The sequence below is a fragment of the Botrytis sinoallii genome, assembly GCF_014898435.1.
Source record: "Botrytis sinoallii strain Bc 23 chromosome Unknown BSIN_007, whole genome shotgun sequence".
In the NCBI taxonomy this organism is placed as follows: domain Eukaryota; kingdom Fungi; phylum Ascomycota; class Leotiomycetes; order Helotiales; family Sclerotiniaceae; genus Botrytis; species Botrytis sinoallii.
Window position 1 is genome coordinate 524737 of NW_024066034.1, and position 109633 is coordinate 634369.

At 35.1% G+C, this 109633-nt stretch overlaps 14 protein-coding genes across 14 annotated transcripts; 5 read left to right on the forward strand and 9 right to left on the reverse strand.

Moving 5' to 3' along the window:
• Positions 1 to 20158: 20158 nt before the first annotated feature.
• Positions 20159 to 23932, reverse strand: EAF02_004618 (uncharacterized protein; the record flags this gene model as incomplete). Its single annotated transcript, XM_038900666.1, has 1 exon — positions 20159 to 23932. The coding sequence occupies one exon, from the start codon at positions 23930 to 23932 to the stop codon at positions 20159 to 20161; it is 3774 nt and encodes a 1257-aa protein (XP_038759178.1).
• A 759-nt stretch (positions 23933 to 24691) lies between these two features.
• Positions 24692 to 26364, forward strand: EAF02_004619 (uncharacterized protein; the record flags this gene model as incomplete). Its single annotated transcript, XM_038900667.1, has 5 exons — positions 24692 to 24772; positions 24828 to 24921; positions 24971 to 25097; positions 25156 to 25307; positions 25358 to 26364. The coding sequence occupies 5 exons, from the start codon at positions 24692 to 24694 to the stop codon at positions 26362 to 26364; spliced, it is 1461 nt and encodes a 486-aa protein (XP_038759179.1).
• Positions 26365 to 27472: 1108 nt separating this feature from the next.
• Positions 27473 to 29215, forward strand: EAF02_004620 (uncharacterized protein; the record flags this gene model as incomplete). The annotated part of the gene is made up of 3 exons (XM_038900668.1): positions 27473 to 27540; positions 27620 to 28535; positions 28613 to 29215. The coding sequence occupies 3 exons, from the start codon at positions 27473 to 27475 to the stop codon at positions 29213 to 29215; spliced, it is 1587 nt and encodes a 528-aa protein (XP_038759180.1).
• Positions 29216 to 30245: 1030 nt separating this feature from the next.
• On the reverse strand, positions 30246 to 31970 carry EAF02_004621 (uncharacterized protein; the record flags this gene model as incomplete). Its single annotated transcript, XM_038900669.1, has 1 exon — positions 30246 to 31970. The coding sequence occupies one exon, from the start codon at positions 31968 to 31970 to the stop codon at positions 30246 to 30248; it is 1725 nt and encodes a 574-aa protein (XP_038759181.1).
• A 1112-nt stretch (positions 31971 to 33082) lies between these two features.
• On the forward strand, positions 33083 to 34833 carry EAF02_004622 (uncharacterized protein; the record flags this gene model as incomplete). Its single annotated transcript, XM_038900670.1, has 3 exons — positions 33083 to 33237; positions 33294 to 34067; positions 34125 to 34833. The coding sequence occupies 3 exons, from the start codon at positions 33083 to 33085 to the stop codon at positions 34831 to 34833; spliced, it is 1638 nt and encodes a 545-aa protein (XP_038759182.1).
• Positions 34834 to 35150: 317 nt separating this feature from the next.
• EAF02_004623 (uncharacterized protein) lies at positions 35151 to 36104 on the reverse strand (the record flags this gene model as incomplete). Its single annotated transcript, XM_038900671.1, has 1 exon — positions 35151 to 36104. One exon carries the CDS (start codon positions 36102 to 36104, stop codon positions 35151 to 35153), a length of 954 nt encoding a protein of 317 aa, XP_038759183.1.
• A 607-nt stretch (positions 36105 to 36711) lies between these two features.
• EAF02_004624 (uncharacterized protein) lies at positions 36712 to 38418 on the reverse strand (the record flags this gene model as incomplete). The annotated part of the gene is made up of 2 exons (XM_038900672.1): positions 37236 to 38418; positions 36712 to 37177 (listed from the first exon to the last, which is right to left on the reverse strand). The coding sequence occupies exons 1-2, from the start codon at positions 37964 to 37966 to the stop codon at positions 36712 to 36714; spliced, it is 1197 nt and encodes a 398-aa protein (XP_038759184.1). The 5' UTR covers positions 37967 to 38418.
• Positions 38419 to 39384: 966 nt separating this feature from the next.
• EAF02_004625 (uncharacterized protein) lies at positions 39385 to 39814 on the reverse strand (the record flags this gene model as incomplete). Its single annotated transcript, XM_038900673.1, has 2 exons — positions 39385 to 39693; positions 39749 to 39814. 2 exons carry the CDS (start codon positions 39812 to 39814, stop codon positions 39385 to 39387), a joined length of 375 nt encoding a protein of 124 aa, XP_038759185.1.
• Positions 39815 to 56373: 16559 nt separating this feature from the next.
• On the reverse strand, positions 56374 to 59282 carry EAF02_004626 (uncharacterized protein; the record flags this gene model as incomplete). Its single annotated transcript, XM_038900674.1, has 2 exons — positions 56374 to 58575; positions 58629 to 59282. 2 exons carry the CDS (start codon positions 59280 to 59282, stop codon positions 56374 to 56376), a joined length of 2856 nt encoding a protein of 951 aa, XP_038759186.1.
• Positions 59283 to 62921: 3639 nt separating this feature from the next.
• On the forward strand, positions 62922 to 66351 carry EAF02_004627 (uncharacterized protein). The gene is made up of 6 exons (XM_038900675.1): positions 62922 to 64083; positions 64143 to 64176; positions 64229 to 64395; positions 64541 to 65001; positions 65060 to 65305; positions 65366 to 66351. The coding sequence occupies exons 1-6, from the start codon at positions 63933 to 63935 to the stop codon at positions 65822 to 65824; spliced, it is 1518 nt and encodes a 505-aa protein (XP_038759187.1). The 5' UTR covers positions 62922 to 63932; the 3' UTR covers positions 65825 to 66351.
• A 1763-nt stretch (positions 66352 to 68114) lies between these two features.
• On the forward strand, positions 68115 to 69650 carry EAF02_004628 (uncharacterized protein; the record flags this gene model as incomplete). Its single annotated transcript, XM_038900676.1, has 2 exons — positions 68115 to 69141; positions 69193 to 69650. The coding sequence occupies 2 exons, from the start codon at positions 68115 to 68117 to the stop codon at positions 69648 to 69650; spliced, it is 1485 nt and encodes a 494-aa protein (XP_038759188.1).
• A 10264-nt stretch (positions 69651 to 79914) lies between these two features.
• On the reverse strand, positions 79915 to 80777 carry EAF02_004629 (uncharacterized protein; the record flags this gene model as incomplete). Its single annotated transcript, XM_038900677.1, has 2 exons — positions 79915 to 80362; positions 80458 to 80777. The coding sequence occupies 2 exons, from the start codon at positions 80775 to 80777 to the stop codon at positions 79915 to 79917; spliced, it is 768 nt and encodes a 255-aa protein (XP_038759189.1).
• Positions 80778 to 81854: 1077 nt separating this feature from the next.
• Positions 81855 to 83105, reverse strand: EAF02_004630 (uncharacterized protein; the record flags this gene model as incomplete). Its single annotated transcript, XM_038900678.1, has 3 exons — positions 81855 to 82337; positions 82405 to 82949; positions 83039 to 83105. The coding sequence occupies 3 exons, from the start codon at positions 83103 to 83105 to the stop codon at positions 81855 to 81857; spliced, it is 1095 nt and encodes a 364-aa protein (XP_038759190.1).
• Positions 83106 to 84528: 1423 nt separating this feature from the next.
• Positions 84529 to 84756, reverse strand: EAF02_004631 (uncharacterized protein; the record flags this gene model as incomplete). The annotated part of the gene is made up of 1 exon (XM_038900679.1): positions 84529 to 84756. One exon carries the CDS (start codon positions 84754 to 84756, stop codon positions 84529 to 84531), a length of 228 nt encoding a protein of 75 aa, XP_038759191.1.
• Between the last annotated feature and the right edge of the window lie 24877 nt (positions 84757 to 109633).

Here is a 109633-nt window from a genome sequence, read left to right on the forward strand (position 1 = left end):
TTGGTTAGGGCTGTGCACTCATTGTTTAGATTTACATCCATCCTAATCTATATATTATAAAATAACTCCGATAAATTATTAATAATGTTATATAAATAATATAAGTATAATTGTTCGTTCTTAGAAAGGCTGAGTGCTGGGTTTCGAAGATTGGGGTTGGAGATGTTTGAAAGTTTATTTGCAAGTTATTGTTATTTAATAAAAACAGTTTGAATACTTATTCTAAAATTATCAGATATTTAAACTTTGTTTTCTGTAGATGATGAACTAGATATATTTATCATTTTAAAGGCAAAAACAAAGATAAAAACAAAATGAAGATGAGGATGAAGATGAAGATGAGAACGAAGACGAAGGTGAAGATGAAGTTTTTATTAGAATATTATTGTCAAGGTCAGATTACTATTGATGTATAGCAATGGGATCTTTAAAAAAATAGAATATATTATTACGGTGTAAGAAATAAATACTAGATTGGATATATAATATTCTATAAAGAGGTTGAAAGTAATACAATATAACTTTGCCATATAATGGTAAAGATGACTAAGCATCCACTACACTAATATACTACGCTAGTGAACCTGTGACAATATTATTTCAACAAGAGATTAATATTCAAATTCAATATAACAAGTATCAAAATAGGGGAAATTCTAATAGAGAAGCATTTTCTAATAAATATTATAGTAAATATGGAAAACCAGATCATAATTCAAGAACTTATCAAAACAATATAATTGATTCTAGTGTCATGGTATGGGTAAAGACTTATATTGTACTATAAGGGTAGAAGAGCTATGGAAGAGTGAAGCCCTACTTATAGGAAGTAGGGCGCACTAGTATTCTATATCTAAAGTATAAAGGCAATTACAGATCATATAGTTGGCATTGTAATAGTATCCTTTGCTCAAGGCGATCAATCCATAATCACAATATCAATTAACCTTCTAGAATACAAAATAATATTAAAATACTCTAATTTCTATTATTGAATTAAAATGAACTTTCTTAGGAATAGTAATCAATTGACAAAGCTTTTTAGATTTACCTCGGTCTTGATTTGGGATATATTTGATATAAATACTAATAAGGGATTAGAAATAATAGATCTTTTAAAACCCATTCAAGCAGGTGGTTCTAGTTTATCTGGATTTGTTAAGTGGAAAGCAATAATTGTGTCTTCCTAGCTGCGAAGGTCTTCAACAGATTGTCAAAATGCTAAATAATGTTTCCATTTGACCTAGTAATGAAATCCGTTTTTATTATAATAATCAAATAGTTTATCAAATTCCTATTGCTCGGTTTCTTTATTTGTTTTATCATCTCTTTCTAGAATGCATTCTTGGTTCCAACGGGATTCAGTATTATTGATCATTTCTTGATCAGCTAATTTAGATAAACAATAGAGTGATCGGAGTAATGAGTTGTGGAATATTAGAAAGATCTTGAAACTAATAGGAAGCTGGAATAAACAGGCTTGTTTGTAAACTTTGATGATCTTATAGGGGCTATCCCATTTGTTATTGTCTTTCTTTATCAATCGATTAGTCTTTATATTCTTAATACTAATCTATACTCTATTACCCTCTTTGTATAAAGAAGTATCGGTACAAGTTTTATTAGTGTAATCTTTATATTTCTGAATAAACTAAGCGGCTAGAGCTTTTAATGTTATTAGAATAATATCAAATCGATCTGTGATCTCATTAGCCTTCAAGAACTCGTGCCTATATTGATATAACAAATTCAAGGGAATAGGTAAGAAGGGTTTAATATTAAGGTGTGGATAAAAACTGTAGTTAGTGAAGAATGGGGATATACCAGTAATCTCCGAGGTTATATTATTAAGCGCAAACTCTGTGAGCGGAAGTCAATTGTATTAATCGTTTTGATGAAAGTTTATAAAAGCTTGAAGGTATTGTTTTATCATAGTATTTATTCTTTTTATTTGTTTATTAGATTCAGAATAAAACAAGAAGGATTATTTCAAAGTAATTGATAGGCGCTTGGATAAATATTTCCAAAATTCTGATATAAATTGCAAACCTTTATTGGATATAATATTATCGGGTAAGCTATGTAAATAATAGACTTTCTCAACAAACCGATCGGTAAGCTTCTTTGCAGAGAGTCCTACAACTGGAATGAAATAATGTATTTTCGTTAGGCAGCAAATGACTATAACGATATATTAATATTTCTTATCATAATATTCACTGATTGGTAACAATGTAATATAATCAATAGAGATATCGGACCAGGGGCGAAATAGTATAGGCAAAGGTTTTAGAAATCCGAATGCAACAAGGCAAGAGGCTTTGATTCGGAAACAGAATTGATAGGCTTATATATAAATTTCGATTTCTCTTAATATATTAGATTATCAATATATATAGGAGACAAAGTCAATAGTCTTAACTCAATCAGAATACTCAGTAGGTTTAGTAAAGTATGTTTGGTATATAATCTGAATACGGAATTTAGTAAAGGAAGAAACGAAAAGGTAATTGCGATAAAAGATTTTATTATTAATCAATTTACAATCTTGAAGAATGATTTGGAGATCTTTTCAAATAGATAATAGCTAATAATAAGCAGCTGAGTTCCGAAGGGTTTTGTATATAATAATAATCAATTCAGATGATTTGTATACTATATCAATGAGATTGTCGATTGGCTTCTCGATATCGGGAATGATTATATTCATAGGGGTTGCAGTAAGGTCGATATCATTATTAATTTGTTGAATAAGATCTTTGAATATAATATTATTGAATACTTTTTCTAAGAGAATTATTTATAGGCGATTTTTGATCTGGTTATTATTAGGATTAATATAAGCAAAGCGGTCTTCTGCTTTTCGGCTTAATGTATTAAGGCAAACTGTTTTATAACTAGAACGATATATAATACGAAAATTGAAGCCAGATAGAAATTCAGTTTATCTAGCTTGTTTTTGATTCAGTATCTTTATTAATGTGAAGTACTCTAGATTCTTATAATCAGTAATAATTCGAATAGCTTTTGGGTTCTATATAATTCGGATCTTCATTCTTCTAAAGACTTGATAATAACTAGTAATTCCTTATTGTAAATCTTGTAGTTGCACTCGACTACACTATATTTCGAGGAGAAATACACAATCGGATGTAATCGGTCCTTATTATCATATTGAAAGAGCATTCTGTCTGCAGCCTAATCTAAAGCATCTATTTCAATAATTATACAGCGATAATAATCAAATATTACAAGAATTGGAATAAAAACAAAGATATACTTCAGATTTTCAAAGGCATTCTCTTGATTAACAGTCCAATTCCATATATTCTCTTTTTTCAATAAGCAATAGAAAAGACGTGTAGAATAGGTAGATTTATTGGTATTAAGTGTAGTGCGTATTCTATTGAAAGCTATGTACAATCCAGTTGACTATATCAATCAAGATGATTACGTAATACGCCTAATGCGTTTAGCCTGCTTTCTAGACCGATCCTACAAGACATGCGCCCTTGCATGCATGCTCTAGTTAAGCTAAAATAAGTCCTATTTCCATATTCCTTTTATATATGCCATAATAGCCATATAGTATACTTAGTCCTCTTGTTCTGTTAATCAATCAACAATCACCATGAGAATCCACCCATATACCAGCTTACCATTATGTTTTAAATTAAATAGACAATAGAATTCGCCGAATTAATAGCTAGAGTATTTGTAGTTTACTATCCTAATATAACTTTGCTTATTTTAAGCAAAATTAGAGTATAGATTCTACCCTTTCCTAAGAGGGAAAAAGAGAAAAGACCGATTCTACAAGACAGATGGTACAGCTTGCTATATACCAATTCCTTCTTGTAGATTAGATAGAAGAGTGAACTTATAAGTGCCAGCTCATAGATTCTGATATTCCGATATATCATCCTCGAATAGTGTGTATAGGTATCCGGTTTGAGACTTGAAAGGCTTTAAAATGGTTGATATAAAACGATCTGCAAATAGCTTTTCCATTGATTTATTGCAATTTATAGAATTTCTGATAATCTTTGCGAAACCAATAATAATAAAGAGATTACAGTAGGAGGGGTGTAGTTTCTTTTTAGCTGAGACGCCGTCATACAATATAACCATATCTCCTAATTAATATATAAAATTACCTCGTACGCTCATATCATGTTTTTCCTTATTAACAGCTTTCTTCCAATCGAATCATTCCAGAGCTTCCTATCTGATTAGCTCCCGATTGTGCATAAATTCGAAAACTTTAGTATAGTATATTTCAGAAGGAAACTCCTTATCAACATTCTCAATAATAAGAAGATAATTCTATACTACCTTTCATTCATAAAAAGAGTATTCGATTTTTAAAGAGTTAACTGATTGAAAACCGAATATAATCTTGTAAGAGAAATAACCTAAATATAATACTTCTCGCATATTGAAAGAGTTAATACTAGCTTGAACCTCAAATAGCCAATCAGTAATACCAGATTCGATCTTTTTAAGTATTCTTTGAAGTAGATTGTTTTCTTTTTCGACTATTCCAAATAACTTTTTCGCTTTGATAGCTGTAGAAATGAGGAGTATACCGGATTTTTTAAAAAAACTGCATAAAGTTTTGTTTTTAAAATATATATCAGAATTATGTATTCCTCCAATAGAAACTTCAATTATATTAAAAAGCTAATCTAGACATCTAATAATCTCTACTCCTATAGCACCAATTATCAGGAATACTTAAATATAATAAGAGAAGTAATTAATAATTAATAAAATATAAGTGAAATTGAAATATCCTTCTTTATCGAATATACTATTGTCATAGTCCATATTTTCAGTAATAAGTCCTATATTTATTAGTTTCTGTACTATAGGCCAAGTCATATTTAAAACCTAAGCTTTATTAATTAATATAAATAGAAATGATTCTATAAAATCAAATCCGATAAAAATGAATAAATGATTAATCTTAAAAGGTATTAAGTAAGAGATGCATTATCGAATACTATACTTGGTATACTTCAAACAATCTAAAATGTATTGCTTGACATCTGAAACTAGATAAGGCCAATAATAGTTTCTAAGCTTTTTAATAATCAATTCCGCAGCGAAATATTCTTCCTGATTATATATATATAATAGGATATCAGATACCTTGTGTTTTTATATACAATACTTATCAATTCTACAGAATGTATAAAAAAGTTCGTCCTCGAACAAGAAAAATCCTTAGTATAATGTAGAAAAGATACCTTTTCAAAAGTAGAAATCCCATCGGGAAGTGTATTAATAGAAATGTAGTTGAATATGTCGTAATACCACGGATTGTCCTCATACTTGCTTGAAACTGGTTTAAAAGAGATATTATTAGTAATAACTATAAGTTGATCTAATACTACAATATCCAGATCATCTCCGAGAGATTGTAGTATATTATAGTCTATAATAACTTAAAGTCATTTGGTTTTATACAGGCGAAGGAGTTCTTTATAACCACCAATTCTATCTTTCTAAACCTATTTAAGGTTCCTGTCATTCTTCTAGAATAAGCTGAAAAATCTAAAAGTAAATCCAACTTGTAATTCGAATTAGGGAAATAATACAGGAAAGAGCATCTACAACCTTATTACAAGATCTTTTAATATATTCAATAATAATATTCAGAGCAGATAGCTTTATAGCCCAGTGGGTGTAGATTCTATAAGTTTCAGTTTTAAAGAATAAGAATCTAGTTAATGGCATGTGATCAGTGAAAATCTTGCAAGATCTCGGGCAATGGAAGTAATAGTGATACTTGTGTACAAACTCGATAATTGCTAAAAGCTTATGTTTATAAGTACCATAGTTTCTTTGAGTCTTAATAAAAAGAAAAGAGTTATATAAAACAGAATATACAACTAAAGGTCCTGAGGTAACTTCTGAGGGATATTGTTTCTATACAATATAGCAATCTGACGCAAAAGCACTAGAATCTATATATATTTTAATGGGAAGGGAATAGTTGATACTATATGATTTGACTACTTTAGAACACTTGGCTTATAGAAACTCAAAGGCAAGCTGCTTATACAATTCTTATTACTATTCAACATTGCTAGTAAGATGGGAGAGAGAATGAGATATCTTAGCAAAATTCTTAATACCCCAACAGATCATTTGAATAATAGCTAGAAAACTGCGAATTTCGGTAGGATTCCTTGAAGTGGGAAAGTCTTTAATCTTAATAGCTTAGGCTGGCTTGGTAATCATTACATTGTCCGTTTGATAAAATATATCTAAAGCTTTTATTTCACTTATAAATATATATAGTTTCTTAAAAGAAAGATGTAGTTGAGTAAAAGCTAATCTTGAAAGGAGATGGTTCACAAGGGTATTATAAGTATCTTCGACTATCTTATATCTAGAAAATATATTGTCCATATAGAACTTGACTAAAGCTAAATTGTCTAGAGAGTTAGATTCAAGAATAGAAGGATATTCGCTAATATAAAGAACATTATTCTTTAAATAATAGTGTTTCTCTGGAAAATGGGGAATATAATCATAAATAGTGTATAAAAGCTTGAACATTGAAAAACATGCAGTTTGAATACTTTATGGAATGTGGGTAGATTGTATCTGAATGGAATCTCCTATAAAGAAAGCAAAAATATATCTATTCACGGGATAGAGAGGTATTGCCTAATATATTATTTAAGATCAAGTTATATAAAAACCGTATAATTAGAGTGAAATAAATATTTATAAACTTTTTGAGCTAATATATAGTAACTACCAGGCATCTCTTTTTTATTTGCGAATAATCGAAAATAACTCGTTGTTCCGGATTAGATTTATGAGGAGATAATATAGGATATACAACACCGGGCTTTTCGATAATAAGAGGTATTATAGACTAGTTGAATAACTTGCTATTAGCTATTATAGTATATTTGTATATAAAACACTTGTAGCCATCTTGAATGATCTTATTCAATCAGTATATCTATTAAGAACTATATCAAGGTTTGAAACTTGCACTTGTATAGGAATATGCCCTTCTTTAAATATATCCGATGAATAAAAGAATAGTTGGGGGAATATATCTTAATTCGATTGTATTCAAATCCCTATAAGTATATAAAAGATGCTTGATACATTATCGTAACTCTCCTATAACTAAAGGGCTAATATACACATTGCTAGTATTAAAACCATTCTTATACTAATTCAATTGAATCCGTAGATAATGATCGAGAAATAGATTATCTTTCAATAGGATATATATAATCGGATGGAATAGAGTATTTTAGTTCAATTTGAGAGGAAAGTATAAGAAATTGATTTTCGGGAAAAAGACTTTAATTTGAATCAGGAAGCAAAAGATTTATATAAAAAATTTATAGATTTAAGTATATTATAGGAATATCGAATCCGTACATCTGTATAATATTCTTTAAAGAATATAATATTCTAGATTCTTATATATAAAGAGGGTTTGGGCAATCGGGAAATAGTCTTTTTCTATAGTTTAAAGTTATACTTAGAACTTAAAAGTTTAAAGAACTAAATGAAATTAGGGATTCTATAAATCGGATTTAGTTTCAAAGATTCTTCTTCAATAGTTTCGATATTATTATAATCAAACAAAAAAATCTTTCCCTCAGGATATACTATATCTATATCGAAATAGCTTGATTTCATAATTCATTCTTTATAGAAATCTCAGCTTTTTATTTAACAATCTGATATTTTAAAGTCTACCGGGTAAAGAACTAATTGATAAGAAAGTGATTATATTAGTTATAAAATTTGGAATAAAAATACAAGATTTTGAAAGATCCTTATTACTAATGGAAATAATGCAATTGAAAATATTAATATAGTCTTAATAGTATAAAGCCATAGTAAATCAAGAAATAGATTCTTTTTATTCTTATTAAAATAATTCTTATTATCGAATCGAATAAAAGTATATACAATACATTGAATGCCTTCAACCATAAAGCTAAAAGTAGTATATTATCTCAGTCTAATATTCCCGCTATTAGCTGTTCTTATGGAAATAGTATTTTTCAAAGCAATCTAGTATTGTGATAGATCTAAATAATTGATAAGTACTGGGGAAACTATATTATTATTAGATCCTTAATCAATAATACATAAGATCTGCTTAAAACGACTTCAGTAGTATATCCCTCTTCTGGGATTAAAACGATTCTTTGAATTCGAAAAGCTCTGTTCTGATCGGAGGTTTTAATAATGATGGGTGAAATCGGGATCTTAGTTGCCTATAGATTCATAAGTTTGATAAAGGTGGATTTGTACAGTTTTTTGGGAATTCTAGTGTATAATTTGTATCATCTAATAAATATAGAAAATATTGCTTCATTTGATTCTGATTAAGATAATATTTGCAATACGAATATAATAGACTTTAATTAAATCATTATTAGATCCGGATTATATATAGCAGGTAAAATAAATTTATTGCAATCTTGATAATAGATTGTATATCCTTTTTTTTTCTTCTTAATAATATTCTCTTGAGTCATAAAACATTATAGATTTTTAGATGTATTGGGTGAAATTTGATAAAGAGTTAATATATCAATTTCAAAGGTTCCTGATTTAAAATAGAAAACAAGTTCTTATAATTAATAGAGGTTTTTCCTATTTTTGCTATAATGTTGGATAAAGATTTAGAAGGCTTAATGAATCTTTTATTGAAATTAAATAAAATGTAAGTTTTGAAATGTATTTCTTATATTTATATATTATGGGAGGGCTTAAAAAGCTCAAATTAATTAAATTGAAATGTGAAATTACAAAATAGAGATTGAAACAAATTTTTAAGAATTAACTTGGGTTTTTTATAAAATAAAGAGCAAAGAGATTAGGAGATTTATTGGGGAGAGGATTCTTTATATAAAATATTCTTTATATAAGGTATAATATATTAATCTCCAATAATACTAAATATATTATTAAATCTAGTTTTTTTTGCAAAATAATAGATTAAAAGCTTGAATTTGATTATTCTTTGCTTGTTATTATATTTATATCAAATTCTATATTAACGGAATATATTTCAGGTATAGGTATCTTATTATCTGAATAGTCTGAATCATTGTTGATTTGTGTCAAAGAGAAAATAGAATCTAATCTAAAAGGGATTGAATCCGGGGCTGGTGGGAGGCTTAGGTTTCTAGTTAGTTGTTTAGATCGACTCGATTATTAGTATTAGACCAATGAGGGTATATATAAACCATTAACATAACTATAATAGAATAATTTAGGAAAACCATATTTTTTAAAATAGCTTATTCCTAATATTGAAAAGGTTGATTTATGCAATCCAGCTTAATGTGATCATAGATTCTGTATTTAAAATATAAAGGCTTTTTTGAGTAATTATATTATTCCATTCCGTTAATAATATTATTCCGAGAGTTCTTTAAATCTAGTTTAGTCTCTTTTGCTTGTATACCTATCAATATAGGAGCTTGAATATAAGTAGATTGGGGTATTGAATTTGATAGTCTCGAACTTGAACTGTTATTTCCTTTATTATTAAAATTATAATTATTATTAGGGATATTCCGATTCTATTGATTAGAGGATTGGGATTGAGATATTTTGTCCTAAAAAAGATTCAATTTTCTCTTTGGATAAATCCTTAAGGTTTTGCTTCTTTAAAGTATTAGCAATGTGATTAACAATATTATTTTGGACAAGTATCTTTTCCACTTCCATATTCTTCTAAGTATTGTATACTATAGAATAACTTTTATTTAGGGATTTATAGATAATATTTAGCTTAATAAATCCTAAGCGAAGATTAGGGTTGATAAGACTAATAATAAATACTTTAAACCAAGGTTTCTTGAATATTGACTTGAAGAATATTAGTGTTGTATTTGGAGGAAGATATATCTTTACAGCCTATTTCCAATTATAGATTCTTAATATATTAATAATATTTTTAAATAGATTCGTCTTTCTCTTAAACTAAAGAACTTATAGTATTGAAAACCATTTATATCGAATCTTCATCTTCCTTGCTTGAGAAGTAATTAATAAGAATAATAATAAACTTGTTTTACAAAGCCTTATTTACTAAATTAATATCATTTATAATCTCAGAAAACTCTTTATCTTTATCTAGCCATTTATTAGCTCTACCAGCGAACTTAAATAGAATGAAATTGAAAAAGGTGTATGGCTTATAAGTATTATTATCAATAGCAAGATATATAGCTTACTTGACTTTCCAAACCTATAACTTAATAATATTCTTTTCTCCCAAAAAAAATAATATATTGTTAACCTTGACTTTAGTCTATTTAGTATAAACTATCGAGATAATAAAGTTATTCAATATTGTAGAAGGATTCGGCAAATAGTATATTAAAAGGATTTCTTGAATTTAGAGAATGGAAAGTCGAAGTTGTAATTTGATAAGTAATAGGATTAGGTTTTTAGAAGGATTTCGTATATCCTCTAGCAATTATTGAGCAAATGGGAAGTAAAGGTTTCGTTCTTCGAAACTAAAATAAAGATAATATTGAAAGAATCAAATAATAATTTGAATTTGCTTAAAAGAGATAGTACTGATATCATCTAGAATGAAATTGAAAACCTGCGCCACAGATTTCCGGAATCAAAAGTAGTATTAAAAAGGTGTCTTAAAAGTCGAAAGGAGTTCGTATTCTGATAATAAAATGATATTAAGTTCTTATAAGAAATACTATAAAAATAAATATATAGAGTATTTCTGAAAAAAGAGATATTTGAAAAATAAAAAAAAGAATTAGAAGGAGTTGTTTAAATGCTGGATTTCCGTAACTATATAACAGTTCTCTAAATCAACAAGATTATATAATATCTACAGTTTTTTTGAAAACTCTTTTGATGTTAGTATATTGATTGTCATATAGGTGCTACCATGTAACAAACTTAGAGGTAAAGAGGGTTTCTGAATATTCTTAATTAAAAAGCTTAATTACAAAGAGAATGAAGATAAGATATTAAATGTATCTTGAATCCCTGTGTAGGTCATTAGAAAAGATATATAGAATAGGTAGATTTATTGGTATTAAGTATAGTATATATTCTATTGAAAGCTATGTATAATCCAGTTGACTATATCAATCAAGATGATTACATAATACGCCTAATGCGTTTAGCCTGCTTTCTGCAATTTAAAGATTCTGTAATTTTAGAAAAGTTGTGAATAAAATATCGATAGAAATTAGCGAATTCTAAAAAATATTGAAGGTCTTTTAGCTTAGTTAACGATTTTTTATTCGAGAATAATCTTAACCTTATCGAGATCTATCTTGATATTACCAGGAATAATAATTAGGCCGAGGTATTTCGTTTTTCTTATTTCGAACTTGTATTTGTCAATATCAATTTGTAATTTAGCATTAATAAATCTCTAAATAACTTTGCGAATTTACTTTCAATAATCTATAATATTCTCAAAGTAGATCAAGATATTATTTAGATATACTATACAATTCTTATCCAGAAAATCAAAAAGAATATAATTAATATAGTTCTAAAACAAGACAGAAATATTACAAAAGCCGAAAGACATTATCAGAAATTCGAATAAGTTGAAATGAGTTGTAAAAGCAATCTTTTATTCATAACCTTCTATAATCCATAATTTATTGAATGCAACAATGATATTCAATTTAATATAAACTTTAGTATAGCATAAGATATCGAGGATTTCTTTAATTAGTGATAGCAAATAATAATTCTTAATAATAATATTATTCAGTTTATAGTAGTCCTAGCAAATTCGAACACTCCCCCTAGACTTTGCAATTAGAAAAAGTGGAGTAGCCAATCAGAAGCGGGATTCGTAGATAAATCCTTTATTTAGATTATTATCAAGCTATTTACAAATAACTTAAAGCTCGGCTAGGGATATTAGGTAATCTTTGTTATACAGAAACTCTTTACTTAATATAATCTCGATCTTGTAATCCTAAAAGTATTATAATAAAAGCTTATTAACAAAGAAAAATAAGAATCTAGTGAACAAATCGTAAAGCTAGGATAGTAGCTTGTTTTGAATCTTTATTATAAATAATATAGATTGATTAGTTTTTTTTATAAACTTTTTGATATTATTTTTCATAATATTACAATATAATTGAATAGAATTATTTATTATTATACAATATAATTCACAAGTTTTATTTAATTCATTCCAGATTACTTTTGTAATATAAGCTTCCTAATCTTTATAGAATTGAATAAAGCTATTAGTTATAAGGAACTTTATATTATTCATTTTTTATCGAATATTTTATAAAATGTCAATTGGTTTTTTAAAGAGCTTTTGTAGCGATAGGGGATTTAATAAGAATAAAACATTTTGATTTCATAATGATCTTTTATATATCCTAAAGTTTGTAATAATTTATATTAGAACTGGTTTCAGGATTGGCTAGTTTAATATTATCTTAGCATAGATCTTTGTTTTTCTATTAATTCGATAAATATAATAACGATTTAAATCAAATAGTATTGGATTAATAGAATCTATATTATAAAGGTTTCTATTAATATTCTTTTTCACAACTAGAGTCAGAGAATTATATTCCAAAAGTATTAACTAATCTTAAAATAAGAAGAAAGGAGTCTGAAGATTTTCGTTAATGATTTCTTCGGCAAAGGCACAATATAGAGTTGAAATAGATTTCTTTGAAATAGACTTCAAAATAGATTTCCTAATGGATATATATGATATTAGATTGAACACTATATCTACTGGGGTCGGTATATCATTATGATCAGGAACGATAATTGTAATAGAGTTAACTAGATAGCAATATCTAAAATAGTATATAAATATGAACTTAAGAATCATTATTGTTTAATTAATAATAGGATTATAATACTGAAGTTATAGAAAATCGAGAATTATAGAGTCCGTATTGAAAAGATTAATAATATAGAATAAGCCAATTTCTTTATAATTATTAATCTATAAATTAATAATACATATTGAGATAGAATATCAAAAATCCTTTTATCTATAAATAACAAATTGTAAATAATAAAGAGGGAATATATAAAAATACCAAACTTAAATATAAAGATTCTATCTATAAACCTATATCTCATAGCTTTATTATCTATTAAACCAATAAATAGAATAATTATATTAAATATAAGAAAATTTCCATTGAGATTTTAAGAGATTTGTTATTTATTATTCTAAGATATAAAAAATCCTTAGATATAATTAATCTCTTAATCTATAAAGACAAACTTTCTATAAAGAATTTTGATTTGTAATTATAAATCAAAATTAGTCTTTTAATATACTTAATTAAGAAATTGAATTTCCGCTATTATCCGAATATATAAAGCCTTCAACAAATCCGCCCAGATTTTTGTTACTAATAAAAACTGGAAAGGTATATCGAAATGATATTGTGGTAGTTGGGAAATGATTAGTAGGCGGGAATGTATTTTGGTAAGTAGAACTATAAGTGTTATAATAGAATTTAGGGTTGTAATGATGATTGATAATAGGAAAACAATAAATATTTGGAGTATATTGGTTTGTAGTAGGAGAACGATTGGAATATTGTATAATTCCTAAATTGGTATTATATTTTATATTGTTGTATTGCTTTTCTTTACAATTGAATTTGATATAACCAGGCTTTTTGTAATAAAGATAAAGATTAAGATTTAAATATTATTTTTTATTATAATATAATAAGAATTACTAGCCTTAACAAATAGTATTTAGTTGTATAGAATTTCTAAAGGAATTAGGTGTAGATATTACAACAACAATAACAGGCTTCTTTTTATTAGATTTTTTCTGATTATTGAAATTGGTGCTTTGATTTTTATATTGATTATCAAGATAAATCTTTTTTCTTTAAATTATTATAAATGCCTTATTATCAGATTATTTATATATTAATATTAGTAGTAAAAGGTTTATTGAGATAGTTAATTGAAGTATCAATTAATTCTTATAAGACTTTGAATTTAAAATTAGTAATTTGTTGTTTGATAATTTTCTTGTATTTGATAATAAGCTATTTGAATTCGATAATAAAGTTATCAAATAGGGTTTTCTTTATTTTATATTTATTATAATTTATAAAAACTTTACATAAGAAATCTAGAATCTGATATTGCTTGTTTAATTCATATCAGATACCTACTACAATGCACTATCTAGAAAGCCAAAGGTTGGAATTATGTGTATTGTTTGTGATTATATTAAAATATATCTGATTATTTATATAAATAGGATCAGAAAATAGATTAACAAGAAATATGATTTTCTGAAATTCTAATTCATTTTTGTAATCTGTAATCAAGTAATGATTAACTATATTACGAAAAGTTATATACTAATCTTAACACTTTACAATATCTTACTCATCATTATTAAACTTTTCAGGAATAGCAAAATATTTGCAACAAAATAAAGCTTATAAATTATTGCAAATAGTAATCTTTAATATCTCAATTGTATCTTTCAATTCGATAATTTTTGATTGAGTATTAATAGCTTGAATTTGAGTAATAATAGCTTAAGCTTATAATGAATCTATAATTGATTCGATCAATTCAAATATAGTTTAAGTAGTAACAAAATATACAGTATTTGGATTATTGAATAAATCTGTAAAGAGAGAGATATCGGTTTCGGTAGAGTTGAGAATATGATTTAAGAAAAGGAATTGTGGAGATAGCTAGATGTAAATGTTTTTAATATAAATACTTATTTACCTATCTTTAATGCTTTTTGAGATTCAAAATATTGGTAACAAGGTATATAATGGATCAATGATAAATGCAATCGGCGTAATCGAGATAAGGCATTAATGAGGCTTTGAAAATAAAATAAGAAATAAAGCTGTAATAGCTTATTTGATAATAATATAAACTGTTATAATACAGATAAAGATTTATATTATACCATAAGAATAGAAAAGCTATGGAAAAATGAAGCCCTACTTATAGGAAGTAGGGCGCGCTAGTATTCTGTGCCTGAGGCACAAAGGCAACTACAGATCATGTAGTTGGCGCCGTGACATCTAGATTATTAGATTCTTAATAGTTTTAATCAATTGATTCAATTGTTATTGAATAATATAGATTTGAAGATGTGAATTAGGAGAAAAGTGGGCGGACTAGTGATATGGGCGGACTGCTGATAAACCACGTTATAGAAAAAGTATCATAAATTAAAAATTCTGAGTTTTCTCAGTTAAAAGCTTATACAACTTTTTAACTAAAATATTTAAATAAATAAAAATTAGAAATTTTCTTATATATAAAATAACTTAAATTGTTCATTATTAAGTCTTTTGTTAGAAGATCATATATGAGTTGGTGGAAAAGCCTTAATATTATTAAGTTCTACATAGAGATACGATATATATGTATGGACTCGACAGAGTCACATGCGGGCTAATCCCGATATAGCATAGCGTGATATGCGGTATAAGCACCTTTTCTAACATCTTTATAATTTAATATCAAAAATTAAATTAATTATATAATATTTTAATTTATATAAAAAAACATAAATTTTGTAGGGATTATGGTACAAAACATCACAGTGTATAATGAGCGATGATCTCAAACTCTTACCTTTGACAATCTTCTTTTATGATTAAAATATTCCCTCTCATGTCGACACCCAGTTTGAATTGAGAGGGAGATGGATTAAAATGCCAAAGTAGATGGTTTGCATCAGTGATGCATTCATTATTAAGTGACAGCTTTCAGAAATACTTCCAACGTACACGCACATCAACTACTGAGGTTCAACAACGATGAGGTCAAGAGACTCCTAACATGTTGATAGCTCTTGAATCTTGATTGCGAGAAATAAGACGCAAACAAGAGCAACGAAAATATCCTAGCAGAAATTATCATCCTCGAAAGTCCCGGATTCTTTTTAGTACTCACTCGCATCGTTGACATCTCACGTTATGGTAAATGTCACAGAGAAGTTTTTGAGACGACTCGTTTTCATCATAGATATTCTTTTTATATATCTACAAAAAGAAAGGAGTTCTCAAATTATATACTCAGAATCTTATAGACAATATGAAGTTTGTTTACAGATATCTCTGCTCTCCAGAATCTAGGGATGCGAAGACTCAACACCTGTACACAATGCATCCTACAAACCTCCAGCTCTTTCTTGAGAGTCTGCAGAGCTAAGATTGAATTGCAGATGGAATTGGAAGAATTGGAAGAAGAAACATTCAGAGATATAGTGAAGGATTATATTACGATTTTATAACAGTAATATCTATAAAGAGTTGAATATCAGTTTTAGATATGGATACAAAGATTATGGAAGTCCTGGTTAGATTCAATATCTATTATTGATTATTATTTCAAATATAGAAATATAATATACAATAGGTCTCTTCTTTTAGAAGAGTTTTTTCGATATAAAGCTTGTTGTTATTCTACTTGTATTACAACTCTTTTTTATACCCTTTAGCTTTTAGTTACTCGAATACTATAACGATATAATACAGAGAATACCATTGCTTTCAAATTAATATTATATTTTAGATATTAATATAGTACAATGTTTTCTTTTAATTTTTGAATTTTCGAATTTTCCGAATTAATTTGTGTATAGGCAATAGGGCTTAGGATTCGGTCCTGCCCTATTATTTTCAATAGTTTCGATTATATATATCTAATAAGAGCTGGAGGATATCAAGTTTATAAAGATATATAAGGGGCTAGTTTAAAAGAGATAAAGACAGAGAAAAGTGGTGCCTTCTTTTGCTACCTTATTAGCAAAAGGATTCTTTGCTATATTGGAGGCAATTCAGGAGGGGATAACTCTTGTCTTTTATAGAAAAAGAGGAATAGTAAATTGGATTTAGGATTTTAAAAAGAGAAATTGGATATTGGAATGCTTTAATTGGATTAGGGGTAGGGAAAGAATGAGGAAGGAAATGTTTTAGAGGATGAAGACTATTTAATCTCTATTTGCACTCCGAATAAAGATCGGGTATAGCACTCCAGTATTCGTTTTTACTCTCTCAAATTGAATATATCTATGTAGATATCTACTAGCAGTTGTTAGGTTCTTAAAGCCTAGCTGTTCTAAATAGTCTTGGACTGAGAAAAGGACGTTAATTAAATCAATCAATCAATCTCCAGAATCTACTATGTGAAAATCCAGATTCATGAAGGGAGGAAGGAAGAAAGTATACCTCGAAAACACCACTTATATCTCGCTTTTCTCAGTATTTGACCTCATGTTATAGATGTAAGTTCCACATAGAATGATGGATTTTTACTAGTGATCTTATATCATCGTCGATATTAAAGATCTTTCTTGATCTGTTCGAATGAAGAGGAAGGGTCTTGAATCTTTCAGTGCTACATGGCATCTTTCGTATTAGAGCGTATGTTAAGCTCAATCCTACTATTTAGTCAGTACAGATGAAATGATAATAACAAGCACTTTGAGCGAAGCATCGCGAGGACGATGATCTTAACAAAACCAGATATTCTCTTATCTCTCATCTTTCCTTCAAGAGGATTCAAGGTAGTAATAGAGACATAAACTCCGCACCCTTACAGAAAACTCAATCTCTATTCTATACTCCAATGAGAGGTCTTACTAAACAAGATACAAAATAAGACATTCACCAACACCCCCCTTCCCACTCACACTCAAAAGAACAACCCAAACTCGAAAAGAAGTAGATCCAAAAAAAAGTCATAAAAAGATCTCAGGACCAGTCACTCATCCCCCCTCTCTAATCTTTTTTCAAAGCACCTAGTAAAGAGAGATATATCCAACTTTCTTGAAGAAAAGTGACTTGTTTCATCATAGATTTGGGATTTCGACGCGCGGCTTGTTGACGATGTATTCTTTCACACTCGCCTTTTCAGGGGATGGATAAACATGGAATCGAAAAGGGACAACCAAAATATGGATGTGATGGTAGTCTCAGATATTGCCACTTATACCTGTCTCTATTTCATTCCTACTTCGCAGAAGAGGAATGATAGATCACAAGGGGTTTTTTGATGTGACTTGGTTTCTTTATAGATCCACCTTCAGAGATCTTCAATCTTGTTGTTGGTATCAACTTGGTTGATAAGTGTAAAGTACTTTAGTCTATTATGGTTGTATTCGTTCTTGATCATTGTTATCTATGGGAAGCTAGTAATTAATATAGTAGAAGTGCTAGCGCTAGTGCATACGCTAGTGCAATACGGTGCCCTCTTTAGATCACATGATCGATATCCCGACACTTGTAATAGGGTAATGTATACTTTTACACTCACTTCTTTGACTTCTGTAGATTGTGTAGTTCTAAAATAATACATGATATAACGAATGATTAAAATTCCAATCTCAGAAGAAATCACGAATTCCTCTCTCCATATCCCTTTATGGAAAACAGGAATTATAGAGATCACAAGGGTTTATTGATGTGACTTATTTCCATCATAGATTCGAATGACTTGCTTGCTATGATATTCTCAAGATTGACCATTAACCAGTATATAAGATCTTACTTTCGCACTCGCAATTTGAAGATATGTAAGAAACAGAATACAAAATATACACGTACCTATTTAAATAAGAAAATCCATCTCAGAACCCACCTCTATCTCCACTCAAACATGCATACCAAATACATGAGAAAAACTAGAGGTAATAGGTAGGTATGTGAAACATAATCCCTCGCATCGAGATTCGATATATTATTCGAGAATTGGAACGCGAGGTGCGCCTACAAACATATCTAAAAACATCGTTCAGATAATCTTCCTCATTCCCAATATCGCATTACGGTATCGATACTACAGAGTCGAGAATAAAAACCAACCCATCTTGCGGGATTCCTTCACAAGAATTCTTAAGCGCGATGTAATAGTATATCGATCTCGATATTACTGAGCTCAAAGAACCGTTCAGCTAGATGGATGGCGTATAATATCGTATCGTCCTATGTATCCATTAATTAGAAGACCACAGAAGGAAAAAAAAAAAAAAGATAAAGATGAGATGAGCTCACAAATCTCCTGCCAACCGAACCAACTCCCTAATTCCTTAAACTTTATCCAGAAATAGGTAGATATTTCGAGTGGATGATAGAGAAAGAATTTTCTGGTACTGAGTACGTACCTAGGTACGTATGTATGACATTAGTTAGGGTTTCGTTTTTCAGGATCGGAGTGAAGAGATTATCCACACATCCACATTATTCACACACTCTCAACCCCAGAAATGAAGAAGAAGACGAAGATGAAGACAAAAATAAAAATAAAAAAAACAGAAAAAACCGCAACGAAGAAAATTTCCAGAGGAGAAATGAATTTATACCCCATACCCCATACCCCATACCATTCCCCCAATGAGTCACGTATTAAGCGAGGAAGGAAGAAGTTCAAGCTAGATATCTATCTAGTCTTTATTAGTGTGGAGATAGTAGATACTAGAGAAACTACCGAGTGCTAGGTTGTATGATGGTATTATTTAGGTAGGTAACTTATTGGTTGCTATAGTTATAGTTATAGTTAGGTATGTAATCTTACTTGCTAATTAGTTCATAAGTATAAGGTATTTAAGATGTTCAGTTGAGATATATGATTATAATGAGTTATCAGTAGTAGATAATAGTGCTGAGATGGTGATTGATGATTTATGACGCGATGAATTCTCTCTCTTTTTTCTTCTCTTTTTTAGAGTAGGAAGTTAATCAATATCCATATTAGGAAGATAATATCTTTTGGAAGTTTCTAGTTTCCTCTCACCTAGAGGATATTTTCTCTAGTAACCTTAGGTGGGTATGGTTTGATAATTACCTACAATATACATATTCTCAGCACCGTTGAAACCCTAAATTTTGAGTTTGGGTTTGTGTTTGTATTGGAAATCTTTAGTTACAGGTTGAGTAATGTATGTAATCAGATTCCATGTAAAGAAACGACGATATTTTTAGTACGGAATTAGGGAGATCATAGACAATTGTTGCACGTCTGGATAAGTGATAAGGGAATCAAGCTTCAGGACACTTATTTCCAAGCTATGAAGTCTATTTCCATTTTCCATTTTATGTTAAGCAACGAACTAAATCAGTAGACCAACAAACCAGTCAAGAATCTAGAGAAAAATACACTAGAAATTAAGTCTACCCAGACCCCTTTCCTTGACGGCCTCTTGAATCTTACAACATACATCCACGTATGCTTTTCCCCAGTGTCGTTTTCCTTTTCCTACAACTTCACTATCATCTATTAACCATCCCAACCATTTCACAACCCCTACCACTTTTGCCAAATCTCTCTCGTCTAAAATGACTCTTCTTAAATATCTCTCCATCGCAGAGACATCATCCGGATGCGGACCTTCATTTTCGAATTCACGATACCAGATTGTAAGTGTCTCTCTAAGTTCCTCTAGTGTACTCAATTCCTGCGTTGTGAAAGTGGGCTTTGGCGGTTTGGGAGGAAGATGGATTCTTCGCGGTCCGAGTGGAGCTGGATCTGGTTTCTTTATCTTCTTGACTGTGGATGTCATGAGTCCACCGCGTTTTTGCAGGCGTTTCCGTCGATGTTCGGCTATTATTTCTTCACGCATATCTTCGGGCAATGCAGCAAGGAATTCTGGATCGAGAATATCGGTATCATCACCAGCATCAACTGAGGTTTCTCGTCTGAGGGGGTTGGCGACAAATTTCGATTGAAGTGGACCACCTGGAGGTTCAGGTTTGATCCTAGGCCCGGGAGGTCTACCACGGCCTCGTTTCTTGATAGGAGTTGGCGGCTTTTTACCAGTTATCGTTCGGTTTTTGCGAGGTGACTGAGGGAGAACTGTTTGTACCCCAGGTACTGGATGTGCAATCTGTGGCTTATAGCTTTCTAATATTTCTGCTTTCATTTCTTCAGGTAATGCATCGAATACTTCGGGATCGAGCTGTGAAGGCATAAAAGGCGAGATTTTGGATTTGGCAGGACTCTCAGACAAAGACTCTTTCGCTGGCATAATAGGAGTGTGTTCTCTTGAGGCCGGCAAGCTCTTATTTTGAGCCATTAGTTTTGATCTGATATCTGGAGGAAGTTCTTTCAAGACTTCGGGGTCGACTTGACTTGGTATAATAAATTGAGCTCCAGTCAAGTTGAGCTTTCTGGCACTTTGATCACCAGCATTTGTCCTTGCAATGAAAGTTGCGGGATGAGCTGGAGTTGGTCTGGCTTTCAAGGGACTACTTTCATCAATAGGGTCTTCGGCATGTATTGATTTTGGGATAGACTTAGGCTTCGTTGGTGTTGCAAAATTGACGATATCTTCCGAAAGTCGTTTTGTAGATTGTGCATATGGAATTATCCTCTGTTTCGTTGGAGTCTCTGGATCATCAACGATAGGGTCCTCAGTAGCTTTCTTACTTGACTTTGATGCCACAGGGGCACCAAAATTAATCCTTCTTTGACTGCCATCAAGTAAAGAACCATTGGAAAACTTCACAGGCTCAAGTTTGGTCATTTGAACGCCGAGACCCCGTAGCTCTCCAGGAGAGAAGCCATGACTTCTGAGAATTGAGACTGCTTCTCGTCCAATGATTACAGCATCATTAGTAGCAACACCAAGGACTATACTCTTGTTGAAAGTATCACAACTTCCATGACCAAGGAATTTGGGTGGGTCAAGGGGTGCATCAGCAGATTTCCTCATAATTTTCAAAGTCATTTGCTTCCCCTTGACTCTTTGCTCGATCAATCGACGCTGTAATTCAATGCAGAGATTTTGAACAAACTCTTCAGCTTCTGTCTGTGAAGTGAACCTGATACCCCAGTTCACCTCGGCCGAGACAGACTTTCGTATAACTTGTTCTCCAACCTCCAATTTGTCAATGCCTCTCGAATAATCCCATATTCTTTCCCCGGTTTTGGGACCCAAAACAGTCACCAGGCGATCTTTGGATAATTGCCGGACATCTTTCACAAATTTAACTCCGATCTCTTCGAGCTTTCCCCCGATACTGTAGGCAACGCCGGGAAGATTCTTAACATCAAGTTCGCCGATGAAATCCAAAACCTCTTCTGGTTTTATTTGATGCTGACCAGCCGGTTTGGCTTTCCGAAGTGCAACTTTCGCAAGTAAAATATTTCCTCCAATTCCAACAGATACATTGCAACCTGTCTTCTCTTTGATAACCTCTCGAAGTTTATTCCCAATCTCATCAGCTCTTTCTTGTTCTCTCCTAATACTACCATTATCTAGAATTCCGACTCCATCAGTGCCACCTGCAGCTAAGCACAAAGAAGTGATATCAACGAGAGCTTCGTCAACACTGACACTTTGTACTACACCGCCGACATCTAAAATAGCCTCATAAAATGATTTACTAGCGTCCTCGTACGCTGGAAAATTATAGGGTAAGACCTTGATGTCGGGACATAGTTTAATGGCATTTTTCATCCACATTCCGTTTTTGATGCCAAATTCACGAGCCGGATAGTTACAACTAGCAATTTCAGACCCCGTTCCACTGCCATGAGCAACAACCGCAGGTTTGTCGACAAATTGAGGCGCACTTTTGAGAGATACCGCACAAAAGAAACTATCGAAATCTACATGCATGACGTATCTTCGGGAGCCAGGTTTTCGCTTTGTCGTCTGTTTTTGAGAAGCCGACTTTTCGGATGCCATCTGCTGAAATTTTGATTTCAGATCTGCCTTCCAGGTAGACAAATGGTGTAGCCGAGATTCGGAATAGTATTGCTTGATAAAATCCGGGTTTGCAGTCGTTGATTTTCGCATATGAGGGTCTGCTAATAATTTTGCGTTGTGTTCTTCTGCAGTCTCAATCTTTGCTTTCTTGGGAGAGTTGGTTGTTGCTTCATCATTTGATCTCTTCTTGGTGTTGAGAAAAGATCTCGGTTCAGTAGGTCCGAGTTCAGGTGTATGCGATTTTTCAACATCATATGCTTCTTTTCTGACAGGTGTAAGAAATTTGGGTTTAGTTGGAGTGACAGCTGTTGGACTTGACGAGGTCTGAAGGTCAGGGGAATGCGAAGGAGATTTCTTCATAAGAAAATTATCCTTTGATATCTGTATAGATTTTAATGCTGCTTTTCGAGCAGGAGTAGTAACATTGGCGGCGTGCTTCAAGGCTTCTTCCAAGGACGATGAAGCTTCAAAGCTTCCACCAGAGCTTACAGGATCATAAGCCGGGATTTGATCGACTTCCTCGATGCTTTCGAGCATTTGATCGGCAGATAATTGCGTGGATGCGCCAGGATTTTGCGTCATGATCTTTTGTACCTGCGAGCTCGGAAATTGGGGCCCATCATCGTCATCAATATCTTTGGCGACATTTCTGACCTGACTGGTATACCAGCTTGCATTTGTTTGATCGCGGTATCCTCTTTGTTGGGTTGCCGATTGATTAACAACTTTACCATCACTGAATCCAAGTAATCGTTGACCGACTCCCTCATCTAGAACACGATAAGAATCCCATGGAAGACATTTTCCAGCCTTTACACTAGCTACTACCCAAGCTGGTTTCACGATTCTATATCGCTTAAACTCGATTGCTTTTTTGGGAGTCAGAGTTGATGCAATGATATGAGTAACGGCGGTTTTTCCATCCAAGTATTGCATGAACCCACCGCCATGAGATACTATCATGCGATGGAGATCACTCAAGGAGGGTTGTGTATAGCCGTTAACGTGCGCCACGATACCGCGAAAGATATTTGGATTTTCAGTCGATGTAGATCGGACTTCTGCATCCAAATTTTGTAATTTAATCCTTTTGCGCCGAAAGTAATCCGAAAAGCCTCCAAATTTTGAACTTTCATACTCTTCACCCCCTTCGCTTTGGAAAGTATGCGATTCGATGCGCTTTCGAACCGATTCCGAATTCTTTTCCAGGCGGCTACCCATTTTGATGGCAAGGATATTAATCGCCAGCTTTGGTCAACCACATGAATTATTTCCTCGGAATTTCATATTTGATCACGGTGAGAATTTGAGAAGGCAGAGGATTGTATAGCGATTATCTATCCATAGTTCACGAGTTATAACGCCGTCGGTCTTGAAACAGTAATAAATGAATGGAATGATACGGTGGTGTGAGCAAATAATAAGGAAGGCAGCAGCGACCGTCGCGCCACAGCTCATGGGAACGCGTCTCTAAGTTTGTGAAACGCGAAAGCCATTAAAGTCACGTGATATTACATATCATCCACCTACAGGGATTCCCCGCACGCATTGAACAGATGAAGAAGTGAAGTCAGAGACGAGAAAACAAAAACAACAGACAATCAAAATCAATGAATCCAGAATGAAGTGATGTACATATTCTGACCGAGTACCTAGGTAGGTAGATGGAAGTCGATGGTAGTAAGTATCATGAATTGAATCATTCAAGAGTTCAGTGAAGAACAGCATCTTTGAGTTTCCTTTTCTTTTTCTTCTCCCTCTGAATCTTGGAACCAAAACTACTGGGTATAGACAGGTACGGTATTTGTTAGTGTCTCAACGTCATTGAAAAATCAACATCAGTCATCCTGTGAGTCTTCTATCATTCTTTCTTTCTATTCATTAAGCAACCTGCGTTTATTATTATTATTTATTCTTATAGAGTATTTGTTTCATTGCTGCATTTGACATTTGGTACCCTTTGAAACTCCACGCTTCAAAATGCACCCCAGAAATATGCCTGGAATTGCACACGAGAGATCGCCACTCATTCAACATGAAGAGGCTGGTGCCAACAAAGAAGTCAGTATCCCCATCGACCGGGTACCTCAATACCTGTTGATTGACGTGTGTTCAGTTACTCGAATTTTCAGAGCACGATGACGAAAATCCGAGAAATTGGTCAAAGTGGAAGAAACTGGGAAACATCGCCGTCATTGCTACCATGGCTAGTATGTGTCTGATGAATCCTCCCGTCGCTTTGATGCTAATACCAGGTAGTTTTATCACCACTTGCAAGTAGCATGTTTGCACCCGGTATTAATCAAATCGCGGAATCATTGGACACGACAGCCCAGGCTGTAATCGCATGTCAAACCGGCTTCGTTGTCATGCTTGGAATTGGACCGTGAGAAAATTCATCAAAACTCTACTATCTATGTCGTACTGACATGTTGACATGATAGGCTTTTGCTTGCTCCTCTGTCGGAAACCTTCGGTCGAAAGCCCGTGTACTTGATCTGCTTTGGTATCTTTACGTTGCTCCAGATTCCCACTGCGCTAAGTCCAAATATCGCTACACTCATCACGTTTCGCTCCATCGCTGGATTCTTTGGGAGTAATATTCCTTTATCTCTACATAAACAGAGCATTGCTGACTTCATACAGGTGTTTCAATTGCCAATGGAGGTGGAACCATCTCTGACATGTATCTGCCGAGTGAACGAGCAGGTGTCTTCGGATGGTATCTCCTGGGGCCACTTCTAGGACCAACAATAGGGCCTCTTCTTGGCGGCGTTATTCTACAAAATCTCGAATGGCCATGGCTATTCTGGATCTTGTTGATGATATGTGGTGTCGTTTTCGCTGGTGTATATTTTTTTCTGCACGAGACTTATGTTCCTATTCTTCTTACTCATCGAAAGAAGGAACTTGAAGAACGCTCAGATGTTAAATATTATTTCGAAGGAGAAGATTTGAGACCATTCTCATCAAAAGCTATCCAAGCAGTTCATCGACCACTGAAGATACTATTTACCCAACCTATAGTTTTGATCATGTCAACATATCAAGCTCTCATTTTCGCCACAACATACAGTCTTTATACCCAATTCTCACGAATCTATGGCGATGGATACGGCTTTAGCACTATTCAAGTAGGACTTGTATATCTTGCCCCAGGACTTGGGTTTCTTTCGGCAGTAAGATTCCTTGTTCCGAGAATCGACGATATTCGAAATCACCTTGCACAAAAAAACAAGGGCGAAGCAAAACCTGAATTTCGTCTTCCTCTTGCAAATATCGGCGCAGTTCTAATTCCCATCACGTTATTTTCATTTGCCTGGATGGTGGAGTACCGCGTACACTGGGCCTTTACACTCATAGCTACTTTCTTTTATGGTATTGGACAGGTCGCTATCTTTAATACTGTACAGAATTATTACATCGATAGTTTCGAGAAATATGCGGCAAGTGCCATTGCAGCTGGAGCATTTTTCAGAAGTATTTTCGGAGGAATTGTACCTCTAATCACGCCAAGCATTTTGGACAATATTGGAGTTGGATGGGGACTGAGCATTTTTGCATTTTTGAGTGTTGCAATCGCCCCAAGCCCTATACTATTTTATTACTATGGAGCCTCGTTGAGAAAGAGATTCTCGATAGACTTGGAGTAAGACGGTCCTTGAATTTAGGTGGTCATTAAGATAGAATACTTCGATATCCGCTATCCCAAGATAGACAGTCAATTGACTGCCCTGGCCAAAGTTTTGTCCGAGTGAACAGCAATTATGCTCAAGTCTATGTCAGATGCCGCAGTGAGCGATTGCTTTATAGTCGTTTTAGAATGATTAGAATAATTGAACTGTTTATCTCCTTTAATCTATTGGTGCAATTCAGAATTTGGAATTCATACATCTAATCATCAGTGATTTTGACATGGTACTGGCCGTGAGGATCCACAACTCTTCCTCCGGTACGCACGGCACCTACGTCACATATATCTATTGGCCGATATGTCTGTGATATCTATCGACATGCATCTCAAATGTCACCCTTTATTACATAGACGTACCTTTCCAAACCTGTGCCAAATGTTGAATTATGGACCACATTTACATGTGAAGTTTCGACATTCCATTTTTGGCGATGCCGCTTGTTATTGCCGTGGTATTTACGAAATTTGTACCCACACATTGTGGATCCATTAAACTTCAGTTTCTCTGGAGACCCCAAACCAAGATTCACGCTGTCAAAAAACCTGGAGCGTTGCCCCAACATCTCCACAACGAATAATCTACTACAATGTTCGCACAACTAAACGTCAGCGTTGAGCCATATCACATGCATGCGCTCCTAAAAACAACTATAGAAAACCGGGCCTGGCTAACGGCCCGATCAAAAGTTATGAGTGATTCGATGCTTTCGAAGTCTACCGTGATTCGATATTACTAAACATGTGGATTATAGGTGGAAGCACGGGCTTTGAATAACCTCCACCCTAAAGAAACATAGTACGACATTAAAACAACCATCTCGTCGATCTCAACTTTTTAGAGAATAGATGTCATGGAAAGTAATATGCGCACCAATGACACATGATAATTAATCTTTTGGGGTTCTCTCCATGGGGTGTCCCACAAATTTCGTATCAAGTCCCAAAAAACATTTGGTATGTAAATTCCCCATGCGATGTTATCATTATATATAGGTGAGTGAGTTTCTAATCTTTTGACTTCTGCTTTCTCCAGGGAAAAAAAGTTTCCTAGATCTCTACTGCTCAAAATGGTGCATCTCCCAAAGATCAACAATGTCTACTTTCTGGCTTCTATCGCCACTGTTGGTGGAATGCTGTAAGTGCCAAGTTTACAATTTACAACCCACAGCCCAAATTTCAGAGTACGAACAACGAGTCTAACGGATCGTATTCAGGTTTGGTTTTGACATCTCATCTATGTCAGCCATTATCGGTACTAGCCAATACATAGACTACTTCAACAATCCTCAAGGTGTCGTTCAAGGAGGTATCGGTTCAGCCTTGGCTGGTGGTTCAGTCATTGGTGCCATCATGGCTGGTCCCGTATCCAACAAGTACGGTCGTCGAGACTCTTTATTCTTCGCTTGTATCTGGTGGCTACTCGGCACCGCTCTCCAAACTTCCTGTAATGGAATTGGCATGTTAGTTGCTGGTCGTTTCATCAATGGTATCTGCGTAGGTATCACTTCCTCGCAAGCACCTGTGTATCTCGCCGAGATTGCCAAGAAAGAAAGCCGAGGATCTATTATCGTTATTCAACAATGGGCTATTGAATGGGGGATCTTCATCATGTATTTTGTGGGATACGGATGCAGTTTTATCAAGTCCACTCCCACGGCATCATTCCGTACCGCCTGGGCTATGCAGTTTATTCCTTGTGTCATTCTCATGATGGGTATTCCATTTCTTCCTCGCTCACCTCGCTGGCTAGCAAAAGTCGGACGCGAAAAGGAAGCCATCGCTATTCTGGCAGATATCCAAGCAGGCGGTAATATCAACGATCCACTCGTAATCGCCGAATGGGAGGAAATCACCACCATTCTTGCTGCCGAACGTGAAGGCCAGAAAGGGTGGAGACGATTCTTCAAAAATGGAATGTGGAAACGTACATTGGCGGGTACGTCTGTGCAGGCATGGCAACAATTGAGCGGTGCAAACGTGATGACTTACTATGTGGTGTATATTTTCGAAATGGCTAGCTTGACAGGAAATATCGGTCTTGTTTCATCTGGTATCCAATACGCTATTTTCATCATCGGGACTGCAGCGACTTTCTTTTTTATCGACAAAACTGGTCGAAGACCCTTACTCGTAAGCCCTTCTTTTCCTAACAATCAACCCTATGTTCCCCAAAACAAAAAACACATCCTCTAACCCAAACCCACCAGATCTACGGCGCCCTCGGCATGGGAATCTGCATGTTCGTCGTCGGCGGCATCCTCGGCTCCTACGGCACCTACCTCCCCAACGGACTCGACGGCAATCTCAGCGTGCGCGTGCAAGTCTCCGGCTCCCCAGCCTACACCGTCATCGCCTTCTGCTATCTGCTCGTGCTTCTCTACTCCGTCACTCTCGCGCCCATTGCGTGGGTCTACGCTGCTGAAGTGTGGTCGCTCGAGACGCGTGCAACTGGGATGGCGCTCGCGTCCATCGCAAACTGGCTCTTCAATTTCGCAATCGGATTGTTCATCCCCAGCGCGTTTCAGAATATTAGTTGGAGGCTTTTTATTATTTTTGGGGTGCTGTGTTTTGCGGCTGCTGTGCAGGCGTTTTTTACGTATCCCGAGACGGCGGGGAAGACGCTCGAGGAGATTGAATTGCTTTTTGCGAAGGGGGGGCCCAAACCGTGGAAGACGAGGCCGGGGGATAGTTTGTTGGATGAGAGGGTGAGGGATGTGGTTGTGGGGGAGGGGAAGGGGGTCCAGGAGGAGAGGGTGGAGTATGGAGGTGGAGTTGAGGGTGTGGATGGGAAGAATGGGAGTGTGGTTTAGAAGTTTGGGTTTGGGAGTGGAGGTTAGATGGATGGATTGATTGATAGATAGATACATAGATAGATACCATGGGTTTTATGAGTTATGAGGAGTTTGAAATATATATTTGAGGGTATTTTATTACGACAGATTTGCTATGCCGATTATCCTTTTTGTGTCAAAACATATAACACTGCGATCCTTGAGCTTTTGGGTTTGTGAAATCTTAATACGGGGGTTGAGTGAAAAGTACCTAGAAATGGTATCATCGCGATTGAGGTGGATAATGCGTTTCAAGTTACTCTAGTCAAGTTTTAATAGAGTGTAGTCATCATTTTACAAAAGATTAGATACCATAATACCCATCCATAGGTACTTATCACCTGAGATGATTCACTCAATAGATGGATGGCATATCAGATCAATACATAACAAGCATCCAGTTACTTACCATCATCCACTCCCTCACCTCAAATTGTTCCGTATCATCTGGAAAATAACAATGCTGAATCATCATTTACGAGAGAATTTCGAAAAGTAATCTATGAATATAGGTATTGATTGATATGTATGGAGAGTGGAGATGGATGGAGAGTCTAGAAAGATCTACGGATATGAGGTGAGATAACATCGAGGTCGTTGAAGTTGTGTAGATGGATGAGTGGTTATGGATGGGTTGTTGTGCCGAGGGTTGGGGCTTGGAGATGGGGATATGTGTGTTGGAATTGTTTACGGTATTGGAATGAATGTAGATTTTGAGGGGATAAAGGGGGGCTGGAAAGCAAGAAAGGATACGGTTATGCTGGATTTGTAGATGGTGGGAAGAGTAGTGGCAATTATGAGCTGTAGAATGGGGAGTTGAAAAGATGGGATTGTGAGTCAGTGTAGAGTCCTATATTTTCTGGTTATAGTCGAGATCCTAAATTTTGCTTCTCTTCTATATTTTTCGTATCTATGTTGACCTTTAGTTTCAGAAGTCTCTTGAATAACTTCATGACGCAAGCTTCCAAATAGAGATGAAATCTACTGCTAATCATGTTGACGACTTAGACTAATACTCGTCATCCTCCTCATCATCATCCAAAAACCGTACCGATGGCCTCCTGCTCTCCTCCTCCGGTAACCTATCCCTTTCCACCGAAGACACACTCTCCTCCACAGGCGGACCTCTCTCATGAGCTGCCCTAACCCATTTCCGCACATGTCGATGCTGATAACAAAGCGGACTAACCAACGCCTCCACCGTACTCCCACTCAGCGGCGTCACCAGTGAAACTCTTCTCGAACATTGTTTTCCCGTTGCTGTTAAAGCCATGCAGAGACGTGGTGTGCGTTCGTCATCTGCCCAGTCTTTTTCGTCTTCGTAATGCACGTATCGCTGACGCGTGGGCGGGAAGGTTGTAGAGGTATTGCGTCGTTCGCGTAGGGGAAGGTCGTTGTTGGGATAGTAGTAGTGTTTTTCGGAGGGGTTGAGGGAGAAAAATTGGGAGGCGTTGGTGGGAGAGGGTGGTCGTTGCGGTTTGGGGTTGGAGGATGAGGTTGAGGAGGATAGTGAAGTGGAGGAACTTGAATTTGGACTTGTACTTGGAGAACGAGACTGGGGCACTTTCAACCTCTTATGTTGTATTGGCGGTGGATTGGTTGTTAGATTGTCGGTAGTAGAACTTGTAGCTCGGCTCTGTTTTGTTATGGTGCTGGGATACCGAGTTGATTCTGATTTGTCTGAAGGATTTGTATATCGACTTGAGACTTCCTTTACAGAGTACTTTTGCGGCTTTCCTAGACGATATAACGATGTCGAATCTTCATCTGCGTAATAGTCTCCATCTGAAGAGTAAAAGGAGTTTGGTCGTTGTGATGCTCTAGTCCGAGCCTGATTCTGTGATCGTGCCACATCGCCATCTATTGTTCGATATGTCGACGCACGACTAGATCTCGCCGATGGAGCCCGAAAGACTGGTCGTCGTCGCTTTCTTTTAGGCTTCTTGGTAGTCTGGAAACTAACTAAAATCAAGAGGATAAGAATGATACTGAAAATACTGAAAGGTACAGTCAGAATATCGACACAAAATAGTGAACACCGCTTGCCTAAAGTTGGCCAATCAGTGTTTGCCGGAATTTGTGACCATGGTATGTACGGTTCTCTCTTTTCTACCAAAACCTTGAAATTATCGCAACCACGTTGAAAGTCGAGATATACGTCCTTAACTGTTTCATTACCAGGGTTTCCACTTCTCCAGGTCTCAACACGACGCCATATATTGTCGCTCACAGAGTAAGGTAGCAGGTTGTCCACAAGTATATGAGCCGCATTTACCCAGGTCGCGGTACAAAATTGAAACCCGTCATTTTTTTCAGGAGGGCACATTATTTCAGTTGATAAAGTGTCATAATCCCACGGCCACGGTTTGGGCGCGAAGCTGTCAATTTCACGATGTTTACTTGCCCACCGACTGTTCCAAAAATCAACTCCAAACCTCTGTCGATAATCGGATTTGAAACGACAACCAAACGTCTTTTCACAAACCATTAGATGATAAAAACGTTTCTCATCGTCTCTCAGTACCTCGTAAGCCTCGTTGATAAGCTGGGTGGCAGTTTCGGCACTACTATTTTGCTCTGGACCTCGTAAATTATCTGGATGAACTAATTGGAGAAGGCGACGATGTGCTTGTTCAATATCTTCTTGAGTTGCACTGACTGGAAGATCAAGATTGTAGTAATGAGGAGTAAAGTTTGGAGTGTGACATGATTTGTATTTTATCAAATTGTCCATTTCGCAGAGCCTTGCATGGAAATTTTACTGGTGACGATATAAAAATACACGTACAGAAACAATTTAAATGATGGTTTTCATGATGAAGCCATACCGTTTTTGAGCATAAATAGCAGGATACAAACGTTAACCGTAGAAGAACATGTATCGGCAGACAGACAAAGAATGGAATCTTAGACACTTCTCTAACACTGTGATGACTTAACGTAAAGAATGCTGCAAACAGGTTGGTGCGTTGTTGCTTTTCTTATCTATCTGATACAGAGAGACAATTGCATTGTTTGAAGCTCTCTATATCTCTTTGGTCTTTTGTTCTTGCATCCCACACTCAACATTCTTCAATCATCGTGGCATCACTGGTCGTGAGAAACAATCAACATGTAACCTTATGATGTTCTCATACCTTCACCTCCACATGTACTCTCGCCCTAATGAACTTTCATCAAGAATATATGAATTTATGGCAAGCCTCTTGACCTTCTGAAGCCGAGATATGATCTTGTAATCACACACGGTTTCTGAATGACTGGTCATAGATAGAAAAGGAAAGGAGCAGTGTTAAAAAATACCACAAGAGGCTTATGTAAGCACGGACTGTCGGCCACCACCACCAGGCTTCGTTTTACCTAGCATGCATCTCCAACTTTCCTAGACCAAATATAGTGTTCATCGATACCAACTCTTACAATCATCGTGATTAACTTAGTAGAAGTCTACTGTCATCTTTTCATGAATAAATCGAATTGAACAAGATGGAATATCGGAATGATGCCACCGCTAGATGGAGGGGTTGGAACACATCTACGACAACAAAGAACTCCCTACAATAGGTAGGTAACTTGCAAACATTTGTCCCTAAATTTTGAAGACTCAAGGAACAATACTAAGGACAATAAAAGGCAAGTACCAGGAGTTAGGGAAATAGACCTATTTTGTTTGGTATTTGGTAATAGAAAGGGATAACCTTAGAAATAGTTAAAATTCATTCTCTGTTAAGTCCTTCTCTCCCGAGGCCGTTGAACATTATTGCATTGGATATGAAAATACTGGATAACATCTGTATTTATGGAGGCTGGAAGGCAACGGCCGTGTCTGTCTGCCTTTTGCCCTTCATGGTGTCTTACCTCGTCACTACAATCAAATCTGTCATTGCTGTGCGGAGTAAAAAGAATGGCAAACTGCCCGCGATTGATCCATCAGCGGATTTTATGTTTGGCAACCTTTTAGCCTTTTCTTTTGACACTCGTGGATATATGGCACATCTCATGTAAGTTTAATGCAATTCATCCATGATCATTTGGGTTTACTTATGAATGCGACCAGAAAACGATTCGGTCCTCATGTACCTGTTCGGATTCGAGTAGCCTCCGATAGCTTCTACTTTGTTTCAGGGCCAGAATATATCATCAAATTGTTCCGCGGCTCTCGGGATCTTACTGCTATTCCTGCCATGGCTGCTATCGTGGAACGAATATTCGGCGCTCCTCCTGAGGCCAGTTCTGTACTTTTGGATGACAACACCGGAACCTCACCAAAACCACTGCCAAATAGCAACCCTTTGCCCGCAGACCAACGTTATCATCATATCTCACATCAAGCATATACTGATAACCTCACTGGTGTGAGATTAGCAGAAGTTGTAACTCGGTTCCTAACGAATCTTAGCACAGAGCTGGATAAAATTGATATGGGAACGAACGAATGGCTTGAGATACCGGATCTGTATTCTTTTGTACAAAATGCAGTATTCAACGCTAATACGCTTGCCCTTTGTGGGTCACATATATTTGAAGTTAATCCTACATTCACCGAGGACTTTTGGAACTTTGATTCTCAGGTTGGAGGACCACTCAAGGGTATTCCAAGATTTTTCATTCCCGGCGCGTACAGAATAAGAGGTAAAATGGTCAAGAGTATCCTTGAATGGCATCGATCAGCAGAAGCACATGTCGATCATAATGACAAGGAACTTGATAAGAAGTCATGGGAGCCATATTATGGCTCGAGGCTTTTCCGAGACCGAGCACGGCATCTTTCTAAGATTAACGGCTTCGGTGATCAGGCTCGTGCGGCTAACGATCTGGGTTTGATATGGGGGTAAGTTGATCTAAAATATGGAACCTAATTTTTTGAATATGCCCTAATGCTCCACAGTGCGAATTCCAATAGTGTTCCAGCAATTGCTTGGTGTATACTAGATATTATTTGTCGTCCAGATCTTCTCTCACAAGTGCAAGCTGAACTTGCTTCCATTACAAAACTACATCCAACTGCAAATTTTGATCAACAAATGCCTGATCTTCTATCAAACCTCCTCCTCCAATCGATTTATTGCGAGGAGCTGAGATTACGAAATGCCGCGGCACTTCAGCGTAGTACTGTCTCCTCAAATTTTAAGCTAGGTCCATGGAGATTCCCCAAAGAAGCTATGATTCTAGCAAGTATCTGGTTTGCGGGCCATGATAAGAACGTTTGGAATGAAGGTGAAAACGGAGAGCACGATGTTGATAGTTTTTGGCCCGAACGTTTCATTCTTTACCCCAATAATCCATACAGCGGCCCAAGGAAATCAGATTCAGGTAAACATCCATCTGAAAAAATCACCAAACCTAAACTCACGACGGACACGGTCAGCGGCTCCTGGATCCCTTATGGTGGTGGTCAGCAAATATGCCCAGGTCGATTTTACGCAAAACAGGAATCTATCGGAAGTATAGCGATGTTTTTGTCCAAATTTGATATTGAGTTGACTGGTGATAGAAGGCCAGAGCCAGACTTTAAGTACTTTTCACTGGGAGTTTTACCTCCCAAGGGCAAGTTCCCAGCAAGATTGCGCAGAAGGTCTGGAAAGCTTTCGGAGTAAGCGGTAACATATTATAAAACTCGTTTTTGTAATGATAGTTTTATTACATGCCTTCTAGTCGGTTTCACACGAGCATTAAAATTTTGTCGCAATCTTTCGTTTAGCTGTGGTCCAGTTCTTGGCCGAAATTCGCTCTTTTTCACATTTGCTTTGAATCTGTATACCATATTCTGCTTATAATCCAAATCGATGCTCCCTTGAGCTCTTACATTTGATGCCCCTTCGCCCAAAAGCATTTACTGAATGCCTTCTTCATCTTTCAACCTTAATTGGAGAAACTTGTTCATATAATGCTATTCACTATGAACCCTTTATGGCTAGATCTCCGTTGCCGTCGTTTTAGGTAGAGCGAGTTCAATATACCAAGGCTTCTGCGTTGGCTGATACCTCAAGTTCATTATGCTTGCATTGACCATTAATGTTTCTTTACCTTCTTCAATAGGTTCAATATTCAACTCCGGCCACCCACATTCAACTTTTCTCATCTTTGAAATGCCATCCTCTCCCCAAGTCGCTACTTCTGCACCATGCGCTTCATGAATGTGACCGCAGCAAAACAATGTCGGTTTTGCTCTTTCCAGTGCCTTGATTAAATTACAGCATCCTACATGTCCAGCACGTCCATAGACTTCGTCTAAAACGGCCATTGGAGGACCATGAGTCATGACAATATCAATATTCTTACCACCATCATCCTCTCCAAAACTCGGTATTCGCACCGCGCCAGGCACGCTTTGCATCCCCAAATCAAGTTCATCTGGACCATTAAAGCGATCCTGATACCTTTCATACGCGAATCCAAACCCGCAAAATTCAGGTGTATATGGACTTGCATAGATCCTCAACGCTGCTCCATTCTCCAGGCTAAAATCATGAACCCCCTCCTCCAAATAAGTAACACCAGCATCCCTCGCCATATCACCCTTCATAATCTCATTTCCCGCAGCACATTCCTCTAAATCCTCTTTATATTCTTCGCTGGTGTATGAGTGGCCAAGATTGCGTACAACCCATGTTTTATCCAAAGTCCGATCGTGATTTCCGGCGATCACGAGCTTTAACTTGGCGGGGATGGCTTTCAACATTTGAAGAGCGCTGCGATATTCGGATAAGCCGCCAAATCTAGTGAGATCACCACAGTGAAGAAGAACATCTATATCTGATGGGATTTTAGAGAGTGAGAGAGGAATATCAGCATCGTTGAATTCGAAGGTGTGGGTGTCTGAAATGACCATCACGCGGGTGGGGATTTTTGGTTGTTGGCCCGCCATTCTTAAAGCTCGTTGTAAGGGTTTTGTAGAGTTCTGTAGGAAGAATTTTGATGCAAAACGAGGGAGACGCATAAGTGATAGGTAATGATGTAAAAATGAGGATGCAAGAACAAACCGAATCCAAAGTGCTGCCTTGCCATGAGCACGTGATTAATTGTCAGAATGTCCGCTGCGCCACCGAGCCGCGCCAGCCCCGCAATTGTCTCACAACAGACAGAACATCACGAACGACACGCGCCAGAGGCAACGATGGAACGTCAAACAAGAGGGCTGTAATGCCCTTCTTCTCGATGCATTGTAGACACCGACGTATAATCAAAAGGTCTATAATCTACCAATTAACTTTCCTGTTTTTTCAGACCTTTTTTCTATATTTTCACATGGTTGCATTTTTCACACGGCATGGAAATAGTTGCTTTTTGTGTTGTATATTAAGGATTACAATATCTACGGAATCTACCCGTCTATCAAACCGTTGGCTGGTAAGACACGATCTACTTCCTCATCTCCAGTATATCAAAGATCTATCCATATTTTCAATCATGGAGTAAGATCAAATCTTCACAGGTTGACCATATTTGCCATGAAAAATGAAACTTTCTCACTCTCATCGAATTGGCCACTGAATCTCCGGTGATGCATCCCTCTTCAAAGATGCCAATTGAAGCCCAGTGACTTCGTGTGCAGTATGTTTAATCCATGATGTCATAATCTTAGAGATTCCATGGTCTTGATCGCAATGGACGTCTGGTATCAATGACACAGCAGCGCACAATGAAGTTGGTTTGATACACTTGATCTTCTTTTCCAAGATAGAAAAAGACCACTCTTTGTATGGTTTTTTCGGAAGTGGGTAGATCTGTTGCTCAATGGCACCTTTCAATAACATGCCTAGTATCATTGAATCACATTGCTTACGGTAAGACACTCTATCTTCACCACATCTGGTGCGAATTGAACATTTCGAACTATCTTCTTGATATCGCTGTATGGTGTAATCAAACATATCAACCAATTCAGCAATTGCATGCTGGCGAGAATTTTCAAGCTCATCTATAAAAGTCGTGTCAGCGCTTGTTATATGATCAAATAGAAACAGGATTTAGACTGAATAAAACCTAAGATGCTTACCCATAACAATTTGAGGAATCGGTAGAGTAGTCATGCTGAACAATTTTTTCGATTCCATTTCCAGTATAATTGAGAGCAAGGCCTTTCGTGATCTCTTCAAGTACATCTGTCATATTGAAAGTCCAGGCTATGAAGATCCAGCGAGGTATGTCTTCTCCCGACACAGAGTCGTGGCCAGCTGACATTCTCCAGGTCGGTGTGAACGCATAAGCAACCTCATGCATTTGGTACTTGTCGCATAAGAGTGCAATCTGGGTGAACATGGGCAAATTGATATCCAAAGGAACAGATCTGAAACGTCCATGTATGATGTTGAGTAAAATATTCCATGCCTTTGAATCCTCATCACGAAGCGACAATTCCACCTTGCCGGTTATCTTCAGCTCGATACCCTCTTGAGAGCTTGCCTGGAACATAGCTTTGAATACTGGCGAAGCAACGGACATATGTTTGGATGAGACTAGCATGCGGACTTGCTTCAGCTCGACCCACGAATTATCGTTGGATTCGGATGGTTCTTCAATTGATATGTCGGTCGGCGAGACATCGGTTGCCTTAATCAAAATCCTGGACACTGTATTTGATGGCTCGGCATCTATAATCTGAGAATCATCTTCTGATGAATCGGCGTCAATCCAGATATCATCTGTCAGAGTCGATGAACATTCTTCTGGATCGAATGAGAGAACTAGGTCTCCATCTGCGTCTATGATCAACGTATCACTGGTCATTTTGATACGGTAAAATTATCTTATATGTAGATTGTACGAGAATCTTTCTGCTGAAATCGTGTTGGGTAATAAAGAATAAGATTTTGTCGTGATAAATCTTAGTAGTATTGTTGGATAGTTGTGATGAATGTAAACTTTATATGAGAAAGCGACGCGGAGAATAGTCGCTAATTTATCCGCTAGCGCATTCTCGTAGTTGTAGTCATGAATATGAGGACCGTATTAAGATCTCATTGAATATTCGAATCTAGAAAGACTCGAATGTACGGGATTCGTAGATGCGACGTCGATTCGCTAAGCTAGAAGGAGCCAGCAAATTCACTACAAACTTGACACATTACCACGTGAATTCATGTAAACATTAACGTGATATGAATACAAGATATTCACTTAATTATGCATTCTCATTCGATTATGCATTGCTACAAAACTTACGAAACATCAAAGTTCATGAAGTCTGAGGACACTCATGAATAATGACGATTCCTACTCGATCACGTTAATTGCAGGGTGAACGGATGGCAGATTGACCATCACTTAACTGAACTTGTCGGTTTTCACCATCATACAATCACGAAGAGAAGGAGAGAAATCAGACAGATCTTCCAAGAAGAGACTAGATAATAGATCTTACCCATACCTGTGAGTGGGGTGATACCCTCAGGAGTAGAGCCATCTCCTGTCCACACAACTCAGCCCTGAAATCCAATAAGACCTTATAATCGCCCTGATACTATGGTCGAATTTTGGTGTTATTCTGAAAGGGCAATCATTTCAAATTTGATAATAATGTGATGTCACAGTCACATTAAAACCACTCATCCTCGCTATCAGTCATCACAATGATATATCATAGTACCAAAAGATGTTAAATTTCAAGATCATATGATCGATATGATGTTAGGGCCACGCAGATTTTACATAATATCTCTGGATTTGACAACAGTCACAGTCGACTTGGAACTATAAGATTTGGTCTTGAGTTTGGTTCATGGAGGGCGCTGGTTCTTAGAGTCGCCTGCGAGAATCTATGTGACAAGTGGCAATGTACGTTCATGTAAGCAGATTTCAAGCTTAACTTCGTAGCCAGATCCATGACTCAATTTCCTTGGGTCAATTTCAAATAACCCGGGACTTAACAGAGCCTGTTCACAAAAGGCTTGAAGATAAGATCACATTGCACAGTCAAAAGATTTATCATAATAGATTTGCATTTAAATGAATGTTATGCAAAACTGCATCAACCTCTCATCGCCTCATTAAATTCATCATCGTATACGCGAACACAAACAAAAATAGCTGCTTCAGAAACCATATCACCTCCCCACCAATTCTCACAAGACAATCCCACTTCCAATCCCCATCTCATATCCGCAAAATCATCATCTCCTTCATCCATCAAAGCCTGAGCCTATTGCTTATAGAATGATTGGCAAGGAGATGACAACACCATTTGCAACGTTGAGACAGCTGAGACTGAGCAATCCGGTGGCAGTGCAGCAGTAATCTCCATCATCTTTGCTGGTACGGGCTTCAATTTCACGTTCCTCGACATCACGAGCCTTGAGAATGATTGGAATGCTAATGCCAACACCATTCAAGATGTTGGTGCAGGTGAGGAGGCTGAGAAGTGAGTTGGATTCACAGGTGTATTTGGTACCGGAGCAAGTGGGAGCGCCGGTTGGGGAAGTGCTGCCCCAGGTGTGGGTTGGATTACCACCACCGTTCTGAAATTGAATGTTAGGTTGATAGATCAGAAGAGATGAGATATCAGAAACTTACGTTTGGGAGAGCAGCGACGCTGACAGCGAGGAGTGTGGTGACGACGGCGGAGAATGAGGCGTGCATTTTGAATAAAGTTTTGGAAGTTTGAAAGCTTGAGATAGCTGGTAAAGGTTGTTTGTTTGAAGGACTTGTTGATGTGATTGATGATGTGATTGATGTTGTTTGAGTTGGGAATTCCTCTACTCTTTATAGATTTCTCGAGAGATGTGATATACCACTTTGAAGTACTATCCTAACAGCAGATCCCAGCTGCACGTAGTCTTTGGGCTATAAAAGCCATCCACGTAGGTGGAGTCTTTGATGTTCTCGCATGAGAAGCAAGCAAGTGGATCTAGACTGGCACTACCAACTTCTCATTAGAGGAAAGTAGTATCTCGTCCTTTCAGCAACGCCTCGAATGCCGATCATAGCCGTTTTGTGGGGAAAATTACCTCCGAATGGTAGTCTTCGATGGCGGCTCTTGATATTCACCTACGTGTTGTATATTCATATTCCTTGTTATTTCCTGTTCTGACTGACTGGCTCCAGCGAACATGTTGAGAAGTAGAGGTCTGCGTCTCATGATTCGCTATTGTTTTCCATTTCTGTAGGAACGAAGGATTACCAAGAAATGCCGAGAAGCATAAATGTTCCAGTTGAGGGCAGACTGCATTATTGAAGTGTAAGAGGAAAAAGATCTACAAAATAAAGAACGCTAACATTATTGAACGTGATCCCCTGTTCTAATGTTCTAGACGAGTCTTGAATTCAACGTGAAGTTCTCATACAAATCCGGATTACTCGCCACGCAAAGACGCAAAGACCCAACGACCCAGGCGAAGGGAGATTGAGATGACCCGCATGATACATGGAGGAAAAAAGAGAATAGCTCGCATGATCTGTCAAGCGGTAGCACTTGGTAATTGACAGGTACCACACCACAACCAGATTGCATTATGTTCTTATTGTTCTAAAATTGTCCTTCTAGTACTGACAGAGTCTAGTTTGTATTCAGCCTACAGAATCCTCTTGAAAGATTTTCCCGTATGATGATTGGCGAGGATGAAGAATCCCAGCCCTTCATTCAACCAATTCAGTCACTTGTTGAGAGGGTCTACCATGGAGACCTCATGTGTTGCATACAGTCAATCTACTGTTACTAAATTGGATAAAGTTCGTAGTGACATGAATTCCCGTTTTCCATCTCCACCATGTTGAAAGCACCATGTAATCCCCGCAATTTTATGGCAACCAGTGGGGACAGATAATGCTTGGAATTTAAAGCTAAATATGGAACAGAAAAACTTCAATCATCAAAGGTATTTATGACCCGGATATCCTCTCTATATTATGCAGAGAAGACAGCACGGATATCTTTGATAGGATTACTCCATGCCGTAAGTCCGCACTCAACAAAAAGAAGTCACATAGTTCCCAATCTCAACTTTATTGAGAGTACCATTGTATTTCCATTGATTAATATTCCCAGTATACGTATCATTTCATTGACAGCTATGATTTCCACTAGGATCTGTCAGAATTTGAGGCTTGACGTTCAGAAGCTGAACCTAAAATGTGGTGCATTAGCGCAGTGCTAGACTTCTGTTCTGAAATAGGTTTAAACCCGAATCCTGATTCTAAATGACGTTTGAATGCCAATTCTTCATTCCCAAATGGGTCTATCACGGTTTAATATTCCCATCCAATCATTTAGATTTTAACCTAGGTCGTGTCACTCTGATATTCACCGATTAGTTAACGGATGCCCACACTTAATTCCGAGCCCGCCCCCGCTCCTACAGTAGTATCCGCTAGTCCGTCCTGGCTGTTTCTGTCACCAGTACTCAACTCCGCTAACCGCTCACATGACTCCTTTCTTACTCATCAAAAGCTCAAGCATTCTCATGCAACTCGTATAAAATAAGAAGAGCTTCACAATTTTCCACCTACGTAGATGGCCTTCTTGTCTTATAGATATCCATGTAATAAAAACGACAGGCTGAATCCTATCTCTGTTAAAGCCCTCATGTGTATTCAACTTGAGTTTCATCACAGCGTATCGTTTACTGGTAGATATAATAGTTCCTAAAATCATGAATCGTATCATGAACCAAACATAAGTGCACTCCTTTTTCGATGTTTCAACGAAATTGACAACAGCAATCAATGATTTTACGTAAACTCCAATGATAACCCTGATTTTCCCCTCTCTAAACATTTCAGCCTCGTTTTATCTTCTTAAAATCTTTTGCGACTACCTACCCCGCAAACACTTCAAGGCCGGATGCAACCCAATATTGAGACCCACCTCAACCCCTACCAATTCAATTCAAATTGACCGTCGGAAAGCCCGCAAATCACAAGATCCTGCAGAAGAATAAGCTTAAACCTCTTCAACGACGCAAAATATCCAACCCCCACATAATTGGCACGGTTAGCTCTCGTGTTCTCGTAGAAAAGCCACCCCATGCTCCTCGCTAAAGAGCGTGATTAACCGGCAACCCGCCGCGGCCGGCCCCATGCATGCCAAGACGGCACGTTATGACTTTCCACTCCACTCACCCCCCATACATATAAACTCAGCCCCATCATGACAAGTGACAACAACCCTTCATCCAATACGATCTCCACAGCTACTGCTACAGTAACATTGCTTCACCCACCTTGCGAGGAAAAACTTGCAAAGGGTGAAGATAATCAAGATTAATCTTGCTCAGCTGGCTAGAGAACCTTCTTTTGTAAAAATTTGTAAAAGCTTGGGGCAGGCGATAAAAAACGGTCGAGTGACAATTCACCGGGCTAGGAACGTTGTAAAAGGAGCGAAATCACATGGATTTAGGCTTGATAAAACTGGTTGAATCAATTTTCGACATGAGTAATCTGAAGACAGGTACGAAGAGTCATAGGAGAGGAGAAAAGGGCAGTAGAGTCCTGCAAGTTGGTCTTTCTTTGAAGTTTCTCGTCAATTTTCTTTTGCGTGTAAGCCGGTTCTTTTCAAGGGAAACACCGCAAAAAAGCAGAGTTTAAATCTCGCCACCTTCCAGAAATATCTCTTTCTCTTCATTCTGCCTATCTAATCTACTCATTCATCCTGCTTCTTTGTTTCACCTCTTCGTTGTACCTGTTCATTCTACCCGTTGATTCTACCCATTCAATCGACTCATTCACTTTACACATTTACTCTATGCATTCACTCTAAACTTTAACTATACCCATTCATTCAACCCATTCACTATGCTCATTCTGTCGACCCATCAATTCTCCCCATTAATTCTACCCACCAAATCCACCACATCTACCCCCTCCCCCTTCACTACGTCACCAAAATCCAATTAAATGGTCAAAGTACCCGCTCAATTCCCATCCAGATAGCCATGCCTTATGGCTACACGTGTTCGGATTTTCGCCCTGAAACTTTGATCCTTACCCAGATGCAACCCGCCCCTCATTTATTCTGAATCTTCGGATCACCTCCTCCGGCTCCATATATCAGTTGCTCTGTATATCTGTCAATATACGTATATCTGATAGTACGCCTCTCTTTCTCTCAAAACTTCCTTTTGATTAAGAGGATGTTGCTTCTCAAATACAGTGCTCTTCATTTGATAAGTTTTGTTTGTTCCCACATCCTTTTATGTAGGTGTCTTTCAATTTCAAAAAGTCTCACGTTCGATTATATTCGGTGTCTCGTACCACACCTATTGAATTTCTGGTTTGAAGGTAAGACATCCTGATTCTATGAAAACAGACACGAGAACATCAAATTTGTACAGACTGAGGTAGTATTTTTCTTTCATCTTGAGACTTAAAATAACGGTGGTCCGACTAATTACCATTACTGATCTTTCACATTTTACATAGCAATTTGACACAAGATAAGATTAAGTCAACATTCCTTTCAAGAATCCTCATTTCACGCTATCTCCACATTGAATAAGATACATTCGTTCTTTTTACCAGTATATATATGTATATATGTTATCTTGTAAACATTGAGTACACTGATGTATATCGTATACATTTTAGTATGTATATTTATTTATTTATTTATTTATAGTGATTAACATCTAATATCTGACCTCCCAAGGGGTATTCTAGATATACTAAGGAGTGGGCCTACAGGCTGCTAGTGTTTCAGTTGTTTATAGTAATATAATATTAACTAATTAGGGGCTTGTTGCCTCTAATATTCCCCCGTTTAGTATTGTTTATAGCAATTCTATAATTGTTCTATTTAAGGATTTGTGATTTTATTCTAGAAAGTCTTGTTTTGTATATTGTCCGGATATTGATGGATAATCGGGTTGATCGCTATTGATCGGGAAAGCGCTTAGGGTACTTATAATTGATTGGTGCGGGTTTTAGGTTGATTGGGATAGAGAACTTGTTCTTAGGATATTGGAGTAGGTTGATATTTGTATGATTATACATAATTTAGGTATATCCTAGTATAGAATCTGGATTTAATAAAAAGATCAATAAAGTTATATTATAATTGCAGAATGCAATTAATATATGTTATCGCATCCCATTCGGATTGTAATCGGTTTGATGTAAGCAGTCAATTACTGCACATCTGATTATTGATTAAATATTGAAAAAAATGTAATAAGCTTTTCTCGATTTCATATATACAAATGTTTTTACTATTTTCGTAATTGAATCTAATATAATAGACTACAAAATCATTGTGTTTGGTCCGCATCGCTATAAATCTGTATAATACTCTGCGGGAAAGCTTAAGGCTCCCCGGCTCCGAGGTGTTATATGCCGGCTTCCATGCATTATATATTTCGGAGATCAGATCTCTTTTCGTATTCCACCACTTACTCTCTGAGTGCCGACATTTGGCATGTAGAACAGAGCGAGAGTTGCTGACGGTGGGGCAGAAATGAATTATATTATAATTACTTTCTAGAATATCTTATAATACAAAGTAGGTTCGCTATACCTACAAATACTTTCCCAGTTTATTTATAATAAAACCATTAATATTAAATCTTTATAAAATCTTCTGATTATATTAAATTATTTATTATATAATTACTTTCGGAAGTTTTGGTTAGAATCAAAACTATTCCTTTATACCTTTATTTCTATTTGCTTTTTAAATCTATCTGATATCTTTATTATGCCCTCTACTCTATAATATCCGATTATAGATTAATATATATATCCATTCTTTCGAGTTATATAAACAATATTACTATTATTATTATTATATATTATACCTTATAATTAATAACTATTTTATATTATCTTACTGAATCTTTTCTATATAATAAGGTCGATTATATCTTATAAGCTTACTATTTCAAATCTCTAGTTAGACAGCCTTTCTATAATATTTCCAACCCATTAATTAAAGCTTTACTTGTAGAATCCACTCCCTTAATATATAGTTTATAATCGAAAATAAAGTACTAAAAGTGTATTATATATATATATTATAGGATTAGTTTTTATTTGAAATCCTCTATTACTATAATACCGATTGAGTATTGTTGAGTATAACTTACTAAAAGCATCCTTCCTGTATCGAAGTTTCTTTATTGTTATATTATTCCTATGTATTTAAAGGTAAGGTGCTAAAAATATCCCTCCTTCTATTCTATATATACTCTTGCTGGCTCTAGTAGATATTATTCTAGTCTTTATATACTTTCTATTATTCCTTTTTGTTGGAAGTTGTGGCACGTGCGCTACGCTACTGTGCATATATCACTTCCACTTCATAGTTAGATTTTACCTTAATACTATTAATCTACATAGTCAATATTATATACATTCTATTGGTCTGCTCCTTTATTGTAAACAGGTTATGAGCCTGGTAGTTTTGCAATAAGACTAAAGCCGAAAGCTCTTTAAATAGCTTATATTATCAAAGTAAAGATTAACGATGAGAAGCTCTTATACAATGCAATATCAATATATAAGGTGCATACAGCAAACAGATTGTTGAGTAGCGATAACGAAGTAATTATTTATATCGTACCCTTTCCTTCAAGCACAATAGCGAAGTAATTACTTATATCGCACTCTTTCTCTAAGCAAAAAAAACTACGAGTTACTATTGAAAGAACCATTTATTCCAGCTTGATGCTGAAAAGTTTATCAACTATATAGTATTCGATATTACTTTAAAAATCATTATTTACAAATCAAAATTCATTATTTTCAATTATCCTGCTTTAAAGAGAATTTCTCTTTGCAAATATTAATATATCCAAAACTAGAACAGTGTAATCTAAACAATTCCTTTTCCTTTTTTATTCTTTTATTTTATTATCAAAACACACTCAGGTTATCGATATAAGTTTTCTATTTGCAAAATCTCAAAATGAATAAAGATATTGGATTCAAGGATTATTCTAAGCACATTCCTTTTTTTATTTAAGAGAATCACAAATGCTAGATTTGTTAAATAAGAATTCAATTTTAAGGAAAAGGCTGGTTCTATATATATAAGAAAATATTACAGAAATATGTGTAGATTGCAGATACCGATAGATTAGCCAAGGATTTTGAAGAATTCCAAGTCTTTAGTAATAGTAGCAATATTACAATAAAGATTCAATTCAATATTAATAAAAAGGTTACCTTTTTTAAGGATAATGTTAGTGCATTATTTTATATCTGTTGTTTATTATTTAATAATGATAAGGCTTTAATAAACAAATATGATATAGTAAAGAAACTTTGGGATTATCTAATTATCAAATATTCCAGAATCGATAATATAGTAATAGACGAGTATCTTCTCAAGATCAAGATCTTCTTTTTCGATGATATTCCTGATATAACTATTATAGGTGTATAGGATAAACTCAAGGATCTTTGAAGAAAGTTTTTATTTATAGATGCTTCAGCTAATACTTTATATATAAATAAATCACTTTTTTAAAACTTGATCTTGTTTTTTCTTGATGAATACAAAGTTATTATTGATATAATTTGTATTATTAGTTTTATTTTAAGTATTAATAATAAGATTAAGTATTTATAGATTAAAGAAGTCGAAATGTAGAACTCTAAAGATTTGATATATTTTGTAAAAGGAAGGAAATATATTCTATTTTATTATTAATATAAGGTTAATACAAGTTTGGAGTTCGATATATCTGTTATCATTTGCGAATTTTGCAACAAATCTAATTACTTAGTTCTAAAATGCTTCCAGCTCCAATACACCAAACGTTTTTTGAAATCTGATTTAAAGTATAAACAAAAGAGAAAACAATCCATCTCTTTATTGCAAAGAAACAAAAAGTATAAAGAGTATAAAACTTATATTGCTGAATCAAGCTTTAATGTTACTAAGAGTGTTATTGATGATAAGTCTGACTCTAAGTATTATTATCTCACCAAGGAAAGTATTAGTAAGGCATCCTTATCACAATAATATATTAATACTAATATCACCTTATATATATCTGACCAATGTTTTTTCTTTAGAAGTCTAATCTATACTTCACAACGAAGGATAATGATTAATAGGGAAGCTATATATTCAGATGAACAAGGAATAGTAGATATAATATATAAGGATAGAATAAGGATATTATTAGCTGGGATACTATATATATCAGGATTGAGAGTTAACCTATTTTCAGCTAAGAGAATTTGTAAGACAAAGTTTAAGGGTATATTTAGTCTTAAGGAGATATATTTTATATTAGAAAACGATAAGAATAATAAGATTATTAAAACTATAATGAAAGATAGAATATATATCATTTCGCATATAAAACCAGGATACAAGGATTCTGTATTCTTTGTACTCTCTACAAAGATCATTGATAAAACAAAAGGGAAAATCGAAGAATTAATTATAATAGAAAAAGAAAGATATCTTCTTTGGTATAAATACTTCAATTATTTTGGCTTTAATAAAATCAAAAACCTGCACAAAGTCATTATACTCTAGAGATTAATCAAGGTTCCTTCAACTCTTGATATCTATAAAATGTGTGCTCTTACAAAAATAACTAACAGAATCCCAAGCCAATTAAATGCACAAAAGTCTAAAAGATTGGAATTGATCCATTTCGATATTACTAGCCCTTTCCCAAAGACCATTCAAGGACACAAATACTTCCTCCTTATTATAGATAGTATTATAAAAATAAATTAGGTTATTCTATTGAAACAAAAAAGCAATATAATACTCTTACTGAAAGCCTGAAAGTAAGAGATTGAATTTGTTATAGGAGTAATTGTAATTGCTGCCAAAACTAACAATACACTAAAGCTTCTTCAAGCTATTCGGAAATAAAAGATTGATATGCGATTAGAGATTATAGTGATTATATTGTCTCATTAAAATAGCCCAGTCAAATACAATATATACATTACAGAAACCGATATAAGAATAATATTGAAAGAAGTTTATTTACTATTAGAGTTTTGGGACAAAGCTGTCGAACACGATATATATATTCGAAACCGTATTAGTATTAGCCTAATGCAAATAAAATCGATCAAAACCCCACTTGAAGTATTTACAAGTATATTACTAAATATTAATACATGCAAGATCTAGGGGAATCGATATTATGCTTATATCAATTCCAAAACTATCCCAATAGAACAAAGGTATGATAAACTTTGTAATACAGTAAGGATTGGGATATTTCTGGAATACTCAAAAGATACCACCAAACATATAAAGTTTATTTATTAGAATTAGATTATACTTACTGCTCTTATTGTATTACAATCAACAAAAGCTATAAAGGAAGGGATCTAGATCTCAAACTCAGAAATTATACAGCCGGATTACAAGATACCAAGAATATAGAACCTGATTGCAGGCCTTATAGTAGACCTAAGAATATCCCTAAATCATTGGTTATTCCGATCGATCTATCAATATTACCAAATAGAATAATCACAGATTCGATAAAAGTATACTTACCAATACCAAACAAACAAAGACTGGAATACTACATTTTGATAAAAACGAATATGGAAATATCCAATAAATGATTAATAATTTATTAAAACTAATAAAGAAAAACAATAAAAAAAACAGAGATTACCTTATCTAAAATTACTTCAATTTTTAATTCTACACTACTAGATTTGATTACATTACTTTATGAAACGTTATTACCTATAATATTTATATCTACATCTACTTTAATATGGGATCGAGAAAAGCCCATTACACTTCTTTCGATGTCCAATCAATAATCAGACGCGCGGCAACTGGCCGCTTGCACCAAACCGATTACGATCCGAATGGGACGCGATAGCATATGTCAACTGCGTCCTGCGATCACAACACAGCTTACTGACCTTCTCACCAGATCCAGATTCTACACTAGAATATACCCAAACCACGTGTAATCACACAGATACCAACCTGCTCCAGTATCCCGAGGATAAACTCTCCACCCCAATCAACCTAGACCTGCACCGACCAGCCATAAGCGCCCTGAACGCTCTCCCGATCGATAACGATCGACCCAATCATCCGCCGATACCTGGACGATATACAAAACAAGGCCCTCTAAAACAGGACCACAAACCCTTAGACAGAACAGTTGCAGGATCGCCATGAGCGGTACTTGAGCAGGGGAACACCAGAGGCAACAAGCCCCTGATTAGCTAACATTACACTACTATGAGCGGCTGGAACACTAGCGGCCCGTAGGCCCGCTCCTTAGTACGTCTAGAATACCCCTTGGGAGGTCAGATATTAGACGTTAATCACTATAAATAAATAAATAAAATAAAATCTACTTAATATTATCAAATTCGAGGTATAATCTTAGAAAAAGAAAGAGAAATAACAATAACGATATAGAAGGATATATCTCCAAAATCATTCAATCTCTATTTGCCTTCTTGAATAAGCTAATGTTAGAATCAATCGAGTATATTATAATTGCGATTCCAAATATTCATTAATTCGAGATGAAATGAATGATGGAATTGCTTTCAAGATCTTGATTCTTTTGGAGAATACATTAATAAAGATTGAAACCGCTTTGCTAATAATAGAAATACTAGGGATCAGGATATTAAATATATATAAAGATGTAATGGCAAACAAAAGGTATATAAAAGACTAGTAAGCTGCAATTCAAAAAGAAGTAGACTTATTGGTCAAGAATAGTATTTGGAAAGAATTTATTTTACTACAAAGAAGCAATTTAGTTTCAACAAAATGGGTATTTACTGTCAAAACAAAAGATAATAAGGTAGAGCGATTCAAAGCTAGATTGGTGGCTAGAGGATTCAGTCAAGTTTTAGATAAAGATTACAATGAAACCTTTACTCCCACAGTTCGATTTGATACTCTTTGTCTTTTCCTTATCATTATTACAAGAGAAGATCTTGAATATTCTCATTTCGATATCAAAAATATATTTATCGAATTATATTTAAAAAAAGAAATCTATTTAATACTTCTTTAAGATATTTAAGTTTGTTATGGTTATATTCTATATATATTTCAGAGTTTTTATAAGCTAAAGCAAGCTAATAGAGATTGAAGTTTTTTCTAAAAGAAGAGTTAATTAAGATAGATTTTGTATAAAGCTTTTCAGATTTGTATTTATATATCAATTATCCACAACAACTATTTCTTCTAATTTATATAAATAATATTATTATTGCTACTATACAAAAACGAGATATTAAATAGTTTTATTATAACCTTTTGGCTCGATTCAATACTAAAGATCTAGGGAAGATTAATAAGATCTTAGAAGTATATATTATTTGTAATAGATCTAAGAAAGTATTAACTATAAATCAAGAAGAGTATTTGAATACAATGCTTACTCGTTTCGGGATCTCCTATGGTCAATATACTCCAAGGAAGATATCAATCTCGGATTACAACCAATTGCGATTAATATTCCTAAATGATAAGCTTATTAATATAAACGAATACCAACAAGCAATCGGCAGTACAATTCATTCTATAGTTTACACTAAACCGGACATCACATTCAATCTCGGGAGATTAGTACAAGCCATATCGAATCCTGCCAAACATCACAGCATTGCACTTAAAAACCTTATAAGATATTTAAGGTCAACTATCAAACAGAAACTATATTTTAAGCCTAAAAAAGTTCAATTAGATATTTATAAAAAATATAATTTTCTATAACAAACTATCAAAGTATATATTGATACAAACTAGGCAAGCGATAGAACCAATTGAAAAAGTATCTCTAATGGAGTAATAATGTTCTATAATAGACCAATCTCATAGACAAACAAGAAGCAGACATCTGTAGTTATATTTAGTATAGAAGCTGAATATATTTCTATGGTAATGTTTATCAAACAAGAGCAATGGGTAGCTCAACTTTTGAGAGACTTAAAGCAACCACAATATATTGGGAGCAATAGCGAAGTTCAAATACTCGGAGACAATCAAGAAGCGCTAGTACTAATTAAGAACCTATATTTACACAAGCGATCAAAGCATATTAACATATATTATCACTTCATTCGGGATCTCATAGAAAAACGTTTAGTCAATACCAGCTATGTCAATATAAGTGATATAGCTGCAGATAGATTAACAAAACCATATACAAGGATGATATTTGAGAGATTCAAGAATATACTAGAGCTTCAAAACTAACTATAGAAGCTAAGAGAGTATGCTTTCTAAGGGAGTATTGGAAATTGTAGTATGTGTGCTACGCTATTGTACATATATCACTTCCACTTCATAATTAGATTTTACCTTAATACTACTAATCTACATAGTCAATATTATATGCATTCCACTGGCCTGCTCCTTCATTGTGAACACTTTTATTATTTATAAATATCCAATTTAGTATATCTACAGATTGTATGTATTGTTGAATTATAAAAACTTTATATACTAATACCCCAAAGATATTCTGTCGATTTTCGTTTATCAAGTTGAAAATATTGGTTTACTTTCAATATAGGCTTCAGTCAGATTCAATTATATTATAAAAGCTTTATTATCCGTTATTTCAAGAATTAATTCTACTTCGCAAATACTCTACCGCGATATATTCTAGTTCTGCTTCCTATATAGATTTATAAAGATATAGTTCTGTATTAATCTTGTTTTTATCTCCTTTCTATTATCGAATAATTTTCATTTTTGTTATACTAATAATTCTCTATTCCGAGTATCTTCGCAATTACTTTTTGGTAATTAGTTGTATGTATCTTGCTCTCAATACAGTCTTCGATTAGTGTACAACCACCACCCAGCTCCAGCTAACTTTATTTAGCTCTCCAATCGCACGATCGAAGGTTCGTAGGATACACCACATACAGGTGAGAGTCATTGTATCCCTTTTAGTATGTATATACTACTATACAAACTATCATTAGAACGTGGTTTATTTTGATCAGAAACTCAAACTATGTCTTTATCTACTTCCTCTTCAATTTCTCCTTTTTATCTTACTCCTCTATTACCCAGAAGAAAAAATCAGAAATCGTTCTTTCAATCGCTGGTATACCTCAAATTAAATCATAGGTTCCACAATCTCAACATATAATAATACATACTCTAATCATCTAATTCAACATAGAAAGAGATACAAAAACACCTACTGATATAGAAAAACTTTGAAAAGTCTGCAAAAGTCTTAATTTGAATCAGTCCTCGTATCCTATAACTAATTTTCAATTACTTAGAGTAATACTTCGACTTTTGACTGTCTTATTCTTATACTTTTACTGCGAATCCAAATCCAATCGAATTCATATAATTACAACTATATACTACAAATATCTAAGAACCACTTCTTTTTTAGATCTTTTAATCTAATAGGTTTTCATCTCCTATATCTATCTTACTCTCAGCTTTCTTATTCTCTTAATCTTCTTGAAATTTCCAAATCTCCTCAATCTTCTAATCCTCTCTACTTACATTATAATTTACTCTCTATTATTATTTTTCATGTTTATCTCAGGTTTATCTTTCTACTACTCAATCATTCAAGCAATTTCACTATCTCATCTATTTCATTCAATATATATATCTATATTCTATATTCCTTTCTTATTTCCTTTATTCTATTTATTTTTCTTTATATGTATTAACTTACACTTATCTAAACTCATTTACATTTGCTATTCACTATTATCAATTTACTCTTTCTATTCACTCTTTTATTCATTTTTAACTATTCTTATTCACCCTCTCCCTCACTACCCTCCTCCTCACCTTAGTAATCTCTATCCAATCTATAAAAGCTCCCTCTCTAATCATTCACTTCTAAATTCCCTTATAAAATAATAAAATCACATTAAAGAAAATATCAAACCTCATTCTTCTTCCTAACAGAATATAAGCTATTTAAGATACTAGAATTCGCGTATCTTAACGCTACACTATACTATAGTATTCACTATAATATCACTCTCTAATTCCCCTCTTATAGATTCCTTTCTGAAATAATAACTCGTTCCGAGATCTTTCTGTGACAACAACGCATTCAAAGCCTCCTCTATATTATCTTTTACTTACTCCTATTTCTATTTCAAATTCATTTCTGTTTTATTTTCATTCAATTTATATTTCTACTTGACTTTTAAACCAACTCTTCTTATAATCAGTATTCTAATTTCCATAATTTTTTCAAATTCAAATTGAATACTACTCTCCTTATTCAATTTCTTTTTCACTATCCTATTCACTTCTCCACTCTTATTCACTCTTTTCACTCTTAATCATGCTCCGCATCCTATTAAACCTATCTATCCTTTCCCTCCTCTCCCAATTTATCTACCTTGCTGACGCATTCTCTTCATCCTTTTCATCTTCTTCCTCTCAGCTTTTAGCCTCCAACCTCCCTATCTTCAATCCTACTATTAGAAACTCTTTTTCTATTTATCCTCTTTATTCACTCTTCATCTCCTAGACTTTCCTCTTTTTGGCTCTCCCTTATTCACTCCTATTCACCCTCCCTCTCCTCAGCTCTCCCTTATTCCACTAGTATTCACTCTTTTCCTTCTTGACTCTCCTTCTTTGTTGGCTCTCTCTTATTCACTGGTATTCACCCTTTCTTTCCTATAATCCCTCTCCTTGGCTCTTCCTTTAAAGCTCTCCCTTAAAAATTCCCTCTCTTCGGTTCTCTTTATTCACTCTTATCCACTTTTCCTCTTCTAAGCTCTCTTTCCTTGGCTTTCCTCTTCTAACTCTTCATTTTAATATTTGTCTCCCACTCTTATTCTCATCACTCCCTCCATTCTCTCCATCCTCTGTTCTCAAACTCAATTTTGTTTCACTAACTTCATACACCCTTTTCATTACCCTTCTCATTACCATCCTTATTACCCTCCCCTGCCTCCGAATCTCAATCTTAGTCACTATTGTATTCACCGATTTTTATTCATCCTCTCCTTTCTCTCCTTCTCTCCCTCGCAACCCCAAACACTCTCTCCTAGCCTCCAACTCCACTAGAAAAACTTTTCTCTCTCTCTCCTCGCTCTCTCTCTCTCTCTCTCTCTCTCTCTCCGCCTCATCTCTTTTAAATACCTTCAAGCTTTAAAATTCATTTATTCATTTACCCTCTCCGCCTTCACTCTTCCTCAATCTCGATTCCCACTCCTTGTCCTACTCCCACTCAACTCCTCATTCACTCTCCTTATTCACCTCACTCATCTCATTTATCTCACTCAACTACTTCATCCACACTCACACTCCTTATTCCCAACTTTCATTTTCAATTCACTATCATAATTCACTCTGATTATTTCCAACTCTATCTTTTAATCCTACTCCCTCTCCCTCTCCCTCTCCCTCTCCTAATTCTAACTTTCTCTTTTGATTCACTCTTATAATTCACTCTCCTTATTCTCAAACCCTTTTCCTCCTACTCCTGCTCCCTCTCCATCTACTGCTCCCTCTACTACTCCCCTCTTACTCTTACTCTTTACTCCTCATTTCTAATCCTATTCTCTCTCCTTTTCCCTCTCCCAATTCCCTCTTCCTATTGCTATTTTTCCTACTGCTCCCTCTCACTCTTATACTCACTCTGTTGCTCCCAATTTTGCTCCCTTTCCCTTCCCCCCCCCTCTCCCTCTCTCTTAATTCCCTCTCCCTCTCCCTATTGCTCTTTTTCCTACGGCTTCCTCTCTCTTTTATACTCACTATTTTACTCCCTCTTATAATTCACTCTCCTGCTCCCTTTTCGCTCTCTCTCCTTCTCCTATTCCCTCTCTTACTCTTACTCTTGTTTTACTCTCCTGCTCTCACTCTTGCTCTTGCTCTTATTATTACTCTCCCTCTTAGCTCTCTCTCTCTTAGCTCTCGCTCCGGCTCTGGCTCTTACTCTTGATCTTACTCTTACTCCCACTCTATCATATTTCTCACTACCCTAATTCACTCTCCTGATTCACTTTTCTAACTCACTCTCCTTACTATGAATTCCCTTTCCCTCTCCCTTTCTCTCACCTATTTCCTCTCTTACTCCCTCTCTCTCCTACTACTCCCTCTCTCTCCTGATCCTCCCTCTCTCCTTGCTTGCTCTGCTCTTGCTCTTGCTCTTGCTCTTGCTCTTGCTCTTGCTCTTGCTCTTGCTCTGCTCTTGCTCTTGCTCTTGCTCTTGCTCTTGCTGCTTCTCTTGCTCTTGCTCTTGCTCTTGCTCTTGCTCTAGCTCTAGCTCTTACTCCTACTTCTCTCTTAATTCACTATTCTCATTCAATATCCTTATTCACTCTTCTAATTCACCCACCTCATTCACTCCCCTCCTCACTCACTCCACCCTCCCCCTCCCCCTCCCTCTCTCACTCCTACACTCAAATCCCACTCTCATTTCCCCTTCCACTTCCACTTCCACTTCCACTTCCCCATCAATCCCCTTTTCCCCCAAAATTCCAAGCCCTCAACCCTTCAAATCTTCAAATCTCAGAATCCAATCAACTGTCTAACTACTCAATAAATAAAGAAAATAAAGAAAACTCCTCATTGACAGATGAACTTGGTTAAAAAAATTATCAAAAAAAGCCAATTCGCAATCTTACTTTATATACACCTCATCTCATCTCATCTCATCTCATCTCACTCACCTACCACAAACCACCATTCCCTTCCAACCCAACACCACAAACCCCACATAAAATCCATTCATTCTCAATTTTTGATCACTTATATCTCATACACTAATTCATTCATCTATGAATTCAAATGGAATATCTTGAATGTATCTTCAATATATACACATATGTGTATATATCTTCATTACTATCTCACTACCTGACTACCTCACTATTTCTCTACAACATCATGAAATCCATGCATACACTCCCCTCACCCCCTGTCTCGCATTCTTAAATAACTCATCCATCACCCCACAACTAACCAATCGAAAAGTAGATCAAGAAAAGAAAAAAAGATTCCCCTCTCTGATTTCATACTACTTTCGCAACCCCCTCCCCAATATATTCATCCCCTAGAAGGGAAAAAAGAAAAAAAAGTTCAGAAACGCCCAACTAATGCTCCCTCAAGATATGCTCGCTTTCCGCAGTACCGCATATCGCACAGACATTCAAAGTTTTTTGGTATCCTATATTAATATCCATATCCTCGCACACGCACTTGCATACGTATAGTTTGGTAATAATTTTTCAAACTCCATCCCTCATGTAAACATAAAAAAAATTTCAATCCCTTTACATCATTTCTTCTTTCCCTTTTCTTTTTGTCCCAAACCAGACGTACCAAGGATGTCATCGAAAGTCGATTCTTTTCTTCCAGCTGACGATACGGGCCGACCATCCGCATGAAGACTAGCAACGCTATTGCGACTAATCACACTGTTGCGGCTATAAGGTGATGCACCTCGTCTTCCCATAGCACCCACAGGCGATTCGCGTCCACCTGGCGAGTCTGATCTGAAACCAGGTTCCATATTCCCTGGAATTGGTAACATTTCCAAACCCAACATAACACTGTTTCGTTGAGATTGTCGACTGTTGCTATGGTTATCAACTCCAAGCATACCATTACTCGCAACACTTGATCTTCGAGAAGAATTATCGCGACCTCGACTATCTGGTCGACTAAAGCTTCCACCAAATCCTGGAGGTGGCGCAAGTTGTGACATTACTCGTTCTTCTTGGTCATCTTGCGAGAAAGGTTGTGAGATCTCATTCGCTTCAGCATTATTGATCCATTTCTGAGCAACTGTCCAACAATGCGATCTGCGGTAAACACCTTCTGTACCATAATTGACAACGTCACTAGGCAAACTAACCACTCCTTGACCACCTTGAACTCCATACCATGCCATTTTCACTCCCGAGGCGTCTTCCAACCAAGGAAGATTGCCCAAAGGTGGCTGGCACAAGAAGTAATCTACTCCTTCTGTGTATCGTAAATTGTCCACGTCTACAACAAGCATAGGAAGCGATTGAATGACTGCGTAGAGGAACAACCAATGTCCATATCTTTGATCGGCCAATTCTTGAACATTCTTGCCCTTGGATTCCTTCTCCTCAAATGACTTGTGCATCTCCATAAATGGAGTTTTCTTATCAGCATCGAGGTTATGACTCTTAGCTAAGATGAGAAGTAGCTCGTATTCCTTAAGTTTTCTAGTTGATGCCTTGTGTTGATCTTTAGGTGATAGAAGAGGGTATCCAGGTTCAATAGATGCCATAGTTGGAATTTTAGGTACGTCGAATGGAATGGGTGGTAAAACTGGCGGAGAAGATCTGTCGAATTCGGCCAAGATTTTTCTCGCTGCCAAATGAATTGGATTAGCATGAGCCACATCTTGATCTTCCGAGTCCATAGATCGAGTCGTGATAGCATCTCGATCAGCCATAAAGTCGTAAAGGTTGCACATATCAGAATACAGCTGTTTAAGTACTTTTCGATTCAAGCCACCTTCAACAAGTTGATTCTTGGTCCTGTGCTTTGGTGGCCATTGACCATGAACTATCTTGTAATACGATAGTACATGTCTCCTCATATTTAGGTAGTTCGTCTTCCAATTTTGGAATCTAGCAATTTTAGATTCTGCGCTAGTCTTTGATGAAGCTGCACCAGAAAATAGAGCAGGGTACTCAAAATCAGCCAATCGTTCCTCGGCGCGTTGTTGTCTTTGAAAAAGTTCCAAAGATGCTCGTTCCAATCGATCCCGAGTGTCGTTTGAAACTTCTTTGAAAAGACTCGATTTAAGATCTTTGATTGAATGCCATTTTCCAGCTGCGTGTACAAATGCCTCGTGATATAATTCTGTGGATCTCATGCGCTCTCCTAATATAAGTGCCTCAATAGTCTTCTCTCGACTTTGTCTAACATCAGCTAAACGAAATTCATCGAGGAAAAAGGCAAAGCTAGCTGCTGCTGCCTCTCCATAAGTTGATCCATCATAATTGCTAAATTCGAACTTCTGTAACATGGAAGATATGGCCAAGAATATGTAAAATGTAGTAGGACAACTTTTGGTGGCAACAAGTGGCTGACCTGTCATAAACGCAAAGAAATTTCGAACATTAATCAGATTTTGGATATCGTCGGGAGAGAATTTAGTAGGATCATCAGTAGATAATTCAGTCGGAAAGTAAAGATGGATTTCTCCATTATTTTCAGGGTATGGGTTCATATAATCCGATGACGCTTCCGATCCAGATGGTCCATCTACAGGGGTTTCTGGGGGTGTACCGGTTTGTGTTGAAGCATCAGAACTTTGCCTACCAGCCGAATCCAAACTTGTTGACCTCCGCTTAGCGATACTGCTGGTTATCATTTCGTGAAGGGGTCTAGATGACGATAGGACCAGAGAGGGAACTTTGAACGATGGGCCATGGCTAAATGATTCTGGAAAAACATGTACAAATGTATCACAATATTCTTCCCATAATTCTGGCACCTATTATCTGTCAGCTATAATCTCATCACAGGTTCCGCCAATAGTATTGTTACCTTCTCGCCATTGGTTACAAGCGAAATGTTGTAATCAATCTTTTGATCCCCTGCAATCACCCAGGCAGATGATCTACCATCGGAGCCGGAGTTTGATGATGAATGTCTCGACTTCGTTTTTACCGGGAAAAAACTCCTCCGTTTTGATGCTTTCGCATTATTTTCACCATCTGAAGTGTATGAAGTTGGTCGACTGGATATGGGAGACGATACTGATCTATTGCCATTACCACTGACCGCGGAGAATGGAGATGGAGGCGCAAGGGAATTGACATTCGAAATGGAACCGTGTCTGCCTCTTCGTTCTGTGAGTTCATTGACAGGCGGTTCTGTTACATCTGGCGATGGAGAGGGATTGATTGGCGGTGAATTATTATGAGGTGGTTCCTTTTGTAATTTATTTGGTGCTTGCTGAATCGGTGGTGCTGGCGGAGCACTGGCGGGCATGGCAGGAAGCGTAGGAACGGGTGGGACGTCTGCGGATGGTTCGGGAGATGGTGGTTGTCGGATAGGAATGTTGACATTTTGAGGTATTGGTGGAACCTTTTCTTTAGTAGATTTAGAGTCTGTCTCTACAAAAATATTTGGAAAATATGCAGAAATGCGGTGCAAGCGGGAGACGGATCTCGACCTCTTCTTTGGACTAGAGCTCATCTTGAGATCTTCTAGTGCAAGCACTTTCGTAATAGTTTGCCCTTCTAGCTGTTCTTTGACTTCCTCCGGTACAAACCCCAAAAGTTTTTGTAGTGGAATGATAGAATTTTGAAGAAGATATAAAATTGTAAGGTAAAATGAGTGTGAATGGAAGTAGTTCACTTACTCAACGTCATTCCGTGAGACGTTCTCCCTTTTCTCTTTGAATAAGAATAAAAAATCGAATAGGGAGGATCTGCCAAAGTGGAGACTTGTATGTACAATTCTTCTCTCAGCACTCTATTTTATTCTTCACTCTCAAGGGTAAGAGAAATCCCCATGAAAGGTTTAATTGTGGATTCTTGACCGAATTGTGCGCTTTTGAGTATGTGGGGATTAAGAATTGTGCGCTATTTGGTTTGATGTGACAGCGTGAACGAGGATTGCTATGTTTGAGATGGAGTGACTCGAGTGATTCAAATCCTTTTCGAATGGTAAGGATTACGCGGCAGCAGCGGTGCGGTGGGTTTTCTTTTTCTTCGATAGTGGATAAAGAGGAACAACGGGGAATTGAGTGAGGATATGAGGAGAAAGATGGGAATTGATAAATGAGGTTAATGTCCTTTGAGTGGTCCTTGGTACAGATATCTGTTCCCGAAGTTCTATTTAATTAACAGGGCGATTTCCTGCTGCAAACTTTGGTCGTGTTTGGCGGGCACTTTTCCCAAGCTTTCAGAGATGTGCGATGAGGGTTTAGTGTTTTATGAGTATTGTGTGTTCTGCATTCCCGTTGTTGGTTCCGTATTTATATGAATCGAAATAGAACCGCACGGCGGCAAAGAAACAAACGGAATATCGGCGGGTACGAATGGGAAGAAGCCCTCGGGAGGGGGTAGAGGCAAAGGCCCAACAAATAACAGACGGATTGAGCCAGAAACGAATGTTTAAACGAATGTTATCAATCGTCGTAAAATCTCTGGCTTGTTTCAATTTCAGGTCAGGATCTTGGTTAATGTACCTGCTCCGTGGATACCGAAGATGCGGCTGTGGTTGATGTTGAAGAAGATGATTAGGTCATATAATGGATGCACTTACGCAGGACTACCGGGTACTTATGAATAGTGAAGAAAGAGTAAGAAAGAGTAATCAAACTGCAGCTGATGTTGTTTTGACTGCAGTAACTCTTTGCTGTCTTGTCATCTGCAAGTAAAGATTGAATTTTTTGGTATACACGCTGATAGGTAGAGGGGACCAAGCAGGAGGCAGGGCAGGCAAAAGAATCATTTGATGCCCAGGCACGTGCAAGGTGGCCATCCAAGTGATAGGGTAGTATTTTTACCATGCAAGGTGATGCTATTGCCAAGGGATCGACCAAGCTTGCACTGCCGAATCATAAAAATATCACTGAAGACCTTGTTGATGAATGTGGATGCCCGTGGTGGCCATAACTTCAAGGCACCAACAAATCTATTTGCCTGTCATAATGATTACTAATTTGGAGCCTTGCCTCTCTTCCCCCCTTCCCCTTGGCCTACCTACCTCTTGTTTTACATCCTCGTATATGAACAGACTAAATTCATCTATATAGAATCAAAGTGAATCATATAAATTCGAGAAATGAAAGCAGTGTGCCATAGTAAAACATTAAATTTCTCAATTGAAACCATTCTTGCACCATCTGTATGGATTGGTACTAGATGAAATGGAATATAGATTAATTCTTGTCGTCTTATAATTCTCATGGGCAAAAGATGTGTCTGAATAATCCATTTAATCCTCTCGAAGCCTGTTATGGGCAATGTTGGTCCATCGGCCAAGGAGAAGCCCAGAAGAGGTCCAAGACCACCCAAGGAACAGATTTCTAGGTTGCGAAATTTCATCTGGTGGAAACACATCTATCTGCAGCTTGGTCGGCCGAAAGAAGGCATCTAGCATCTAGCATCTAGCATCTAGCATCTAGCATCTAGCATCTAGCATCTGGGTATATGAAAAGGAATGAGAAGGTTATTATTATGGTTAGTGAGCACGATCTATGGATGCTGGCTATGTCTCTGCGCGTGTGGTGTTTGGAAACCAACCCTTTTGATTGACACAAGACAGTACCTCAACTCAAGGCTAAAAGGCTAAAGGAAAGAAAAAGAAGGTGATGATCCAAATCATAAAGTTTTACAGAAAATGGTGTGGCTGAGACTTTTGATGTAACCTAGAATGATTAATACATCAGGAGTAGACATTTTGAAGGGTCATGTCGAAGGGTCATGCTGTACTTTTCATTCATGGTGAGAGAGGAGAGAGAGAGAGGGGGGGGGGGGTGTGAGAGTCTGTGAGAGTCTATGAGTGACAAGAGTGATGAGAATAACGAGAATAACGAGAGTTAAAAATAGGATACACATATGTCGACTTCGTGATCCAGTAGTTATCAACCCATTTCCTTCTAGAAAAGACACAGCACCCCAAAGTCTTTTCGCCACATGCGTAGATCATCCCAAACATTGACGCAGGAGTAATGCAGGTGCCGATGCCGTATTCGATAACCTCTTCTTGACCTTTTCGAAGAGGATAAGTCCTATGTACTCTTCCTATACTTTTACGTATTGATATTGAATTGATGAGATGACTTGACATCTTGACAGCTTCACGAATATATTTATGTTTCATTCATTTCATTACCTGAGATCCACTACCGACCTAGTTAGTCCCTTTCGGATGTGGGAAGTCCTTTCTTTAACCCATCTAACTGTGCCGCTGCCGTTGTTGGTTCCTGAATATCAGCACGTGATTTAGTCCCGAGAAATAATGATCCCATCCCATGGTTCTTGGAAGGAGCATGTCAGCATGGTAGGGAAACTAGGAAGGCTCGAGGTACTAGCTAGGTGATAAATCTCCTTATAGTATAGAACATAGAGCATAGAGCAAATCACGGATCAATCGGGTCGACAACGTTACATTGAACACATTTTTAGATTGTGGAGCCGGTCCCGAGAACTGGTGCCGTGATTTGTCCGATGGACGCGTGTCGGCTTTGCTTCCTTATTTATCTTGATTAGAATGATGGTGATGGTGATGGTGATGGTTTTTAGGTGGGCTTCCCTTCTTGCTTTGATGCCTCGATCCAACGGAGTATGCCGTTGCTTTGGAGATCATAAATGTATATCTTCAATCATTTCGACTCACTGCCCGCCAAGAGGAGAATACTTTGTGATACATGTGCAAATTCTGGATGATACAAAATAAAGAATTCTGGTATATATCTCCAACCTCTTAACATTCCCTCCATCAATTGGGAACTTTATCAATACGTCAAGTGCACAATAATCAGGCGGTTCATAGATCAATCCGTTCCGCTTTCCTCATGAACTCTAATATCCGTCATTGAACTCCGAAAGACTCCACGTAGAATTTCCTTTCGTGCTACCGTACTCATAACTTTCTAGACAGAGTTTTTCGCTTCGGGTTATCGTAAAACCCTCCGTCCGTCTGTACTTTAGAGTTCTTTTGATTACGCTGTTATTACTAATCCTCGCGATACCTTCCGAAATTCCACCACGGAAGAGCTCCTCGTTCGGCACGAGATAAAGTGGAGCTTTCTGGATAATAAAAGGAAATCGGAAATTGAACAGACAGCAGTTAACACCGAAGAAGTGAAGCTTCGAGGAATGCTTCGTAAAGTGTTTCTGTCGGCTGTTTGCTTCATTTGGATTCATCCATGGTCTTTCTGGCAAATCGGAGCCGATGCAAAGCGGAAACACTCTTCCGATGATGGAGATCATCAACCAACCTCGCCAACAACCAACCAACGACCCAACCAACACGCATACAATATACACACAAGCGTGATCCAATGTACTGTACTCAGTTGTACCAATCTGGAGATCCCATCAAAATCACACACTAGGTAATCAGATCATTAGATGATGAACCAATCTCTATGCCTACTAGGTACCTATCAAACACATCAGACTTCCTCGTATTACCAAGATGTCCCAGCGACAAAATTTTATCCTTTTTCCCATGGGAAACGGTTATTGTTTTTGATACGTCATCTGATTCATTGGTCCATCACGATGAAATCCAACATTGATCTTTCAGATCTGCGGGGTAGTTTTAATAAGACTTCTCATCAGATAGATTAAAAGGCTTGCATAGCTGTCCGGAAGCTTGGTCATTCGTCGAAACTCAATCCTTCACCGTCGAATGAAGATGACGGAAAATCATTCAGTGTCGGATAAGCCCTCGTCTTCTAACAGGAACGGACATTGCCGTCGCAAAAAAAATCGCGGGGTCTCCACGAATACAATATCCACCCTATCAAGATCCTCGTGTTGATAGCTCAACATGGAAATTACTAGGTACTACCTACCTTCTTCTCTCCTCATGGGTACGGATGTGACGTTGTAAAGATGGGGTTTCTTTTTCCGCATTCAGGAAATAAAATGAAGATGTTCTCGCATTTTTTTCCTTTCTCATTTCACAACGTGTCTGTACCTTGTGACACTTTGGAATTGCAAGAGAATTTGTGCCGCGCTGAGCCAATCGCTATCTGTTGATTGATGTAGTGGAGTCGAAAAGAGCAATAGCACAACAGAAGACACAACTGATCACCCCTCCGAAAAAGACGTTGATTTTGCGTCCCAGGAAATTCAACTTCTTTTGGTATTGCAACACATCAAGATGGATACTTTCGAAAAACCAGAAACTGCTCAACTCGAAGCTGCTCTAGAACCACCCTCGGCTCAAAATGGTTATCACATTGATGCTGCGATAGAGAAGAGACTTGTGCGAAAATTGGATAAACACCTTATTCCATTGGTGTTATTATTGTGTAAGTTACATCTATAGAGTTCATTTACAGAGATTTCCAATTTTTACTGATTTGTATAGATCTTTTATCATATCTTGATCGATCGAATATTGGGTACGTACCTGCCATGAAGAAACGTGTCATTTTATTTCTAACATTCAATCAGAAATGCTAAAACTGCGGGCATGTCAAAAGACCTCGGAATATCAAGCAGCGAATATGAATGGTTGTTGACAATTTTCTACATCGCATACATTGTATTTGAATGGTTTGCTTTGATGTGGAAGGTTCTTCCCCCACATGTATGGGCTTGTTTCTGTGTAGTTGGATGGGGTAAGTTTCACTATTTCATCGTTCTATCTTATCATCCTTGAGGCATTTTATAGTTTGAACGAACTCTACTTCAAATGCACTTAGGGATTCTCAATATGTTCCACGCGTCTTCTAGAAATACAATTACTAACCACAAACATCACAGGTACCGTTGCCACTCTTCAATCAGCCACCCAATCATGGTCTGGTATGATGGCTGCAAGGTTTTTCCTCGGATTCTTCGAAGCCGGTTATGGTCCCGGTATTCCATACCTTCTTTCTTTCTTCTATCTACGTCACGAGATCGGTATACGAATCGGAATTTTCCTCAGTGCTGCGCCCTTGGCAACATGCTTCGCAGGTGCATTGGCATATGGTATTACTAGTGGACATGCCGCGATTGCAAATTGGCGTCTTCTATTTTTGGTTGAAGGTTTACCATGTGTAGCCGCTGGAATCGTGACATTTTTTGTCCTACCCGATAGTCCAGAGAAAGCACGCTTCTTAAACGAGGAAGAAAGAGCGGTCGCTAAAGCACGAGGCGTAAGACAAGTAGGCGCAGAGGAAGAACATCGTGTTGGAGGTGTCAAATGGGCTGATATTGCTGCAGCTCTTGTGGATCCAAAGGTACGTTTCATCTTACGTGTATGTTTGAGGCATCAAACTCTAATAATGTCATCACTAGAATTGGCTTACAGCCTTGATGTACTTCTCATGCAATGTATCCTTTAGCTCCCTCCCCGTATTCCTCCCCACTATTCTTAACGAGATGGGTTTTTCATCCATTAACGCCCAGGGTTTATCCGCTCCCCCGTATTTCCTCGCGTTCATCGTCGTCATCCTCTCAACCTACATTGCTGATCGCACTCAACAACGTGGTTTGGTAATCATGTTCCTCTCGGTTATTGGTGCCATCGGATACATCTTATTGGTAAATAATACATCCCAAACACGATATCAAATGGAAATCCCAACTAACATCCATCCGTAGGCCACCACTTCCACAACCGGGCCCCGCTACACGGGTGTCTTCTTCGCCGCCGCAGGAATCTTCCCCGCCATCTCTAACATCCTCCCTTGGGTTTTGAATAATCAAGGCTCAGACACCAAGCGTGGCACGGGAATCGCACTCCTCAATATGGTGGGTCAATGTGGTCCGCTTCTTGGAACGAGAATGTATCCCTCGGAAGATGGTCCATATTACCGCAAGGGAATGTGGGTGTGCACTGCGTTTATGATTTTCAATGGTATTTTGGCGCTGGCGTTGAGAATATTGTTGAATTGGGAGAATAAGAGATTGGATGAGAAGTATGGGGTGGTGGGTAGGAGGGATGCGAAGGGTAATGTGGTGGGTGAGAAAGAGGCTGAGGATAAGTTGGGGGAGAAGTCATATGCGGGTGGAGAGGCGGGAGATGAGAATGATGGTCCTAGGTTTAGATATGTGTTGTGATGTGGTGTTGGGAGGTGGGAAGTTGTGGGCGGAGGAAATGCGGAGATGGGGAAGAGGAAGCAATGGGAGGTGGAGTGGAACGAAATAAAAGCAATCTCTGGTGATGTAAAAAGAATCACTTTGATTCAATTGGATTGGATTACTTACCCTACCTATCTGAATATCTATCCAAACATCATGACTCTAAATGAAAATACATGAAGAAGAAATAAGCTTCCAGCTAAATATCTTGGCCCGCTTGGCTTTCTCGGCGGAATCGATTGGATGTGTTGGGTTGTGTTTTTTTGGTCAAGGCTGTTTGTTAGCCCACCAGCCGCAATAGATCTAGGTAGGTATTGGTAGCTGGAGGTGGGAATTGTGTATTGTGTCTAGGTATTGATTGGGCATTTTGGGGATTGGGTATTCAAATAGAAGTTTAGGGATTGAGTATGTGTTTGATGATTGAATTTAGGTATGTATGTATGTATGTATGTATGTATGTATGTATGTATGTATGTATGTATGTATGTATGTATGTATGTTTATGTTTATGGATTGTGAGTTGGAATTGGGATTGTAGTTTATGCGGAGGTTCTGGGTAGGTGGGGATCTGTTTCTCGAGGGAGGGAGGGAGGGATATGTAGATGCTGGATATGTAGATACTGGGACTGGAAAGGGGGTGGATTTGATTAGATATGATGTTGAATGGGATGTGAATGTGCGGTTTATTACTCGTGGATTCATGGAATAGATGGGTATGCAGGTAGATAGATAGATAGGTAGGTAGGTAGGTAGATAGATAGGTGTATACAAGGGTGTGTCTTGATGAATATCGGGCTGAAATTTAAGCGAATTTCCTTACCAAAACTATTGTGACACTTTGCCTTAGAAGAACTGCGAGAGCAGGGTACAATTTATCCTTAGAATCTACAACTACAGAATCGGGAGCAAAGCGCTCGTAGAGCGCTCCTATATACTAGCTATGTACACGTGATCATGCACGTGCGCAAGCGCGCACGTGAGCGATCGCAACTGCGATTGGGTGCGATCCGTGACAACTATGCTTTATTCTATATATTTATAAATAAATAATAATTCAAATATTTATTATAAAACTTGAAATTTGAAATATATAGAAAAATATAATTAATAATTACTTTAATATTAAAGTTATTAATTTTTGAATTGAATTGATAATAAAATTCTATATAGAAATTTTAAGCATTAAAACTTCAATATAAATTTTGACTTAATTAAAAGCTTTAATAAAAAAAACTAAAATTATGTTATTAAATTTTAAATAAAAATTTATTATTTTATAAAATTTTAAATATATAATAATATTAATTAATTTAATATTGAATTCTAAAATGAATGAGTTTGGTATGAAAAAGTGCTTGCGTATGGATCCGGCAATCATCAAAGACACGCCCTCGTAGATAAGTTTCCATTGCCCCGTCAATTTATTAGAGGGTCTTACTTGATTGATGCTTTGATACTGGACTGGTAGTTGAGTTGTTGATATAGATGGATGCATCGGACGGAATACTTAACTATCAAGATCCTACCTTTTATTTCATCGAAAATGATTCAATGAGTAATTATCATAATGTGTTGCGCGACTTTTTTTGGTATGGACTTTGATATACTCCGTAAACACTCGGAAGGTGATATTCCACTCGATGTTTGCATTTCGTGGGATTGGATGGCAAATTGTTGTTGAGGTGTGAGATGGAGATGTTCTTGAAGAAGATTCTTTGATTTTGGTCCCAGTTTTTTGAGGAATATGCTATACTGAGTTAGCTTAACTCGTCTTTTGAATGCAAGAGTGGTGACACGACACCAGATGGGGACTTTTTGACGAGTGAATATTTTTTCATTTATTTATCGTTTTCTGTTTGCTGTTTTTCGAGATTTATATTTATTTATTTGCAGTTTATCTACTTAGGTAACTAGGTACTCATCTACAAACACGAAAACTTCTCCAAGATTGACTGAAGAGAGAAACTAGTGAACTTTTCCGGTACTCGTACTCCAATCCAAAATAAACCCCACTTGCAAGGGCTCTCCTAGTAACCTTTCGTTCACCACGCAACGACACAACGACGCAACACCTCGAGAATCCGATAGTGTCGCCAATCTTTGCCTCCAAAGTAAACAAATAAAATCCGAAGCATACCAAGATGCGATCATTTACCATTGTCAATTCACATACGCAAATGCATAGCGAAAGGTAGATTGCCATTTCATATCCATTCAACAGATTGATTTCATTTGATCAATAAATAAACACCTCAAGACTCGAGACTCAATGACCAATCCATTTCATCCTAGATTTCTCCGTGCGCTCTTCCCGCAACAATTTTCTGCAGGTCAAACTTCCAAATCCGCAACTCAAGGCCATCGCAATAAACGCGTAAAGTATATCCACGAGCCCTCGCACGAAGAAGAAATCATCGAAACGTATGATGGTGTTGATGGAGATGATGCGGAGGAGAGAGAAGAGGATGAGAATCAATTACGCTTGGAACATAAATCGTGTGCGAAAGCGATGATGAGGAGGAAGATGGCGGAACGGGTGACGATTGATCCAGATGGTGATTTGTTGTTGATTTTGAATGAGAGGAAGAAGAGTAATGTTTCGAAGAGGAAGATCGGAGGAGCGGGGTCAGGAATGGAAATGGTGGCGACGGCAGTGGATGATTCGGGGATTGGGGATGAGATTGTCGGGGATGGAGAGGTAGCTGTTTTGGAGACGGTGGAGGAAGATGCAGATGGGAATGTGAATGTGAATGAGATTGTGGAAAAGGAAAAGGAAAAAAATAAAAAGGAATTGAAGGAAATTCATATGTTGGTTTCGTCAAAACATATGGTCCTTGTTTCTCCCGTTTTCAAAGCAATGCTTCAGTGGAGTAATTTCAAAGAAGGATATGCGATGAAAGCACATGGGAAAGTCGAAGTTCCCCTCCCCGATGATGATCCAGATGCCATGCGTATCTTGGTTGATATCGTTCATTGTCACCATAAAGATGTGCCTCGAAAAGTTAAACTGAGTTTGCTTACGCATCTGGCGATTTTGGTGGATAAATATCGTTTGCATGAAGCGGTGCAGATATATTCCGACATGTGGATTTCTCAGGCCAAGAAGAAATTTCCATCGAGTATGGCAGAAGATGGGATTGAAGTGTGTCTGCAATGGCTTTGTATTTCATGGGTTTTTGAAAAGGCGAGGGATTTTACTTCTTTGACGAGGATTTTTCAACAGGAGAGTACGACGAGTTTGGCAGAGATGATTAGGGATTCAAATTGGGATATTCCGGTGCCGAGTTCTGTTATTGGTTTGTTGCCCCGATGGTAGGTTGGAGATTGAAGTGCTAATCGATTTCTAGAAAATATCGAACAAGATCGAATCCGAGCTCTTGATGAAGCAATCTCAGCACTCAGAGACACGATTGAAAATTATCAAACCTCTACTCTCGTATGTCGTGGTCGTCCTTCACATTTATCCGCCGAGCAAATTCCTCAACATAATAAACAATGCGATGCGATGGTTTTGGGAATGTTGATCAAAGAAGCGATTTATCATAACCTTTATCCGCTACCTGAAGCTCCTTATACGGGTCATTCTTTCATTAGTATTTATGATAGCTTTCAGAATTTTGAAATCACAAATGCGTGTGAAGTGGTTAGAATGTGTGGGGGGAGTGGGGGTGGGGGAAAGAGAGAGAAGGAGGAGTTGGATATTCATGCGTTTGGGAATGGGTTGATGGATCTTTTGGAACCGGTGGAGGAAAGTTTAAGTGGGTTGGATATGGGTGGGTTTAAGGTTTCGTTGGGGTTGGTTTAGGGTTGTATTTGGGGTGCATTCGGGGTTTACTTTTCGGGAACTTGCATTCGGGGATTTGAAGGGATTGCTTGGGGTACATTGGAGTGAGTTGGGTTTTGTGTGATTTTTTTTGGATAGTAGAGGTTTGTTTATATTGGGTTGGTGGATGGTGTTTTGAGCATTGGGGTTAGGTGGTATATATTTGGATTTGAAAACTTATATAGATACATACAGACATACGTACATACGTACATACAGACTTACAGACGTACATACATACAGACATACATATAGATATACAGATATACAAATATACCACGAGGATATTATTATTGTTGGTTTGAGAAGGATACGGAAGACGTAGCACCTACGTATTGATAGGTCCTAAATGTCTAATTGTATTCTGTCTAAAGAGCTAGCTATGTAGAAAAGTAGTAGGCCTTATATAGACACTATTGAAAGAGCTAGTCTCTTTCGCTTAATTCCTTTAATATAGTAATTAGCTATTGTATTGAAGTCATTCCTTTGAAGTGAATACCCTTGTTCACACACTCTATATATCTAATTAGGTAACTCTATTGTCTAATCAGGATATATAAATCAGGTATAATCTTTATAATTATACCTCAAATCAATCTAATTTATTATTATTCTATATACCTATCTCCTAATCAAAGTGATTATTAGATATAGCTATTACCTCCGTGATATATATAAAAATTTCCAATTTATTTTTAATTATTTTTGTTGAAAAGTTATATAAGCTTTTAATTGAAAAAGCTCAGAATTTTTAACTTGTAATACTTTTCCTATACAAAATAAACAAATTTTTCGAACTTTTTTGAATTTCCAACTTTAACTTTTCAAAAATACTATTATAAAAATATTTAAAAATAAATGATACATTTTTTTAAATAATTTCAATGATATTGAATCCTTTTATAATATAATGCTTAGTTTTTTTTTTTATAATAAATAAGCTAGAATATAAAAAGACAAATAATCTTCTATTTTAATTGGAAAAGCGTTATATGTATAGTGATATCACGGGGCAGGCGGGCTGGATAGGGTTCTAATAACTTTGCTCTAATCTGGCAAGGCTATACTAATTCGGGTAATAGGTTTAGATTAAGGATTAAGATGTAGTTTAAAGAGTTACAATATAGGATCTTCTGAGTTAAAGATATACGGAATTCTCATAGCGAGCTAGCTTGATCGGGCTTTAGCTTGTTTGCACTTCGGTACGAGTATTCTTTTCGGTTCTTTCCGATAGGATTAGTATATTATGTAAACTCACACTATAATATTATCCCCTTTTTAAAGATCGAGCTTTATTAAAGTAATACATTACGGTTTATAATCTATAGGCAGGTGGGGTCTGGTCAAGCGGGACCGGGTTTGTTAGGGTATCTATAGTAGAAGTTGCAGATCAGTTTTTGTATGTTTTCCAGGTAGCTTACAGGTTCTTTGGTTGGTGTATTGTAGTCGATTCAATGGATAGTATATTTCAGGTGAGGTTCTCCATAACCTCTTTTTTTCTAACAGAAGTTTAGGATTTCGGCAATCTCAAAACACTCGAGGCTGTCTATTTCTACAGGGGGTGGTGGCAGATTATATTGTTTAGAAATAGGATTATTGTGTATAGGATATAGCAGATTGATATGGAAAATAGGATGAATCTTTATTGAGGCTGGGAGCTCCAGTTTATAGGTATAAAGGCCTATCGAGTTTAGGATTTTGAAGGACCTAAGGTTCTTTTAATCGAACTTTTTTTGTAGATACAGAATCTTAATATTTCTGATATTCAGTCAAACCAAATTATTGGATAGATATTTATAGATAGGGGAATGGCAGATATCAATATTCTTTAAATATCAGATTTGATTAATAATTAATTCAATCTATAGATATAAAAAGATAGTTTTCATTTTAATAACGAATTCTTTGATATTTTGTATAATAGAATAGTTACTTTAGGACAATATAGGCTCGAAGTCTAAATAGAAATAGAATCTGTAGTTTGAGAAGAATAAAATCATTTAAATGCTTTTGGATTAGATATTATTAATAAAGAATTCGATGAGTAGGAGTTACTTTGCTTAGTTGTTTTATAGATAGATTATATATAACCAGAAATATTATTCCAGTATTGTATTAACCCTCTCGATTTGTCTATCAGTTTTAGAATAATAAACAATTAAAAGCTTGGCAGCTATATCTAAATGCTTATAGATATATTTCCAGAATTCAGAGACGAATTGAGCTTCACAATCAGATATAATGGTTAGGGGTAAGCCGTGAAGCTTCTAGATATTCTTTCGAAACAAGTAAGCAATCTTTTCGAAATTATAGATATTATAATAGGGCAAAAAATGTTTCATTTTTGTTAATCAGTCAATTACTATTATAATAATATCGAAATCAATACTTTCAAGTAAATATATAATGAAATCTATTAAAATATCTTACTAAGCTTTTTGCAGGATTAAAAATAGGTAAAGAACTTCCTCCTAGTCTTTACAATTCAAGGCAGCGCAATAGTAACTATAGTAGTTACAAACTCATTATGTAATATAATCATAGTATCCAGGCTAATAGTAATTTCGGAATAGTAATTTAAAGGTTTGAATACAGTGCGGGTAATCAGCAACAAGCGATTCATGGTACAAACAAAGCAGATAGGTTTTCAAGGGATTGTGATCGGGAACATATAGTTTCCCTTGATAATACAACAGATTATTGTTTTCGATATACTCAACAAGAATGATTTTCGAGTATTTCGAGGATCCCTCTCGTAGGGATTTCAGGACAGATTCGGGTACAGAATCGGCTTGGTAGTTTTTGTAAACAAAGTAAGCAGATCGGCAAGAAGGTTTAAAGAGTTTTCTGAGTCCTCTAGTTGTATTGCAGGGTTGGGGTTTTTCTGACTATGGGTGGTTATAATGAAGTATATTCTTTTAACAATCTTAGATTCAATTAGAATAATAATAATGGAAAACAAATCGGAATTTAGGTTTTCTTGTTTTAGAATAATACAGCTTTGATATAGGAGGTGTTCATTTCTTTTCTTAAAGAGATTTTCTAATCTTCTGGTTAGTGCATCGGATTTGACATTTAGCTTTTCAAAGTGATAAATAATTTGGAAATTAAATTGAGATAGAAATTTGAATTAATAAGTTTGATAGCAGTTTAATAGTTTTATTGTGGTAAAGTATTTCAGATTTCTATAATTAATAATTATTTGAATTAGTAATGTGGTGTTTTCTAATTTGGGATATTATTTTTTGAAGTAATGGATAATAATTAATAGTTCTTTATTATAAATCTTGTAATTGTATTTAACTATCGAGTATTTTTAAAGAAGAATGTAATAGATCTAAATATTTTATTATTATTGTATTAAAAGAGTACTCTAATGGATATATAATCAAAAGTATTAATTTCTATAATTATTTCCTTTTCCTAATTAAAGAAAGCTAGGATAGATATTTCAATAAATATTCACTTCAATCAATTGAATGCTTTTTAATAAACAAGGCTTTATAAAAACGGAATATTCTTTTTAATTAGATTTATTATTAGATTGATAATTTTTGAAAAATCTTTAATAAACTATTAATAAAAGTTCGAAAACCTAATAAATACTTGGATATTGATTACACTAGTAGGTAATTTTTAATTTATAATTATTTGGATTTTCTCTAGATCTATTTGAATATTATTATTTTCTATAATAAGATCTAGAAACTTGGTTTTGGATTTCAGGAATTTGTATTTTTCGAATTTAGTAAATAAACCGACTTCCCTTAATACTTACAGAACCTTCTGGATATAACAAATATATTCCTTTCGAGTTTGACTATATATTAAAATATCGTTCAAATAAACAATACAAAATATATCCAAATATCCCCATAGAGAATTATTGATAAACCTCTAAAAGATTGCAAAAGCCCCTATCAGCCTGAATAATATAACTAAGGATTTGAATAATTCAAATCGGGTATAAAATATAATCAGATATTCCTGCCCTTTTTTTATTTTTATATTATTAAAGATAAAGATAATATTAATTTTATTAAAATATTTTATTTTTTTCAGATTGTTTAGAAATTCTTTTATTAATAATAAAAAATATCAATCCTTAACTAACAAATTATTCAAAGTACAATAATTTATACAAAATCGGAGGCCTTTATTAATCTTTTTAATAAATAAAATAAAGAAAGTAATAGAAAAAAAATTTAATTGAATAAATCCTTTTCTAAGATTCTCTTCTAATTATTCTTTTAGAACTTTTAATTTGAAATAGGATATAGAGTATAAAGTATTGAAAGAAGAAATAGCTTCTTTTTTAAAATGGATCTTATAATTATATAATTGATAAAAGAATAGTTTCTCTATATTCTTTGAGAAGAAGATATCTTTTCAATTTTGGAATTCAAATAATAAATTTTTAGAATCGAATATCTTTTTCTTTTTATTTAGAATATTATTGATTTATTTAATTGATATCTAGAATATTTCATATTTCCAGTAAATATAAGCTAAATAGGCTTTTAGAAAGATTATGGCTATATTCTTATTCTTTAATCCTTTAAAGTAGATAGGTAGATATATAAATTGGACTTTTGGAGAAACATCTAGCAAAGCTTTTATACAGAACGAGTGGGATAAAGTATTACAAAATTTATAGCAAAACAAGTTATCAAACTAAAATAAGTTTATCACGAAATTGATATAGAGATTGTGTTTTTTAAATCAAATTATCCTTAGTATAATAGAATAATAGATTAGCTTGATTATATATAAAATAATCTTCTTTTTGATATAATTATTAATTCTAAATCCTACTCGAATATAAAAAGTAACTCGATTGTCAAGCAAAATGTTTCTATCGAATTCTATAACTTCGAATATTGTAGATAATTGATATACTAATATTTTTTTAGGAAGACATTCAATTTTGATTTGTAAAGGCAATTTCTTTATATTTGCTATTGATTATAATATATATCGGGAGAGTGTCTTTTTCTAAGAATAGAATAATAGATAGAATTATCAGATCTGTATAATTGTTTAGTTCATTTTTCAAAGGAAGATTATAAATAGCAACAACAAATAAACAAAGGGTACACAGAGGATCGTCCTGATCACAATTTAGGTTAGGTATATCCCGTTTCCCGAATTGATTGAGCTAGTTGATAAACAGAAAGGAAAGCAAAGTGGGGAATAAATAGGGACTCAGCCTCTCAAAGAACTGTTCAATACAGGGCTGGTTCTTATAGGGCTGGTTATAGTAATAGTAATTTAGAATTGAATAGAATGGATATCAGGGTATAGACAATCTTATATCAGGTAGCTGGCAAAACCACAGCAATAACATTCGCTACATTCCCGCCGCAAACCCAGGTTCCTAGCAGTGTATTCTTTTTTTCTAAACTCAGATCTATTAAATCTCCAGGAATAAACTTCGGGCTAGCGAATTGTAAAAACGAAACAGTGATTATCTTTGGAATGAAGTTTTGAAACAATAGGATGAATATAATAAATTTATTATTAGTATTAACAAAATCGATTATCGAGTTGTTGTAGGTAATTAGTATATTAACGAAATTCACAGATTGAAGCAGGGTTATGTAATAATATATCTTATAATTCACAAGAGATTCCTTGAAATAAAAACGGAATTAGAGTATTATCAGGCATTTCTCCTTTTAGAACAAATTTCTAGAATTCCACAAAAAAGGTATTAAAATCGAGATATCTTTGTTTTAATATATATAGTTTATTTTGTATATTATGTATTCAATCAGAATCCCTAAAGGTGTTTTCGAGATATTTGAGGAGTATGGTATAATTAGTAAACTAAGGAATCCTATAGGAGATCTTAAATAATATAAGTTTGTATGTCTTTTTAGTAAGTTTTCTAATAGTGTAAATCAAGTGGGCAAAAGTTATTGGAAATCTATTATTATTTGTATTCAATTTTCTGTGTATCTATTAAACAAATTTGTATAGGTTGGAATGGGTGTTATCAAACTTTTTTGGATTGGGGATGTATTTATTTAATTGAATGGTTGGAGTAGGTATAGTAAATTTGGGGATAGAGTTAGTGAGAGTTTTGGGGAATACAGTTTTCAAATGAGTAGGTATAGTAAATGTAGATTTAGTAAGGCAATCGAGTAGATAGGTGTTTTGAGTAGTAATTTGTTTGTGTAGAGTAGCTTGAATATATTTGTAGATTAGGAATTCAGAAATTTTGTGTTCAAGTGATTTGTTGGTTTCTTTCAGTTCGGTATAATATGTAGATGCTGATTGGAGGTATTGGTATTAAACCTGGGGATTCTTTGATACAAAAGCGCCAAATTTCGAGGAATCCCTAGGCTGGTTAGGTGGGTGTGGAGTAGTTATTGTGAAAGTAATATTTTAATGGGTAGAAGCTATGTAGTATTACGGGGTAGGTGGGTTGGATAGGATTCTAATAATTTTGCTTTAATTTGGTAAGGTTATATTGATTCGGGTAATAGGTTTAGATTGAGGATTAAGATGTAGCTTAAAGAATTATAATATAGGATTTTCTAAATTGAAGATATATGGAATTCTTATAGTGAGCTAGTCTGATCGGGTTCTAGCTCGTTTACGCTCCGGTGCGAGCGCTCTTTTCGGTCCTCTCCGATAGGACCAGCATATCACGTGAGCTCACACCGTGACAAGTGAGCAGGGGCTAGAACTCTTACAATTGGTCATACGGTATTGTTATCTCTCAATCTAATATGAAATAAACTGTCACGGGGTGACACTAAGCCCTTTCTGTCCTGTCCTGTCCTGCTATATATGTGAGAGTAAGGTAGAACTTCCAGTTCTACCTCCTAGTCTTTTGGGCGTTTAGCTCAGCGGTAAAACTTCTGAATACTCCCAGAGGTGATCCCGTGACATAAACTACATATAAGCAAGCTCACAATACTTACTCCCATCCACTACAACAAATTCACATTTTGATAACTCAATCATTCTTGAAGTAGACTCAATTTTCACAAATTAATGTGGCCAAAAGACACATTATTGATCCTGATGTCGATTGTATCTTCCATCTTCAACGCCTGCTCAAGACTATCCCCTAAGGTGACAACTTCGGGCGCCCTCGCTTAACAGGGTCTTATTGACCAATCAAAACATTAGGATTCTGAGAATTCTCACAGTTTCCACATGTTTTTTTGAATTAACTATCGAATGCTTAGAAATTTAATAAATATAAATAATACATTCTTTATACTTATATAAAACCTTATATATGTCTTTATTTTATTAATAAATATTGAGTTTTTGATTTAATAATATTTTTAATTATAATTATATCAAATCGTTGATAATTATTTTCTGATTTTAGAATATGAAATATAATAATATTTATAAAATCTTCCACCGATTCTTTTTCAATAAAAAAGCTTTAGAAGTATACTTGGTTTATTTATTATGACTTTTCTTATAAATTTTAATCTTTAAATATAATATAAAGACCTTTATTTATAATATTATTCTTGAAGTTATTAATGTTTGTCACGGCGCCAAGTACTCTATCACTAAGCCACGTAACCTTAAAAGGGTATAAGTAGTTTGATTAACATCAAACCTACTAAGTAGAGTTATAATCAATCCGTGACACTACTTCTTTCTTCAATCTCGGAATGGGTATAGCAGGATCTCGTCCCCTATCCCAGAATAGGATTGCCAAGAATTCTAGTAATAGAAATTGATTACATATCTAAAAGTGGGCGGGATTGCTTTTCCCTAACTAATCGGATTCCATTACGAAAAGCCTTTGGGTAGGATCAAACTAACTGTTATAGCGCCAAGTATTCTATTACTAAGCTATGTAACCCCAAAAGGGTATAAGTAGTTTGATCAACATCAAACCTACTAAGTAGAGTTATAACCAATCCGTGACAATGTTCTTGCTGAACGCACGGGCCACATCGGGCGCCCGAAACTAGCACCTTAGGGGATAAGAGTTCCAATCAAGGATGAAAGACATCGAGATGTCTACAATGGCAAAATAGGACCCGAGAAAAACGACAATAAAACCACCACAGCGATTTCGAAATTTCCTCCCGAGATTCAAAAAGTCGAATTCCAGGTGTCTTCAAAACACATGATGCTAGTATCACACGCCTTCAAAGCCACAATTCAACCAACGGATGGACCAAAAGAAAGCAAGAAACAACAAGTGAAAAGCATAATTAATATTTCGCTTCCTGACCCCAATCCCGATTTATTTTTAATCCTCGTCAATATTGTTCATTATCGCAATGTCCAACTCCCTGAATCACTCAGTCTATCGACTCTTTGCAATTTTACAATCCTGGTGGAAAAATCTCAGATGCATAATGTAGTCAAAATGATCTCGAATATTTGGATCCATTTATTGATTAGTAGGTTGAAGAATCTAAAGTTTCATGAAGATGCTATATTACATTGGCTTTGTATTGCTTGGATTTTCAATTGAGATCATTTCTTTTTGCATGTTACTTGACTACTAGCTTTGGAAAACGATTGACTTATTTCTACAAGATTGAGTGAACATGACATTAAGTTTTCAATTACAGATAAGATTATTGGTATGTTCAAGTTGTCTATTTATTCGATATATCTCTACTAACAGCTCTCTTAGAAAAACTAGATGAAAAAGAGAAGATATCATAACATCCTGCTTCACCCTGATGACCGAGCTCATCGCGAGATACCAAACGTCATCACATTGCAAACCCGGTTACAAAAATCGATATAAGCGAGAAAAAGGGGTCGCACTTATGAAATCCTATCGTTATGAATGTGACACTATGATGTTTGGTTCTATTTTAAAAGCGCTATTGAAAATGGAATATATCCCGCCACACTTCCTCCTTTTGAAGGGCTTTCTTTCAGAGGGATTTTCGAGAAAACCAACTTGATTAGACCTGTTTCGAGTAGCCATTGGATAGAAAATCATGATCGGGAGAGAAGCAAATTTGTTAGCGGTGGTTGAAATCCTAATTGCGTGTTTCCGGAGTTGATCAAAGCAGCTGAGAAAATTGTCTTCTTGATCGGGGCTCAAGATTGCTGATTATAAGGGTCCAGAAGGCGAATAGAAGAAAAAGTCAATAACACCTAGTTGCTAGAAGCCTGACTGGTAGCAATGGCGTATATTCGGAAATCGGATTATTAGTATAGATTCCTCTCTCACGAATAAGCATTCAGAATTCAAACAGGCGAAGCTAGTATCATTATTCCCATTAAGTATCTAACAGTTGCAAGCGCAAATGCTCTCAATGTGATCTGCAGAGCTATAAAATATAACCTGATAACTATACTGCGTAATGAGTACCCGCGGGCGAATGCTAGCTTCAGCGGACAATCTCTGGATTATTCATCGCTGAATAAATAATTCAAAATCTACAAAATCTTCGATACCCCTCCATAAACCTCAAAAGAAACACAAATTCCCTGATTTAAAGATAACAAACTCTCTCAAATCAAATACAAATAAGATCCTCAATTTTAATATCTCTAATTACACTTTATACTAAACATCTAACATCTCAAAATGAATGCAATAATTCTAGATAACTTTAAATACATGTTTGTAAATCGTTGAAAATCCCGAGAAATAAAAATTTCGTCTTCGAAATCGAATGACTTACTCATACCATAAAGACCTGGAATTCTATTAATAATAGAGTTCAAAACGACTATCAAGTTATAGATTTATCATCTATTATCCATTATTCTAAAATCTTACGAATTCTCCTATTCGATATATTTATAATTGCTAACCTATAATCTCAAATCTATTAATCTTTTTTTCGTCTCTTTCTCTCAAAGAATTCAACTTATTATCTACTTATTTTCTAACCTCTCTACAAAAGAAAAGAGTATATCACCAATCCATTCGATATATTAATCTATAACTCTATATCTAGGTTTTAAGATACGATTATGAGTATAATAGATGTAAGACTCCTGGGGAATGAAAAAGATTTGTAATTTCCACTCGTGATGCTATGATAGGTGTATATGTTACCATGTAGTCTAAACGAGGTCACGGTCCTATGTCGAAAAGCCAAAAAAATGTGTGATGCATTCAAGAAAATCAATCTATTAAGCAACTTTAGGTCACTCGAGATGCTTTTTCAGATTCTCATCTGTCTCACACAAAAAGTCCCATATCCAACATCCAAATCCTCATTCTCCATCCTAAAACCCCTCCCAAGTTTCCTCCACACCTAAAAATGAACCTTCAACCCATCTACTCCCCCCTCCTCCCCACCCCCACAACCGCCACTCCACTCAACGTGCCCTCCCCCTCCGAAAACCTCTCCGACATCCACGCCAACATCCCCTCCCTCGCCATTTCCCTCCCCCCTTCCCCCACCTCTCCTCCCCAACCATCATCTTCATCCCCGGAAAACCCCAATATCATATCCACAACACTCTCATGACTCTCAAAACTCCACTTCGCCTCGCTCTCCACAACCTGCACATCCACAAATCCCACTTCCTCAAATTCCCTCTTTAGCCCCTCTATACTCATCCACTCTTTCGGCATCTCTATTTTCCTCTTCGGTTCTCCATCCCCATCCGCAGCAGCAGCAGCCCCCACCCCCATAAGCACCATCCACTCACTCTCCTTCCACGACGTACACCCCCCAACCCCCCCACTCATCAACGCCCTCCACATTTCCCGCAACCCGCTCCTCGGCTGCGGCAGTATAAAAAGCACCAAACTCGCCAACGCATGACTCGCCACCCCATCCCCCACCATCCCCCTCAAATCCTGCGCATCACACACCTCCGTTTCCACACACCCCAAGCCGCATTCCCCATCTCCAGCTCCCTCTCTTTCCTCTTCTGCAACTGCGCCACCATGGGTGCGCTGAAATCCGAAGCTAGGATCCGAGTTTGCGGATGATCCTCCTCCTCAGAAGTGCGCGTGAGGAGAGATCCAAACTCTCCGATTAGATACTCCGTCACCTGTCCGGGTCCACATCCCACATCGAGAATGATTTTTCCCCTGCTCGCAGCGCTATCGAAGGGTAGCAAATCTTGGGCTAGTTGTACCATGTGGCGGAGGGGGAGGGTGCTAGGTTGGAGACCTTTGGAAGCGGACATTTTGGTGATGCAGGATACACATGTGGAGGTACTCCATTTGGTTTGGGAACCTGGAGAGATGTTAGGGGGGATGTTTGGATGGGGGATCTTGGGGTTTGTGTGAGAGGAGGGGAGAGGAAAATTTGATTATTGTATCTTACCGAGTTCTTTCATTAAATTGGCCATTGTGCGGTATGTTGCTTTTGCTTTTACTTTTCGATGTGATGCAGTGTTTTACTATTGTAATCTTAGTATATCCGATCGTATCGTTCGCGTTATACCACTATCTCACCACAGTATTTCAAAATTCAAGATTCAAAATTCAAATTCTCAAATTCCAACCAAAACACTCCAAGAGAAAAAAATAAGAAAAAGAATTCAAGACAATATATATATATATCCCCATCCAAATCTCCCCGCTTTACCCTCCAAGTCCTCTCCCAATAATCCTCCTTCCCCAAGAATATTCGAAAGCAAACATACCAACTCCCCCCTTCCATCACCCTCTCCCGGCGACTTTCCAACCACATCACACCAACAAACCAACAAACTCCCAATCACTCCCCCAACCGGCAACAAACCGGCCACTTTTCGGAGACATATTCACAATCACCAATTAACCCCCCATCTAGGTAACCTTGCCAAGCCAAAATCCTGCATCCAAACGGCGCGGCAACAGGAATCTCTCCTGCCCTCCCCATCCACTGAGAAATACTTCCCCAGACATGCCCCCCCCCTCAGAAATTACGGAAATAAAAATTCACAGAAAACCTAGCATTCACTCTCTAGGGACGTCTTATTTCCGCCAAGTAAAAAATTGCGGGGTCGGGTGATGAGATCCGTCGCGCTTCCCCTTTCATTCGGCTGTAATGGTAGTGTTTTAATTAGATCATTGACTTGACTTCAAAGATTATACCACTTATGCGAAAGATGCAGCAATTTGTACATCGAAACACATTTATTCTGCACACTAAAACCTTAAGATCCAAACGACCATTTAATTAATAAGAAGTACTTTGAGGTACGAAATTCACCCATTATTAAAGCTTCAATTATACTGCCCAAACCACTGAAAAGTCACGTGAACTATCCACCACATTAAGCAACCCTATTAGCCTCATTTGTCTCCATCGGACCAGTTGTGACTGAAGTTCCCGTAACACTAGGAGCATAACTTCCCGGAATTTGTTGTCCACTACTGATCCTACTCTCACCAATTTCCGATTGAACTCCTTCATTACGATAACCATCCTCAGTACCAACAACAGAACCTTCTACGTTTTGAACTTGTTGATGTTCAGCACCTTCCTGACGCATCGCACCAGAATCCAAGTTACCATGTGACTGGAGTTCTTCCTCATCCAATTGCCAATCTCGAAGATCATCCTCGGCATCATTGAGAATTTGTCGGGCTTGTTCAGTGTGTTCAAAAGCTGGACGAATATTTCCCGGTACGATTGGTGTATCATCAAGGAGATTGAGGAGTCGACGTCCATGACGAGCAAGGATGATTTGTTTCTCTGCTCTTTCAATAGTGGCAGCAAATTCTGCATCATATGCTTCCTTGATCTTCTTTCTTGTCTGTAGGTAGCCTGTCAGTTACTTGGCTTTTCTCTATCCATAATAACTCCAAAACGAGAAGTCTTACAATATTTGTTAATTGAGCCTCAGCAACCAATTGTTCTGCTTCTGCTCTGACTAACTCTTGCTCCAATGTAACCAATGTAGCACTTTGAGGTTCCTTGGCCCGTAATTTAGCAATTTGTTCTACTAATTTATGTTTATGATCCCGGCTTGGTTGAACACTCTTCTCAGTATTTCGAATCGCTTTCAACACTCCTCTTGAGTCATCCAGACTATGTGCATAATAATCTTCCTGGTCACCTAGTTCGCTCAATAAAACTCCAATCTTATCCGAGATTTCCGAAATCGCATCGTCCTCAGTGGATTCACCCCATTCGGAAAGTTGAGTAGCAATCGAAATACGTTCTCTGCCTGCCGTTTCATATGCTGTAATGAGATTGTTTTCGGTTTTGATGAGTTTGTAAAGTTTCTTCGAGAGATCTGGTTGATTGATTCCACGAAGGGAAGAGAGGGAGAAATGTTTGGAGGATGAGGTATCTTTGGATGAAGATTTGCCCCCTGAGGAGCGAACTGATAGTGCTCGATTCCTGACAGTAATAAAGTTAGTGACTATAATTTTAACGAGACGATCAGCGTAATTGAAAATGGGTCGAATGCCACGACGACGAGGGTGGAACAAAGGATGATTGGGTGCGAACAATGCTTTAAAGGATTGTTTTTCTCGCCAGATCCAGAACCTCTGCTGGAATTTGCCCGTCGCAACATGTTTGATCGATCTCCTTTGTGTTGAAGTAAAGGTTAAGAGATGTGGGAAAGGGTAGAAATTAACAAATTGTACTTACATATTGATAGTTTAATCGAATCAAGAAAGTACTATGTTTGTTGAATCTAAAGATTGATCAGCTCTTTCCTTTTTCCTTTCAAGGCGCCTTGTAATGCAATGCGTATCTGACCAGCGAATACTCTCAAGATATGAATGTAGATCTAAAAATAAAATGCTCCTTCAAATCTGATACTTCCCAGATTTTGTCTCGATGTGTGATTGCTTCATTTTAACCGTCGCATGAATAGCATCATCAACCATATAGATACGTAGGGAAAATAGATGGATGTCTCTTGCGACGAAAGGACAGGGGAGAACAAACCTTGCAACTTGATCTATGTCACTTCACCTCGCTCGTCGAAGATACTATGTATGTATGTAGCGACCAGGTGTAACGCAGATAAGAGTTGAGGATATACTCCACGATAGTCGACAAGGTTGGAGAGATTAATATAAATTATAATTGTTCAGTTGATAATGATGATAATAGTAATGATTGATAACAAGGATAATTGCAGTAAAGAAAGCTTCTTGATGCAGGTTATTGTGATAACCCCACCATTAATATTGACGTCATATCTGATAATGTCATCGTCTGAATTGCTGAGATGATTGAGATGATTGAGATGACTGAGATGACTAAGATGACTAATAGTATTATATTGAAGCATGGTAAAATTCAAGATTTTGGCTTCAATCATTGTGAGATGGAATTGATCCCGGAATTTGATAGGAGGAATCTGGGGAATGGATTGTGGGATTGTATGGACGGGCAGGTCTCTCGTGTAGTGAGCAATGTGAAGAAAGATGGGAAATATACGTTTCCCTTGCTATTCATGATATTGCCATCATGTTATCCCTTCATACAGACATTTCTAACACAAATTGCAGATAGCACGAAAGGTAACAGTCCCGGTCTCGGGATTCATTCTAAAATATCATCCAAGATCACACAAATCATCAATTCATTACTCGTTCACCTCGCCATCTCATCATACAACTCATCCGCCCAAGCTGAAAAGGTAAAACTCGGCAGGGTCAATTCCATATTTCGTATATCCTATAACATTATCATACAATAAATAAAACCCAGAAATCCAATACAGAAGAATTATATCTCATCTCATATAGCCAGCTAGCCAACACTGCTAGCTCCACTCGTATACAATTATATTCACATCGGAGATCATCTATCCTTGTCTCTCATCATTTTCGTCCCAAATCAACCAATCCAAACCAACCCAATACGCCAGTCATCTTATATCACATACCCATACCCATACCCATCATCATCCATCGCATCATCCATCACATCATCAATCGTAAAAGATATTCCAATCCATCTCAACCTAATTCCACACCCCCTCAATACCTCCTCCTATAAGTCGAACTACTATAACTCGTTCGGCTCGCTCTCGGACTAGCTGTGGTAGTAACATACGTTCGACTAACCGGTCTCGAAGAGACTGAAGTAACCGAGACGCGTCGAGGGTGATGATGATGATGACCTCGAGAAACGGGTCGAGGGGCGGCATAGACGACTTCACGGACGACGGGCTCGCGGTAATATTTTGTTCGGCTTGGCCAGCACATTTTGAGGGTTTGTTTGGAGAGAGGGATGTGCTGAGTTATGTAGATATGTGTGTTTGTTTGTTTGTTTGGAGGAGGGTAGAATATGTGTGTGTATGATGATTGTTGTGGCAGTTGTGTGTATTGATTCTGGAATGCGGTATCGATTGAGTAAATTTCTTTGACTGAGAGTCTTTGCAGAGGATGAAGATTTATATATATCGATAAAATTGATAAATTAAGTAGAACAAAAACAAAACCACAAAATCATCCGGGAAAAGCATACATTTATAACCTCTCATCTCATCTCCAATCAAGTATTTAAATTCATCAGATGTCATACAAGATACCTAGTCACTACATCACATCAGCCAAGTTCAGGCTGCATAAGAATCTTACCACGATTCCCCATGAATATATACCTAGCTACCGATGAGATACTCCATAAAACCCAGCTTCTGACAAGACATATCCACCAATGTAACCCCACCATGGCATCGAACCCGGGACTAGCAAATCTAGAAAAATACCTAGGAACCCCAGCCTCCACCATATTGGCTGTGATGAATGGTGCTGGAAAGTTTATCGCGGCATCTATCTTACTCTTTCTTACTTGGTTGGATTGAATTGAATTGAATTAGTAGTGTAGTTAAACCACCTACCTATCGGTACCTATCTAGATATTACTATAACAAACATCAATACGATCATCTAAAGACTCTACTCTACCTTCCAGCTTTCCTCCAACCAGCAACCATTTCCACCAAACCTCGTAACTCCTCAATAAAAGAATCGCAAATTGTGTACCTGAGTATGCAATCTAGTAATTCACGAATCAGATCAAACTCTAAATAAAAATCCAGATGCATCTATCATTCATCCACCCACCATATCCCCATCTCCATCTCCATCTCCATCCTCGTTTATCGCGGTCTGACCTACCCAACTCATCACACAGATCAGATCAACCATCATCCGCTAATCAAAAATGGAGAATCAAGATAAATATAAATACAAGGGTGAATTCAATTCCAACTACCATAACAGTTTTCATTCACATGAGATAGATAGCTAGCTTTTGGAAACAAAAAATGATTATACATCTCGAATTTTCATTCATCATTCTTGGTTTTCTCTATTTCTTAGAAAGAGGGGGTTTGAACCTTTCTCGCTAAATACCTACTTACAAGATCTAAAGTTCCCTACCTCCTCGTAGTATCAAGTACGTAGGTAGTTAAGCAGTCCAATTAACTTTAAGGGTCAGACGTCAGGCTGCATTAGTTTCTTTATACCACCTAGGTACCTAGGACAAGGTTAGAATTAATTAACTACCTAGTAACATATTTCCTCTTCACCGTCTCTATCATTCTTTCTAGTCTTTTCTTCTACTCGCAGGGTAAGCGTATTGCGCTTGGGTATGGAATACCTTTTAGTAAAAATCTACTCGATGGAATGATTATCCATTTCGTGATAATTCATCTCAAATGCATCGGTTTCCACATCTTAAGACTGTATGTTCTGCATGCTGCATGTGAAATTTTCTAATAATAAGGTAATTCTGTTTTTATTCGTTGTTTTTGGGGTAAGAAGAAGGAGAAGGAGGGTAAGAGTCTCGCCTATATGCTGGATGTGGAAATTTTGAATAGTTTTGGAGGTATGAAGATACCTATGATGAAAGGGAAAGGAAATACGGAGCCTGATGAAATGATTTAAGATTGTTGTTGTCCGGATTTTTGATCTGGAAGGTAATAGCGAGTATATGTTTGTACTATACTAGTACGTATTCAGTCTCATACATCCAGCAGAAAATACCAAAAGGTCCTGCCCATCTTATCTCAATATTCAGGGACCCTCTTCGTCGATAGAATGTATTTCATTGAATTCTGAATAATATCTTGATCTTTTTCATAGTGTTGTGGCTTACTAATAATCGATTTTTTTTTCGACCAATCAGGGTCGGGGGGAACATTTATCTCCTCGAAAGTCTGAGAGCTTTTGGTTGTATTTTTGGTGAGAAACCGAATCTGTTAGGTAAAAGTACTTCAATAATATATATTATTCTTTCAATTATCATTTATTGAAAAACTAATTAAAGTATTCGAAAGAGCTTAATTGATAGTATTATCTAAATCGATATTCAAATTGATTGGATATGTGGTTATTGTGATATTCAATTGGAAAGAATTTTTTTCAAACCAGTTAAGTTATTTTCAATTATTTCAAAGTACCTTCATTAATAATAAAAATAGTATTAATCGAATCGTTTTATTGAGCTGAATATGCTAGTAGCTTTTCTCAATAGCATCAGTGGCATTGGGATTATATCATCGATGGTGGTTGAATTGCTTTTCAATTTGAAATCCAAAATGCTTTAAGTTTAAGGTATTTAGATTCAAAATGAGGGTAGGATTTCAGGTTTAAGAGCATCTAATCTCTTCGAAATCAATAACTTACCCCTTTAAAAGGAATTAGAGTATATGATGGGAATCAGATTGATTAAAGATCTTCAGAATATATATATATTATTATTAGGAATGGTAGTGGTGGTGGATTTCAAAGGAGGTGGGTGTTTAATTTAATGAAATGTTGGGATTCAAAAATGTTTATTTTAAATTTCAATGTTGTATATGTATATGAACCAATAAAGCTATAATAATAAAAAATATATTAAAATAATGAGAAAAATCATTTTCTATAAATTGGAATCTGCATCAAAAGTGATACAATAGTTGAATGATTTATAATATTTAATGGAAAAATCGAAAAATACTGAATTATTGGGATTCACACCAAGACCGGAACCAAATTGTTTCAGACCCTACGGTGATAAACCTTCGAAAGGCCCTGCCTCAAAATCAAGGCCTCAAATTATGTAATCACCGTGTGGTCTGAGGATGAGATAATGCCCATCGCTTTTGGCATCGAGATGTAGTAAGTGTCACGGATCGCACCCAATCGCAGCTGCGATCGCTCACGTGCGTGCTTGCGCACATGTACGATCACGTGTATATAGCTAGTATATAGGAACGCTCTACAAGCGCTTTGCTCCCGATTCTGTAATTGTAGATTCTAAGGATAAATTGTATCCTGCTCTCGCAGTTCTTCTAAGACAAAGTGTTACATTATCTATAACTCACTATATAATTATATAGCCATCTGATGGCCAATCAAATAATACCTTATAATTATAATATCTTTTTAGGTATATCGAGGATATTCGATATTACTTATAAAAAGAGAGCTGATTCTGAATAAATCTACTCGATAAAAGATAATAAACTTTCAATATATAGAGTTACAAGTATTACTATTATATCCAATTTATTTATCTCAAAAAAATTCTATTACTCTTCCCCTTTTGCTAGTTGAGCGTTTCCCAATTGATGATAGTCAATCTCAATGGAGCGATGATTACAGTCCTTACAGTTTTTAATATAAATATTGGTAAATATAAAAAGGGTAAATAATCTGGAAATGATTTTTCGATTGAAATATTAACTCTCGAAAATAGTATATCGATGTATACTCTCTGTTACAGAAAGAACAAATATCGACTTTTAAAGACTTTAAGGATTTGTAGAACAAAATTGCAAGACTCAAAAACAAATTATTATAGCATAATCTTAATATCGCTTATCATTTTAACCTCCAAAATATTGATAACAATATTATACAGATTCCCTTACAAATCGCAGAGTCCGGATTCCTGATATTCCAGTCGATTCTATTGAAGAATATCTTTTATTACCAGAAAAAGGAAGAATAAAAAAAACCTCTATTCACAAAATCAGTTTTCGCAATGATCCTTTCCGAATACTGATAACAGATTCCTTTCAAATCTAATCACCCTATTGAGCAATCTACAAATTTATTAAACACTCTATTCTTGTTTACTTACCATTACAATAAAGCATCCGTATATTTTGAAGTTCATCAATCTTTATCGTACAGGACAATAGCATATCACGATGGAGGGGAATGATTGGACAATAATGGTATAAGTATAAGAATGTGTATATCTCCTCATCTACAGTTAGAACTGATCTCTTCTCGTAGAGAAGAGATCGGATTATATACTGGGTGATCTTCGGGTACCGATCACGGGAGCGGTGATCGGTCCTGCGGCCGATCCGGTTATCGTTGTTCCGCTCCGGAGTATTCTATATAATGAATACCTGACCATCACATGATCTGATCCACGTGGTCTACAACACCGTTTCCGTCACAATCTTTTATTCAAATTCAAAATGATATAAAGCCGAAAGTAAGCCTCTAACAGCTATTAATTATCAAACAACTCGAATTTTACAAAAATTCACTTATTTCGAAAGCGCAACGGCGATCTTATATAATAGATTAGATGGAAGAAGAGATACAAAAACATATATTCTTACTATACACTCAAATCCCCTGCTTAACAGGATAGCAATTGATCGATCAGCTCGTAGTTATTTATAAGAACCCGGCCAAAGCCGATTATACATAAATTAAGTACAAATATTGGGTTATACTAATAACACCTAATGAGGAAACTTTCTAATATAATATTATAGATTTAGATTATTAGCTATACAGACGAAATCACCGATCTGATATTCTTTTTTGCGATCTGGAAAGAAAAATATTCGATTTCCTTTGATAAGCTATTGGCCCTCTATATCAATGAATGCTATATTATTGAGAATCTAGCTATTAAGTTTACTAAAATTAACAAACTCGAAGTTATATTTCAAAAACGCAATTGTTACAAAACAACTAAAGAGATACCTCTTAGAAAAGCTGTCTAGTAACACTGATTCGTTAACTACCCCTAAAAGCACTCTCCGCTCATTGAGTAATTCGAACCCATCTACTCAGTTCACATCTAATATCCTTTTTACACTCCTACTAACTATACAGAAACCTTCAAGCCAAATAACATCTATTTCCAGAAAACAATTTCAATCATAATACTACCATTCCCGTATCGAGAGTGAATTACAGTTTCACACTACGCATAGATAATGTCAAGCAACTATAGCCGAGATCCAAGAGATTAGAGAAAACAAAGAGTTTACAATATAGAAAAGAATGCCGAAGGATGTAAAATCAAGAAGTACAAGCGAAAGCTGTCGAATCCGTTTACATTGCCAAAAACCAATATTTAAATCAATATGTTTAAATAAAAGTTCCCTTTTTAAGCGCGATTTGGGATATGAGATTCCTCAATTTGATAAAACTAATAGAAGGTGATTCCATAAACCTATTATATACACTTTCGAAAAACGAATATTCATATAATATTCAATCTCTTATAGATTCTGGAGTAAATAGCTTCGCTTTATCAATAAGACACTTCTTTTATTATTATTCCCTATATTCAAACTTTGTTTATATTACTCGAACCATTGATTGAAGTCAAAAGCTATAAATGGTGTACAAAATGAAACTATTACTTATTTTATATTTCTAATTTTATAATTAATACTCGACAATAATTTATTTGCTATTTCTTATATCGATTTGGGTTTATATAGTGTAATCCTAGATTGCAAATGGTTGGCAGAAATCCGAGTTAAAGTTGATTGTTTTAATTGATACCTCGAATACCTCCCGAGCATTCTCTTACTATTTCCTTATCAAAAAATATACTTTTAATCAAAAACAGTCTTCAATAACCCAGAATCAGTTATTTGAAATAGAAAGATGCTGACGATTGGAACGCCTAATTGGAAGAGATGTACCCACGATTTGATAATGGACAACTGATTATAGTATCGATTGTATTTGAGATATTTATTATTCTTTTTCAAGAGATTAATATAATAATTTCAAATGCAATTGAAGTTTAGGTTTCAGTCAATTTGAAGAAGAAATCTATTCTCGATTAAATCTCTATTCAGTTTGTTTACAAATCCCTCCTACTTCATATCTCCGATATGTTTGATATCTATGCATTCAAGCCAACTCAATTTTCAATTTATTTGTAAGAAAAACAAAGATTATAAAATCTTTATAGTTATATGTACAAAGATTGACAATATCATCTCGATTTACAAATCTAGTTAAAACAACAATTATCGAATCTTAACCGTAGTTATTACCTTAAACAATTCTAAACCAGAAACTATCACTACTCTCAATTGCATTATCGCAAATATCGAAACGAAGTCTTTAATCCCTAAAGCTTATTAATAATATCATTGAGTGTTTTTTAAGTGTAAGTCCAATATCTTACCTCTTTTGATTATATAATTATAAGATTATACTTAAAGGAAAAAGTGAAAAAGCTTTCAAATATAGTTCCTATTAGAAGATTGGGTGGAAGAGGTCTCTATATTGACTATATAGTTACGCGTGTAAGCATATTGATCTCCCCATAGTATTATATGAGGGGATCAATATGCCTGTCTATGGTTCGTCTAATCTAGCCCATTTAGATAGTTGTATTACTAATCACTACACGTGCTTAGCACCAGTAACTTCTATTCCTTTTAACACTCCCCTATAGGAGTTACCATCTTTGATCTCCCTGATTTTCCGTACTTCTACTATCTCAATCCCAGCATGTTTTTGAACCTTTCGAATATTATTCTCGCTAAGGTTTAGTTATTCCATTTGTTACCATATTCGATATATTGATATAACTAGTTACTACCTTTTCTTTTTTAGTAAGATCCCTGATGAAGTGGTAATATATATCGATATGCTTTGATCGTTCATATAAATGCGGGTTCTTGGTTAAAGTAATTGCTTTTTGGTTATCATCTAACAGTTGAACAGTATCTCCATATGCAAATACATATTCAGCCTTTCCAAAATCTTTAAGCACTTGAGCTAATCATCTCCCTTGCTTGGTGAACATTGCCATTGATATGTATTCGGACTCAACACTTGATATCGCTACTGAATTCTACTTCTTACTAGCCCACAATATTGGTTCGTTATAGAATATAGCAACTCCCCCAGAAATACTTTTCCGATCATACCAATCACTTGCCCAATCTGCGTCAGTGAAGACTTTTATAGTATCTACTGGTAGGTTGTATTCCTTTGCGATTTGGTATTGTATTTCTTCGGATTCGTATTTGAGTTTCTAAATGATTATAGCTCTCAGATATCGCATTAAGTTCTTTACTCCTATTCCATAGCATTTCGCTGGCTTTGCCATGTACTGTGACAGTCGGCCTAATACGAAGGAGATGTCTGGTCTTGTGTATACCATTGGATGAATGAGATTACCTATAGCTTGTTGGTATTCAGTAACATCAATCAGTTCGTTGTCTTCTGTAGCAGGTTGTAGGTATGAGTAATCAGTAGCAGGTATCTTCTTAGTATAGTGCTGAGCGTATGAGATTCCGAATTTTGTAAGCATAGCTTCCAGATATTTTTCTTGATCCAATGTAAGAGATCTGTTTGCTCGATCTCTTATAACCCTAATGCCTAGAATCTTGCTAATCTTCCCCAGGTTTTTGGCATTGAAGTGCAATGAAAGTATTGTAGAAAACCAATTGAGTTGATCTTTTGAGGTCGAGAAAGCAATTATATCATCGACATACACTAGCAGATTGAGTTGGCAAGCAATGTATATATAGAGATACAGATCAGCAAGACTTTGAGTGAAGCCCCAATTGATCAATTGAGACTTTAAAAATTGATTCCAATCTTGTTCAGTTTGTTTAAGGCTATATAAGCTTTTCAATGCGTATAAGATGTATTTATCTGATATCTTGAATCCCTGAGGTGGTGTAAGATATATTTTTTTCTTGAAATAGGATTCTGTAAAAGCATTCTTTATATCGAAATGCTAGTATTCCGAGTTCTCTTTTGTAATAATCGCTAAGAACAAGCGGAGTATATCGAGTCACATTGTAAGAGCAAAGGTTTCATTGTAGTCTTTTCCGAGAATTTGATTAAAATCTCTTGCTATTAATCATACCTTAAACCTCTCAATCTTATTATCCTTTATCTTTATTATGAATATTTATTTTGTTGAAACAAGATTCCCTCCTTTTGGTAGAATATATTCTTTCTAAGTGCTATTTGCAATTAATAAATTAATCTTTTCTTCAATAGCTTGCTTTCATTTTTCTTTATATTTAGGGTTCGAGATTGTTTGATGATATATAGTAGAAATGGGGATTCCTAGAATCTGTTCTGCAGGAAAGGCTGTATCCTTGTCTGTAAGGTTTCCTAAGATTACTTGCAGGTTTTCGGATAGTTTTGTTTTAATATTTGTATCGATCTTTGATGTAAGCGGTATGGAGATTATAGTATATTAATAATATTTCTATCTAAATTGCTATAAGTATTACTATCATTGCTCTGATTAGTTTTTGGATATGTTTGTTTGATTTATTGTCATCTTGTTGTATTTTCGAAAGAATATCTTTCAGGAGTATTTATATCCATAAGTATAATTGGAGTTTCGGTTGAAGATTGAATTATAAATATAGTATTTAATATCTCTGTCTCCATTGTTTCTGGAGATAGTATTGGATTCTTAGATGGATTGATTTCGATAATATTCCTTTCGCTATCTTTATTGAATTTCTGGATATTATTTATCTTAAGTGTACTAGGGATTATTATTTTTAGGGTCTTGGGTGTGACACTTTACCTTAGAAGAACTGCGAGAGCAGGGTACAATTTATCCTTAGAATCTATAATTACAGAATTGGGAGCAAAGCGCTTGTAGAGTGTTCCTATATACTAGCTATGTATATGTGATTGTGCATATGCGCAAGCGCGCACGTGAGTGATCACAGTTACGATTAAATACAATCCGTGATATTATCCCCCCTTTCGAAAAAGCTTGCCCTCAAGCTTTACAATTATCTAATTTGTAAATGTATTAGTAATCTCAATAAAACATTGTTGTTTATATTATAGTATGGTGTGGTAAACGGGCGTGTACGCAAATTTTGCTTTTTTCGCAACGGGAAAACGTATGGGAAACGGAGGAAATCATCTTGTAGTCTAATAACAGTGCAAAGCCTTTGAAGTATATAGATCACCCGAATTTCCCTCTCTCTTTTAAATCTTTTCTGGTCATTTATCTTCTTTATATCCTTTGATTAATAATCAATATACTTTTTATACTATTAAGAAAATGCAGCAGTAAGAGTAAGTTGTTGTTAGTGCAGCTAAAGCAACGGGAGGATATATGTGTAATGATGAGTTGTTTATTTTTCTTTTGCATTTGCTTTACTGATATACTTCTTTATAGCTTATAGCGAAGAGAGTGTCTGTCTCTTTTGTTACACAAGACAAATGTTTTGTTAAGGAAGAGGAGGAGTCGAGCTGTAGTGGGAATAGCAGTAATTCTGTTGATAAGGAGGAGGATAATAAGGAAGATGAGTTGGATAATGAAAATGTATGTAAATGAGGCTTTCTTTTAGTATCTCCGGCTTATAGTCGGCTTATCTAATAAGTACGATTATAAATACTAAAGACAATATACCTAAGGATAGAATCGATTTTCGATATACTTATTAGATATATCCGTTTCATCATCTTCTGAAATAGAATTCGGAGGAAGAATATGATCTCTTGATTAATTGTATTAACAATTACAAAAAGAAGTTCGCTAACAAGTTGATTGTAGCAATACATCATTTTTGTGATCTCGAAAATAATAACGAGATAGTTGAGGAAGACATCCTGAAGGCCTTATATTAAAATCAACCTGATCGCAAATTCGATACACTTTATTACAGAAGTATTGGCTTTGTTGATATTGACAAGTAGGGATCTCTAAACAAAAGATTATTAAAAAAGATAATATTATAATAGGAACAATATATTTAGGAGAATGACTAGGTTTATACTAGCTGCATACACAATTGTATTTCCAGCAAGGGAGATAACATCTACTATCGACTTCCTGGACAATCATTTGATCAATCTCGCTATCTGCTTTGTCTGACTAGCAAACATAAATATAAACACTTGTCTGATAGGAATACACACAAGATGTTTCTCTAATACTGATTGGCTATTGCTGAGTATAGCAATATAATAAAGATAAATTACAACTTTGCTAGTTTTTAGTAAAGTTAACTTTTGAGATAGCTTGATATATGAGAGGAACTAAAAAGTCACGTTTCGAAAGAAATGCTTCCTTTTACCCTTGCTCGAGAAACCGCGGAGCATTGCGTAACAGAGGTTGCAGCGCGGGGAGACGAATTGGAGTAGCAGTACTAGTTCGTTGTAACTCAGATGGAAACAGAGCTTTTAGCAACTCGCAAACAGTTAAATGCAATTAAGCACCAGCTTAGTCTTGTTGTCGCGTGTACTGCAACTAAGGGTCGTCTTATCTTTTGGCTTGTGATTATCCTATATATACTTGTTGTTGCTATTGGCTGGGGACTCGACTAATATTTCGGTTTAAACCATCCAGCTTTTACTATTATGCTTTATCCGATCGTAACTGTTAATAATCGTAGAGGCTTTCTTTCTAACTTGATTTAAACCTGTCGGATAAAGGAAAAGACTTTCTTTATTAATATTTCATCTTTATCCAATCGCTTTCAGCCTTTTATGTAATTAGGATTTTCTTTATCACAATAATAAATTAAAGAAGTTCTTTCTATCTTTTTCATTTATATATTGATTGTTGTTTGTGAAATTATAATCATCCTTTCCATTTTTGTAGAAACAAATCTACTCCGGTAAATGCGTAGGGGGTTCTGGCAGAGTGGGATTTCGTAGGTAAAAGTCATGGAGGTAGTGCGGGGCAGTTTTTAAGTCAGAGGCGGGGTACCAGGTGAGATCGTTATTGGTGTTCAGCCACAATACTCTGTACTTAAGCTGTCGATATACTTTCTTTACAGCTAGAATACACTCCACTTTCTATTCGATATTATTGGTGATATTTATTAAAGGTGGTAATTCGAGGATTTGTCCGGGAAGTGGGTCGTCTGTCGTTTTGCGGAGCTTGCTAGATGGAAACACGGGGTAGACTTTCATAGTGGGCGGTAGTTTAAACCTGCCGGGTAGGGGAAAAGACTTTCTTTGTTGACATTTCATCTTTGTCCGGTCGCTTTCAGCCTTTTATGCGATTAGGATTTTCTTTGTCATAATAATAAATTAAAGAAGTTCTTTCTGTTTTTTTCATTTATATATTGATTATTATCTGTAAAATCGTAATTATCCTTTCTATTTTTGTAGAGACGAATTCACTCCAGTAAGTGTACAGGGGGTTCTAGTAGAGTAGGATTTTGTAGATAGAAGTTATGAAGGTGGTGCGGAGTAGTTTTTAAGTTAGAGGTGGGGTATTAGGTGAGATTGTTATCGGTATTCAGCTATAATACTCTATACTTAAGTTATCGGTATACTTTCTTTATAGTTAGAATATGCTTTACTTTCTATTCAATATTATTAGTGATATTTATTGGGGGTGGTGGTTTGAGGATTTGTTTAGGAAGTGGGTTGTCTGTTGCTTTGCGGAGCTTACTAGATGGAAACACGGGGTGAACTTTTATAATGGATAATAAGTCTAATCGAAAGGAATCTTTAATCCAACCAATAATCTTGAATCTCCCTTGAGTAGGGTAATCCAGTTTTTTGGATAATTGTTATATCGGAAAGTCCTTTATATTGAGCTATATGTAATTTCCTATATCGAAGTCGACTGAGTAGCGATACGAGTTAGTTGATCGAAACATTTTTTCTTGTATATACAAAATATTTTCTTTTGCTCGATCGAATGCTAGTTTATTGTGTTTGGTATACTCTCTAGCATCAATTATATTCAAATCGTTGATAGGTATGGTGGAATTGAGTTTTCAATTCTAGGGATTGCGGGATAGATAGCTATACAAGGTCTTATACAGGGTTTGACTATCTAATGATTTATAAGAAAGTATAAGTTGAGCATAGTCTATCATTGGTAGGAATTTAGACCAATCATCTTGATAATAGTTTATAAAAAATCACAAACGTTGTTGGAGATATTGATTATAAATCTCAATTTGATTGTTAGTTTGCAGATGGTAAGTAATAAATAATTTGACTTGTGTTTTTAAGATATTATTGAATTCTTACTAGAATTTGAATATAAATTGAGGATTACGATTAGAGATTATAATCTCCGGGGCACTGTAGTATCTGTATATATAGTATAGATATAAATAAGCCTAATCTCTCGAATCAATTGATTTATAACAGGATATCGAAATAGCTTATTTGGTCAATTGATCGATAATAACAAATACGTTATCGTAACCGTATTTATCTTTATTGAAACTACAGTAATCCATGATAACATATTGCCATGCTCGCATAGGGATTGGGAACAAATAGAGGAGACCAGGAATGCGATCTCTTGATACAGAGCTGCACTTGCATTTGTAGCAATTCCATATATATTGATTGATTATATCGTTTATGTTCTTCCAATAGTATTGATTGGTCAAGAGAGCATAAGTCTTTTTAATACTAGGATATACAATGGAGATTGAATCGTGAACTTCGCGAATTAAATAGATTCGCAGATTTTCGATATCCGGTATATAAAGTCGATTATTGTAAAGCAAGAGTCCTTTCTCGAGTATAAGATGCTTATACGATTTGATAATCTGAACACACAGAGCTTCTAAACTCGAATGGGATTTATTTGTTTCAATAATGCAATTTACGATATCGAAAAGCAATGTGATTGTGTGTATGTTGATGTTTGCGATTATATCCAGGTCTTGCCGTAGAGATTTGCGTATGATCTTTGTGTTCACCTGATTATCTTTTATAAACTGCTAAAAACGATTCTTCTTTTTAATACTATTCTATTGATCTAATTTGTTAATACGGTATATAAGCGTATTTATGAGTGGATTATTCTTTCTAGTATAATATATAATAATGAAGTTATAATCGGCGAGTAATTCTGTTCAATACGTTTATCAAACATTTAGCTGTTTAGTAGATATAAAGTACTCGAGTGCTTTATAATTAGTGTACACTTTGATCTGATACAGGGATCCGGTAAGTTTGACTTTCCAGTAGCCTAGGGATTTGATGATCGCAAGTATTTCTTTATTATAAATTTCATAGTTTAGTTCGGCGGTAATCATTGTTTTCAAAAAGTAGGCAACTAGTAATTATTTGTTATTATGCTTCTGAAATAGTATACTAACGACTATACTATTGGATATATCGGTTTCCAGTATACAGAATAGTGTATAATTGTAATATTGTAGGAGAAAAGTGGAGATGAATCTGTCTTTGAGTATATCAAATGCGATTTGACAGATTTCGTCAAAATGAAATTTAACGTTTGTTTTTATAAGTTCGTGAAGAGGTTTTGCTATTATACTGTAATCCTTAATGAATTGGTAGTAAAAGTTATAAAAACCTAAGAACAATTGGATACCCTTTACAATAATGGGGTAAGTCCAAATAGCAATCATTTCAATCTTTTCTGGATCGATTTATACATCATCTATAAAGATAATAAAACCTAAATACTTTGTATATTTGATATTGAATTTACACTTCTTGAGATCTGCCTGAAAACTAGCAAACTCAAGTCGTTCAAGAATATATTTGATATATTCCTCATATTCATCTTTGTTTTTAGAATATATAAGAATATTATCGAGGTAAATAATACAGAAATTATCTAAATAATCAAATAGGATATTGTTTATATATTGTTAATAAGTCATAGGGCCGTTTATTAGTCTAAAAGGTAAAACTTTGTATTTGTAGGAACCATATCGAATATAGAAGGTAGTATATTCTTTGAAAACTGGATTCATGTGGATGTAATGAAATGCTTGTTGAATATCTAATTTGATATACACCTTTATATTAACGAGTTATATAAATGTCTCGTTAATAAGAGGTAGAGGATATCTATCTTTATATATTAAAGAATTGAATAGTCGAAAGTCTATACAAAACCTTAAGCTTTCATTCGGCTTTCTTATAAAGAGAATCGGTACTGCGAATAGTACTTGGCTGGATTCTATAAATCCTTTGGCAAGATTCTCTATAATGTATTCTTTAATAATCTTAAGCTATTCAAGTGATATCTTATATAGAGGACTATATTTGAAAGCTTTTTCACCTTTTTCTTCAAGTATAATCTTATAATTATATAATTAGAAGAAAGATAGAATATCGGATTCGCACTTGGAGAATACTCAGTAATATTACTAGTAAACTTTGGGAATTGGAAACTCCATTTCGATATCTGCAATAATGCGATTGAGAACAGCGATAATTTCTGGTTTAGAACTGTTTAAGGCAATAATTGTGGTTGAGATTCGATAATTATTGTCTTAATTAGATTTGTAAATTGAAATAACATCATTAATCTCTATATATATAACTATAAAGATCTTATAATCTTTGCTTTTCTTATAGATAAATTGAAATTGAGTTGACTTGAGTGTATAGATATCGAATATATTGGAGATACAAAACGAGAGGGATTCGTAAACAGATTAAATAAAGATTTGATTGAGAATAGATTTCTTCTTCAGATTGACTAGAATCTAAACTTCGATTGCATCTGAGATTACTATATTAGTCTCTTAGAAAGGGATAATAAGTATTTTAGATATGATCAATACTATAGTCGATTGTTTATTATCAAATCGGTGGTACATCTCTTCCAATCGGGTATTCCAATCGTTAGCATCTTTCTGTCTCAAATAACTGATTCTGAATTGTTGAAGACTGTCTCTGATTAAAAGTATATTTTTTGATAAGGAAACAGTAGAAGAATGTTCAGAAGGTTATTTGAAATATCGATTAAAATAATCAACTTTAACTCGGGTTTCTGCTAATTATTTGCGATCTAGGATTATATTATATGAACCCAAATCGGTAATAAGAAATAGCAAATAAAACTATTATCGAGTATTAATCATAAAATTAAGAAATATGAAATAAGTAATAGCTTCACCTTGTATACCATTATAGCTTTTGATTTCAATTAGTGGTTCGAGTAATATAAAACAAGGTTTGAACATAAGGAATAATAATGAAAAAAGTGTCTTGTTAATAAAAACAAAGCTATTCGCTCCGGAATCTATAAGAGATTGAGTATTATATGAATATCCGTTTTTTGAAAGTATACATAATAAATTCATGGAATCACCTCCCATTAGTTTTGTCAAATCGAGGAATCTCATATCCCGGATTGTGTTTAGAAGGGAATTTCTACCTAAGCATATTGATTTAAACATTGGTCTTCGGCAGTATGAACAGATTTGACAGTTTCCGCTTGTACTTCTTAGTTTATATCCTCCTCAGCATTCTCTTTTATATTATAGAACTCTTCGTTTTCTTCAATCTCTTGAATCTCAGTTATAGCATTTATATTACCTATACATAATGTAAAACTGCAATTCACTTCCAATGTAAAGGTAGTAATACTACAATTGAAATTGTTTCCTGGAAATAGAGTATTATTTGACTTGAAGATTTCTGTATAGTTAGTAGGAGTGTAAAGAGAATATTGAATGTAAAACTGAATAAATGAATTCGAATTATTTGATAAGCAAAGAGTGTTTTTAGAGGTAGTTGATGAATCGGTATTACTAGATGGTTTTCTAAGAGATATTTCTTTAATTGTTTTGTAATAATTGTATTCTCGAAGCGTAACTTCGAGTTTGTCGATTTCAGTAAACTTGATAACCAGATCCTCAATAATATAATATTCGTTGATATAAAGATCAATAACTTATTGAAGGAAATCGGATATTTTTCTTTCCAGATTACAAAGAAGAGTTATCGGATCGGTGATTTCCGTTTGTATAGCTAATAATCTAAACCTGCAATATTATACTAGGAAGTTTCCTCGTTGGGTATTATTAGATATAATCTAGTGTTCATATTCAGTTTATACATAATCGGCTTCGGCCGGGTTCTTGTAAATAACTGTAAGCTGATTAATCAATTGTTATTCTATCAAATAAGAAACTTGAGTGTACAGCAAGAATACATATTCTTGTATCTCTCTTTCTATCTAATCTACTATATAAGATTACTATTGTGTTTTCGAGATAAGCGAATTTTCGTAAAGTTCGAGTCGTTCGGTAATTAATAACTACCAGAGGCTTGCTTTCAGCTCCACACTATCTTTGAGTTGAATAAAAGATTGATAGGCTTTGGAATGTATGAATACTCTATTGTAATAATAAATAAACAAAAATAGAGTATTCAGTGAATTTGTAGATTGTTTGGTAGAGCGATCGGGTTTAAGAGGAGTCTGTTATTGATACTCGAAAGGGATCGTCACAAAGACTAACTTTGCAAGTAGGGTTTTTCTTGTTCTTCCTTTTTCCGATAATAGGAAATATTCTTTCAATAAAATCGACTAGAATATTAAAAATCCGGATTTCGTGATTCGCAAGGGAATCTGTATAATGTTGTTATCGGTATCTTGAAGATTGAAATAAATAAGCAATACTAAAATTACACTATAGCAATTTGTTTTTGAATCTTGTGATTTCGTTTTATAAATCCTCAAAGTCTTTAAGGATTGGTATTTGTTCTTCCTATAATAGGAAAGTATACATCAGCATGCTACCTTCGAGAGTTAATACCTCAATCGAGAAATCATTTCCAGGCTGTTTACCCTTTCTATATCTACCAATATTTACATTAGAATTGTAAGAACTATAACCGTCGCTTTATTGAAATTAACTGTTATTAGCTAGGGGCGTTTGGTTAGCGAGAGGGGGGGAGCGATAGAATCTCTTTGAAATAAATAAATCGGATATAATAGCAGTACTTGTAACTCTGTATGTTGGGGGTTTGTTGTCTTCCATCGAATAAATTTACTTGGAATCAGCCCTCTTCCTATAAGTGATATTGAATGTCCTCGATATACCCAAAAAGGTATTATAGTTATAAGGTATTATTTGATCGGCCACCAGATGGCCGTGTGATCGTATAGTGAGTTTAGATAATATAACACTTTGCCTTAAAAGAACTGCAAGAGTAGGATACAATTTATCCTTAGAATCTACAATTACAGAATCAGGAGCAAAAACGCTCGTAGAGTGCTCCTATATACTAGCTATATACACGTGATCGTGCACATGCGCAAACGCGCACATGAGCGATCGCAGCTGCGATTGGGTGCGATCCGTGACATTGGGGATAGCAGTATCTTGTAATGAATCAGGTGGGCATTCTGGTTTCTCTTATATTTTGTAAAGTTTATCTTTAGGTCTTTTATCAGGAACGACATTCTCTGTACCTTGAGGATTTGATGCTGAGTTTTTTATTCTCAAATCTAGATTTTCTTCCTTTTTGGATTTGTTTATAATTATTTGGCTTATTTATATAGTGTAATTTAATTCCGATAAATACACTTTAATATATCTATTAATTATAACCAAGTATCCCATAAAGATATTTTCTCGAATTGTATCTTGTAACTTATTGTATTGTTGATTCTTTAGGATTATCTTTGGATTGATATATATATAATATTTGCTTCTCTATATTCTATAATAACTAATATCCGGGGTTGATTTTGTAAACACTTCGATTGGGTTAACTATGTTGTTGTTAATAATCAATCCAGTATTTGTTTTGTTTCTGTAATATATATTATATTTAATAGCTTTGTTCTAGAATTCCAATAACAATCCGGATTTCTTTAGTATAGCTCTTATATCAGCTTCAACAATATCAATATTTCTTTCAGCAGTTCCGTTTTGATAAGATAATACTATAGTTGTTAATTCTGATTAGATCCTAGAATTCCATTCTTTAATAACTTGAATTAGCTTTAATGTATTATTAGTTCGAATAGCTATTATTTTGTTACCAATATTGAGTTTCAATTCGGTTTTCTATTTTTTTAATCTTAGTATAGCTTTATTTTTTGTTTTTAAAATCAAAATCCAATTTATTCTTATCCAGCTGTTTATAATCAATAAGAAATAGCGGTTTCCTTGTAATAATTTGGGAATAGGTTAGTGATATCAAAATGAATAAGCTCTAATCTTTTTGTTTTATAGAGATTGAGTTGTTTCGGAATTAGATTCTTTATCTTGATAAGCGTACAAACTTTGTATACAGGGATTTTGGATGGGATTTTGATTGGCTTTCTCAATATAATAACTTTATGAAGATTCCGTATTTTCTTTGGGCTAAGATGATTAAATCGTTTATGCCATAATAGATAAGTTTCTAGATCCTTTTTGGTTTTGTTTAAGAAGATATCTAAAGTAATCTTATTTAGCTCAATATCATTAATAATCTTTGTATTTGATAAAGCGATATCTTTGTATCCTTTTGCAATATCCGAAATCATATAAATTCCTTTATCTATTTTTGCTTTAATAATATTTATTCCATTCTTTCGAAAGTATATACAATTTGAATTAAACCTGCCCTTAAATCCAGCTTTACAAATCTTCTTGTTAGAAAGAAGATTAACTTCTAATCCCGATATATACAATGTTTTTGAAAATAAAACCATACCCCCATTTTCCAGCTCTATTGTAGTAGTACCTATCCGATTATAATATATAACTCTCTTACCGACTTTTATTATCTTTCTCTTTATCTTCTTGATATTTCTAAAAAAAGAAAGTTAATTAGATATGTATAAGGAAACATCAGTATCTGTATACTAATGAGAAGGGGTGATCTTATGGACAAGCTTTTTGGATACACAGCACTCTTTGTTATCAGATTCTTCTTCGCTTTCTAATAAATCAAGATTAACTGGAAGGTTTTTGCTATCTGTAAGGTAAGCTTAATTACTCTTTTTAGAGAATAACATTTTGATTGTCTTTTTAAGTATTGCTTTCTATTGTTAGACTTTGTAGTATTTGTGGATTAGAGTTTATATAAATAAGAGATCTTTGTAATTGTATAAAAAATGTCCTTCTTGCTTATACAAATAATAAGCAGAGGATTTTACATTATCATTTTGTTCTTGTTTTTCAAATAAGCTTGATTCTTTATATTCTCTTTGTCGATTCGGGATTACATACTTTCCATTAGCGATGTGAGCTTGTTCTATCTTTTTAATACTGAGTTCTTTAACTATAAGATATTTGATCTTATCTTCGATTGTTAATATACTTTGAATACTCATAGTATCAATTATTATTTGATAATCAATTAATAGGTTTCTTATAAGGACTAAAAAGAAAGCTTGATTTTTATATAAATCTTTGAATATAGAATTAGCTGTGCCGAGTTTGCATCGATATTCCTTGAGCTTATCCCAGGTTTTAATGATAATCATTTCTGGTTGATTTGAGGGTTTGAAGGTAAATGTCTGGATTATTGTCAGGTACGAGTTTGCTGTGATATCACTTGTTCTTGAGTATTTGGATTTCAGATAATTCCATAATGTATGTATTGTATTGTATTCGTCGGCTAGTGCTTTATTGTTATTACTGAGCAATCTGTATATATATAAAAGTATATTAGTTTTATCCTTTAAATATACAGTTTTCTTTTTAATATTGAATCTGATATATATTATTATAGTATTTTTAATAATCAAAAAGATCTCAGTATTATCGATTTTCATTCCAAATTCTCCGATCCTTACATAATCCTGAAATATGAATTCAATTATATAAAACCAATTCTTTTCTTTCAATTGTATTTTCATTTATTGGAACTATTTCTTATAAGTTTCTTAAATAAAAATTGAAATGTACTTGGCTTACTCCTTGATATTGTTTATTTGATATCTATACAAAGAATTTGCAGAGTTTTTCCTTTTTTTTTTTTTTTTTTTTTTTTTTATATAAACAATACCATACAGATTTGTGATTATAAATATATAAGTGTAAATAACACCGTGTACTCTTCAACTCCACAAGTTAATAGTAGTGATCGATCATAGTACTGTATACTAATCGTAAGGTAATACCGCATACTCTTCAACTCCGCGAGCTGGATATAAGATAGTGCCACACACTCTTCAGCTTTGCAAACTAGATGTAATATTGATCACATCAATTCTATCCAAAGGCTATACTAACCAGATCTCATAACCTATTAGAAGATTGGGTGGAAGAGACCTCTATATTGACTATATAGTTACGTGTGTAAGCATATTGATCTCCCCATAGTATTATATGAGGGGATCAATATGCCTGTCTATGGTTCGTCTAATCTAGCCCGTTTAGGTAGCTGTATTACTAATCACTACACGTGCTTAGCACCGGTAACTTCTATTCCTTTTAACAGTTCCCTATATAAGATATCGCTCGAACAACTTGAAATCATTAAAGAATACATTACAGAGAACCTTACCAAAGGATTTATAGAATCTAGCCAAGCATTATTCGCAATGCCGATTTTTTTTATAAAAAAGCCAAATGGAAGCTTAAGATTCTATATAGATTTCTGACTACTTAATTCTTTAATATATAAAGACAGGTACCCTTTACTTCTCATTAACAAAACACTTATACAACTTACTAGTATAAAGATATATACCAAATTAGATATTCGATAAGCATTCCATCGCATCCGTATGAATCCAGCTTCCGAAGAATATATTACCTTCCACATTTGATATAATTCCTATAAATACAAAGTTTTACCTTTTGGATTGACAAACAGCCCTGCGATTTACTAACAATATATGAATAATATTCTATTTGACTATTTAGATAACTTTTATACTACTTATCTCGATAATATTCTTATATATTCTGAAAATAAAGATGAACACAAGAAATATATCAAGTATATCCTCAAACGACTTGAGTCCACTAACCTCTAGATAGATTTCAAGAAATGCGAATTCAATATCAAATGTATAAAGTATTTAGATTTTATTATCTCTATAAACAGTGTACAAATCAATCCAGAAAAGATTGAAATAATTGCTATTTGGACTTATCCTATTATCATAAAGGGTATCCAATTGTTTTTAGGTTTTTATAACTTTTATCACCGATTCATTAAGGATTACAGTATAATAGCAAAACCTTTTTATAAACTCACAAAAGCGAATATCAAATTTCATTTCAACGAAATCTATCAAATTGTATTTAATATATTTAAAGATAGATTTATCTTTACTTCTCTCCTATAGCATTACGATTATATACTACCCTGTATATTGGAAACCAATATATCCAATAGTATAGTCGCTAGTATACTATCTCAAAAGCACAGCAACGAATGATTACCAATTGCTTACTTTTCGAAAACAATAATTGCTGCCGAATTGAACTATAAAGTTCATAATAAAGAAATACTTATAATTATCAAATCCCTAGGCTATTGGAAAGCCGAACTTACCAAATCCCCACACCAGATTAAAGTGTATACCGATTATAAAGCATTTGAATACTTCATATCAACTAAATAGCTGAATACTCGACAAATATGCTGGGCAAAACTATTCACCAATTATAATTTTATTATTATATACTGTATTAGAAAGAACAATCCACTTACAAATACACTTATACACCGTATTGATAAGTTAAATCAACAGAATAATATTAAGAAGAAGAATTGTTTTTAATAATTTATAAAAGATAATTAGGTGGATACAAAGATTATACACGAATCTCTATAACAAGATCTAAATATAATCGCAAATATCAATATACACATAATCATACTGCTTTTCGATATTATAAATCACATCATTGAAGCAAATAAATCCTATCCAAGTTTAAAAGTTCTATATATTCAGATTACCAAATCACACAAGCATTTTATACTCAAAAAAGGACTTTTGCTTTACAATAATTGACTTTATATACCGAACACCGAAAATCTGCAAACCTATTTGATTTGCAAAGTTCACAATTCAGTCTCCACTATATACCCTAATGTTAAAAAGACCTACACTTTCTTGGCTAATCAATACTATTAGAAGAATATAAATAATACAATTAACCAATATATACGGAATTATTATAAATACAAGCATAGCTTTATATCAAAAAATCGCATTCCCGGTCTCCTCCATCCATTCCCAATCCCTACACAAGCATGGCAACATATCACTATAAACTACTATAGTTTCAATAAGGATAAATACGGTTACGATAATGTATTCGTTATTATTAATCGATTAATCAAATAAGCTATTTTGATATTCTGTTATAAATCAATCGATTCGAGAGATTAGGCCTACTTGTACTTATATCATATATATAGATACTACAATACCCCAAAGACTATAATCTCTAATTGTAATCCTTAATTTATATCCAAATTCTAATAAGAATTCAATAATATCTTAAAAACACAAATCAAATTATTTATTACTTATTACTTACAAACTAACAGTTAAACTAAGATTTATAATCAATATCTCTAATAATACTTATAATCCTTTATAAATTATTATCAAAATAATTAATTTGAATTTCTATTAATAATGGATTATGTTTAACTCATGCTTTCCTATAAATCATTAGGTAGTCAAATCTTATATAAGACTTTATATAGTTATCTATCCTACAATCCCTAAAATTGGAAACCCGATTCCATTGTGTTTATTAACGATTTGAATATAACCAATATTAGAAAGTATGCCAAATGTAATAAACTAATATTCAATTAAACAAAAGAAAATATCTTGTATATACAAAAAAAGATATCTCGATTAGCCAATTTATATCGCTGCTTAGTTGATTTCGATATAGGAGATTATATATAGCTCAATATAAAGGACTTTCCGATATAACAATTATCTAAAAAACTAAATTACTCTATTTAAAGGAGATTCAAGATTATTGTTGGATTAGAGATTCCTTCCGATTGGACTTACTGCCCATTATGAAAGTCTATTCTGTATTTCCATCTAGCAAACTCCGTAAAGCGACAGACAACCCACTTCCCGAACAAATCCTCAAACCACTGCCCTCAATAAATATCACTGGTGATACTGAATAGAAAGTGAAATATATTCTAACTATAAAGAAAGTACGCCGACAGCTTAAGTATAAAGTATTATAACTAAATACTGATAACGATCTCATCTGGTACCCCACTTTTAACTTAAAAACTGCCCCGCACCATCTTCATGACTTCTACCTATAAAATCCTATTCTATTAGAACCCCCTATATATCTATCAGAGTGGATTTGTCTTTATAAGAATAGAAAGAATAATTACGATTTTATAAACAACAATCAATATATAAATAAAAAAGACAGAAAAAATTTCTTTAATTTATTATTATAATAAAGAAAATCCTAATTGTACAAAAAACTGAAAGCAACCGGATAAAGATGAAATATCAACAAAGAAAATCTTTTTCTTTACCCAATAGATTTAAATTAAACCAAAAAAAAAGCCTCTACAATTATCAATGATTACAGTCAGACAAGGTACAATAGTAAAGACTAGATAATTTAAACTGAAATATTAGCCGAGTTTTTAACTAATAATAATAACAAATATATATAGAACAATCATAAGCCAAAAGACAAAACGACCCTTAGTTGCAGTATATACAATAACAAGATTGAGCTGGTGCTCAATCACACCCAACCACTTGCAAGCTGCCGAAAGCTCTACTTCCATTTAAGTTATAATAAGCTGATGCTACTACTTCAATTGTCTCCCCGCATTGCAATCTCCGCTATGTAATACTTTATAGCTTTTTGAATAAAGATAAGAGAAAGCATTTCTTTCGAAACACAACTCTTTAGCTCCTTTTGTATATCAAGTTATTTCAAAATTAACTTTATTAAAAGCTAGCAAAGTTATAATTTACCTTTATCATATTGTTATACTCAATAATAGCTAATTGATATTGGAGAAACATCTTGTGCATATTCCCATCAAACAAATGCTTATACTTATACTTATCAGTTAGATAAAGTAAATAGTAAGATTGATTAAACGATTATTTAGAAAATCGATAATAGATATTATTTTCCTTATTGGAAATACAATTGTATATATAACCAGCACAAATCTAGTTATTCTTCCAAATATATTATTCCCATTATAGTATTATCTTTTTTAGTAACTTTTTGCTTAAAGATTCTTATTTGTTAATATTAATAAAGCTAACACTTTTGTGATAGGGTATATTGAATTTGCAATCAGGTTGATTTTGATATAAGACCTTCAGGATATTTTTCTTAATTATTTTGTTATTATTTTCGAGATTACAAAAATAATATATCATTGTAGTCAACTTATTAGTGAACTTCTTTTTATAATTATTAATATAATTGATTAAGAGATTGTATTCTTCCTTTGAATTCTATCTCGAAAGATAATGGAATGGATACATCCAATAAGCATATCGAAGATCAACCCCACCCTTAGGTATATTGCTTTTGATATCTGTAATTGCATTTGTTAGACAAGCCGACCGTAAGCTGGAAACACCAAAAGAAAGCCTTACTTATGTATATCTTCGTTATTCAATCCATTTTCTTTATTATCCTTTTCCTTACTAACAGAATTACTATTACTTTTACTATGGCTTGACTTCTCCTTTTCCTCAATAGGATACTTGCTTTATATAACAAAAAGATAGATATTCTTTTTACTATAAGCTATAAAGAAGTATATTAGTAAAGCAAATGTAAAAGAAAAATAAACAATTCACCACTATATATATATCCTCCTATTACTTTAGCTATACTAGTAACAACTTATTCTTACTACTATGTTTTCTTGATGATATGAAAAGCATATTAATTATTAATTGAGGAATACAAAGAAAATAAATAATCAAAAAAGATTTGAAAAAGAAAGGGAAATTTGAGCGATCTATATATTTTAAAGACTTTGCACTATTGCTAGGCTATAGAATAGTTTCCTCCATTTCCTATATACCTTTCTATTGCGAAAAAAGCAAAATTTGCGTATACGCCCGTTTATCATATTATGCTACAATATAAATAACAACATCTCATTGAGATTGCCGATACATTTACAGATTAGATAATTGTGAAGCTTAAGGGTAAGCTTTTTCGAAAGGGGGGGT

Excerpts from the sequence above, each read along its gene's own strand:
- EAF02_004627 (XM_038900675.1), top strand. The coding sequence starts at position 63,933 with ATGGATACTTTCGAAAAACCAGAAACTGCTCAACTCGAAGCTGCTCTA. Across the intron at positions 64,084-64,142 it reads TCCATTGGTGTTATTATTGT|ATCTTTTATCATATCTTGAT; the intron begins GTAAGTTACATC and ends TGATTTGTATAG. Across the intron at positions 64,396-64,540 it reads TTTCTGTGTAGTTGGATGGG|GTACCGTTGCCACTCTTCAA; the intron begins GTAAGTTTCACT and ends CAAACATCACAG.